The sequence below is a fragment of the Impatiens glandulifera genome, chromosome 4 (assembly GCF_907164915.1).
Source record: "Impatiens glandulifera chromosome 4, dImpGla2.1, whole genome shotgun sequence".
In the NCBI taxonomy this organism is placed as follows: domain Eukaryota; kingdom Viridiplantae; phylum Streptophyta; class Magnoliopsida; order Ericales; family Balsaminaceae; genus Impatiens; species Impatiens glandulifera.
In genome coordinates, this window is record NC_061865.1 from 59096783 (window position 1) to 59199149 (window position 102367).

Consider the following 102367-nt stretch of genomic DNA (forward strand, 5'->3'; position numbering starts at 1 on the left):
TATATATATAATTATTCGATTAAAATATTCTTATAAAATTTAAATTTTAGTACTTAAATCAATATATTAATTTTTGTTGTTTAAAAAAAACATAAATAACCAAACATTAAAGTTGGCTTTATTTGGTGTTGGTTATTCTAGAGTGTTTGTAAAAAATATTTATCTAATAAAAATGTAGTTATTTGAGCTTTGAATTGATTGGGTTATTAAAAAATTTTATTTTATTTAAAATTTATAAAATTAAAAAAAAATGTATTTTGATATTTTAATTAATATAAGTGATTGAATGTTTTAAAATAAAATATGATAAATTGATTTTTAATCAAATAAAAATAAATATCAAATATGTAAAATTAACTTTTAAAAAACAAAAAAAAAATACTTAAATGTACAAAAATAAATTTAAAATTTAAAATAGTTTGTTTGATCTTATTTATTTAAACTATTTATTAATTTTGGTTAAAATATTTTAATAAAAAAAAGTTAGTTATATGATTTTTTTTATTATTTGAATAAATATAATATTATTTTATATTTCTATTTGCATTAGTGATCTCTAGTGTCTAGTAATGGTATATACTTTATTGTTAACATTTACAGAATTAATATTTTTTTTAAAAAATTGGAATATTTTTTCTCTTATATTCTAATGTAATTACATAATATATTTTAAGTTATAATCCATGTACTAAAAAATTTAATATATTTCAAAATAATTTTTGTTATTTTAAATACTTTGATAGGCTATTATATATAATAAGTTTATATATATATATATATATATATATATATATATATATATATATATATATATATATATATATATTCTTAAAATCAAAATTGTTTTGGATGGACGTATCCCTTCTATATCAATAATGCCGAGATATTAGGAAATGACTCGACACAAGGTCTAACGTCTTGTCGTATTGTTAAATTATCGTTGTGTCGTGCAATAAACATGTATGTTGTGCCTCTACCAACAACCAAATTATAACCCAATAATTTCTTATTATTTTTATAATAATAATAAATTAGTTTTTATTATACTTGTTAGTTAATTTGATTAATTATAGTTAATTAATAATATTGAAAACTCTTTTTTAGAAGAATTATGATTGTTTGTAATTAATAATTTAAATAATACATTTTGAATTTACATTTTTTTCAAGGTTTCTGTATCCGAACACCAAGTTTCAGAGATATTAAAGAGTTTTCGGTGCCTTTGTCGATGATCGAAACAACCAATTTATTCTATCCAATTTAACACGATTGGCGGAAAAAATAGTGAATTATTTTTCAGAAAACTAATGTGGGTAGATCAGTATCGGTGAAATGGGTTGGGAGATCTTCAAAATTTCAAAATGATCGTCAAACTCGCTATTATTATCTATTTTGTGTGACAATAATATAAAATTTGGAAATTATTAATTGGCCAAATATCTCCCTATCACTGGGAGCTGAAAAAAAATAAAGATGACAAACATCAGACAAAACACAGAGATTAATGGTGTAGACAGATAAATGGCAGGTCACGTGCATTCCATGAATGTTGCACCTGATAATATTAATTAAAAAAATACCATAGTCTCGTTCTAGAGTGGTCTTACATGTGAATGCATACTAATTTTATTTTAAAAACATGTGAATGCATACTAATTTTATTTTAAAAACAAAATAAATATCTAGTTTGTAAAAATAAAGTTAAATATGTTCAAAATTTTAAATTAATTAACTTCCATTTTACGTGACACCAAAATAATCAAATTTAAGAGTTTAATATAATTACCAATATATAAAATAATATTTCAAATAATAAGAATTTAACTTAAATTAAAAAAATATTACTTATATATAATTACGTAAAAATAATATAAAAAATAAATAACAATAAAAAAAGTTAGTATAAATTCATATATTTAAACAATTATTTGTTAAAAAAATAAAAAATATAAATTAGTTTATTCATGTAAAATCATATTAATTAAATCATTAAATTAAAATAATTAATAAAATGGTAAATAATGAGTTTATAAAGCTAAAATCACAAGAGTTTAAAACATTTAAAAGTTTATTTAAATCAAACTAGTTAATTTTTTTAAATGTAAAATTATAGAATATTAACTATTAAAGTATAAATATTTTAACTTTAACTTGTTTTTTCCTATCACTTATTATAAGTATCTTTTTATATTAATTGGTGTTATACTGGTTGTAATTTTGTATATGGATGAATGATATCTCACATGTACTATAGTCTCAATAAATAAAGTTATGATTTAATATATTTGTACCCTTGAATTCATACTCTTCTCATAATAAGACTTTTAATCATATTTTCAATCATGATTAAGGGGATATATATAGTTATATGCTTGACATAATTATAATTACCTACAAATTAGGTGGACAATCCCTATCATAAAATGGTATTAAAAACTAATATTATAATACATATGGTATTGATTGAAAGATGTGATCCGTATATTATTGTTTGGTGGTGTTTACTATTTAACATTATTCTAAAATAAACATTTTGATAACTAATTATAATAATAATTTTATTTATATATCTACAGGAATTATGCATGAAAGGGAAACTAATAGACAGGATGCTTAATGACTTAATTAGGTGACACATTATTATAACATTTTATTTATTTATTTATTTATTAGGTAAGCTTGCCAGCTAGGTTCTTGTTTGTCAAACGTTAATTTAATTATTTTTTATGAGAGAATATTCATCCACCACCCTTAATCCTTGGGTTGTCTATTTAAACTAGAATATGCAAAAAAAATAATAATAATGTGTACATCATAAGCACAAGCAGTTATCACTTTGGGTTTGGAGTTGATTAAAAGCCAAACAAAAAAAACATTAAAATGTATGAATTTTTGAACTAAAAGTTATTTAATATTTGTAGTAAAAAATAAATAAAACACAAAACACAAGTATTGGAAGAAAATTACAAATGAAACTAAGGGCTCAGGGATTTTTTTAATTTAATTTAAAACAAAATTATTTAAATAATCTCATTTAATTATATTTTTCAACAGAGAGTGAAAATTTAGGTATAACTTTTACCTTTAAAAGATATAATATTATACCTACTCAACATTTTATAAGACTACATAACTTCTATAAAATTTAATATTTCATTTTTATCCATTAATTTTATTAAAGTATTAAAATTTTAATGTCTTTAGTATATTTTAAAATATAATAATAATAATAATAAATTGTAACTAAATGTTTATTTATATTAAGTGTGTTTAATTTTTTAATTTAAATAATAATAACAATTGAATTAATTATTTTTATTTAAAATTTTAATTTATATATATATATATTATATGGGTAAACAAAAATTATATCATTTTAAATATAAAAGATTTTACTGTGATAATTTTATAAATAATTAAATATAATAATTATTTAAAAAAATTAATAATGTTAATTAAAAAATAATAGTCATATATAAAATAAAATTATAAAATAAAATTGTATTTCATTATTAATAAACGATATTTATTATTAATTATATAAATTAGTGATATTATTATTATTATTATTAATTAATACAACTTATATATATAATTTATTTCAGAAACTAATTTATAATCATACTATTCTAATTTAAAATATAATTTTATTAAAATTATTATTATTAATATTTTATTTTATACAAACAATTAATATTGTTTTGATGTACAACAAATTTTAATAATACATAAAATTTAATTAATATATAAATAAGTTTTATTTATATAATTATATAAGTTAAATTATAGGAATTATATATAAAAGAATGTAATTCATATAATATAATAGGATTATTTACTTTAAAAATAAATTTATATAATAATTAGATATCATTTTTTATTAATTTTAATATAATTAATAATACAAATTACATAAAATAAATATTAAAATAATAATTTATCTTATATAAAATAATTTTTTATACTTCTTATATATCCACCAAATACAGGATAATAAAACTTATATAATTTATATATATTTTATATTCTCCACTAAACACTAAGTTTATAAAATTTATATAATTTATGCATATTTTATATTTTTAACTAAATACTAAAAACATATATAATTTATATATCTTAATATCTCATTACAATTTATAAGACTTTCCACTTATACCTATATAATTAATATGTATACCAAAAACTAAACAATAAAAAAGAAATATTAGTAAACTAATATAGTTGATAATTTGGTAGTGTAAATAGTACATTAATAATTATAAGTACAATTTGAATTCAAGTTAACTCATATATTTCATTCAATTTTAATATAATATCAATGTATTAATTAAGCCTTTGTTCGAATTGGATTTTTTTTAAAAATTTAGAGGAAAAAAAAGAATGATTTTTGATGATTTTGAAAAGATGATGGTTATTTTTGGTAAAAAAACTTAAAGGGTATTGATATATAAATAAAATAAAAAATAATAATTTAAAATAGAAAGTATTTTATTATTTTGATTAATTAAATTAATGATGTGATTTATTAGAAAATTAATTTTACGTGGGTTTTTAAAATAACCCAAAGATAACCGGCCTTAAAATGATTTAAAAACAATATTTATTGATTCTCTCTTCTTATTCATTCTTTTCAATTATTTAAGTTATTTATTTAAAATATCATTTTACTATTATCATTTTTTTTTAATTTTTAATTATTAAATTTTATTACCTAATACGCTTTGTAATTTTTAACAACAGTAGAGACTTAAATGTCCAAAAACTCATTCTACCCAAATAAACTTATCCATATTTCATAAACTTATTTAGGACAGGTCCGTTTAGAACCGATACGACATTTGGAATTCTTGTCTAGAATCGATACGACATTTGGAAATCCTTAAGCGAAAAAATTAATTGGTTCATATTAAACTTTTGGAATATTTTTTTTTTTGCACGAGTTTGCACTAGCATAACAACTCTTAGGTCTCGTTTGATGAAAGGGTTTTTGAGATAAAACCTAGTTTTTATCCCAAAATCCAAACATTTTATCAACTATCAAATTAAATAATTTTATCATATAAATAACAAAACTACCCTCTAATTTTATCCTCTATCTAAACCATTATTCTCTCACCTACATCATATCCTCTAAAGCAAATAATAAATTAGTCTTCTAATTTAAAAAACCAATTTTTTCTTAATTTTTATCAAATAAAGATTTTTAAGATAAAACCCAAGTAAAACTCTCCCCTCAAACCAACTCTAAATTTGACATTAGATTGTTTTTGTCTTTATTTAGTGTTGTCTTACTTTAGAATTTTGAGTTTTTTTTTTTATTAATTTCTTTAAACTAATATTTAAAATAATATATTATTTTAAAATGATTCATGATAATATATATAGAAATCATTTTTGAATTTCATTTGAGGGTTGTGAAAAAAATCAAAAAATTAATAATAGAACCGAACCGATAGCTTATAGTTTTACCGGTTTATTGGTTAACCGATTTTAACAGGTTTAGTTAATCAGTTTTTTATCGGTTAAACAGTTCGATTAAAATATTTTTCTAACGGTTTAACCGGTAAATTGGTAATAATTTAATTATATATTTATATTTTATTATTTATATTAGTTTTTTTGATAAATATTAGATATATTATAAATAATATTTAATAATCTCTATTTATAAATATTAGTTATTTTTAAAATTAAAATTATAATTTATATAAAATTGTTTTTAAAAAAAATCTAATAATCTATATATATTATTAGTTATTTTTAAATGATAATTGGTATAAAATTATTTAAAAAATATTTAATTTATATAGCTATTAGTTTAAAAGCGCAAATAAGGATTTTGAAAAAAATATTATTTAATAAATTTAATACTTAATTTAAAATTGGACTTATCGGTGGTCAGTTAAACCCGGTTAACCGACCCAAACCAACCAAAACCGATAAAGCTGATATCAATATTGATTAGTTAACCAATTTGTAAAATAAAAGGTAAAACCGAACTTAACTGGAACTGATTAATCGGTTAACCGATCGGTTGAACACCCATAATTTTTTGTATGTTAATTATGAGTTTTGGCTTATATATAATAATGTTTAATTTTAAAGTGTCTAAATTGTCGGGTCAAAGATATAAGTTAATTTGGTGAGAGTAAATAAATATTTGGGTAAGATCGTGAGTTGACATGCCTAATCATACACTTGAAAAAATAAATTAAAGTGATATACACAAATTTTGAACTTACTACATCACAATATAAGTTCAACATTTTAACGAAATAAAATAATAACACTTTATATTTTAAATTCAACTTCAAAATTAATAGAGTGAAAATTTAGGTATAACTTATACCTTAAAAAAGTATAATATTATACTTATTCATACATTTTACAACACTACATAACTTCTATAAAATTTAATATTTCATTTTTATCCATTAATTTTATTAAAGTATTAAAATTTTAGTTTCTTTAGTATATTTTAAAATATAATAATAATAAATTATAACTAAATATTTATTTATATTTAAGTGTGTTTAACTTTTTTTTTTAGTTTAAATAATAATAATAATAATAATAATAATAATAGAATTACCTATTTTTTATTTTATTTTTTAAATTTCTATATACTGTATTCCAAAAATCATATCAAAAGAACCAAATTAAAAGAAAAAAAATACTTGACACACTTTTTTGTTGTTGTAAAATTCATATACAATTGTCAATTTAAATAGATTGTCAATTTAAATAGATATATGAAAAAAACATTTATCAAAATTTTGTAATAACATAATTTAAAAAATCACTTAAATTTTTGTATACAATTTAATAACTTTTCATATTTTATTTTATTTTTCCCCAAAAAAAAGTAAATACAATTTTTTTATATTAATTAAAATTTATTATTATTTAAATTTAAAAAAGTATCCCAATTTCATCCTACAACTCCTTGCATTTGAGTTATAAAAAAAATATTTTTGTAATGTTTATTTTAGACAATCAAATCTCTGTCTACTAATTACTTAATAATAATAATTAAATTAAAAGAAAATATAAAAAATTTCAATTTCAAGAAACAATCTTTCTTTCACTGGTTTAACTCTCTCCCATAAATTGACGTCTCCTTCTTCGTCTTTCTCACCACGCCTGACGCCTTTCGTCTTCTTCCCCTTTTCAAATCGCCGGCCTTTTTTCTGAACCCAATCGATTCTCTCTCTAAAACCCACCGATTATCTCTTCTCTATTTCATATTCCACTCAAAAACTCGGATTCTCTTCCATTTCCATATCAAGATAGTCTTTTTCCATACATATTTTACATACCCAGAATATTATTATTTACAGACAAGGATATTGCATTGTGGAGGGTGAAAAGGATCGAGTCTGTCCACTGAGTCTTGCTGTATGTCAGTAGATTGTACTCGCTACTACGGTGGATTTAGTGAGCTTGTTAACCCTCTTCAATGGCCGCAACTACGAAAAAGACGACGCCCTGCTGCATTCCTTCCGATCCCACTCCCGTCCACCGGAAGCTTTCTACCCCTTCTGTCTCCGCAGCTCTTGCTTCTTCTGAGATGTCTCAGAGTTGGTCTAAAGACGATCAGAAGACGATTAAAACTGCTGCAACGCCTTTGATCAACTCTGAATCTTCCACAAACGCTTCTACTAAAGGTCACTCTACATCTCCCACACTCATTTATATATAACTTGACAAGAAATGAAAATGAACCCATCCATTTGTATGAAATTATTTTAGATCTCTCTATTCATGAGCGTTTCTTGATCTGTCAACATGTCTGTAATCCATTCTTTAGTGTCAGTCTTTACTGCCCTTTTGGTTTTAAGACTTTAAAACAAAAACCCAGAACATCAATTATGTTATGGAAAATTCATGTGGTGTCAATTTGTTCATTACGTGCCAATATTCAATGGTGACCTCATTGTTGTTTGAAATTTTATTCTTGTCATCACCGATTTCAAATCCTAGTTTTCTCAAATAGCAAATGATAGATGTATGTTATATGTTACAGGGATTCAAATGATGGCAAGACCTCAAACACTTCACCCTTTAGACCCATTGTCAGCTGCAGAAATTGCAATAGCTGTGGCAACTGTGAGAGCTGCTGGAGCAACACCAGAGGTTATAAACACAACTTGGGTTAAATAAATATACAAGTTTTGGTTGAATGTTCATTGAAACTTATTAGCTTTTATATAACTTTTTTCAGGTTAGAGATGGCATGCGGTTCATTGAAGTGGTTTTACTAGAACCTTCAAAAAGTGTTGTTGCTTTGGCAGATGCATATTTTTTCCCTCCTTTCCAGCCATCATTGTTGCCAAGAACCAAAGGTGGACCTTTAATTCCTAGTAGGCTCCCTCCTAGAAGAGCCAGACTCGTTGTCTACAACAAAAAGTCGAACGAGACTAGTTTATGGACGGTTGAGCTCAGTGAAGTGCATGCAGCAACACGTGGTGGACATCATAGGGGAAAAGTTGTTTTATCAAATGTTGTTCAAGATGTCCAACCTCCCATGGTATCTCCATCTTTCTAATGTTTTATCTTTTCCTTTTGAATTTTTTTAACTGCATTCAGATAATTGATGTCGGACTAAACAAACATCTGAAGTAGTAGATGTTTGGGAAAGTTGCAGACAAAAGAGTAATCCATGATTTATCATGTCTTTTAAGCCTGAAACAAGGATGGTGCAATGATGGACAAATATGGCCCTCTTGGGCATTTATCTTCTATAATTATGATACTCTTAGCTTAAAGGGTAAGAGTCTTCAACTAAGAAGTTGAGATACGAGGATTCTCACTGAAAAAACCTTGACTGAAATGGGAGGCTATGGCAATGAGATGGTGTGCTAGCCCTCCTTCAGGAAAAAAACTTAGGGAGGATTCTTTAGAGACAACTTCGAGTTGCCATTATTAGTTTGATACCACTTCAAGATGGCTTAATTTTAAGACAACTTCTTTTCTTCTTCTTGTTTACTTGTATTCAGAAATTGGTTTGCACCATGATTGTTTATGCTACCTTTTACGCAAGAACTAAACCATTTGAAATCACAGGATGCTGTGGAGTATGCTGAATGTGAAGCAGTCGTGAAAGAACATCCCATGTTTATCGAAGCTATGAAAAGGAGAGGAATTGAGGATATGGATCTTGTCATGGTTGATCCCTGGTCAGTCAATTATAATATTTTTTTGAAAACTGAAACTTTCATAATAATCACAGTCAACACGAAAGTCGTATCAACTATCAACTATGATTAGAATACGACGAAGTAATTACAAGTCATAACTTGATTTGTCACCAATTCAGGAAAGACAACAAGTGTCAATGAAACTCACTCAAAGCGGAAACTCTCACAATAATGCTCATTCCTAACGTCGTAGTTGACCCCCTGAAAAAAATTATTTTTCTTCTATCTAGTTTTCTCCTTCCTTGTTCTGATTCTTCATGGTTACACTGATTTCAAAGGTGCAGATATTTAAGCCCAAGAGTAACAATTGCAAGTATAAACTTCCTTGTAGGTGTGTCGGTTACCATGGCGAAGCTGATGCTCCTAGCCGTAGACTTGCCAAACCGCTCATATTTTGCAGGACAGAAAGTGACTGTCCTATGGAAAATGGTTATGCGCGGCCAGTGGAAGGCATTCATGTTCTCGTTGACATGCAGAATATGGTGGTGATTGAGTTTGAAGATCGTAAAATTGTCCCTTTACCACCTGCTGATCCATTGAGGAACTATACTGCTGGTGAAACGAGAGGAGGGGCAGATCGAAGTGACGTTAAGCCTCTTCATGTTGTGCAGCCCGAAGGCCCAAGCTTTCGTGTTCGAGGGAATTACGTGGAGTGGCAAAAGGTATTTCATAATCCATGCTTGCTGACCTAGTTTAAGAGAATATGCAATTTGGTAGGTAATAGTACATTTTTGGTCCATTTGCAGTGGAATTTCCGAGTGGGATTTACTCCAAGAGAGGGTTTGGTTATCCATTCTGTAGCATATGTGGATGGTAGTCGTGGTCGTAGACCTGTTGCTAACAGGTTGAGTTTTGTTGAGATGGTTGTGCCTTATGGGGACCCGAATGAGCCACATTACAGGAAGAATGCTTTTGATGCTGGGGAGGATGGTCTGGGAAAAAATGCTCACTCCTTGAAAAGGGTTTGTTTCTTTCTGTTATTACTTGGTCATCCTTGATTATCACTTGGCTGTTTTTCTTTACACTGTTTTGACTCTGAAACCTTCCATAAATTTCAGGGATGTGATTGTTTAGGATATATCAAGTACTTTGATGCTCATTTCATAAATTTCACTGGAGGTGTTGAGACGACTGAGAATTGTGTTTGCTTACACGAAGAAGATCACGGGATATTATGGAAGCACCAAGACTGGAGAACAGGCTTGGCAGAAGTTCGGAGGTCTAGAAGGCTAACGGTTTCTTTTATATGTACGGTAGCAAATTATGAATATGGTTTCTTCTGGCACTTTTATCAGGCAAGTCAAGTTCTTTGACAGATGGGTTCATTTTGTTTGTTATATTCTCTCTTGTTTCATATAATCATAATACTTAAGTAACATGCAGAAACACTTCCTTTTGTTATATATTTTATCTGCATGTGGATCCTGATATGATCACGTTTGAAAACATAACTTAGTTAGACATTTGTCTGAATCCGGATTCAGATTCAGAATTGGAAAGTGTATTCTTTCGTATCATGAAAATGATTTCTGTGGTTACGGTTATTCAGGATGGAAAAATTGAAGCTGAAGTTAAACTGACTGGAATACTGAGCTTAGGAGCATTGCAGCCAGGGGAAGTCCGAAAATATGGGACAACCATTGCTCCAGGGTTGTATGCTCCAGTTCATCAGCATTTCTTTGTTGCTCGTATGGATATGTCTGTTGATTGTAGGCCTGGCGAAGCATACAATCAGGTAACCATTTTGAACTCTCAATGTGAATTTTCATGGAGACATGAACTTTCAATTATATCCCACCTTGAACAATGGTTGATTTCTCTTGAATTAAGATGGTTTTGTTTTTCTTTATTAATGTAGGTTGTTGAGGTGAATGTTAAAGTTGCAGAACCTGGGGAAGACAATATTCACAGCAATGCTTTTTATGCTGAGGAGACATTGCTCAAATCTGAACTGCAAGCAATGCGCGATTGTAATCCATCGTCAGCTCGTCACTGGATTGTAAGAAATCGGCACTATTCATTTTTTTGCTTTATATTTAGTGGGAATACTGGTCCTTAACCTTGAATGGAAAGAGATGTGGTTCTTGGATGGAAGTCATTCTTTTATACATGGTCTAAGCAATAATTAACTTTTCCTTGCTGATATATAGTTCTCTTTCGAGACTATAACAGAACATTACACCGCCATGACCCTCACTTCATCAAATCAAAGTGCTTTTAGAATCAAACTTGTGACCTACAGTTGTCTGATTAACCAATAGTTCACTCGACTAACCAAACAAAAAAAGTATTAACTTTTGATTAATCAAGATTTTAAAATAGAATATTGATATAGGCTTCAGATTTCTCATCTAGATGTCGATCCAGATCACATTTGGGAACACATATTATAAAATTTATTGACGATTTCACATTTAGAATCCAAATTCTTATGTTTCAATTTTTTGTTGGCGAAAATTGCTCAGGTGAGGAATACAAGGACTGTGAATAGGACTGGACAACTAACTGGGTACAAGCTAGTTCCTGGTGCAAATTGTTTGCCACTAGCAGGTCCTGAGGCTAAATTTCTGAGAAGAGCTGCTTTTCTGAAGCACAATCTCTGGGTTACTCAATTTTCCCCAGACGAAACTTTTCCCGGGAGTGAATTTCCTAACCAGAATCCTCGTGTTGGAGAGGGTTTAGCCACATGGGTGAAGCAAAATCGATCCTTGGAAGAGACTGACATCGTTCTTTGGTATGTTCCATTGTTCCTATCTCCTCTTCCTGTATTTCTTCTAAAATTTAAAAAAGAAAAAAAGGACAAGATTCATCTTTATTTACAGGTATAACTTTGGAATCACACATGTTCCTCGTCTGGAAGATTGGCCTGTTATGCCAGTGGAACACATCGGTTTTGTGCTTCAGGTATGTAATTTTTTCTTTCATTAGTCAGTTTGGATGTTTGTTAAAATAAAAACGCGACGATTGTTGTTGTTTTGTTGCAGCCTCATGGGTTCTTCAACTGCTCTCCGGCTGTGGATGTACCTCCAAACGTGTCGGAATTGGAGAGCAAAGATACCGATGCCAAGGAAACTGGAGTTTCAAAGCCGAATACAAATGGTTTAGTGGCTAAGCTTTGAAAATGCTCAAACTCTATCTACTTCTATATTGCATGCTTCTATAAGATTATGATTTCCCTTTGATAATAATGCCAACAAATTGTTCTGAATTGGCCCCTTGGATTTGTTTTTACTTTGGTTATTCCTTAAACTTAAATTGCTTGATAAATCTGTAATAAATAAAACTTATGGAACTTTATAAGTAGTTTTTGCTTGGTCCATAATTTAGGTAAAAATAGTATTATCTACATTATTAGTATATCCAATTATAAATAGTCTTAAATTATTCACCCATCTGGATAGTTAATTAGGTGAATTATATTGGTACAAATAGTTGTCTAGTTTTAAAATTGAGAATTTATTTTATAAATGGTAAAAATTTATTTTAATAAAATATTTGTTATATATAATTTAATTATAAAATTGATTAAAAATAATAATAATACTAAAGAAAAAGTATAAATAAAATATTTGTTTTAATTTATATATAAAATTTGATTTTTTTTCTTAAAATTGTATATAATCGAAAATTCTTATAATACTAATAATTTATTCTATATAACCGTGTGTTATATAAGATTTTAGTTATCACAATTTTAGTAATTTAAATTTTTTTCATAAATGAATTAAGATATTTTCTTTAACATAGTATTTAAGAATTTTATTTAAGTTTGATCCTTAATTTAAGAATTTATATTTGGAAATTTTTAAGAATTATTTTGAGATTTTAATGATATTAATTTTTATTTTTAATTTTTTTTTCTGTAGAATGAACCCAAAGAATAAAAATTTTGGTGATATAAGTTGATATTCCACATTAAAAAAACATTGATATCAGATTTACTTCCTTCTTTACACAACATTTCTTATATTTTTTATTGAATAAATATTATTTTTAATTTTTATCAATATAGTTTTTTAAACCAACATGACTCATTTCCCTTTAATTTAAGAGGTTATAATAATCAAAGTTCAATAAATTATAACTTATTTAAAAATATTATAAGAGTATTTATTTAATCTCCAAAGGATCAAGTTGTTATTTAGTCTAATAATTTCTTTTCTCCCTCTCAAAGTAAGTAAGCATTCTCGTGACAAATCTAATAAGCTTGTTAAGCATTTCATTATCATTATCATTCATGACAAAATCTTGAAATAAATTAACTTTTAACCAAAGAAACCTTCTTCTAAGTTCCTCATCAAGCAATTTGATAGACAAGTTTCACTTTACCATCATTGATCTTATAACAAATTGCAGACCTTTTTTGTTTTTCAAACTGCAATTTTAAGCGAAACATATGTCATTGCGATTGATTTTGTTATCTTGTTTTTCTCGATCCCCATTATGTGTTTTTTGTCGTTTAGCAAATGTATATATTTAACTATTGTTGGATGCTCTAAGAAATGTGTGACGTTAAGGTGTTCCTATTAATTAATTTGTTCGGAACTAGTTGTCAATATCTACTTATAAATAAATTCTAAATGATAATCTAATCCCAAAAGAGAAGTCCATTCTAGCTTAAATTATTTGAAAAATTAAAACCTCAAATTTGATGTTTCCATAAAAGTACCTTTTTTTCTTTTAAAAATTTAGAATATCATTAATAATTTACACATCTAACAAAATAATAATAACAGTAAACTTAAAAATTAATTATACTATCTTAATATAACAAATATTTTATATTCGATTCACACTAAAATCTTAAGTTAAAAATGAATATTATAACGTGGAGTTGTGTTAACATTTTTTAAAAATATATATATATATATATATATATATGAAATAATAATTTGTTTTTGAACAAAACGACAAATCATGACAAGAGAAAAAAATAAAATACAACTACGTTAATCAATAAGTTATCGAACTCGTAGGTACTCGAGAAGAACATTAATTCCCTGATCGATTCTACCGTCTTTCCGAAACGAGACTCATAAATCATCATAATAATAGTATTGTAAATGATACGCATCGGACGACTACGATTGATTAAGGTCCGACGTTTTCTCTCTAATCAGATAGTCTACCAGAAAATAATTGGGATTATAACTCAAATATATAAGTATGTCATATAGCCGAATCAATCAAAACTTTTTGGTAACTACCCAAAGACTCCGCCATCACACATTAAATTCCAATAATAATACTCCATAAAAGATTTTATCAAACATTATTCATTCCTCAATAGAATATTATGAGAACATTAATGAATAAACTCAACCTAGCTAGATAGTTAAATGATATCAAGAAGGTTTTAGACTTACCACAATAAGGTCTTTCTTTTATAAAGGATAATGTCACATTTTACTTTGAGAGGTCTTTTATTAATCAATTCATATATGTTAGACAATGAAATTAATTGAATGGTTATACTCTGTACTATTTCTTTGGTTATATTTATTTTTTAATTTACATAATATATGTGAAAACTTAATAAAAAAAATTATATATGAAAAAAATGTAATAAGGTACTTTCCATTATTGGTGTTGTGACTATCTTATTGAATGTTGACAATGGGTAGTGTGAATAAATGATGAATTAAATGGGTACAGATGGTATAAGGTGGGGTTTGCAAGGTCATTTTGGAAAGAAGTTTTTATGTCCACATAAAATTATTATTATTATTATTTGTTTTTTTAGAGATAGGATGAATCTTTTTATTAAACTAAATAAATAAAACAATAATAAAACGTGTGAAATTGTTCACTAAGCACTTTTAATCAACCTTTATATAATAATATTAACTTGTAAATTAATATTTTAGAAAATGAGAATGTATGATTTTATGCATAATGGCTCAATATTCTAATTTTTATTGACTATTTTATTTCAAAATTTAATTTAAACATTTAAAGAACACATTTGAAATCTCTTTCCATAAATATCCACACATATTATTAATACCTTAGATAACCTTATTTATTTCATAACAAATATTAATTTGATTTCATTTTCTTATCTATGCTTATTCAATACTTGTCAATTTTATGATAACAGAAATAAAAATTCAAGACAACACCAATATATGTTTTTTTATATTTCTCATTTACAATGAAAAATGATGGAAATTGTTTATGTACAAAGAGTTATATCATTTTGATCGACAACTTCTAAGGAAGACCTGAATTGCCCTTTTCAAGAAGTCAAGAAAGAACGCATGGGAAAGGCCAGGAGTTAGTAAGACTATACTCTGGAGCAGTGTAAGAGAATCTCGAAAACTAAATATAGTACGTAGCTTCTTACCGAAATAGACAAATAACTCGTATAGCTTATGATCCCTCGTAAGATGTTTGATCGTGTACTTCACACCATGAATCACTAAATGTTTCATTAAGATAATGTCATTGAATCGTGAGAAGTTGTGAAAATATACCTCATTAATCAATGGATGTTTTCTAACAACAACAACTAAACGTTCTACAAAGAACGCCGCTCAACAATTTATTGAACTCGTAAATTCTCGATAAGATTTATTAGTTTTTCGGTTAAATTCACTTACTATTATGTAAAAATTATAAAGTGAATGACATAATTAAATTGAAATAGGTATATAATACACCTACAAATTTCAAAAAGATACTCAAAATAAAACTTAATATTCTTTATCTCATCCTAAGAATGTCTTTATAGAGTACGAGTTTAAAAAATATATTATTCTATATATAATTATTATAAAGATATGAGATAGTATTGGATAAAAATGCTATCATTCACCAAATCCAAACGATTTGTATCATTCATAATGTTATTATTACGATATTTCCGAAAATATAAGTGATGCTAATCCATTGTTTTCACGGTTATTTTGACTATTTTTTATATTTTATTTTAATGTCAAGATTTGTGATTGTATTTGAACTATTTTATTATTATTATTATTATTATTATTATATTTTAATGTCAAGATGTGTGATTGTATTTGAATTTTTTTTTTTATATATAGATGTACCATTTTCTAAAAAAAATATTAATAGGAGATTAGGATATGGGTAGGGAACATGACTAGATTGACTTAGAATATGAAATTAATCTTGGACACAAATATTAATTATATCATCTGTCCATCCTTGGTGTAGGGAAAACACAGAACAAAATAGACTAATTTATCTATAATTTCCTCTTTTCCCATATTAGAGAAACTATTTATTTGAAAATTCATTAAATTAATGAAGTGTTATTAGACTATCCGTGTCTGCCAGTGTGAAATTTCCACAACTAGCTGTTTTTGTGGTTGCCATTTGAAGTGTCGTTCATACCTAGTTTTTACTTTTTTTACCAAAGACATAAGAAATTAACTAGGGTTAGATAATGGGACCAATAACAAAGTAAAATTCACAAGTTAAATCTAAACCTAATATTCTAACATGCTCCCCATCTATTACTAAGGCGAAACAAATTTCATTAACTTATGTTTCTTTAGAAAGTTGGAGAAGAAATAGTGAATCTAAATGTAAAAATATTTTAGTACAAGTTATAAAAATGTTTTGTCTTGAATTATTTTAAAACATTAATTCAAATATAACAAAAGAATCATTTAACCACCTTAAATGAAAAAAAAAACACATTTTTATTTAAGCAAAACAAACTATTTACAAAACACTAACAATAAAAATGACAAGAAAAAGTTGACATGTGGGCAAACACAAAAATCAAACATATATACGAACACAAACACAAAAACAAACCATACAAAAATTTAAGACTAAAAATATGAATATTTGTGATTGAAACATAAATATGAACACAAACACAAAAACAAATAAAAAAATTTAAGACTAAAAATATGAATATTTGTGTTGTTGTTGATCAACGTCTAGGGTCTATGGTCACGTTGAATTTCATTTCTTACGATTTTATTAAAATTCAATGTTTCAATTTTCGGGTGTTCGTCCATTCATTTAGTTTTAGTTTTTCATTCATGATGTATTGAATTTTTATTTTAGATTTTTTTTTTTTGTAATGGTGAGTTGTTGTAATATAAAAATTAAATAATAAGTTAAATCTTATTAGTATAAAAGAATTTATATGAAATGTAATGCAAACTATGTGGCTAAAAATCAAATGAGATTTACTTTATTTTATTGGGTTAAAACTAATTGTGGCAAAGTTTGGATTTCAACTTATGCAAACAATTTCATCAAAATAAATAATATATACAATATAATATACACAAAAGTAAAATAATTATTTTCTTTTTAACCAATTTTGTACTAATTTAGCACAGCTCCCACTGTCACCATCTCATTCAATTTATTTAAAAACTTTATTCTCTTATATAAACAAAAGTCTTTCAACTTGACTTTTGCTCTTTTAAAATAAACTAAATTTATATATTATTAAATTTCACACTAGTCTCAATTTAAAACATAAACATAAACTAATTAAGCAATTATATAATTAAAAATATCAAAATTTTCATCTTTTGACAACTAAAAACCAAGGAAAATGAAAGATATGAAAACAACATTATCCTCATAAAATATTTTAAGATAAACCTTCTTGGACTAGGTTAAATCTGGACCACAAAAAATGATTTGACCCTATTTTGAACACATGGTTTGAACTTATAATTATAAAAATAAAAATACAATCTTATTTAATGTCCAGATGAATAAAAACATGGGTTTAATAAAAAAATAACCATCTTTTCCCCTCTCTCATGCCTTTATATATAAAAATATTTAAAAAAAAAACACAAAAAATAAATAATTAAAATAAAAAAGGGAAGAAAGAAATGAAATTGGTAAATATTTACATCTGTTGGAAAATATCCACATTTGGATCTCCTGAAAGTGATGGCAATTGATAGGTACTGAAATGCTGTGAATTCTGCTGCCCTTGTTCATGAATATCTTGCCATTGATGATTTGGCCTCATCATCATCATCATCATCAAATCTTGATCTGTTGAAGGTTTGACCTCATCATGATTAATACTATGATTATTATATTCACACTGCAAAATTGACTCAACTTTACTACTGTAATTTCCCCAACATTCAGATTGAACAAACATCCCATTCTCCATCATATTGTTATTGTTGTTGTTCATGATGGTGGTTGAGCTTTCTTTACCATCCATCATCAAGAATGGTCCTGCAGCAGCCGATGAATCTCCAAATCCAAACTCACCATAATGATGATTTGGTTCATTTGAATTGAACCCAATTGGGTTTCCACCGTTTGAGTTGAAGTCATACATAAACAGAGGATCAAACATTGATTTTGATGATTCATGGCTACTATTACCTTGATCATAGTAATACTGTTGCTGCACAATTTCACCTGATGATGGAATGTAATTATTCTGATGAAGATGATCATGATCATGATCATGATCTTTTCCTCTAGATGATTCTGGTTGATCAATGCTTAATGGCTTATGGGTATTTGGATCAAGTCCTTGTTTCATCAGTTTCTTCTTTAAACACGAATTCCAGAAATTCTTTATCTCGTTATCTGTTCTCCCCGGCAATTGCGCTGCAATTTGAGCCCACCTAAAACAGCAACAACAATGTAAGAACTAAAAACTCAACTTTTACAAGAGAAAGAATTCAAAATTGGCACATTACCTATTTCCAAGAACTTCATGTAAAGTAACAATAAGATCTTCCTCTTGTTGAGAAAACATTCCTCTTTTAAGGTCGGGTCTCAAATAGTTTATCCATCTCAATCTGCAACTTTTTCCGCATCTTTGGAGACCTAAACAAAAATCCATTTGAATTATGATCTAAAAAAGGAGAAGGATTAAGAAAAAGATCATATACCAGCAAGTTTAGGAACAGAGCTCCAACATCCAACTCCAAATCTAGTGACATAATTGTAAAGCTTTTCATCTTCTTCAGGTGACCATAACCCTTTTCTTAGTTTCTGTTTGGCACAACATGATTGACGCCCCATTTCTTCTCTAACAATGGATCATCCAATGCTATCTATTCATATATATATGGAGGAAGGAGACAGAATAGTGGAGTGTGATAGTTCAAATCATTGGACAGGTGAGAGATGAGGTAAGCTAATTAATACTCCATATGAGTTTATAGCAAGTTTTTGTGGTAATAGAAGAAGGATTTAAAAAAACAAAATCAAACTTAGGATTCAAGTTATGGAGAAGACATAGAGAGAATGGGGAAGGTGAAGCAATCAAGTGAGATTTAAGCAAATGGATTGTTTTTTTTTGTTTTTTTTACTGGATTGGGTTTTAAGATATCTTCTATCTTATATTTATAGAACAATTAACTATGAGGTAAAATTAATGAGAGCAACTGTGGATTACAATTTACATAGTGTGATGATGATGTTGATGATGATAAGATTCATGAATAAGTCCATAAACTAATATTAATGTTTTATATAAGCATACTAACTTTGAAAGGAAAAGGATATGGTTCAATTTGTTCATATTACTTTTCAAGATACTTAAATGAAAAGGTGTAATCTTTTGTGGGGTCTCTTTATTTTTGTCTTTTGGAACTGGTTTGATGTTGGTTATTTATTAAAAAAATTGTTTAATGAAAAAATATATTATTTGAATTTTTAATTGGTTAAATTATTATAATATTTTTTTTTGTTTAAAATTTAAATTTTATAAAAGTAAAGTAAAAGTATTTTTAATAATGATTGAAACAAATATAATTGAGTTTTTGATAAAATTCTTAAAACAAAATTTTAATGTGATAAAATAATGTTATGACATGTACTATACTATTCAAATAGTTTAATATGTTCTTACTTAGGGCATGTTTGATTTAGCGTTTATAAGCAGTTTATTGGTTTTATTGGTGTCTGCTAAGCAGCTACGGTAACTTTGAGTAATAAGCTCATGCAAAATATTATAATCAAATACATTTTTACGTTTAAACTCAAATTTCTCGCTACCTCCCTCCTCAGCGTTTAAGATTATAATCTTAGTTTTTTTCTCTCTCATCAATTTTAAATATTTTTTTATTCATTCTCTCTCATCTATTTTATTCATTTCTAATCATTTTATTCATTCACTCTCATCAATTTAATCTCACTAATCATTTTATTCATTCTCTCTCATCAATTTAATCTCTCTCTAATCATTTTATTCATTATCTCTCATCTATTTTATATATTTATAATATTTTTATATATTTATATAAAATTATTATAATAAAAAAACATACATTTAAATATATTTTTATTTATTATTTATAATATATGTATTTTTATATATAAAATAATTAAGCAAAATATAAAATATAAATACATTATAATTTTTTTATTTATAATTATAATTTTAGAAATTAAACTAGTTTTAATTATTTAAAATTATCGAATTACAATTGAAATGAATGATAATAGTGAGAGAACTCAAAAATAAATAGAAAATATTGAATTTGAGGTAAATTGTGAAAATGTGAAAAATATATATAATAATAATTTATTTTTTTATTCATATCATTTATTTTAGAATATATTATTTTTTTTAATTTAAGTCATTTATTAATATTTAAAATTATATATTAAAAAAAACTTATAAAAATTAATATATTAATATAATTTATTTTTAAATATATATTATTTTTTAATTTAAATCATTTATTAATATTTAAAATTAAATTAATATATATATAATATTAATTATAAAATAATATTATAAATATAAAAAATAAATAAGTTGAGCGTATAAACTTAATCAAACATACTCAATTAAATAAGCTAAAATCATATAAACGTACATGAGAATAAGCTGGATAAGCTGACGTCAATAAGTTGAGAATAAGCTGAATCAAACTAGCCCTTAATTTACTACTAGTGTAGTTTAAGTGAAATTCTTATTTAATTTATAAAAAAAAAAGTTATATTTGATAGTGTAACAACTAGAGAAATAATTAAAACACCAAATTATTAACTTTAAAAATAATGTTGTCTGATTCAAAGGGTTTTCAAATTCTTTAAAGTGTTTAATTTCAAATACTTTCAAAACTTTAGGGATATAAGTTGAAATGAACATTTTTTAGGGACTCATAAAAGTTAAGAACTTTTATAACATTTTTATAACATTTAATTGTTAGTAATTGATATTTACCAAAATTTTGGTAACTAATTAATAACTTTACTTCAATCATAAAATAGAGTGACAATAGCTAATTAGGTAACAAATGTCTCATTAATGGAATATTATTTCATTTGTGTTTCTCTCTTGTTTGTTCAAATATCTTTTTTAAAAAGAAAATTACATTTATTAATTTAATTTATAGTAACTAATTAATCATAAAATAGAGTGACAATAGCTAATTGGGAAATTTGATGAGGTTATTTGATCTGATGGTAATATTATAATTTTTTTGCGCTCGTGGTTCTATATTTTTTTTTATACGATTTTGCCCTTGTTGCGAAACGCTAAGTGACTTAGCGTTTCGCGAAGTGGATTAGAGTTAGTATAAATACTCAAATATTTTCATTTTCTTAGTTTTCTTTCTCTCTCTTCTCCCGTTCTCTCCTTCACGGCGGCCAGCGGCGACGACGGACGGCGACGGACGGCGGCGGTTATCTATACAGATCTATACAGATTTACAAGATCTTCTAACATAATCCATTTATGTTTTTATCTATACAGATTTACAAGATTTATAACCCTAAATCTATTTTGCATGCAGATCTCCGATTCTAGGGTTTAGGGTATGCAGATCTCCGATTCTAAGGATTTGAAGGTCGTCGAGGTAGATGTTCATTTCAGATCTGATAAACAGTTATGTTCATGTTTACATTTTCTTCATTTCAAAACCTTTTCATATTTCATTCATATTTGGTTCATATTTGTTCATATTTGTGGGTTCATATTTGTTATTTGGTTCATATTTGAGCATTTCGTTAAGTGTGGTTCATTAATGGGTTTTGCATATAATCTTGGATCATATGAGTTCCGTTTCAGGGAAGATTCGCTAAGTGCTTACCGTTTCGCTAAGTGCTAAACACTTAGCGAAACAGATTTTGTCTGTCTTCATCACCGGTGAGACTGAGCTCAGGATTCCTAAAGGCTCCAGTTAGAGCCATGAATCCTTTGATGGTTGCAAAAGCCTTAGGTGGAAAGCTTACATGGTATGTATCATGTATGTATGTATGTAATGTAAGAAAATAAGAGTATAATTGAAATTTGTTTGTTTGATTGATTGTAGTTTCGAGAGGGATTGGCTACGGAAAGATCTGAACGTGATTGGGTTTGAGTTGATCGGATGGTTAGCACCTTCCAGTATTCCGGCGATCAACGGACTCTTTCCAGCATTGGGACTGAGCAATTAAAATATATTTCTGTTTCTTTCTAATATTAATATACATAAACAAGTAAACAAACAGGTTTGGCTGGTTACTTGGCACTTGAGATTGTTCTTGGCATTGACTTTTGGACAAATTGGATTCAAGGGCAGGACTGAAGATTACTTCAGTAAATAAATAAATTAATTCTAATTAAGAAAATAATAATATGTAAAAAGTGAACTACTTTCTTTGGTATTTGTTAATGAATGTTTAAGCTGCTTTTGATATTTGTTAATGAATGTTTAAGCTGATTTTGTTTCATTTCTTTCTATACCATTTCATTTATGCATCAAACTAAAACATAACCATTTCTCTACAAATGAACATTTGATTTATGCAAAAGTAAAAAAAACAAACAAACATTTTCTATACCATTTCATTTATGCATCAAATTAAAACATAATCATAACAAACATTTTCTATACCATTTCATTTATGCATCAAATTAAAACATAACCATTTCTCTACAAATGAGTATTTGATTTATGCAAAAGTAAAAAAAAAAACTATAAAAACACCATATGTGGGAATTGAACCCTAAACAACAGTGATTCGGTAAGTCTTTAGCGAAACGGGAAGTAAACCCTAAACAACAGTGATTCGAAGATGCATAAACCAAACATCAATAAACTTGAAATATCATAAGATAAACGTACCAAGTGGAACAGTGCTCGTGCTCGTCGTGAAACTCATTGTCGTTTCGCCGCCGTCGCCGCCGATCGCCGCCGCCCAGTTTAGAGAGAAGGAGGAGAAGAACCGGAAGAGAGAGAAGGAGAAGAAAAGAAATGAAAAAAAATGAGGGAAGTTATATTAAATAGTAAGGGTAATTTGGACATTTCACACATTTTCACTTCGCGAAACGCTAAGTCACTTAGCGTTTCGCGACAAGGGCAATTTCGTCCAAAAAAAATAAAAAGACCACGAGCGCAATTAAATTATTAATTCACCACCAGATTAAATAACCTCATCAAATTTCTAATTAGGTAACAAATGTTTCATTAATGGAATATTATTTCATTTTTCTTTCTCTCTTGTTTGTTCAAATATCTTTTTTAAAAAGAAAATTACATTTATTAATTTAATTTATAATGTTATTGTGCTGTACAATTTTTTATATAAAATATGATGTTATAAATAATTAATATTTATTTAAGTAATTGTATTATTTAAAAGATGGGAGATAGGAGATGAAAAATTGGGAGAAAATGACGTGACATCAAATTATTTATCGTAAAAAGAAGAAAAAATTTATTTTCAACCAATAGGCATGTTATTCTCTTTTCTAAATTTCATCCCAAATCATTTCTCTATTTAAAATATATATATTAATAAAAAAAATTAACATAAAAAGTTAAATTAAAAATTAAATAACAAAACAGTAAAAATATATTTATATAAAAAATAAAACATATCTATATATATTTAATTTTATTAACTTTTAATATTAAAAAAAATATATTTAAGAATGATTTATTATTACATAACAAAATAAGACATTATATATTTTACAACTTTGAGTGTTTCCAAACAATTATTATTAATCTTTAGGCTCCTTTGATTCGGTTGATAAGTCAGTTTTTACATAATAATTTATCACAGTAATTTTGCATAATAAACTCAAAACATATTTATTCTATTTAAACTATAATTAAAACACATTTTGCGTTTAAACTTATTTTTCTTTTTACGTTTAAACTTATTTTTCTTTTTATCTCCTTCCTCAGAGTTTAAACTTATAATTTAGTGTTTTTATCTCGATCACTTTTAAATATTTATTTATTCATTCTCTCATATATTTTATTCATATCTAATCATTTTATTCATTCTCTCATCTATTTAATTTAATTTTAATCATTTTATTCATTTTATCTCATCTATTCCAATTATTTTTAATATTTTTATATATTTATATAAAATTATTATAATAATAAAATATATATATATATTTAAATATATTATTATTTATTATTTATAATATATGTATCTTAATATATAAAATAATTAAACAAAATATTAAATATAAATATATTTTAATTTAATTTTATTTTATTTATAATTATAGTTTTAAAAATCAAACTAATCTTAATTAATTATTAAAAAGTACTAATTATGAGATAAATTAAACTTGATCTAAAGTAAAGGAATGATAATAAGAAAATGGTAAAAAATGAATTGATAATTGATAGATTGAATATGTGGAAAGATGAATTATTTTCCTTTATTATTAATGAATCATCTTTCTATATATAAAACATATATATATATAAATAGAGACAAAAGGGTAATTTTCAAAAAAAAAATGAGATAGAAAATTTTAAATATTATTAATTATTTTTATATCATATTTATATTAAATATATTTAAAATTATATATTTATAAAAATTAATATATTCATATCATTTATTTTAAAATATATTAATTTTTAATTTAATTCATTGATTAATATTTAAAATTATATATTAACAAAATTTTATAAAAATTAATTATATATTAATGTTATATATATAATGTTATATATAAATAAATAATTTAATTTTAAATATTAATAAATGATATAAATTAAAAAATAATATATATTTGAAAATAAATTATATTAATATATTGATTTTTATAAATTTTTATTAATATATAATTTTAAATATTAATAATTAACTTAAATTAAAAAATAATATATTTTAAAATAAATGATATTAATAAAGAAAATAATTTATTATTATTATTATTATTAGAGGAGTGATAAAGAGAGGGAATTTAGTGAGGGAATTTAGTGAGGGAATGACGTGGCATCACCTCTTCATTGGTTGAAAAATGTAAAAGTGGGAGGAAAGAGAGAAAAGAGAGAAATTATTTGATTTTTTCAGGCACGTCATTCCCTCACCAAATTTCCTCACCTAATCATTTCTCTTATTATTATTATATATATTTTTTGCTTTTCAACCCTATTCTCTGACTCAAATTTTCAATTATTAATTCATTTTTATTTTTAGGCTTTATCAACATTTTCGGTGGTCACGTTTAATTTAACTCACTTGTAATAGATAATTTTAAACAATTTATTAAGATTAGTTTGATTTCTGAAACTATAATTATAAATAAAAAAAATCATAGTATATTTATATTTTATTTAATTATTTTATATATTAAGACACATCTTATAAATAATAAATAAAAATATATTTAAATATATATTTTTTTATTATAATAATTTTATATAAATATATAAAAAGATTGTAAATATATAAAATAAAGAAGAGAATGAATAAAATGATTATAAATATTTAATTGATGAGAGAATGAATAAAATAATTAAAAATGAATAAAAAAAATATTTAAAAATAATGAGAAAGAGAAACGCTGATATTATAATCTTAAAAGTTGAAAAGAGAGATAGAGAAAAAATTGAGTTTAAACGCAAAAGTGTGTTTGATAATAATTTTTTGAGTGAGCTTATTACGCAAAGTTACGCTTATTATGGTCATACGAACGTAAACGAGGCCTAAATAAAGTGAGATTATATCAAAAGTTACTTAAGAGTAAGCTGAATAAAAAGTTACTTAAGAATAAGTTAAGTTGAATGAAATAAGATAGAATAAACTGAATCAAACTAGTCCTTTCATATAGAATGTCAATATATATTCTTATAACTCTCTAACCTCCACATTTTACTATATATATTTATATGTTTTAATTCTATTTATATAATATATATTTAAAATAATGTTTTTTTTAAATAGTTAATATATATAGAAAGTAAAAATTATTTTTTACATTCATCACCCGTATTTCACATTTTACTACTTTCTCATTTAGTATTCATATTTTTTTAAATTCTATTTACAGTAATATATATTTAAGTTTTTTTTTAAAGATCAAGCAAGATAAATTACTTTAAATTGAAACAATGAAAGCAAAACGAAAAAATTTAATATTCTTATTAATATAAGTCTGAATTTAATATCAAATAAAAAAACAACATTAAGCTATTTCTTAATAGACTAATTATCCGTTTGCTTATTATTGTCATATAAAACCTAAATAAATAAAATGGGTAAATACCAATATTAAGGGTAAGATTATCATCCTATTATTAGAAGACTTTTGTCTTGGTACATTGAATTAGCTTACAAGGTCGAAAATGACAACCATCCCAAAATATCAATAATTTAAAAAAATTATTTTAATTTTAATGAGATATGCAAGTTTTCATAATATCTTATTTAAAATATACAAGTTTCATTTTTGAAAAGTTAATATAAATTCATTGTCCAGTGTACTTTTATTTGAAAAAGTAACTTTTATCTGAAGGGTTCTATCATAATATTATATTAATAAAAAAAATGACATGATTTATTTAAATTAATTATTTAAAAACTAATAATAAAAAAATGTCAATTGTGCATAAACAAAACGTATAGGTGTGTGTTGAGTAGACTTGTTAAATGACTTTAATTAATTATGTTTAGTTGCATCCTTGGCATTTCTTTAAGTAATCATTTAATTATTATAATATTTGATTTATTGTAATGGATTAATTATCATTAATTATTAGGAGTTTAGTTTATTAGTTTTCTCTATCTTCTTAACTATTCATTGAGAGAGATTTGCAATATTTTGCTTATACTTTTGAGATAAATTTATATTATTGAACGATAATTATAAACAAAAAAACACATAAAATATTAATAAATAAAATTAATAAATATTTATCAACTATTTAATAATATATTATTTGCATGTTTTTTTAATAAATAAAATATTAATTATTTTTATAGACAAAAAAAAATTTACATTAAAAAGAAGAAAGTTTGAACTATAAAATGGTCTTTCTTAAACAAATTGCTAAAAATAAAGAAAACAAAAATATTTAAATTCTATGATACAAAAAATATAGATATACAAATAAAGAATGATCTTACTATTTTCTTCTATTTCTATTTCGATGAATGTTATATCGTTAGATACCATTTTTATTTTAGAATGTTAACTACAAATATTATTTTTATCTAAATATTTAACTGAAAATTTTACAATATCAATAATCCTATAAAATTAGATATTTTTTATTATCCATAATATCATTATTCTAATATGTAAAACATGCTGAATGGCATTGTAAATAGGAATTAAATTTTGTTTATTTTGTGTGTGAATTTTATAGTGCACTATAAATATTCCACAGTATATAAAATTATATAACGTGGAATGATATTTAAACTATTTTTTTTTTGTTTTTTTTTTTAAATGTGTATGATTTTCAATGTTGAGTTTTTTTTATAAATGTATGATGTTAGAATATGACTCTACAACCATGACACTCATTTCAACATAAGATGTTCTAAGTGAAAATCGAACTCGTAACATTTAGTCTCGATAAAAATAGCTTTTAAGTGATCGTCACCGGTTCGATATCCATTCATTTATAAAAATATATATTGTTGTTTCTCACACGAATGAATAGTAAATGCTAGAGTGTAAAAGCTACCGACATATTCATCAAGATTCATTGTACACTAAAAATGGGACCTATTTGACATGGATTGGCTTTGACTCTTTGAAAAGTTAAAAGGGTACCCAAAATATTTGGAAATATCAAAAGTGGGAATGAGAAAAAAAAAGAAGAAGGTGCCTTTATAATCTTTTTGGTTGTCACAATAAAATCATTATTTTCTTAATAGTGAGTAATAATAGGAATCCAGCTTTACAACATCACATTAATAGATTTTTTATTTAATTTATTTATAGTCTAATTTTGATAATTTTGATATTAATGCATCTATCAACTAACACTAATAAGCTTGGAAGAAAATTAATGAACCAAGACCGAAGATTAATGAACCAAGGCCACGATGACGCGTTTTTATCAAATATATAGCGAATATTCTCACATTTGTAGAATAATACCATTTTTAGTCAAGGATAGAGAATGTCATTTTCATAATCTAATATCACAAGTTTGTTTTAATTAAATTTACATCAATGTATAGAGTTTAAACTAACATGGGTTCAAGGCAGAAATAGAAAAATAATGAAAAATATAGGAAGTGTCTTGGCCTTTTGTGAAGAATTGGAAGTATTTTGATATTTTTCTCTCAATTATTTATACTATTCTTAGCTCTACTAAGATGGAAAAAATGGGGATGACAAAAAATGGTAAATAATAAAATTGTATGTGTGGAGGAGGTATGTGAAATGACCCATTTTTCTTTACTATGAAAGGTCATATTCGATTCCTCTTTATCTATCTTGATAACATCTTATTTAAAATCCATGAATGAATAATCATGTTTTATTATAAGTAAATAATTATTAATTAACTATACACTAGTTTAAGTGGTAAAAAATCAATATTTTTTTGGGAAAACTAAAAAATCAATATTTTCACTGAAAGCCATCTAATTTAAAAAGTATCATGATTGTTGAGAATAAGTCGGGTTACAAAATAATAATAATAATTATTAGTTAATTAATTAATTTATTATAACCATTACATAAATATCTAGTTAGTCCCACTACATTTCTTTTCACTAGCTTATTATTTGCTTAATAAAATCAAGTGGACTTACAAAAAAATATCTAATTATGATTTATATAATGACTTGGGCTTTATACAAACTATATGAAGAAGATATTTGTTTCAAGTGCATTTCTTATCAACGGGATACTCTAAGTTGCAGCGATTTGTAATTTCTCTTGTAAATTTCGTTATTATCTATATTTTTTTTTTTATAGAATTAGTCATTTAGAAATAAAAAAAAATGAGGATATATATATATATATATATATATATATATATATTTGTGTATAGAATTATCTCGCTTCATTTGTTATCTATAAATATATACTTGGTAGAAGAACTAAAGTTCAAATATATATGTCAATATTATATCATCTATGAATATTTGTTATCTATAAATTCTAGATTTTTTTCAAATTATTTTTGAAAAGTCAAGACTAAAATTAATATGAATATATATGTTGTGAAATGCATCTTATAATAGTACATCATCAATTGTAATCCAAAACATTGAAATAGAAGAAGCTATTGTCAACCATTTTCACTTACTCAAATCATTAAACTATATAAAAATATCACATAATATTTTATAGAATTAATCGAGTTTATCAATATAGAATATTATCTATACTAGTATGACTTGTTTTTCTACATCATAAGATGAAAATAGAAGATGTTAGTTTCATTCTCATATCTTACGAAGAAACGAATTTTATATAATTTTTTTATTATTATTTAATATCATAAATCATCTCAACATTAACAAAGAGTTTTAACCGACAACATCTCTAACAAAAACATCAACCTCTCCAAAGTGAATAATCTAAAATATCAATATTATTTTCCCCTAAAAAAATAAAATATCAATATTAAGATTCAATTTCACTACTATAATATACTAATTAGACCAATGGTTGACATTGTCAGATTATTCTCAATTATAATATATTAGTATTTTTATAAATCCTTAAAAAAAACAAAAATTAAAAGTGCCCTAAATCAATAGGGATGTAATAAGATTGAAAATTACAAAACTTTTGAAAACTGAAACTAGTCAATATAATAATGTTTTTATTATCAAATAAATTGAAAACTAGTGAATATATTTATGTTTAATATAATTAATAAAAGGAGATAAATATAGAACTCAATAATTGCATTTTAAATTTAAATAATTATTATACAGATAAATAAACAAGGCCCTCGTCCCTCACGTGGTGTTAATATGGACCCTCGAAGTACGATTACCACAGGGATCGAATAATAATAAATAAATAAATTTTATAAAATAAAATAAATATAAAATATAATCGTTAGTACGACGGCCATGCCATTGTGGGACCCAGGCAATGGACTCAATGATTGGATGTTGATAGCTCTTTATCTGACCGACAGTTACACGTCGGACGACATTAATCGTCTTGGGAAAGGCAAATTTTAATTTCAATTTTTTTATTTTTTATAAAATTGCCCCTTCAACTCTTTTAACAACAAAAATAATCCAAAATTATATAAAATAGTCAAATGAACCCTTGGTTATTGTGAAGTTATATTTTCAAGCATTTTTTTAAAATGGTTTTTGAATAAAATAAAAACTCAAACCATAACCGATATATCTATGTTAAGGTTCAAGTGGATTTCGACTCTTCTAAAAAAAAAAAAATTATTTTCATTTTATTGTAGAAATATAACTTTATTTCATAATTTTTTATATATTTAAATTTAATTCATTATTTATTTATTTATATCTATCCACTTATTTTATTTATAATTTTTCTCTTATTTTTATAAACCACTCTAAACATTTTGGGCGCACCACAAATCTAATTTTTGGTTTGTCCTTACCCAATTCCATATTTTTTAAGACTATTTTAAATTAAAAAATAATAATACAAACTATGCTATTCACAACATTTTGCTTTTAACTTAATATAAAAAAGATAACTTCAAATTCAAATATTTAGTCTATTGAATAAAACCTTTATAACTTGATCAATTATGTAATGTTTATACTTCTTTTTTTTTCTTTTGTTTGAATGTGAATCAACAACAATAATAAAACAAAATTTATGGTTTGAATTGTTAACTAATTATAATCACATTCAAATTATTTTAGTAATACATTTTTTGAATTGATCAATTTATTATTCTGAAATTTCAAATTTAATTTTCATTAAAAACACCAAATTTAAGTGAATGAAGTATTTTGCTTAGATGGCCCAATAATGTGTACAAATAAGAAGCTGTTTTTAATCACAATACAATGAGAAACTATTATTTTTTAATCATAATATAATTTGATAATTTTTTTTAAAAAAAGTTCTGCTATTTTTAATGTTCATTTTTTTTTCTTCTAATAAACAAAAAGATATAATCTAAAATTATAAATTGTAATGCATTGGGCTCAAACAAAAACTAAAACTTAAAGGTGATCTACATCAAAGCTCAATTTAATTGTTTAAAAGTATGTTTAGTTATAGTATTTGATTTTTAATACCATTATTAATAGTACTAATTATTAATGTTATTCTCACATTAAATTTATTACAGATTTACTTTAAAAAAATCATAACAAAATAAAATTAGTGAATTAGCTTATTTTTAATTGAATTTTAAAAAGTTAGCTTAACTATCATAATCATGTTTTTAGTGAAAATTGATCTGAAATTTTTAATATTTTAGACAAAATTCTTTTCACTTAAGTTTAATTATAATTTAACACATAAATATATTTTATTTTTTATTATTGTAAAAAATGAAAAAATAATAACATAACTTTGTATATAATTGATTTCTTATAAGTTGGAGGAGCAATTTGATATTTTAAGGTTTTAAATAAATTTTAAATATTGCCAGCTAATAAATTGCATATAAATTATAAACGGATATGAATTTGCTGACATCATTGTGCCGGTGGACCTTATTATAATTTATAAACACCAGTAATTAGAATTTATGTAGGAATTTAATAAATAAATGAATTTATTACCTTTTTCATTTTAATAATATATAACCAAAAAAATAATTTAAATTTCTCCTATTAATCACATTTATTACTAAGATACCCAAATTGACAGTTGTTCTTTTTTATTTTCAAATATCTTCTGCATTTTATTTGTTTATTTTTTTAAGTTCAAACTTATACAAAAATTATTGTTTGTTCTTATGACTTCAATTTATACTAGCAATAATAAAAAAATTAATTATAAATATCATTTTCTACAATATTGCACAATTATATTTTCTTAAAAGTAGAAGAGTTTTTCATAACTATATATACTTTGTTAAATAGAAGAATTTTCAAGTTAAAATAAACGAATAATTATATGCTCATTAATAACGCAAATAATCTTTAATTGTTATGATAATAATGTTTTATTTTAATTAAGACATGAAAGTGGAAGTCTAAGTAAATAAATGAATAAATGAACTATTTTAGCATATAAATTATTTTTTTGTTATGAATGATTTAGATTAATATATATTCTTTTATAAATATGATTACTTTTAACAAATATAATTTTTAAAAATTATATACAATTGTACATTTAAAACTTTAGTTGAAAATGGAGTAATTGTATAATCATAGTGGAGCCTTGAAGATCTGGTATTACACGTGAGAAATGACTTGTCTGGATAGAAAAGAAAACAAACATCATATATGAATTAAATTTTAAATAATTAATAATATTATTATATTAATATATATAATCATCGGTCACCATCTCCATTATTAAATGTACTAGAGCATATAGAGCTGGGAGAAATTGACCCCATACATTCAATTAAAGACTATAACTTATAAAAAAACATTATCTATATTTATATACCAAATTGTATTATATTTGTAAAATAATTGAAGATTTTTTTTATTCAGAATTACTTTCAGGTTGATTAGCACGACCACTTTAAAAATGATAATATGTCTTGTATATCTAATATTAGGATGAAAGTTTTGAAATATTTTAAATTTGAGTTGTGGTCAGAAATGAAAAGCGGAGAATGTATCCATTCGGGGTCGGGATGGGGAGCGTGCGAAATCAGAGTCGACATGATTTTTTAAAGATATATATATATTTAAATTTACTGATTTTTTTAAAATAAAAGATTTAACTTGGCAGCAGTTATGAAAAAAAATAAAAATAAGAAGTTTAATTTTTTCACTTTTGGGAATAGAATATTTTACGCAATATTGTTATAGTAACTTGGCGATGATAAATAAGTGGAAGTTGTTGTTTTCCTTTTTTTTTAGACTTTGTTCGTCACAAAAACAAAATAATTTTGAAATGTGGAATTTCAAAATATTATTTTTAATAATATTTTCCTCAAATATAATATGAGAAAATGACAAAAATATTATTTTTATTTTCTATTATAGGAACTTAGCACAAACACAAAGTGATCATGTTATACATTTTTATTTTAAGAGATCTAAAAACATTTAATATGTTATACAAAAAGTTATCCATTCGAGTCGTGGTCGGGAATGAAAAGGGGGAAAATGTATCCATTCGGGTTTGGGATGGAGAGTGTGCGAAATCAGAGTCGACTGAACCTAGCAAACCATCGGATATATATATATATATATATATATATATATATATATATATATATATATATATATATATATATATATATAAATATATATATATATATATATATATATTTAAATTTACTGATTTTTTTAATATAAAATATTTAACTTATTAGTTTATGACAAAAATAAGAAGTTTAATTTTTTTACTTTGGGAGTATAATATATTTTACGCAATATTGTTACATTAACTTGGCAACGATGAACAAGTGGATTTTTTTAAAAATAAATTTAAGACTTTATTTATCACAAAAACAAAAGAATTTTGAAAGGTGGATTTTCAAAATATTATTTTTAAGAATATTTTCCTCAAATATAATATGAGAAAAATGAAAAAAATATTACTTTTTTTTTCTATTATAAGAACTTAGTGCAAACACAAAGTGAACATCTTCTACATTTTTTTATTTGTGAAATCTAAAAACATTTAACATGTTAGACAAAAAGTTATCCATTTAGGTCGTAGTCGGGAATGAAAAGGGGAGAAGGTATCCATTCGGGGTCGGGATGGGAGAGTGCGAAATCAAAATCGGCCTGAACCCAGCAAACCAACGGACTGCTGGGCTTAATAAGAAGTATATATATTTAAGTTAAATTTACTGTTTTTTTTAATATAAAACATTCAACTTAGTAGTTTATGATGAAAATTAAGAAGTTTAATTTTTTTATTTTGGTTGGGACGGACAAAAAATACATGTAGACACTATTCTGTCCGAAATATAAATTCGATATCCGACTATATTAATATTTCTTTTTTATTAAAACATAATTTAATATTTTACATGATACATCATTTTTTTTATTATGTACACTTTACTACAATTTTGTTTTCTAATATACTCTATAAGATTATTTCTCTATTAACGAGTAATTACTTTCATCTTCAACTTCTTTTTTAGAACAAAATATTATTTATCTCTTTATTCTTTAAAATTTTCTCAATCTTCCTTATAATTTTTTTTTAATAACAAAATTGTTATATTTTTGAACATAGGTAAATAATCGGGTATGTTATATCTCTTTTAACATCTTCAAATTTAGATTTTTTTTCTTACATCTTTACAATCATATATATATTTAATCGAGTAATGGAATACCCATTGAGGATTAAGTACCCGACGAATCGGGAATGTGATATAAATATAGGTACTCGTCGGGGTTGGTATTGAGTTCGGCTCGAGTAGTAAAATGAAAACGGGTTTCGAGATTGATACTTCTTACCTAGAGTAGTAATCATGAGTAAAAATGAAAAACTAATAATAAAATTATCATAATAGAAAAACATATTTCACCAAGAAAATTCAAATTTAAGTTAACATGGTTTCATTCACTTTGGACAATAATTATGTTTTGTCGATGTAATCTTTGGATTACATTGAAACTAACCGTGCTTGTTTTATATATAAATTCACATTCTAATTAATAATTTTATAGTTAACATTAGCAAATTAAATTAATGTGGCCCCTATACATCATTAGTTAATTCAAGTTGGTCCCTCGACAATTTCATTGATATCCCTTGGCCTAAGTCATCACATTGTCAATTCAATAGACTTAGGCCCCATCTTATGTTTTAATCAATCAAAGCAAGTTGAAATTGAACAATTTTTTTGATTCATGAAACTAAGCGTACAAATAATGTCTTTTTAATAATAAACTTATTAGAAAAAAATTAATCTGGTAATAATTAATATAAAAAAACGGTGAATATTCTTAGCCTCTTTGAGGTCCTGAGTTTGAGCATGTCGGACGCCTCTTGTTAAATTGGTTAATTGTGTTTGCGTAACAATATAGTTAACCCGCAGTAAATATTTGCATTCCGAGTATTAACATAACTCAGCTTTCTATGAAAAGTATTGCATAAAATATTAATTGTCTCAAATTCGATTAATAATAATAAGGTCCTAATTTGAAATGATGAATCCTGCAAAAATTAGTTTTAAGACAATAATAGTTGGTTTAATTATTTGAGTAGCATTGAATATGTCTTGTAATTACTTTGTATGATCTTACACTTTTATTCAGGTTCATGTTTTTATTTTTCTTATTATTAAGTTTTATGTTTAAAGTACTTAATTATAAGAGAATTTTTAATTTAATAAATCAATTAAATTCTTATTTTTTGGTATATATATGTCGGCATAAAATAGGAATAACCTAGCTTTAGACCAGGTCAAAGTGGACCAAATATGTTTAGCAAGTAGCAATTGATCAATAATAATCTTAAAATTTCAATAATGTTACTTCTATTATTTATTTAAACAAAAGATTAATTTTATTTTGTACTTGAACAAACATAAATAAATAAATAAAAAGTTACAAGAAAATGATCCATACTTAAAAGATTGTTGAAGGCTTCTATGATTATTCAATTTTCTAAGAAATAAAGTCTCACATAAGATAGTTAAAAACGCGTAAAAAATAAATTACAAGAAAATGACCCGTAATTAAAATATTGCTACCGTCTTATCAGTATAAAAAAAGACTCAATCACTTATTTATGCGAAACAGGTCGCTTGAAAAACGCGTAAAAAAATGTAACATATCAGGGACTAGTTGGATTAGAATGAAAACGATCACTAGTTGAATTAACCTACCTACCTGCTCAAGGGATATGAATCCTCTTAATTAAGCCTTGAGATTAGACATATTTTAAACTATGATTAATTAAAACATAATAATAATTTTCAAGGCACTCTAATTGCAACTTTTGACTTGTAATAAACCTTGAGTGGGTAGGTTGGAATTTGGGATTGGTGCATGAAAGAGATGAGGATTAGGGGCCCTCCAAGAAGAGGGGAATATATTTTATTATTAGATGAAACTTCCATTTGTGTGTTTAATTAATAATTAAAGGTGTTAATGACCCCTTTTTGAAGTTTAAGTGTTATTAATTATATATATGTGATAAGATGTATCCCACTAAGCCAACTTGGGAGAAAGTATCATCATGTCACCATCTATCTTTTGATCTCTTCATCATTTTATAAACATTGAATTACATCCTAATTGTATTTCTTAGGCCGTCTTAGTTGAGAACCGACATGAAATTATCATGTCACTATCGAGCTTGAACTCTTTCAAAGTCCGACAATGTCCCAACAGAGAAAGTCCCAACAAAGAAAATGGAGAATTAAACGAAAAGATTCTTTAATAATAATTTGTATTAAATCCGATTAATATGTTTAAATAAAGAAGATTCATCAAATATGTCAAATTTATTCAAATTCAAAACAATCAAGATTGCTATCTTCATACAACTTTATAACTTTAAAAAGTTGATTATTGGTATCCGCGTCAATTACAAAATGGTTGTAGAATCACATAGATAACACTAATCTGAAATGCTGTAGATAAATAAAGGATATAATACAAAATTTAATATACTTTGGCCAACAATACATACATGTCATCAAATAGTCGTAATTCTATACATATTTAATTCAATACCTAAGTCGTTAAAATGTATAAAAGCATAAATTTCAAGAACACTCAAATGTGTGAGAATTTTGATTGATTAAGACAAAACTTAATTTTATCTTTTATTTGGAAGGAAATATATGAGAGAGTCGAGTTATCGGTTAACTAATAGTAACCTAGATTTTTTCTATTAAAAACAGTTTGAAGTAAAAAATACTCAATTATGAGTTATTTTATTTAAGTCAAATAGATTGAATACTTTATCCAACTAATTAAAAATATTTAAATGGTGATCATGACTTGCTAGCTAGTAGTTAGATGCATTTATTTTGTTTTCAACTACTGAAATCATAGGTTATGATGAAATTTGTTGGATATATATATAATATTGGTGACAATTTTTCTGTCTAGAATACAAATTAAGTTAATAATTTTAAACATTAATAGATAATATACAACAATTAAACTACATGTTAAAGTAATGTTACATTTTGGAGGTTGAGAAATAATTGTGACAACCAAAGTAATATGGGCTACTGAAGAGAAAGAAATGCAATATATATATGTTCTTATGTATATATAATCTTAAAATTTTACATTAAGCTTTGAATTGAAATTTTGAGTTACACTAGTTTGGAGATCTAACAAGAAAAATAATAATAATATTAAAGATTTATTTTTAGAAAAGTAATTTATATTCCTCTTATTACAAAAATCCAAAATGAAAATATATATATATATACTTTCAATAACACTTTATATCAACCTATTCCAAATTTTACAAATGGATTAACAATTATATAAAATAAATTTAGCTATCTACTTTTTTTTTATGTTTGGATAATTTTGTTACTTGGTTTATTCATAATTCATGAGTTTCAGAGAGACTTTAATTAATATATATATATATATATATATATATATATATATATATATATATATATATATATATATATATATATATATATATATATATATATATATATATATATATAGTATGTGAATCTTAAACCAAAAAAATGGTACATTTCTATATACCAATTAATGAGTAATCACATGGATGTATATCTCGATCTCAGTTCGGTAGAAAGCTCTTTAGTTAATTTTAACGAGTTTGAGTTTGAAATCGTTTAAAATTTTAAATTTTTTAACAAGAAACTTTAGAATTGTTCTTAAATAAGAGAGGAAGTTATATGTCCTTGATGAAGAGAAACTTCCAGCTAGTGCATCAAAAAAATCAAAAAGATACTTATCAGAATTATCTTAATGATTCTATTGATGTTACTTGGTCTCATGCTTGCCTTTATGACCGTTAATCTTGTGCGACACATAGGCGCGTTCCTATTGTTGCAGCGGGTGATGCGGGCCAGCGTCCGAAAACTTATCCCAAAAGGCTTTAGGTCGAAAACCAGCTCACTGGTGGAATTGTTACAATATTTTGTTAAAATATTATAATTGATTAAATAATATTGCCTTCTCCATTCCATGATGAGTGTTTTGGTACGTATAATCACCTCTTGTGCGTATTTATGGAACATGAGTTGACTGAAAGCTTTTAGATATTTGACTCATCAGCTTGTAAACATGTTCGTCGTTTAGAGGCTCTCTAATGCGTTCACGTTCACGAACATATTCATTTAGAGACTCGTGAAAATATTTGTTTAGAAGCACGTTTATGGACTTACAAATATGTTCGTTTTGAGGCTAGTTTAAAATCTCGTTTAATATTTAATAACCCAAAAAAATGGTGAAGTGCTTAACCTAAAGTGAAACCTTCTTTTTAGCTTGTAAACTAACTTTCTAGCCAAACTCGAGCTGAGCTCAAACTCGAATATATTTTAAATGAGCCGAGTTTGATTTTGAAACCGTTTGAGCTTGACTCAACTCGTTTACAACCTAAGTAATCATCAATAAATTCAAATATTATCAGAATAACAAGTTTTTACTTCAATTGAAGCCGTAATTAATAAAATAAAATAGAATTATATATAAATTTATAATATTTTGAGACATAACTTATTTATATATAAATTCATAAATTTGTTAATAACTTTTACTAACAATTCAGAAGGAAATTATTTTTATTTTTTTCCAAAAATTTGAAAGGACCAAAATATACATATTCGTTGGACTCTAACCCCAAGAATAAGCCTCATGAAATATAATTAAGTTGGGCTATTTCCCTTGTTTATGGCCTTATTCATTTACCCTCTCTTGTGTATGGAATATGGATCCAGCATTTTTTTTTTTAAATCTCAAAATTCCACCAAAAAGTTTCATTATAAACTTGGGAGTTGTGAGGTGTGACAATGGACTTTAATTTCATTGAGAAAAATCTGAATAACAAAACACAACATTGAGACTTATTTTATGCTCTAAATATTAAAAAATCAGAAAAAAAAATATACTGAGTTAAATTATACTATTTTTATATCTAAGAATAAAAAAATAAAAAATAATTTAATAGCTCAATTGCTATTTGAGGCTCAATGTTACATCGTTATAAAATTATTTTAAAAATAAAATACAAAATCTATCCCTTTAAAAAAATTCTTAAATTACACTTTTCATAAATTTAAAAAAATACCTTCAAACCAACGAAAATTGTACCATAAAATTAAATTACGAAAACTAGCATTACCCCCACATGACACCTTTTATCTATTTGAAATTCGAATATAATAGCCATATTTTAATTGATGATTATATTATGAAACATTTTATTTTAATTTTTTTTTTTTTTTTCAGAATGAAAGTTTAACATTTAATTTTCTTATTTTGCTATGGGTTGTTATTATACTCAGGGTCCAGACTCCAGAGACTAGAGACTGGGCTGAGCTTGAAGTGTAGGTAGGAAGAAGAGTAGAGAGTGTTAACCGATCATGAATTCGCTCCTCCTCCACCACCACAGCCACATCGCCGCCGTTTCCCTCCAAATTCCAGCGCCGGCGACGGCGCTTTTACTCGCCCACCACCACCCTCTACAAACCTCTCACTATACCCTCAAGCCACAAAACCCAATCAAGATCAAACTTCACCAATCCATCACCCCAAACTCTCATCACAACCCCTCAACTCAAGACGACGGAATTCCAGTCGACGAAGTCAAAACCCTCGCCAAATTCAAATCCCGTCACAACTACATCCGAGTCCTAGAAGTATCCCGTCGAGCCGACCACCCCTTTGCCGGTTCTCGTCTCCTCCTTCTCGACCAACCAGGCAACATTCACAGCATCTCCTTCCTTTTCAAATCTCTAACCACAACATACTTCGATGTCTTCGCAACTCTTCCTCCAATTCTCCCTCCCGGTCCAATAGGTATTCTCGGCTTCGGCGCTGGATCCGCCGCCCGATTACTCCTAGAACTTTACGACGACAGAGATATCCACGGCTGGGAACTCGACCCATCAGTTATTTCAGTCGGAAGGGAATTCTTCGGATTATCAAAGCTTGAGAAACAGCACACAGATAGACTCTTCATTTACATCGGCAATGCTATGAACGCGACTGTCATTGGAGGATTCGCTGGATTGCTGGTTGATTTGTTTGGTAAAGGTTGTTTGATTCCCGAGCTTCAACAGAGGAGGACATGGGAGATGTTGCGTGATAGACTTAAAATTGGTGGGAGATTGATGGTGAATGTTGGAGGAAGCTGCGTTGAACCGGAGGATTCGAGACGGAATGGGAAGACGTTAATGAATGAAACGTTGAAGGTAATGGATGAGGTTTTTCCTGGGCAATTGTCTGTGCTTAACCTTGGCAATAGAAAGGATGATAGCTCGATTGCTCTCACTGGGAATCGACCCGACGTAGAGGAGTGGAAACAGTCACTGCCTAAGTCTTTGCGATTTTATGCTGGCATGTGGACGCCATTGAAGATCGGGGATTGATTTCGTAGCTTAAGGTGTCTACCACCTGTTTGTGTTTATGCTTGATAGATAAAGACAGGCTATATATAATATAATCCTGTTCTAAATTAATGAAAACACATTTATAAATGAAAATACTGATTCTTTTGCAAGTTATGCAGTACTTATGTAGTTATAATAATATTGAACTGAGAAGAAGAAAAAGTTAAGTTAAAACCTTACTACATTTGATCATCATTATCAGTAATGAAGAAGGGTCCATGATCATGACCATAAAGGTTGTCCATAACTGAAAACTGCATGTCTTCTGAAGGCTTCCAGTGTCTTTTCCTTTGGTTTATGAACCAGTTGTTTATCTGTTTCTGGTCTAGCCCCGTGGCCTCCGCCAAACCCACTTTCTCCTCTTCCTGCAACATCCAAACTCGTTTTTATTTTATTTCATGTTCGATTTTCACTAAGAACACTCTGATTAAAGGTTGTTATTATTTTCTTTTACCGTGGGGTATGGCCACTTATAGTGGAAAGTCCACCAATCAAGAAGAATCTGTCTAGCTTCTCTAGGTAACTTCCCTTTCTTCTTCGATTTTGAGAATTCATGCCTCAATGATTTAATGTACCCACTATACCTGCAAACCAGTTTTTCCTTAATCTCTTCATACTCCTCCGCTTTCAATTCATCCCCGACTAATAATGCCTTTCCATCGCCTTCTTTCCCAGAATCAACCTCCGATGATCCTGCACCACCACCATCTGAAAGAATGGCAACATGGGATCATTAATATAGAAACATCTACTACACTCAATAATGCCAACGCCCATGCACATTTGGAGAGAACATAGACAATTGTACCAAATGCAAAATTATTGAGCTATTAGGTTCATGCTTCAAGATAGTCCATGCATGGAAAAATGTAAAACTATAATGCACATGCACAACAACAGTACTGTAATTAATAAATGTAGATAAACATCTATCTCTCAAATTTCAAAGCATAATTAAAAGAGGTGCTAGTATCAATGACATGGGAACATAGACAATGAATGATATAAAATGAATACAAACTATTAGATCAATATAACTTAAAACAAAAGCACAAAATATTATTAATTGTGGCTTATAAATTAGTCAAACAAGGAAACAATTAACTCCTATAGGCTATAATTAATAAGTTAATAAATTGATACTTTGCTTAAGTAATAGTCCACTATAGACTAGAAGGCCAAGTCTTTATTTTAGTTGAACTAAAACTTCTCAACAATTCTCTTAAGTACAAACCATTTTTTGAAAATAGTTTGGGATGAAGACTCAAACACATGAGTTTATATGCTCTAACACTAATTTACGATAATCTAGAAATAAGTTTAGAGGATTCTTTATAAATGCACCTATACTTTGACAAATCAAAAACTTCAAGATGTAAGTAACAACTTGAACAAGGATCATTGAGTTGAGCAATAATGTTACACAAGGGTGAAGTTTGCCTAAGACTGATACAACTTTCGATGTGATTGTGATCATTGCTTTTTCGAAAAAGTGACTCTTTTTCACAGATTCATGGTACAGCGAAAGTCGCATGCAACATGGGAAAACCCAAACAAGTGCATATTATGACATGTGTATTCATAAACATCCAGAAAATTTGTGTCAACACCAAGTGAAACATCTAATAAACAGTAATCAAGAAGCAACATCAAAGAACATAAAACATTTTCAATGATTGTAGATCACTGAAAAGTTTTTATCTTCTTTCTTCTTTTTTAAAGTGAGGTACTCATTCTCAACATCTACACAAACACAAATGCACTATTTTTTCTTACATAACTAGTTATAGTTATGAAATGTTAAGTAGACCATCTTGAATACAAAACACAAGAGCATAACTGTTAAAACAGCACACACCATATACACATATTTAAGAGATATTTGCATGTATTCAAATAAAAATGAGGCTATGTATAGATGCAAAATCTTATCTAATCAATACTTTACATGAAAATCACTATGAATTCGATCTTCGAATATAGACTATTTTTTAAATCCAAACTCATCTTTATATACTACTTATGAGGTTGTTGACAGATAATAGACATAAGAGAATTGCATGGAGAGCATCTTTCCCTATAAAAAAATATAAAGCTCAAGCAACCAATGGGCATACTACATTTGCAAGCAAGTACAATTGAACATGTTTTGATGCATTAAAATAAGGAGAAATCAGTAGCAAGTACAACAGTCAACGGATTTAACTGCTAATAAAGCCTGGAAAGTGGAGAATACTAGCAACAAGATCAACAATTAGAAATGTTTCAAAACTAGATAGAAGGAGAGCGCATTACTAAACAAGAATCAAACATAATATATTGGAACTCTAAAACATTTGTACTTGAACCTGTCATAACATCACGTGCAAACAATTTAAAACATTAAGCTTTTACTATCACACCACACTGCCTTTCAACTTTATTGATCTAATTAACAATTTTCAATGAGATCCCACCTTTGAGCAAAACAAACATACCTGACAGACTGACATTAAAACTACTTACAAAGCCAGTTCGTCAACAACAATATAAGACCATTTTATACAACAAAAAGGTAGCATTTACCTCCCAACATCAAGCTAGTTGGCACTAAACCGATCATTTATTGGTAACTCACATACTTTGATTTCACATAATCAGACATTACAAGGATATGATACTATAAAAGAAATATTCAAGTGCTCAGAAGGAGTTAAAAAATAATTTTGAAAAGTGAGAATCTTTTCATTGATTCACAGTAAACTCGAAACAAGCCGAATTATAAATCATTACAATGTAAGTTATGACAACATGTGTCGACGAAGTTAATCAAAATAGAAAACAAACAAGATCACAAAGAGAAACATCAGAATCCGATTCGAGTATCTCGAAAGGGCTTCAGGTCATCATGGAAAAAGGAGTTACATATCTTTAAAAGATTTGAAGCAGAATGAGATGAGCTAGATATTATTTGTGGGGTATTTTGCATCAAAACATCGATTTAAGATTTAGTATTACACCCATCAACAATTAGTTCAGAATCTAAAGCATAAGATAATTTGAAGAATTAGTCTAACAGCTAGTCCTATACCACACAGTCACATATAACTGGACAAGACAAAAATTCAAGTATTGAGATGCAACATTGCACAGAAAAAGAACAAAAATACATTCCCAAGATAATTGTTTTTTACCCTAATCTCATTATTTGTATGGTTTATGGCTTTATGATAATAATTTTAGATAAGACCATCAAGATATATACTAATAACTAATGTAGATCTCACTAATCAAAACAGGTATTACCATAAATTGTGATTTATAAAATCTTAATACAATGATGAGGAGCTACTTTTATTCACTAAAGTACTTATAAGTTATTCTTGTAGAGAAGCCAATACCCAACTTAAACAACCATTTGAAATAATCATCAAGAAGTTTATAGCATTGGAAAATCTATTTCACTCAAGAACATTCAAACAAAAACATCAAAGATACTATAAACAAAAAAACTTGTCAAAAACTAGGGTTTCATCATTGATCACACACATATACTGCCATAACCTCCTAGGTACACCTGGGATTTGAAACAGTATAACAAATAATAATACTATTTCTTACTTTCCAGATCTAATCAGTTAATTAGAGAACTCGTCAATTATCAGGCAACAAAGATAATAGAAAGTTTGCACAACAATAACAAAATGTAGAGATCATGTACTCCGATTCCTCATTCCTCCATGTGACCATGTTTACTCTTTCTTAGGTTTTTCTGCTTCAATAACAAAGTATATCCATTAGTTCAATCAGATATGCAATATTATTCTCGCAATTCCCAAGAAGATGACGCAAAACTTAAACAATGCATATAATCCAGTGTTTATGAATTATAAACCAAGCTTTAGATCATATAGATGTGTTTGTGTGTGTACGAAATAGAAAAAGAAAGAGAGAGAGAGAGAGAGAGACCGGAAACGTTGCTTATGGGAGCACAGCTACAGAGACTGCTAAGTTGAGCTTCTGTATCCCTCAAAAACGCAGTCGCTTCGTCGAACGGCTTCGCCAGATCGGACTTGCATTTCGCCAACATACCGCAGTAAATTTCCTTCAGTAGCAAGTTTGGATAATGAGATTAACAGAAAAATTACATCATCTTCTTCAAAATAATGAAAGTGAGAGAGATCAAGAGAGATTACCATGAACTCATCGAGCTCGGGATCAGTGCCTAGCGAAGCTGATTCTGGTCTATTACTCTGATCGAAATCATGTAAGAAGTCCGCCATCTCCGGAGGAGCAATAACCTCCATGAAATAGTAACAAAATTAATCAGTGATGAAGTAATAGATAAAAAGAATGTTAACTAAACTGATGATGTTATTATTCAATCGCATGAAAAACGGTTATTAGCATCTGCTGCGTATTAAGATGCAGATATGAAAGAGAGAGAACGAAACACGTGAAATGAAAGGCCTCTGGTTGCAGACTTGCAGTAGCATGACAACTCAGCGAGCATCGTTATTATACCTTCTGGCAATCAAGGAAAGCCTGTACAACTTTAGGATAGAGTGGATGAGAAGCAATTTTGGCGCGAATCGTATCGGAGTTGTTCTCTTCGGAGCCGATTCCGGCGATAGAAGCGGTTTCCGATGACGATAAGGCGGAAACGCCTAGGAATAGTTGTTGATTCGAAGGAAGCATAAAGGAGTTTGAAGAGAAGTTCTGATCATTGTTCAATATCATCAGGTTGTTTGCAGACGTCGGCGGCGGCGGCGGCGGCGGTGGATGAGAAGGCGGTAATACGTAAGAAAGGTGAGTGTCGGAGCAGTATTCGGAGGCGGATTGAGGAGCGTAGGCATGATGATCATGATGATCATCCATGACTGGCGGTAGAAGATCGAAAGAACAGTACTGTGATGGACCTGATGGTGGTGGAGCAAATCGGAAAGATAGCGACAGAGAAGGAACGTGACGAAAATAGTGCAGGCAGTAGTAGCGTGCAATTGAGAAAGAAAAGTTAGAAATGGCAGATAGAGATAGTGAGAGAGAGAGAGAGTGTGAGATTTTCAACACAGCCCGGCGCTCTCTTACGCTCCAATTAGGCGCGTTCACAGTACAATATTAGTAAAAAATTAAAAATACCTAATGTATATTAAAAAAATAATTATTTTTTTAACCAATAAAATTAGAAAAAATATATAATATAACAACATTACCTTTATTATCCAATTAGTAGAACTTCAAGAAAAATTATAAACTCCTCGATTAACTCAACTGATTTTCCGAAATAAGTATTAGAAAACGTCATAATAATAGTATATGAATCATACCCATCGAATGAACAAAATGTAAATATATATCGTTAAGATCTATGACAATAGTAGAAGAGAGTTAAATATTATTGTTCTATTTTTCACTTAAATGTGATTTTAATCATGTTAATGACTGAAAATTTGTTTCTATTCTTTGACAAATCGTAGTAAAATTTTTGAACGGTTTCAAGTGCGGAAAATATTAATGGGATTTGAAACGGCAAATATAATAATGAATGAATCAGTAAAGTAACACAAGATTTTATGGATGTTCAGAGATAAAACTCATACGTCACTCATTTTTTTGTTTCTAAAAGATTTTCACTAGAAGACTTTGATTTGTATAGCATCTACACAAACCCACTCAGATCACATGTCTTAACACTTGCTTATCTGAACTCATAGTTCTCACACAATCTTGTTGAACATAACACTATTTGTTCAACTTACACAGTAAAATGATTATCAAATAATACAAGAGATTATCGCTCAACGTATATCGTAACGTAGTGACTTTCAAAAGAACAAACTAGAGAGCGCGTAAGTGGACTGGAGAGATTCGTCGTTGCTCTCTGATGCATTTTAATACTTGAGGCATGTCAACGGACGAATCCATTTTGTTGACATGTGGCAATGGTACGTTTGTCGTACGCTTGACGTACGGGGTAGTGCGCAGGAGATATGAATATTCGTTAGTGCGTGGCGTACGGAATTGTAGTGCGCAAGAGAATGGAATATTCGTTTATCGTTTTATCTGTCAAAGTAGAGATCTGGTTGTACATTTTGACGTATTCAACTGATGTGGAAATCTGCTGATAGCGAGCTTTGCTGATAGCGAACTCAGTTGTTGACGCAACACTACTGATGGAAACTCAGTTGTTGGCGCAACACTGCTTATGACAACTCAGCTGTTAGCGCAACTCTGTTGATGGGCTACTCAGTTGTTAGTGTAACTATGTTGTTGGGATACTCGACTGTTAGCGCAACTCTGTTGTTGGGCTACTCAGTTGTTAGTGAGTCTACTGATGGTAACTCTATTGTTGGCAACCCAGCTGTTTGAGCTACTCTACTGTCAGCGCTTCTTCAACTCTGTTGGCAACTATGTTGTCAACGCATCTTTAGTTGGTTTTACCTGCACATAAACACATTGTTGAACATAGTTTATTCATTCATCAAAACTATGATCAAAATCATGCGTGTTCATTTTAATTATCCTAAGTTCATTTTAATCAATTAAAACAATTTTTCTTAATTCAACTTAAATTAATGATTTTTCCTTTAATCTTAATTTAACAATTTATATATAAAAAATTATAACATTAAGATATACTAATCTAGCCATTAATCTAGAGATCTCCAATATATTAATTAAGTCAACCATATATAGAAAACCCAAGATAATTATTAATTCATTACATCTATTACATCCCCATAATCGAAGCATGTGGACGACATATATGCTGAGATTTGATTGAAATTCTTCAAAAAGAACTCTCGGAGGCCGTTTCGTAAAGATATCCACAAGTTAAAAACGAGATGAGACATAAAAACTCAAACCTGACCACGTGAGACCTTCTTACAAACAAAGTGAATGTCCATCTTAATGCTTGGTCCGTTTGTGCTGAACGATATTACTAGAGAGGTAAATCGTACTCATATTATCACATTAAACAATAGTAGTGGTAGGAACCGGACAATGAAGTTTTAGGAGTAAATTTTGTAGCCACATTCAATATTGCCCGGTACTCAGCCTTGGCACTAGAACAAGACAAAGTAGTTTGGCGTTTAGCCGACCAATAGATTATCTCTCAAGAAGACACAATAGTCAAACATTGAACGACGTTTGTCCGGGCACCCCCCTAATCAGCATTAGTGTAAGCCAAGAGGGATGTAATAGAGGATGGAGACAAATGAGGGCCAAAATCAAGAATCCTTGAATATACTGGATAATTCTCTTTAGAGACGTCATGTGTACCTCCCGGGGATCATGCATGAAGAGACAAACCTACTAAACCGCATACGTAATATCAGGACGAAAATATGTCAAATATCAGGTTGCGATAGAAAGAAGAATCTGACACAAGAGAAGAGACAAAAGCCTCAAGTTTCTGTGTGGTATTAACCGGTGTAGTCGATAACTTACAAGATGACATACTCGCACGGTCTATAATCTCAGACGCACTTTCGTTGAGAGAGGAACATATGTACCATTTTTTTGAGGCCTTACCGAAATTCCCAAGATAACTATTAATTGATTACATTTATTAACGATTATTAAGGTTTTAATGATTTATCTTCAACTAGTGCACAAGAAAATAATTGGAATTGTAACACAAATATGTAGGCATGTCATATTAACCATATCAATCTAAACGATAAACTATTTAAAAACTCAGACACCACCTAGTGAATCCCAGTAATACTTCACAAAATATTTCATATATAGAGATGAATCTAGGAATCCAAGTTGGAATGGGCTTGAAAAAAATTGGGGAGGACTTAAAAAATAATGAGAAAATTATGGAGAAAACGAGAATAAATAAATGTAAGTTTTTTTTTAAATTATATAAAAAATAGTGTATTAAATTAAAAAAAAAATAGAGAGTAATGTCACATTTGTACCGTAAAAACAATTCGGGGTGGGTTGAGCCCTACATAGATCCGCCTCTGTTCTTATACTAGTCGTTCATCGACAATGCAAAAGTAATTGAGTTTCTGATTAAACATTCTAGTGACACATACGAAAATGACTTATCATAATACAACATTTGTTCATTCACTTATTATTTATAAGAAAATAATTTCCTGTAAATAACGCTTCATCCAAATAATGAGATTTTTGATAAAATCTTCCATTTCCAAATCTTTTTCTAATAAAAATCATACAATATCATCTTAGATGAAACTATTAATATATTACTAACGCATAATATTTTGTTTAAACAAGAAAACTTATTCGTGGTCTTGTTATCAAACATGTCTTTAATTATTTGTTATTTTTCACGCGCGTGAAAGTGGAGTGAGAAGAGAGGGAGAGAAGAGAAAGGAGGGAGAGAGGAGATATCTGCAGCAACTCGGAGTGACCGACGCCTGACGCCTGAAAATACCACTCATAATTCCCTCTTTTGTTAGTTAAGGTTTTTAATTTTAAATTATTTAAATTTTCAGATTATTAAAAATAAATATTTTTCTATTTATACTAATAAATTCACATGCAATAATACTTATATAGCAATATATAAATGATATTAACAACTTTGGTTCTAATTATTTTTGCAAAAATTAATATGGATGCATCAATTTATAATATTTTGTAATGTTTTTGTAATTAATAGTTTAAGAGTTAAATTAGTATTCATTTGTTTAAGGATTGGACACTCTAACATTGAACTATATTATATTGGTGACAAATTGTATCAATCTTTATTTTAAAAAAATTAACAACCAATTTAAGATTATTTTTTAAGTTAAAAATTTTGTTTATTCTTTTTCCTTTCTCCATGTTTTAAGGCGTAAGGCTATTTTAATATATCTTCTTAAATTAATTAATCATGCTTTTTATATATGGAATTAAAAAAAAATAAGCTTGTGTCTTCTTATTTAATTAATCATGCTTTTTATATATGGAATTTAAAAAAAAATGTGTCTTTATATATTTTGTTTATTACAATAGAAGTATGATAAAAAAATTACAAACCTTAATGAATATATTTGATAATCAAATGAGCTTTCCTAGTCACTATAGTTTTTTTTAGGAAAAAAAGCTCACTTAGACATATGTACTTGTACAACTAGCTCACTTAGACGTATCTACTAATAAAAGATCATTTAAATATATGTATTATCAAAAATTGGCTCATTTAGCCTCTTTTAGTAACCATGGTTAACTTTTATTTTTAAATTTATATATTTATTAATTAAATATTAATATATTTTCTCTCTCATCCCTTTTCATTTATTACTAATAAATGAACTCTTTATTTTTTTTAATTTTTTTTATTATTTTTATATGAATATTTATTATTAATTATTTTAATTTTATTTTATATATATGAGTGTTAATCATTAATTATTTTAACTTTATATTTTTTTTGTTTCTTATATGTTTTTCTTATATTCATATAGATTATTAATTATTTTAAAATTGTTTTGGTCCCAATAATGATTGAATATAATAATGAAAATCATTTCAACAATGAAAATCCTTTCAACAATAAAAATTCTTCAACACAAAAATAAATTAATTAAGAATTAAAAATTGAATAAACCCAAAAAAATAATAATCAAATATTAGATAAAACAATGCACTACTATAAGTCGTGAATAAAAATTAAATAAAAAATTATTAATTTCATTTTTGTTTATATTAAATTAAATAAGAAAAAATTATTAAAAAAATATTCCAATAAAATATAAAATTTATAAATAAATTGTTAAATATTTTTCAAAAATGAGAATTTAAGCAATATGAGAAATAAAAACAAATAAAGAAAAGGAAGATAATATATAAAAGAGAAATTAATATTAAAATAATAAAATAAATTAAGAATAAAATAAATTACCTGATTTAATTAATAAAAAAGAAGGAGAGAGAAAATATATTAATATTTAATTAATAAATATATAAATTTAAAAATAAAAGTTAACCATGGTTATTAAAGGAGGCTAAATGAGCCAATTTTTGATAGTACATATGTTTAAATGATTTTTTATTAGTACATACGTCTAAGTGAGCTAGTTGTATAAGTACATACGTCTAAGCGAGTTTTTTTCCTTTTTTTTATCTTCTTTGTTTGAAAATATGTTTGATTTGTTTCACCAACGATCATTTCTACGGCCCCGAGTTTTGGGTTGCCCTAACCCCGTTAGAAAAAAGCTCGATATTTTATTTGTCATAGGTCGAGTTAAATTTTTTAATAAAAAATAGTTTTTGGTGAGATTTGAACCTATTAACCAAATAAAAGTTCTAAGTTTTTATCTAAAATCACTAAAATATCTTATGTTCAAAATTATAATATATTTAATTAAAACCTTACTATTTTTAATAAATGAACTGCTCTAGAGTGGACTGTCTTAGCCCGGTAGCTTGCCGGGCTTACCCTTGGGCCGGCCACGTGAATACCACAAAAATGGGTATTAATTAAATAAAAGGTAAGTAGAAACGGTTGAGTATTGTTGATTTTCAAAACAACACTTAATGTATTCTTCCTTCTTTAAAGAGAATATAAAATAAAATAAGTCCAATTAAATAGATTAATTTGTTTGAGTATCTTTACTCTATATTCATTTTTTATATATATATATTTTTCCAAAATAATTTGCATACATAAATAAATAAAACTTTATATTCTTATTTAAGTTAAGTCTTATCAATAGATTTTTTTTATTTAAAAAAATGTATAAAATTATCCTGAGTTAAAGAGCAATCTAACATATTGTAGGAATGATATGAATATTGATTTTATTATAACTCACTTCTTAAAAATAAAAATAAAATATTGAATTGATACAAACATCTCTAACACCTTCTTATATTTTTTATAAAAAAAAAATTTAAAGAATATTAATATATAATAATAAAATAAAATAAAAATTAAAATAGAGAATATTTTAATATTTTGAATAATGAATTAAATGACGTAAGGATGAGAGATTTCTATGATGTTTTTAAGTTATATGTTATTAAAATAAATTAAACATTTATTTTTTTATAAAACTTGTGGGCTTAATAAACAACTAAACCCTATACCAATCAATTGGGCCCAAAAATATCATTTGCAAGTTGAAGGAATCTCATGAAATAACTTCATGAGAGATAAATTGCTATGAGAAATTGAAATGATATTCAAACATTGATATTATATATTTAGGAGGGATATTCTTTTCAAATTGACATAAATTGTTATATATATTATATATATATGACCCCTTTTTCAAATCAAAATCAATATTTAAAAAAAAAACTTGAAGTGCACATATGATGATTAAAACAATACATTACAACCTTATTTGCTCATTTACATGTATAAAATAGGGGTTTAGTAACACTGTCTTCATTGCAACATGAATCTTTTTCAAAACTACATTTCCAATAGGCCTCGGTTCCTTCTCGATTGAGCAATCAAACAGCAACCGGGCTAGAAACACAATCCTTCTGATGTTTGATCATCTATATCCAAAAACAACAACAACAACCGCATTAAGTAAAATTGAATTCCGGTTTCAAATGATTTTCTTTACACTTACATTTGATACTTTGATCCATTGATCCAGAGTCTTCATGGCTGATCCCGATCTTAATGTGTCTTGAGCCATGGAGACTCCTTCACCCAAAGAACTCGCTCTTCCACTGACCAAAAGCGCTGCTCCAGCATTAAGCGCCTGAAAAAACATTGTAATTCTCGTTACTTGCATCAGACATGTCTCAAAGAAAGTATATGACTGACAACTCTCACCAGGGCATCAGCAATATGGCCAGGTTCTCCTGACAGGACACGGATCATCGCTTCAGCATTGTACTTTGGATCTCCTCCTCGTAAATCAGCTAGTGTACATCGAGGAATCCCAAATTCAACTGAAACATAAAAAACAAACTTTTATAGATAATGAATTGACATCAATCTGGTGTTTTCAATTTGAATTAATCAAATAGTTGCTACCCATATTTTTGTTCTTTGTGCTTCTTAATTGAATAAATGATTTCTCAAGGAGAAATGCAATGGATACTAACCTGGATCAAACAAAAACTTCTCTATTTTGTTGGGGGTAACGTCCAGGACTAGTCCAGGCCCTGCACAGATGAATCAAAATATGGATGATCAAAGAACACCCCATTTGGAAATACTTCTAGTTTATGATTTTGTATCCAGAAAGAGGTCTAGATAAGAAACAATACATATTGTTTGTTAACTAAGATTTAACAAGTCTTACCGAGTGGACTCATCTCATCCAGGCCTTCTGAATGAACAACCAAAGCCCTTTTCATCCCAAATCTTTGAAGTGCTTTAGCCATTTTATGGACCTATGATCATTAAATGCATTGACCAATAAATAGTTCAGTCCTCTAATCTAGATTCATAAAAACAACAATGAACAGGAAAAAAAATTCAATGTGAAACAATGTTTTGATCTTTTTCTGCATATGTTTTGTTAAATTAGCTGAAGTGAATTATTTACCAGGTCTTCTGTATAGACACCAACAACAGCATATGGAACCCGAGCAGGATTTAACATAGGTCCCAAAATGTTGAACACGGTTTTCACTTTCAGTTTCTTCCTCACAGGACTAACAATCTTCATTGCTGGATGATAAATTGGAGACATCATAAACCCTATTCCAGTTTCCTTAATGCACCTTTTTACTCCCTGAATTGATTCCACCAGCAATTGAATCAACACCATAGAAGTTACCAATGTAATCATCACAAACAGAAACAAAAGCAACTTGACCATTCATCTATTTATCTCATTCACAATTACCCAGTTCAGTTCATGTTACTGAATATTCAATACAAAATGAGAAAATGAGAAATCAACGAATTGAGTAAATGGAAAACCTCGGGATCTAGATCAATTACAACTCCTAAAGCTTCCAATACATCAGCACTTCCACAGGCGGATGAGCTCGAGCGATTTCCTTGCTGCAGGGTAGAACTCGAAACATAAGACAGACAAAGTAAAACATCATTAAAGATGGCAAACAAACCTTAGCAACTTTAGCACCACAAGCAGCAGTGAGTATCGAAGCCCCTGTCGAAATGTTCACTGTGTTTGCTCCATCACCTCCTGTTCCTACTATATCAACAACTCCATATTCATCCAATCCTTCAACCTTTCTACAGTGATTGATCATTGCCCTTGCTAATCCCACCACCTATAAAATTAATTGAAGTTTGACTAATTATCTAAAGCAATCAAATCAAAGATAATTAATGCAGATGAAAAATTATTACTTCTTCATATGTCTCCCCTTTGGACCTCAACAGAACAAGAAAGGCACTAATCAATGTCTCATTAGCTTCATTCAATAGAAATTCAAGAGACGCTTCAGCCTCTGATTCTGACAAATCCACTCTATCAATCAAAGATTCTATCAACTAAAACAAAAAACACAAAACAAGAATTAACTGAACATAATCGTTGATTAGCGAACGAATTCAGTCAAACAAAAAGGAAATCAATCGACGACAGACCTGACCGAATGAGGCGGCGGATGTAGAAGAAACTGGGTTTTTCGAGTCAATTGATGTAGCCTTGACCAAGGTCGTAAATTTCCTCTGAGAATTTGAAACTGGACTGAAGAACAAACAATGCCGGAGCTCTGAATTCGTACGGCGACTAATACATGCAGAAGAAGAAGAAGATAAGGAGGCAATGCGAGTGGAGATGATATCATACTGAAGCGACATCATTTTTGTTTGTTTTTGAAGCAGGAAATGAGAAAAGACAGTCGATTTCGTAATGGGTATTAGTTATGAGAACTGAAACTGATGATAGATATGAAGATATATACAGAGCCGCAGAGATTGAATAAGGAGATAGTCAATGATTTAAGAGAGAGAAAGAGATCTTCTTTAAAATTTTCACAGTAATTTCTTAGTAAACCCTAATTAATTTTTAATTGTGAGCTCGTTTGATTGATTTAAACCCGTTATTATATGTAATAAATTGTTACGGTAATTTTAAATTATTGTGTATAAATAAGATTAAACACGTTTCATGAATCTAATTAAATTGATAAATAAATTGAATGTTAATGAATAAACTAGTCTTATCTATGTGTCATAGAGCACTTAAAATACTTTTATTCTTATCCTAAAACTAGAAAGTATAAATAGTTTAAAAAAATTATAATAACAAAATATATTTATTTATTAAAAAATATGATAGTAGGGTAGTAACCAATTGGGGGTAAGGAGAGTAATACTTATTAAGCTTTTGTTACATTAAAAATTAAATTAATCAAGATATTTAATATTTTAATTGATTAATTAAATTACTAAAAAATATAAATAAAATATTATTTAATGTTTGATGTTAAGAAAAGGTTAAGATTGCATCAATCAATAAATTCAGTGAATCTGATCACTATAAAGTTTTTTAATATATTTCCTATCTATCGGGTAAACAAAAGCTATAACTTATATATAAATTAATTTCATAAAATTAATTATTATTTTTTTAATAAAGAAGAATTAGAATTACCTCACTGATATATTTATAGTGATCGAAACTAGTTGAGATTTAAGTAAGTTTTGTATATGACATTTAGAGAGAAATAAAGTAACAATCGTTAAGGATTTTGATAAGGTTGAAATTTTTATGATAAAATATTTAAAATTAAAAAATATTTTAATATTTTAGTTATAAATTAAGTGATATAATATATAAGAATGAGAGTAAAATAATATTGATTAGTATGTGTTATTTAAATAAAATCAATCAAGTCCTAAGTAAATGTCATTATGGGTAAGTTTGATTATGTTTATATTCAAATTATTCATTACGTTTGATAATATTTAATTTATACTCAATGATAATATTTAATTTATACTCAACTGATTCGTTCCAATTTTTTTATGGAGGAGTGATGTATAGAGAAAATTGCGTTTAAATATAAAATGAGTATGATTATGATTTTTTACGTTAAATTATTTAACAAAATAATTGTAGCAAATTATTACAAAGAATCAAAATTATATAAAGAGTGATAATATACAAAATTAAAGATTTTTTTTTAAAGAAAGGTATTGTTGGAATTTTAAACTAATCTATATATATATAATGCTTAATTTTGAAAGTGTCCGGATTGTCGGGTCGAGAGTTGTGGTTAATTTGAATATATATGTGAGAATAAATAGATACTTGGGTCGGATTATGGGTTGACTCGCCTACAAACTTAAAACGGTTAAAAATAAAATTAAAAATGATATAGGTATGTTTCAAACTCGCAACCTAACAAAACAAGTATAACACTTTAACCAACTAAGCTAATAACACTTTATATTTTTAATTCAACACCAAATTTGATGAACACGGAATGTTGTAACAATATATTTTTATCCGTGTGCATAGCACGGGGATCTTCCTAGTTCTATTAGTTAAATGAAAATGACAATTTGGATAAATAAATGAAATGTAATTTAATCCAAAAAATATATAAATTTATACCAAATTCAAATGTGAATTTTCGGTGAAATTTAATGTCAATGGATAATGGATAAGATCGAATGTCAAGAGTCTTGAAATGTGAAGAGTATAGGAATGACAGTTGTTGGATGAATTACCGACAGTTGTATTAATAAATGAATTTATTGTGACAGTTTAATTTCCAACTATAATCTTCACATGTTGGAACTTTTAATATAGTTTATATCTCTTTTTCACTATTTCGGAGTCTTTAGAATTTGAAAGGTTTTCGTTCTATAATCTCTCTAGAGTTTGAAAGGTTTTTTTTTTGTTTTATTAAGTGTTTTTTGAGTTCTTCACTCAAGTGAGTGTTCTTCGAGTTTTTCATTCAATTGAGTGTCTTTCGAGTTTTTGACTCGTCATATTTTCGTTGAAACTCGGTGATCGATTCAGGTACTTTGTCAAGTTCGTTGCGTAGTGATTCTAGTGCTAAATCACTACTAGATTCATTGTACCTTGAGAGATAGTCATCTGCGATAAGCTTCAGCACAAAGAGAGACAGTAAAACTGTTTTAAGGAAAATGTGTTAAGCACGTCTCAAACCAACATTTTATTCGAGTGATTTCGTTCTTTGTAATATTATATTTATTTAATCTTTGTAACATCGTTTTATAATATATTTTCTGTTATTTCAAGACTAGATATCTAACCGGTATCATGATACACAATTAAGATATTGTAATCGACTTTATTTATATATTTTGTATTTTGATAAAAAAAAAAATGAGATATATAATATTAAAGGATAAAATTATAAAAAAAAATAGCACAATTTTGTTTTACAAATTTATTAGTGTTTCATATATATTTTTGTTAATGTTAATCGAATTTAAGACTGATTTTTAATACAATTTTTTGTTAAGATATACAATTACAACACAAATATTATAAATGAAATATTGAAACTAAATAAAAGATGACAAATAAAAAGTAAGACCTACCATCAACCAAATTAATCTATGCATAAAAACAAAAAACAAAAAAGGAAAAAGAGGGAGGCTATACATACTAGAGGAATTTGAAGAAAGAGAATTATTTTTTTTTTTTTTGCAAAAAGACTAAATTACCCTTTTAACAACTTTTCTCTTATTTCTCTCTTCTTCTATTCTACTTTCTTCTTCTCACTCAGGGCAACTGGGCATCTCTGCTATCCTCGCCTCGACGACACGTCTCTGCTATTGCCGGACATCTGCTTCCCCGTCTACTATCCCTCTTACGACTGTAGCATCTACGCCGAACTGTAGCCCCCGACTCCACCAAGTTAGATCTTCAACAAACGCCGATGGGTAAGTTTTATATTGATTGGTTATAGCTGAAACCAGTTCTTATGCATCTTGCGTCTGCGTATATTACATTTTGCGTATGCGCGAATGCATTTTGCGCATTTTGTGTTTGCGAAGATGAATTTTGGGTAAAATGCATTTGCGCAGACGCATAATGAAGTTACTTGTGTTTTCATTAGTCTAACATAATATATATATATATTTTTTTTATAGGTGGCACCAACGTATAAGTGTATATATATATAAACAATAATCCAAAGTAATGCCGTGTAAGATTGTTTAATTATTAAAGTTAAGAAAATGTAAGTACTCTCATGCACTTTACTTTAAATTTGATCATTCCTAATAATTTTTTAAATTAAAGTGTACAGAGTTTTGATTTTTATTAGAATAATTATTAAAATGGGATAAACATATTCGAATTGCTCTCTTTGTTGGTTTGTGATGAGTTTTTCTCAACTTGACTGGAGATAATATTTATGTGTCATGTCTCAACTATTAAAACAAAATATCATTTGAATTTATATTGAAAATGTTATCAAGATGTATACTTATATTTCATATATATTTTTTTAATAGTGAAATAAATATATTATTAATCAAGACAAATATTTAATTAATATATTAGATTATTTATATTATAAATTATTTTAATTAAAATTAATTTTGTATACAGATAATTATTTTTTATTGAATATAATATAAATGTTGTTTCATGAATATTAATAAAACTAAAAAAAAAAGTTAAGTTAGGGATTCACCAATAAGTCAAAATTTGTCTTCTTTATATGGTCCCAAAAAATCAGAGATATTAGGTAAGTATTTTGGCGTTTCTTTAGAGTTCACCAATTTTGAAATGAATAATTTTTATTATTTAATTCAAAGTTTTTATTAATCATATTTTCCCTCATTTAACTTGGTCGTTTCATTCTTTATTTATAGTTCTATAAATGGATACAACTCTCAATTTAATAATTTTATATATACCTGAGAGACGGACCTACAAAAGGGTTAGGATAAGTTTAAAAATGATCTCAAAATTTTATTTTGTCCGGTAGAGAGGTGACATAACTTATAATTTTATATTATTTTTAATGTTATTTATTAATTACTTCTCTAATTAAAAATAAAAGACAAAATTCATATTGATTCATCTGTTTAACCATAATTTTTTCTTTGCTTTTTTTGAAAATATTTTTAAAGCACACAAAAACTCTATTTTTTGATATTATATTTATCCTTAATTAGATTTCATATACATTGAACACTTGAAGATATCTCCCCTCATCTGGTAAGAGATTATTGATGTTTTCCTTAATTTGTATTTTATATATTATATTTGTTATTAATGTTATTATTTTATATTATAACTTTTTTCTTAGATGAAAGTGTTTTGTTTTTTGGTGAATCTATTTATTTTAGATATAATATTATTGAGATTCACAATTTTTTTGAATGACTATCTATATTATTATATAGTTAAGATGATTCGTATGAGTTTTGATCATAAAAGAAAATTTATATATTTCAGAATTAGATATTTGAACTTAATCATCATGTGTTCTTTAAATATATAGGTTATTAGTTATGATAAATTATTAGTCTGATTATATGTTAATAAAATCATGTATATATCAAAATAAAATTGATTAAAATTGTCACAGACTCATATATAGTCAGTATATAGTATCAAATGAATTAATTGGATGTGTTAGTATAACCAAATCAATTATGTGGCTGCCAATAATGCTAGACTAAATTTGGTTATTCTATTACAAATTATAATCGATTTATTAAGTACAACTTCAATATAGAAATATGTCTAATTCAATCAATATTAATTTCAGTACTGGTCACTATTATGGGATCTTCCATCCTTTTTTTTTAAATTTATTAAAAAAAAATAAAAAAATCTATAGTTAGGTACATTGGAATTATCGTTTTTGTATATTTTTATTCTTTGTCCCGGTTCTCTTTAAATTTTTTTAAAAATTCATTCAAATTCAATTTTTCAATCCATCACTTATCAACATCATATCACTCATTTCATTAACCAAAATACTAAAATACCCTCTATTTTAAATTATTATTTTTTATTTTATTCATATATCAATACCCTTTAAATTTTTTAACCAAAAATAATCATCACCTCCTCAAAATCATCACTAATTATTACTTTTTTTTCTCTTTAAGTTTTTTTAAAAACTCCAATCCGAACAAGACATTTTTATCTTTTTTTAGTGTTTTGTTTAAACTATTTTTTTTTTATAATAAACTCGATTAAGAAATGGTTATATTGTATGGTTATACCAACAATTGCATAATCAAATAATTTAATAGATAAAAATATTATTTAAGAGATCAAATATCTCTTACTTTATTTTCACTAAAAACAATTTAAATTGAAGAGAACAATAATATATTAATTCGTGATAACTTCGTACAAATAAACTATAATCATACATCATTTCATCTCATCTCTCATCAATTATATCACTTAATTCATTAATCAAAATACTAAAATATTCTTTATTTAAAAAATAAAATTTATTTTATTATTAATTATATATTAATACATTTTAATTTTTTTAACAAAAATAAGCACACTTCAAAATTAACTACACTCAACATTTTTTAAATAAATTAAGTTTATTACACCGATCTCAACTAAAAATACAAATCTCACTTTAATATAAATAAAATGATGTCTTTGTTGAAAAAAAGAAAAAAGTTTGGAACTTCTTCTCAATAGTAATCAAAATATGACAAGTTCACTATTTCTTGATTTTATTTTTATTTATTGTGGACCTATATATATATATATATATATATATATATATATATATATATATATATATATATATATATATATATATATATGTACGAACATTGACTTTTGTAAAATAATAATTTCATATATTAACTTATTTGATATTTTCCAGGCCAATATATATGACTATGGTTGGTAATGAAAATGTCAAGATTAAAATGTGATTATGAGATGGATGGTGTCTTATATATAACTTGTTTGATGTTGGGTTATTTGTTTTTTTTAATATTATTTGATAAAAAAAAAAATTATGTTATTTGAGTTATTTGGTTAAATTATTTTAATATATTTTTGTATTTAAATTTTATAAATAAAAATAAAAATGATTTATTTGATTAATTGAATGATTGAATTGTTAAAAATATGAATATTAAAGTTATTTTTAATGAAGATAATTCCAAAACAATTCTAAGATGTAGTTTGATTTTTATTTTATTATTTAAAAAAATATTATCATATTATAAGCTATAACCATCTAATTATTTTATTTATCAATTAAAATACTAAAATATTTATAATTTATTAAATTTTAAATTTAAATATAAAAGATTGGTAACTCATCCTAAATAATCTGATTTTATCAAATAATTTTTTTCTTTCAAATATCTAATAATATTCCTAAAACCCAAGATAAAAAAAATTAATAATATAAAATGAAGGATTAATAATATAAAGTAAGAATTTGACTACAACATTTGATTTGATAGGATTTAAAACATTTTTCTACACTGACATATGGTTACATAAAACACTATCCGTTATAACTATCTAATTATTTTGTTTATCAATTAAAATACTAAAATATTTATAATATATTAAATTTTAATTTTAAATATAAAAGATTGATAACTCATCCTAAATAATCTGATTTTATCAAATAATTTTTTTCTTTCAAATATTTAATAATATTCTTAAAACCCAAGATAAAAGAAAATCATAATATAAAATGAAGGATAAATAATATAAAGTAATAATTTGGCTACAACATTTTTCTAAACTGACATTATTATTACATCATTATTACATCGTTACCGTTACCGACAATATTTATAACATAAATTTGAATTTATCATTACTTACCAATTAAGGTAGAAGATTCAAAATTTTATTTTTATTAATTACTTCTCTAATTAAAAAAAAGGCAAATTTCATATTGATTAATTCGTTTAATCATAATTTTTTTTTATTTCTTTTAAACTCATCTCAAATATTTTTCAAGCACACACAAAAACTTTAATTTTTGTTAAGTTTATGATATTATATTTTTATCCTTAATTTTTCATTTAACATGTGAATATATCTCCCCTAATTGGTAAGAGATTATTGATCTTTTCTTTAATTTGTATTTTATAAGTATATTTTTTTTTTTTTTTATATTTATTATTAATGTTATTCTTTTATATTATAACTTCTTTCTTATTCGAAAGTGATTTTTTTGTTGAATGTATTTATTTTAGACAAAATATTATTGAGATTCACAATTCTTTTGAATGTATATATATTGTTTTGAGATTAAAATGTTAGATTTACAATAATTCAGATGAGTTGTTGATCGGGACTAGATAAAAGAAAATCTAAATATTTCAGAATTAGATATTTAAACTTAATCACGTGTTATGTAAATATAGGTTATTATTTATGATAAATTGTTAGTCTGACTATATGTTAATAAAATCATGAAAATAAAAGTTTTATAACAAAATAAAATTGATTAAAATAGTCATATATAGACACATAATCAGTATATAGTATCAAATGAATTAATTGGATGTGTTAGTATAACCAAATCCAATGTGTGGCTGCCAATAATGTTAGGTTACGACTAAATTTGGTTAAACTATTACAAATTATAATCGATTTATTAAGAGTCACAACTTTAATAAAGAAATATGCCTAATTCAATCAATATTAATTTTAGTATTGGTCACTATTATGGCCCTATGGGATCTTCAGTCCTTTTTTTTTATTTATTCAAAAAAAAAAAAAGTCTATATTAGGCACAATGGAATCATTGTTAATAAATGGAAAATATATTTTTTATGATTTGTTTATTTTATTTTTCTCAAGATAAGAAGTTAACAATTTACCTCAGAAGGATTAATTTATAATATTTGAGATTATGATTTTGTATATTATTGTTCTAGTGTCATTTAGTGTTTTGTTTAAACTATTTTTTTTAATAATAAACTTGATTACGAAATGGTTATATTATACGATTATACCAACAATTGAATAATCAAATAATCTAATTGATAAAAATATAATTTAAGAGTTTTTTTTTTGGAAAAAATTATTTAAAAGTTTTTTTTCCACTAAGAACAACTTAAATTGAAGAGAGTAATAATGTGTTAATTTGTGATAACTTCATACAAATCTAATTTTTTCGGTTGAGTTTTTAATTTTATTTAACTATAATCATACATTATTTCATCTAATCTTTTATTAATCACATCACTCAATTTATTAATCAAAATATTAAAATATTATCTATTTAAAAAACTAAAGTTAATTTTAACATTATATATTAAAACATTTTAATTTTTTTTTAAACAAAAACATGTCCAAATCAAAATTAACAACACTCAACATTTTTTTAACAAACCAAATTTATCATAATAAATTTATACCGATCTCAACTTAGAGCTGGTTAGGTAATGGGTTAAAAAAAAAAAAATTAAGAGAGAAAAAAAAATTGAATGATAAGTGATGATTTTGAAAAGGTAATAATTATTTTTGGTAAAAATATTTAAAGAGTATTAATATATATAAATAAATAAAAATTAAAATAAATGGTATTTTAGTATTTTGGGTAATGAATTGAACGATATAATTGATAAGAGATGAGTATAATAATGTTTGATTTACATGGGGTTATTTAAAAAATTCATACCGAAACAATTTAAAAAAACAAATCTCTTAAATATAAAAAATGATCATGTCTTTGTTGCTTAAAAAAAAAAGTAAGAGCTTCTTCTCAATAGTAATTAAAATATGACAAGTTCACTATTTCCTCTATTTTTTTTGTTTTTTTGTTAAATAGGTATTAATATTTAATAGGCTCTTTATTATTGTGGACCTAAGTAGATATTTATATAGTGGTGTACGAACATTGACTTTTTTGAAACAATAATTTCATTTATTATGACTCATTTGATATTTTCCAGGCCAATATATATGACTATGGTTGGTAATAGCTGGTTTGATGTTGGGTTATTTATTTGTTTTTAAATATTATTTGATAAAAAAAATATTATTTGAGTTATTTGGTTAAATTATTTAAATATATTTTTTTGTATATAAATAAAAATAAAATATTTTAGTTGATTAATTGGGTGACTAAATTGTTAAAAAAAATGTGAATACATTTAATTTTTATTTTATTATTTAAAAAATTTATTATATTATTATTATTTTAACCATCAAATTATTTTATTTATCAATTAAAATATTTATAATTTATTTTAATTAAAGTTTAGCAAAAATTTGGTATCATCGTGTCAAAAATGATGCGACAACATTTGATAGGTTTCAAGTACACTTACGCATTGTCACATTATTATCGATAACATTCATGACACTAAATTTATGTTCTCCCTTGTCCACAAAGAAATGAATATAGAAATGAATATAGAAGATTCAAGCAAACCAGTGACAAAGTTTCTTACTAAAATTTGTGCACATAAAAAAAATAAATCAAGAGCTTGTTTGTTTATATAATTCAATAAATATTAATTTATATTCTCTTTTATTAATTAAATCACAAATTAATTCATTAATTAAAATATTAAAATATTTTTATTAAAATAATATTTATTTTATTATTATATTAATATTCTTTAAATCTTTTTATAAAAAAAAATACTCCTTAATATTAAGACCCCTCAACATTTTTTAAATAAACAAGATTTAAACTCTCGATTATTGTGGAATGTCTCACCTTATTTGTGGGTTTATTAAAAAAAAGGTGGGTAGAAGGTGATTTTGAGAAGTATTTTTTTTATATAAATGATTTAAAAGAGTATTAATATATAGTAATAAAATATTTAAAAATAAAATAGAGGGTATTTATAATTGAAGGAAAAGTGAGTGAAAAGGTTTTATTTATGGTTAATTTTTTTTTAAAAAAAACTACAATTGAACCATGCCTATATGTATATTTTTAGGTTGAAAATATGTAATTGGTATGTTATCAGAATAATTTGATCATACAATGATTCATATTTCTATAGTTGTAAGTGGAATCGTGAATAAATTTTATAATTAAAAAATCATTTGACACTAAATCCAATATTCAAGTGAACCCAAAAAACTCAAATTTTCATATTAAAATCAAATTTGAGAAATTGTTTTTATTTTTTATGGAATAAATGGCCATGGTCATTATAATTATACCAATGATTGGTATTATTAAGGGATTTAATACTGTCTTTTTTTTAAATGTAATACTAGACCCCCTTCCTTTATTTTTGGCAGTACTCATTAAATATATTAGGAAAACTCCTTGATCTTAACAAAAGTGTTCATATTTAACTATAAACTATGAAAATATTCAATATTGACACTGAATTAAAATAAATGTTGTAATAATTCCATATGATTCATGATGGAGGTGTTATGTAATAACTTAAACTATTTAAAAAAAACACACATTTTATTAATACACTAAATCACAACAAAATAGATATAACAATTAAAACTTACAAAAAAAAAATTATTTTGTTTAAGTTATGATATGATTTGTCATAAATTATCTTGAATCATATTATAAAAAACGCTATAAAAAAAGTTTTCTGAAAGAATTTGAGCAACCATTCACCTTCTATTAGAATCACATGATCTTATGGGTCAATTTGAAAAACACTTCAATTTCCTTGTGTTGTATGATGATGATGTATTAAATATTAACAACAATTGTACTATATACTATTAATTGTAGCAAAAAATCTACAACACTTTATCTTCTTTATGGAAGAAATTAACCATAATTCTTAGCCCATAAAAATTGTATCAATCTCCAATTCTAGCTCTTCATGCACATGTAGGAATCGGGAAACCATTTCGAGAGTAAGACGTACTTTAGCTTCATGATCAAAATGAAAACTCCGTAGCATGGAATGTGCATCAAAGCCACCAAAAAATACCTAATTATGAATCGACAACACAACATATGAATATGTGTATTCCGAATTTTGATAGTCATGAGGTATGAATAATGAATTACTTACCATAAGGGAGCAAATGTAGATGATAAGTCAAGAAATGGATATGGCCACCTGCAATTCAAGAGGTTCAATTCATGGTAAGTAAAGAAACCATTTTTTGTTTTTATTAGGGTTTATGTTTCATTGTCGGGTAATCTTACCATAGCGGGATGCAAACATGAGCTATCCATTGAAATATCACGTAAATCACAGTCCAAATAACAAAGTAAGATATTCGAAACCAAGGAAATCTCTGTAATAGTATAAGGATAGCGTTAGAGGAATGTAAAAGCATAGATAGTTAAGTTGAATTTTTCGATGAAAAGACTAACTAAACCGCCTACACTTATAATCGAGACAACATAGTACATGTTTGTTGTTGCATTTGTTTTCTTTGCACTTAAATTATTTCAAATAAAACATATTAATAACTTACCAATGAATTGAGAGCTGTATCACCAAGCAAAAAAATGGCATTAATGGTGTGCATATTTATGATGAACTGCATTACAAACAAACAAATTTAATGTTGTTAATATTACTAAGTCTATATTTCCCTTCTAAATTATTCGAAAAAATAAGAGAAGGAAATTTGTTTATCAAGAGACTTACGAAGTTAAGATTACAATCTTTGATCTCCAAGAATGGGACGATAATCAACCAAAAGACGCAATCAGTAAGAATCACAGCACCTGCATTCATCTGTTCGAACGTTAAAACGAGTTATGACTTTGAATGGTCATATTAGCCACCATAAAAATAAACTCGGGTAAAATAAAAGAGTTTACCTGAAAAATTATTTGGAACAGATAAGCCCAAAAACCAGCAATAATTTGTCGACGATTTTCGGGTGCTTCTTTTGCGCCATTAGACAACATTGTACTCGTTCCGATCTCAGCGTCGGTTACTTGATTACTCATAGTGTTGCCTCCAACTCTCTTGAGAAATTGGTAACAACCATACATAGAGAGCACTGATCCAAGCTGACAAATTATTGCAATTCATTCTTGGTAAAAAAACAAATTTAAGTAAGAAAAAGAAAGTGTTCGAGTAAATAAGTAACTTACCCCAAAGTAAATGGTGATTAATGCAAAACTCCATCTATAAATAAATAAATAAATAAAAGTTATACTTCAGCATTCATATAAATTTAAGATAATATATGTTAACTTTCTTTTTTAATAGAAGTCTATTTCATTCTATTTTAACTTGTTTAACCAACATTGACAAACACAAAGTGAAAAAATGCAAATAAATTTTAAACTAATTTTTTTTTTCTTTAAAAAAATGAATAAAAATCTAATAAAACCCAAAATCAATCCGGTCTATAATGATTGCAAAGATATTTAGATCTAAAACTGAAAAATGTATTATTACTAAAAGTTAAATAATAAGCAAATTAATAAACATAAATAAAAATGTGTTATTATTATATATGAAATGATTAGATAATTGACTTGTTTATAATAATTTAATTATTGCAATAATAATTTCAATTTCGTAATGATATATAATTATCATTGTAATGATATTGTTTCTTTTTCTCTATTTAATAAAAAAGTGAACTTACTGAGTATAATAGTAGAAAATATCGCCGCCGTCAACGGCAACGTTCAAAACCAGAACGCTGAGAATCACGACGAACGCTAAAACGCGAAATGCAAGAAGCCAAACCGGATGAATCCCTTTTAAGCATGGCCGCCAAACTTCATCTTCATACAATATTCCTGCATCTTCTTCTTCATCTTCATCTTCTTCCTCTGGAACTGGAACTGTATTATTTTCAAAATGGACTCTGTTTTTCCCTTTATGTGGACCTTCGTATTTTGAAATGAGAAAAAATGAGAAAACTAGAGGAATGATTAACCATATTGCACAAACCAGAACTCTCCAATTGATCCAATAGCTTGATGAAGATGTGTTTTTTGTCATTACTGGTTCCCAAGTTGATCCTTTTAAGAAACCCATTATTGTTGTTTGAAGGTTTTCAAATGGGTATTCTGGATTTGGATTTGGATTTAGAAATGTACCCAATTGAAGAACATAGGGAGAATGGGGAAATGGGGGATTATTTGAAAATGTAAATGGGGAATGGCATAAGGAAAAGGAGGGTGAGTTCACAAATCAACAGAGGGTACTAATAAAGTAGATGCTTTGATTCTTTTGCAGATAAAAACTGAGTCAGATTAGGGTAAAAAGGGAAGAGGGTCGTGCTTTGAATGCAAGTTTCTCTTTTACTTTATATATATATTTTCTCTTATCCCAATGAGATCTTGTTGTTTGGAACATTGGACCAGACCATCAGTCTTGTTAAGGCTTGTGTATGAATTTTTGTGTATGCAAATTTTTGTGATAAATATGTTTGTGTCTTTTTTTAGTCATTCAATGTTTAGAAAAAGAAAGAAGAGAATAAAGCTGAGCAGCAACAGCTGGTGAAAGTGGGAAAAATATGTGATGTGTAAGCATCTCTTCCCATTTGCTATAGTGATGAAGAGATTCCATGATTTATCTTTAACCCATTCATCAAATAATCAAAATCTAGTGTCCCATCTTACAATATTTTAGCCATTCATCACCCACACATACAAAAATGGGTTGGTTTAACAAAATTATGAAATGTAATTAAAAAAAGAGAATTATGAAAAGTTATTAGTAACAATATGCAACAATATGCATTAAGAGTTCGTTTAATTTTTTTTTTTTTTGGATTTTATCTAGTTTTTTTTTTTATAAATTCTCTATATCACATCATTATCATTCTAATTATACATTTTATCATCTAAAATACATTTATTTTATCTTAAAAAAAAATTTAATACAAAAGGACATTATAATAATTTAACAAATAAAAAAAACCCCCAATAACCTACTTTCTTATTAAACAAAATTTCAAAAATACCTAAAAAAAATAAAATAAATAAAATAAAATTGTGACAAGCCCAAGTGGAAAAGATTCTTAGCCAAGTGGTTGAACCCATAACTAATGTAGATAAATTGTGAATTCAGATCTTTTTCTACCTTATAATATAATCAACATGACTTAATATAGATTAGGAGCTTGTTTGATCATGAGGTTTTCTTGATTTTATCTAGATTTTTGGATAAAATCATTATTTGATTTAATTTTTTAAAATCTAATGATTGTAGGCGTTTTTTATGATTCAAAATTCCTTTCAACATTTTATTTTCAAAATAGGGCAGTTCGTGCTATCCAAAATTAGTCGACCTCATGCCTTACCTTCCTCACGTGCTCTCACTGTATGAGACAATGATTTTTTATGGTAAGTTTGACCCATGCACTATTTTAAGAAAGAAAACATTTTGGGTGTCGTTTATGTTATGTTAGAAAACCCATTAACTTACATTTCACTCGAATCTAAAAAAATAGACGAAAAATAACACTCTTGGGAGTCATCTCGTCTCAAATGAGATGAGAAACCAAAAATAGAGTTCTCTAGCATTAACCTTTTAAAATAGGTCTATACAAGTTTTAAATCAATTCATTCGCGGATAAATTGATCTAATTGACTTTAGAGTCGACACTTTAGTTTACTTATCAAAATACTAAAGAAAGAAAATTAAAGTATCCGCTTTAAGAGTTCGGTGCTTGGTTACGTATGAGAAATGACCATCAACGCTATGTCCCACAAGCCTATCATAAACAGACAGTTTTTACTCTTAAACAGTTGGTTGCTTGATGTTTAAAGGATTATTACACTTGCGTTTTGAGTTCGGAATACTTTTTTCTCTTGTGGATATCGAAAAGGGCTAGCCCTATTAGTTTCCTAGAACAAATCTAGGAGTCCATTAGTTGTAGATAAGTTAAAATAAAAGAGTTCGGAATGCTTTTCCTAATCAAGAAATGAGAGTATAATCCATAAGTGAAAAATTCTATGTTTGTTTAATATTAGATCTGATTGCATATCTTGTAGAAATTGTTTCGAGAAACACCTTGAAGCTTTCTTTAGAATTTTCGAGATTACAGAACTCATGTGTTTAAGACACTACTAAAACGAGTATCATTCTGAAAATGTTTCCAATTTTTTAAAAATTTCTTGAGCTGGTCAATATTAGGAGCACACTCAAATCGAGTTTGTAAATTTTGGAGTTATAAAACTCTTATTATAATACTACAAAAGATATACATTTTTTCATAAGCATTCCAAAAATTCCAAAATCTTTTGTGCTAGTCAGAATATTTTCAAAAACTTACCGAATTAATTTTGTGATTCTTAGAGTAGTTAAATTCAAGATATTAGATTACACAGTTAAAGAATTTTTCAAATAAATATTGAAAATTATGAATTTTTTTATTATGATTAAAAATAATATTCTTGTACATCATATTTTTTTCCAGATTTTTCTAAGATGAAATAAATATTTAAATCTATTGGAGAAGGTTTGTTTGTAAGAAAAAAAAGCACAAAGAAAATTTATTTTTTTTGAAATTAGAAGCTTATGTCCAAAATTGAACTCAAACGAAGTTCAAAGGTTGAATTGATGAATTCTGGAAGTTCATGAGTCAAAATATTTCTGAATTATTAAAAATATTTCGGAAGTGAAACTTGGGGTTGAAATCAGACGAAACAAATTCTAGAAGTTCCTTTGAGGAAAGGCAGAAAGCTCAAGAGCTAAATTATTTTAAAATAAGTTAGAAATCAAAATAATAAAGTTAAAATCAGCAGTCTAAAGAATCAGAGGATCAAACTGCATGAGGGACAAGACTTCAGGTGTGTTAGTAATATTTTAAAAACCGTTTTCGTCCTTTAGTGCAGTGGCACGACCGTAATAATTCTAGAAAACACCGAAGTACGTGAGTGCAGTTATTTTTTTTCTTAAATATTATTTGATAAAAAAAAGTTAATTATTTGATTAAATTATTCTAATATTTTTTATATTTAAAATTTAATTTTATAAATCAAAATAAAAATATTTTACTTCATTAATTAAGTGATTAAAGGATTATTTTTGTATAAAAAAAATTATGAATACCATTTATTTTCAAATCCAATAACATTTCATCATCAAACAAACTCTAAGCTCTAAGATGTTCGTTTGATTTTTATTTTATTATTATTTTTTTTAATATTATTATTATTTTAACTATCAAATCATTTAATTAATTAATTAGAATACTAAAATATTTATAATTTAATTATATTAAATTTAAAATTTAAATATAATAATGTATAATTCATTATAAATAATCTACCTGTTTAATCAAATAATTTTTTAATTTCTTATTAGAACATACACATAAAAAAATAACAGTTTTGTTCGTATTTTTAATACAATCATAATTAAATATTAATTTTTTTTCTCATTAATCAAGTTATTCAATTTATCAATTAAAATAACTTTTAATCTTTTAAAAATATATATTTTATCATTATATATTAATATCATTTAAATATTTTATCAAAAAATATTCTTATCTTAAAATTAAGACCACTTAACATTTTTTTAAATAAACAAGGTTTATTATAATAAACCTACACCGAATAAATTTCAAGTAAATTATCCATGAAAATCGAAATAAATGATATTATCTAGATGAGTGAGTATATACATTTTTTTTTTCTTTCTAAATTTAGGTTTTTTTTTAAGTCATGATATCCGGCATTTAAGATATCCTGACTTTATTTTAAAGTTTTTTATAGTATTAAAATTATAAAATATTAGCACAATCTAGTTCTTTAACAGATTTATTAGCAAGTCTTAAACTATATGTTTAAACTTGTAAATATTTATTTTAAGAAAAAAAAATCTGAAATTAGTTTGGGTTTTATTAAGCGGTTTTCACTTAGTGGCCCTACAATGGCTTAGCTATGTCATATCTCATATAAAACGTTATAGTGATAATTGAATTTAAAACTTGTTTTCCTAAACAAAAATACAATTATAACCTAAATATTTTAAATGAAATATTGAAACTTGATAAAAGATTACAAAATAATCAACCAAATCTCATCCAAAAAAGGTGTACAACACTTACATTGTATAGAACATGTGACACAAAGGACCTGAATTGATCTGAATAATATTTAATTTAGCATTGATCATGTTTTAAATTAGAGTATATCCTAATAATTTTTCAAATTAAAGTGTATATATAGAGTTCTTTGATTTTTATTAGAATAATTATTATACACAAGAATGAAAATTTAATTTACTATGGTTTGATCATAATTGATTGAAGATGATATTTGGGTACATTGTCTCAAATACTAAAAATACAAAACAAAATATTATTTGAACTTATATTGACAATGTGATCAATATGTATATTTATATTTCATATAGATATTAAACAACAACTAAATTAAGATAACTAGATTCAAGGGATATATATAATTTTAATAATAATTTTTATTATAATATAATTGAGGTATCTTTGTATAATGATGACCATGTACTACATATTAATAATATTGTATTATTAATGTTATTAAATCTTCTTTATGGCATAATCCTTATAACCATAAATATTGTATAAATCTCCAATTCTAGCTCTTCATGCACGTGTAGGAATCATGGACCATTTCGAGAGCAAGACATATTTTAGCTTCATAATCAAAACGAAAACCCCATAACATGGAATGTGCATCAAAGCCACCAAAAAATACCTAATTATGAATCGATAAACAATAAGATGAAATGTGTATTCCGAATTTTGATAGTAATGAGGAATGAATAATGAATTAGTTACCATAAGGGAGCAAATGTAGATGATAAGTCAAGAAATGGATATGGCCACCTGCAATTCAAGAGGTTCATGGTAAGTAATGAAACCATTTTTTTTTATTAGGGTTTATGTTATATTGTCGGATAATCTTACCATAGCGGGATGCAAATATGAGCTATCCATTGAAATATCACGTAAATCACTGTCCAAATAATAAAGTAGGATAATCGAAACCACGGAAATCTCTGTAATAGTAATATACGCTTAGATTAGTATAAAAGCATAATTTTTTTTTTTGTAACCTGACTGTTTAAATGATAAAACAATATTGACATTTATTATTACAATAGTGGTAAAGTATTATTATTTATCAAAAAGTTTAAATGTTGACACTCACCTATTTCTTGTTTTATTTTATTATGTTTGTATGACTAATTATTCCTTTTTACTAATAGTTGAACTTTTTTTTATAAATAAATAGATGTTTTATTTAAAATTTTAGCAATTAAAAAAAATTACTGTTATTTATTAAAATTATATTTAAAAGAATGTTCAGATATTGATTTTTTATGTTTTAGTTTATTGTAATATATATTTTTTTGTTGTTAATTAATTTTCAATTATTAAAATTAACCGAACTGTAATCGACTGAACCGAATCGACGTTCAACTTTCGATCGACGAGAGAAAATTTGAATCAACAACACAAAAATCAATTGAACCGAATTATTTACACTTCTGAATGAGACAACATAGTCCATGTTAATTTGTTGTTGCATTTGTTTTCTTTGCACTTATTACAAATAAATATATTAACAACTTACCAAAGAATTGAGAGCTGTATCACCAAGCAAAAAAATGGCATTAATGGTGTGCATATTTATGATGAACTGCATTACCAAAAAAAATGTTGTTACTATTCAATATTTTCCCTTCAAATTATTCCGGAAAATAAGAGAAGTGACGAAATTTGTTTATTAAGAGACTTACGAAGTTAAGATTGTGATTTTTGATCTTTAAGAATGGAACGATAATCAACCAAAACATGCCATCAGTCAGAATCGTTGCACCTAGATTCATCTATATATTTGAATGTTTAAAACGGATACTTTGGAGTGTCATTCTAGCCAGAAAAAATCCGGTACAAAAAGTTTTACCTGAAATATTATTTGGAAGAGATAGGCCCAAAAACCAGCATTAATTTGTTGACGATTTTCGCGTGCTTCTTTTGCGCCATTAGACAACATTGTACTCGTTCCAATTTCAGCGTCGGTTACTTGATTATTCAAAGTATTGTCTTCAACTCTATTGAGAAATTGGTAACAACCATACATAGAGAGCACTGATCCAAGCTGCCAAAATATTGCAATTCATTCTTGGTAAAAAATAAATAAATTTAAGTGTAATTAACCCGCGGGGATTAGTCGCACTCCATAGGAGTAGCGGAACCCAGCGTTCTCAAAAAAAAAAAAAAAAAAAATTTAAGTGTAAAAAAAAATGTGTTCAAGTAAATAAGTAACTTACCCCAAAGTAAATAGTGATTAATGCAAAACTCCATCTATAAAAAAAAATAAATCAAAGTTATACTTCAGCATTCAAATAAATTTAAGAAAATATATGTTAATTGTTTTTAATAATAGATCATTTCATTCTATATTAACATGTTTTAATAAAAGTACATTAATGACCATAAATCAAAATGTGTTATTATATATCAAATAATTTGTTTATTGTAATTGCAATAATAATTTCAATTTCATAATGATATTTATAATTATTGAACTTACTGAGTGTAATAATAGAAAATGTTGATGCCATCAACTGCGACATTCAATACAAGAACGCTGAGAATTACGACGAACGCTAAAACGCGAAACACCAGAAGCCAACCTGGATGAATCCCTCTTAAACATGGTCGCCAAACTTCATCTTCATACAAAATTCCTTCAACTTCTTGTTCTTGTTCTTCAAATCTGACTCTGTTTTTTCCTTTTGGCCAGCCTTCATATTTTGAAATGAGAAAAAATGAGAAAACTAGAGAAATGATTAACCATATAGAACAAACCATGACTCTCCAATTGAACCAATAGCTTAATGAAGATGTGTTTCTTGTCATTACTGGTTCCCAAGTTGATGATCCTTTCAAGAAACTCATTGGGTATTTTGGATCTCAAAAATTGGAGAAAACCCAATTGAAATTATTTGAAAATGTAATGTAAAAGGGGGTTATTAATAAAGTAAGTATATAGGCAGAAGAAGAAGATGATTTGATTCTTTTGTAGATAAAAACTGAGTCAGAAAGGGGTCAAGTTTCTCTTTTTCTTTATATGTATTATGTATATATATATATTTTTTTTCTATTATCCCAATGAGATCTTGTTGTTTGGAACATTGGACCAGACTTGCAGTCTTGTGTATGAATTTTTGTGTATGCAAATTTTTGTGATATGTTCTTTTTTAGTCATTCTATATTTAGAAAAAGAAACAAGAGAATAAAGCAGCAATGTGAAAGAGGGAAAAAGATGTGATGTGTAAGCAGGGATTCCAATTCTAATGTCCCTCATTATCTTGGTATTATTTTACCCAATTCATACAAACAAATGGGTTGAACAAAATTATGAGAAATAATATGTAATTATATGGTACTTAAAAAGGGAATTATAAAAAGTTATTATACTAATTAATTGCATTAAGTGGAGAAGACTTTGAGTCTAATGTCTTTTTCTTATATATCTACAATTAAGTCATACTTAGATCCGGTTAGGATTGAGATTTTCTAAAAAAAAAAAAATTGGATGATGGATAGTTTTGAGGAGGGAAAGATTATTTTAATAAAATGATTTAAAATGTATTAATATATAATAATAATAATAAAGTTAAAATATAAATTACTTTAGCATTTGAATTAAGTGATCTGATAAATAAGACATGAAATGAGATTATGTATAGATAAAGAATTTGTTTTTGAATTATTTAATTTTTTAAATTAATTGAATTTTTTATATTTAATTTTGTAAAAATATTTCAATAAAATTTTAAAAATGAATATATCAAATGAGTTATTGAGATTAGGGATGACAACGGAGGACGGAGAATGCATTTACCTTCCTGTTCTATTTTTATTTTGAATTTTTTTTTAATATCATCCTTAATTGATTTTGGGAATTCCCGCAAAACACCATTTATAAAATATTTAAATAAATAAAAAATTATATAACGGGTTTCAAATTTCCATCTGATACATGACTTGAATTATTTGAGAATTTTTACTTAAAACTAATATATGCCTATTATTTTTTTTTTCAATAATACCCTTACTTTAATTTTATAAAAATTTAAATTTGAAAACAAAGTATAGTAATTACATTAATTAAAAACTCAAATAACTTATATTTTCATCAAATAATATTTTTTAAAACAAACCCCAATAGGAACCCTAAATAACCACCATCAAACAAGCCCCAATAGGTTGCTAATTGCTATACCAAAGTAGTTTAATCAACTCTTATTTTGGAAAACATAAAATGGAATTGTCTATGTCAGATAATAGTAAAAAATTGCTTAAATATAACTGTTGGGACTTGGGATAATAATAATAATAATAATAAAATAGAGTTTGAGACAAGTAACACAACACATAAAGCAGACACCCCTGAAAAAGGTAATAGGAAAACCTTTTTCCCTTATTTTCTTAATTCAAAAATATTCAACTGATTTCTAAATGGGTGTTTACAGGTATTAGATTACCTTATAATAGATTCAATAGAACAAGTATACCTTCTTCATATGTTTTTTCATACCTAATAATCTTCTTCTACTTCCTGTATTTCATTCTCGATAAGCCCCGACGACCCCCCTTTCCCACCGATATCGGAGTTTTGCTCAACAAAACTATCCCCACCGCCTAATTCAGAGATCTTAGTGATCTTCTGCAACTCATCCGTAAGGTCTGACGAGCTGGAAGCCAATTTATCATCATCAATAGTTTGTTTCTGGGCTGTCTGAGGAGGAATTTTCTTGGGCTGTCGAATGGCAGCAGCTGCTTCGGGCATTAACACTGGAGGTGCTTGAGGTGGGACCCATGATCGTTGAACCGGTTTGTTGTTTACCTGTGAGGAGTAAGCTGAAGGCCCGAATATGGGCTGCTCTTCTTCATCGTTCTCGATCTCAGTAATTCTGGCATTATTCTTTTGATTATTGGACTGACCATTAGCTTGAATGTTGTAATTGACGCCTAAATTGCTTTCTTGTGACCAAAACCTGCTTGAGTTGTTAGCAGCCTGATTAGTCTCCCAAGGCTGATCGGGACAAATAAAAACCGTTAGTAGGCTCATAGATTTTTAACTTCAAATCGAGAAGAAGAAGTGTCATGAAACTGTTGGAATGTTTTTTAAATTTTCCAGTAGGAGAATTCAAACTGAAAATGTGAATTTGCTACTATAAATTACTTCATATGTAAGTTGATTCGAATGAGAAAGTGCTTAAAACCTATTTTACCCTTGATATGATACAACATAAGTTGAATAATTTTCAGGGCTAAAGTTGTCTTTTGGATAATCTTACAAGGTTATTGAGTTATGTAGTTAATAACTTATAGAATTAAGCCAAGTTTTCATAGCTTAATTTGAGTTGTATCTAAATAATGAAGTGATTTTAAGTAACAGTTATAACTTTACCTTTGTTCTTGGTGCAAGACTAGCGTTTGGTAAAGGCTGGTGAGGATTTGGTGGCTTGTCGTCAATTTCCTGAACGAAAAGAAGAAAATAAACACAGTTAAAAATTCATTATAACCCATCAGTCAAAACAATAGCAACTACTTAAAGCAGAAATCCAATTTACTTTGATGTTTGAAGGTTTCTCCCCTCGCTGAATCATTGACATAATCTGCAAAATGAATTATCACATTAGAACACAACATTCTTATAGAATTCAAATTCCAATAATACACATCCAAACATAGCCTGAGAGAGATCAGGGACAAGAAACTACATCCATATAGGACTGTGGATGAGGTGCAGGAGAAGGCGCTACTGGTGCAGGGGGTGATGGAGCTCTTACTGTAAGAAAATATATTAGCGAAAAACATTTTATTTACAATATAGATAAGTTAAACTAAGAACAATTCATCAGATTTTCCTCAGTCAACAATACCTGGATGCGAGTTAACATCCACTTTTCCATTAGCATATAATTGCTGAAAAAATAAATCATAGGAGTAAGGTTTACTTGTAGGAATTCATGTCTGCAAATTTGAAAGTTCTTTCATCTTATGCCCATGTCAAGTTACCCTTGAATTATTAATGATTCCTCTGTGGTCTTGTTCAACATAAGGAGGAATTCTGTCATGGGAATACCCTGATCCTGTTAAAAGGACACAAAATTACATTATATATTGGTTTTGAAAAATTACAAAATCCTTGTTTGATAAAAATATTTTAGTAATTTTTCTCATTCACCTGCGGAACGTTTGAACGCATCTTGCGCTTGTTTTAGTAAATGGTCACCTTTGAAATGGTCACCTTTTTAAAAAAAAAAAATAATAATTTAGTAATTTAACCCAAATAATCCACTTTTTCATCAAACAAGATTTTCAAACCATAACCCAAATTTCTTCAAATAACCCCAGATCAATTATCCTTGTTTGGGGGTAAGAAGTGAGTTATTTGAGTAACATGACCAAAATGTCCTTATTATTTAATATTTTAAAATGTAATACAAAATGTAAAGAGTAATTTGGTATTTTGGTTGATAATTCTAATGATCGATGATGTGTTTAATGAGGGGTTACTTGGATCACATCAACAATCAAATCATCAACTAAAATACCGGGGTACCCTTACTTTATGTTTTGTAATATTTAAAAGTCTTAAATAAAAATGATATTTTAGTCATCTAACCAAAAACAAAATCACTTTTCCTTCAAACAAGCTTGTGATGGTAGATTGAATAGTATGTTATTGTAAATAATCTCAAATAACCCACATCAAACAAGGCCTTCATAAAAAAAACAACTTCATTTTGAGCTGATAAAAATCACAACACAAAAGCTATCCTTGGAATTCGAAAACTGCGTTTTTGGAAAAGATAGAAGCAAATGCCACAAGAATTACCCAAAAAATAACTTCCTCAAATAGGGTATACCTTCCAGCTTCCTTATTGCATCGTTCATTAACTTCATCTCCTTAACTTGTACATCTAACATTTGCATAAGGTTCTCAAAGAATTTTCTCTCTGGAAAGGAAGAGTGATGTCATCAATAAGAAGTGTTACCTTTTTTTTTATAAAAATAATATGAATGAAATCCAATCAACTCTTAGAAATCAATAGGAACTATTAGGAAGTATTACTGAATGCATGAAATTTGAGGCTGCTATATATCTGTTAATCGTACCTTCATTTTTCGAAAGCAACATCTCCTGGCTGGCTCGTGCCACATCAGTAGCAGCACTAGCAGCATCTTTAGCAGCAGCAGCAGCTTCTTCGACTATACTATGTTTTGAGCTGATTTTCTTTCCATTCTCTTCGTCTTCTTCCAAAACAACCTTACGTATCCAAGATTTCAATCTAGGAATAACAGCATTCTGAAACAAACAAAAACCATTTTGATCATACATGAGCCTACTGGAATTCAAAGTGAGTATTCACCAACTGAATTCTAAGAGATCACTATATTCCAATGGAACTCCTTTTAACCAAGGCTTTGTTTGATGAAGGATTAATCCAAATAAACCCTTTATCCCATCATCAATCAAATAATCAACTAAAACGCCCTTACTTTATTTCTTATAACATTTTAAAATAATAAATACAAAAGATATTTTAGTGATAACCCAAATAATCCACTTCTTGACCAAATGTTTTTTTTTTCAAATAATCCGTACTATTTCCAAATAATCCTTCATTGAACAAGCTCCAGATATTTAAGCAGTTCTAGTGTATAATAGGTACACCTATGACTTCCTTAGACAAGGCAAAAAGCCTTTTTGATACCTTGAAAACTACAAATGTTCCTGCACCAGAAACAGCAACAAATCCAACAGCAAGAAGAGCATGGGTCCAATGGAACCGAGCTGATGTCAATCTAGCAATGGTACCAGCTGGAGCAACTGCTGCAGGCTGCAGAGCTTGGCTTGGAGCTTGTGGTTGAAAATTTGACGAGGACTTAATCTGTGCATCTGTAACCAATAAACCAAGAGCTTGTTTGATATAGCGCTTTTTCAAAATATTCAGATTTTTGTTAGAAAAAAAAACTTAGTTTGATAAAAAAAGTGGATTAGTTTGGGTTAAATGACTCAAACTTTCAAAAATAAAGAGTATTTTAGTTGATGATTTGATTAATAAAGTGGTAGATGATGGGATGAAAGATGTGAAAACTGTGAAAAATCAAGACCTACATTAAAGCAATCAGCATTCACTTTACCTTGATTTGTGCCTCCTGGTGCAGAACTTGAAATAGTAGGGGAGGGATCCTGCAATGAACCATAAATATAAATGCCCTCATTACAGTATGGAATTTACAAGAACTAAAGTTTTAAAATGCACCATATAAGGTTTCATATCAATAGGAGCATTAAAGTGGTAACATGCTTACAGGAACACGACTGAAAGCCTCGTCTATCTCTTCTTTTGTTAGACCTTTCTGCTCAAGAAAAGATCTTCTATACATAACAGCAGATCCTCTTACTTTTGGATGTGAAAGGAACTTCACAGCATTTTGAACTTGGTCTTCCCTAATTGGTTCTCTGTTTACAAACACAGATGGTGGAGAAATTTCTTTGACAGTTTCTGATTTCACAGCATCCTGATTTTCAAGAGTTGGTTGCACAGCCTCTGTCATTATAACCATGGAGGTCATTTCAAATATAATCTCACAATAATAATCATACAATGACAGAATCCTATGTGAATTTGTAGCAATTTCATTAATTAAGCAAGTTAATCATTAAATTTGGATACTTAAGACATTCATAATCAGCTCTCCGAAATTTCTAACCCTAAGATGAGTTAAGAATCGTCAGTCAGATTGATAGGAAACATAATTGATCCAGCTTAAAGAAAATAGAATTTCGATTCGTTTTCATCCCTAAATTTCAGAAAAACTAAATACCGAATCCATTTGGTTTATCATCCCGTTCATGAATAAACAAACTGAAGCTAAACGAGAATTGGAGAATCACCTTGAACTTGTGGATTGTTGTCGGTCGGAGTAGGAGGAGACGGCGTCGTCATAGTGAAAACAAAAACGATGATAGAAGAAGAAAGTCAGGTAACGGAAAATCCAGACCTCGAAGTGAACCGTGCTCCGACGAGGACGACGGCGACGGCGACGGCGATATCAGATAGCTGAGATGAAGATCAGATAGCGGCGGTTGTTGCTCATTTCGAAGCGTTCACACTGTCAAATTCAATCTTCCCCAACTCATTATTTCTTGAAGAAGAGAGAGAAAGAAAGAGAGTTGCTCACGTCACCACTTCTCAAAATACTAAAATTATTTAATGATAAGATTTGTTAAAAAATATTTTACTCTCATATTTTTTATTCATTTTAATTATAATTTATTTTAAAAATTCTTGTATATAAAAAAATGTTAGAAACGAGAAAACAAGTCACGAATCTAATATTTAAATAAGAGAAAATATTCATTTTAATTATAATTTATTTTAAAAAATTCTCGTATATAAAAAAATGTTAGAAACGAGAAAACAAGTCACGAATCTAATATTTAAATAAGAGATAAATAAAAAAAATTATACTAAAATAATAATGTTCAAGACATCTTAATAAAATATAGACTGAAAATCAAGTTAATATATATATATATGCCCAAATGGTAATGTTCGACAAAAATTTCTCGAACATCATTCGGAACAAAAATTTCTCGAACATGGTCATTTTTTTAGAAAAAAGTTTAAAAAATTCATGCATATATGACAGATTACGACAGTTTCGTAGTCTTGTTTTCATTATAATTTCGTTGGCCAAATTATTTCTCGTTTTTAGTATTTTAAATTAAGTTAATTATAAATCACAAATGTTAAGCGAGAATGATTTAAATATGGATCCAGCTCAAGAAATTTTAATTTGAAATTTTTTTAAATCAAATTATAAATTTATTTAAAATAATGAGTCGGTTTAAAAACACTTAAAAATAGAGTAAAATTGAGTTTCAGCAGACAAAATTATTAAATTTATTAATATATTTGAAATTATTATTTTATTTAAATAAATATCTCAATTAAAATTTAAAAAAAAAATAATTAAATAAATTTAAAATGTTTTTCTTACCCAAACTTAGATCTTTTCCAAATTTAAATATTTTATAAATATATTTATAACAAACAAAATAAAAATTACACTATAAAAAGCAAAGTTACTAAACAAAAAATGACTAGATTAAGATATTTATTTGACTATAAAAATATGGCAATAGTTTAAAAAAGTATATATTTAAACATTTTAAAAAAAATTGAGACAAATTCAAATACATAAATAGTTTTATGTCTTTGTGAACTTTATTTTGTTTTAAAATCTTATCATCATTATAGGTATGAACTTTTATTTTAATTTATAATATTTTTATTGGAATCAATAGTAAAAAAATTAGTTTCACATCTAATTAATTAGTTAGAATTGACTTTTGAATGGAAGGTATACCCAATTACCCATATACTTCAACTTACATAAAAAAAGAAATAGTAAAAAGAATATAAATATTATAGGGGAAGCAGAATTTCGAGACATGTATTATTTATTCTGATGCTAATAATTTTTTTTTCATTTTATTACCGTTTACAAATTAAAATTCATAAATTTCATTTCAGAATTAAACATAATCTATGTAAAGGTATTAACCCAAAACACCTAGTAATCTTTAACATCATCCTGTTAAGTATATACCCAATTCTATTACTCCGATGAATCTTTAACCGATTTCAAATAAAGTTTTTAATATGTGTATATTTTAAATTTTAGCTTCACTTTCGTAAATCCGTGAATTTTAATTTTAAGAACCATTTTTACGACTTGTATTATCAATCTAAATATAAAATCATATTAACCGATAAGTCATATGTATATTTTAAAGTTCTTTGATATTAATTTATTTGTTAAAAAACATGAAGATATTATTTGTGAATGATAGTTTACACAAAAACTCATCCCTTGGAATACAATCCATATCATCATCATCCACAAGTTGTGGACCACAACCAACAAAATATAAAACTTCTCTTCAAGTTGTCAATTTCAAAAGTTCCAAAATTCATTATCTCCCAACAATTTGTACTAGATGTTCATATTTATCATTCTAATAATAACATTTATACCTAAATGAGACCAAAACTTGCACAAATCTTACCAAAAGACGATATAAACCTCCTAAATTTTAATAACAGTTAATCAAATTTTCCTCAATTGAGGGTACCTTAAAGCAGAGACGGATCTATGTAGGGGGCTTGAGTGCAGAGACGGATCTATGTAGGGGGCTTGAGTGGGCTGAAGTCCACCCCAAAAAAATTAAATAAATAATATTTTTTATTGATGTGAAATTATCCCTTAATTTTTAAAAAAAAATCAATAGAATTTACCATTTTGCTTCTTTAATTATTAAATAAATGATAAACTTAAATTTATTTACCAATTTTATCCAAAAATTTCTCGTTTTTTATTTTAATCCACCCTAAATTTTTTTTAAACTCACCCATCACCAAATCCTAGATCCGTCCCTGCCATAAATGCCATAAAGTCGAGTCATCGTCCATTTTTCCATTAGCATATAATTGCTGACAAAAAAAATCATAGGAGTCAGGTTAACTTGTAAGAATTCATTTCTGAAAATTTGAAAACAGTTCTTTCAACTTATGCCCATGTCAAGTTTCCCTTGAATGATTAATGAATATATATTGGTTTTGAAAAGCCTTGTTTGATAAGGGGTAATTTGAAAAACCAAGAGCTTGTTTGATCTGGTGTTATTTGGTTTTAATCCAAATGTTCTCTTTTCCATCATCATCAATCAAAATACCACATTACCCACACTTTATTTAACTAAAAAAAATCACTTTTAAAAATCATCTTCACTTTGAGCTGATAAAAATCACAACAACATACCTCACCAAAGTAATCTAGTGGTAAGAGTTGACTTAAGAAATCAAAAATATCACGTATTCGATTTTATCTGGAAGCGCTTTGAGTTTAAGCGGTGGACTATGGCTATGGGGTGTCATGCTAGTTCTCCTTTAATTCCCAAATAAAAAATCACAACACAAAAGTTATCATTGGTAATAAATGTAATCAACTAGTAGTTATTTGAGTTTCTATATATAGTTGACCTAATGATGCGGTGCGAGTTGAAGAGGCGTTTATGCGAAAGTTGCAGCATCCGAAAATATCTCGCAAGTGTCAGATTTCGACGATTGCCTAGTGTTTTTCGGGCGGAAACGTTTAGGGGCTTAAAATCGCATTTTTTATTAGTTTTGGGTGTTTTTTGCAATTTATTAAAAGTTGTTTATTTCTTTTGCAAGCTAGGGTTTGAGTATTTAAAGGATCTTAAAACACTTTGTTAGGGGAGGATTATTAATCAGAAAACGAGGTTTCCTCAATATCTATCAATTTCGGTATTCGTAAGAATCAACGAATCTTGATAAAGGTTCATCCTAGCCACGCACGCTGCATCAGTTGGTATCAGTTTCCAGTCGACCCTGAGGTATGCCGCCCCGAAGACAGCCGCGCAACCCTACCCCTGGTGCTGATGATGGTGACCTTGCTGAGTTGCGACGTGAAAACGCTGAGTTTCGCCGTGATAACGACGATTTGAGGCGGCAGGTTGAATGGTTGACGCAACGGATGGATGCATCTATGCACATGCACCACCCTGAAGATGATGTTACGATGACAGATGAAAACCCTCTCGGTGGTCTTCGGAATCGATCCCCTGAACGCCCCAATCATCGCTGGGAGCAGACTTTCAGGGTGGACATCCCTAAGTTCGATGGTAGTCTATCACCGGAAGAGTTTATTGATTGGCTTTCTCAGGTTGAAGAGATTCTGGATTTCAAGGAAGTTCCTGCAGATCGTCGTGTACCCCTTGTTACGATCCGCTTACATGGTCGTGCACAAGCATGGTGGCAGCAGTTGAAACAGACACGTGTTCGTCATGGTAAGGCAAAGCTCACGAATTGGGACAAATTCAGGAAGCATATTAGGGCTGCGTTTCTACCATATAATTACGAACGTAACCTGTACCAGCGGTTCCAGAATCTTCGTCAGGGTTCTCGTTCCGTGGATGACTATTCCACTGAGTTTTACACCTTTGTGGCTCGTGTTGACCTGTCTGAGTCCCCTCTCCAGTTGGTTTCTCGCTATATTGGTGGCCTTCGCCTCCAGTTGCAGGATATTTTGAATATGTTTGATCCATTGACTGTTTCTGAGGCACATCAGCGTGCTTCACAGGCTGAGAAACAGCTAGCCAGGCGCGGTTCGGGTAGCTTTGGAAAACAGGTTGTCCCCACTAGTGGCATTGGTTCTTCTTCCCAGTCGGCCCATCCCACCCCAGCCCCCCCTCGCGGCACTACAGCCCCCCCGCAGGGACGTCCCGGTGGCTTGCGTTGTTTCAATTGTGGTGAAGTTGGCCATCGCCAAGCAGAGTGTCGCAACCCAAAGTCCACCAATCGTGGTCTTTTTACTGAGGTGGATGATCCTGACTCTACTCTTCCTTCAGATTCAGCCCCAGTGTATGATGTTTATGATGATGAGGCAGCGGAGGAGTATGTTTCTGGTGATGTTGGCCCCCTTTTGGTGATTCGTCGATCATGTTTAACCCCTCGTGCTCCTGACAACGAGTGGTTACGCAATAATCTGTTCCATTCCACTTGTACCATCGGTGGCAAAGTTTGCACCTTCATCATTGATGCTGGGAGTTGTGAGAATGTGATTTCTGAGGTTGCAGTTTCGAAGCTGGGTCTGTCCACTGAACCTCATCCCAAGCCTTATCGACTGTCCTGGCTGAGTCAAGATTGTGTTGATGCCAAATCAGCCCAAGAAGGGTGCTGCCCCCACTCATCATGCGTCCCCCCTGCCACCTTGTTGTCTCGGGGTCCTTTTCAGACCGCCATGGTTGAATCTGGCATGGTGTTTGCTCTATTTTGTTCGCTGATTACCTGTGGTGCTAGTTTTGAGGTTCCTATTCCAGTGCAGCCGCTGTTACAGGAGTTTGCAGATGTTTTTCCTGAGAATTTGCCTTGTGCCTTGCCTCCTTTGCGTGATATCCAGCATCACATTGACTTGGTTCCAGGTGCTGCCCTACCCAACCGTCCTCATTACCGCATGAGTCCCAAAGAACATGACGAGTTGCGTAGACAGGTGGAGGACTTGCTGACTAAGGGACACATTCGAGAGAGCCTTAGTCACTGTGCTGTCCCGACCCTTCTTACCCCAAAAAAGGAAGAGTGCTGGCGTATGTGCATTGATAGTCGTGCTATCAACAAGATTACAGTGCGTTATCGGTTTCCTATTCCCCGGTTGGATGACTTGTTGGATCAGTTGGGTGGTGCTTCTGTGTTTAGCAAACTGGATTTTGTCCTTGGGCTGCCACGTACCCAGCGTGGTTCTGATTCGATTTTTGTGGTGGTTGACCGATTCTCGAAGATGGTTCATTTCATTCCCTGCAAGAAAACCTCTGATGTTGTGGTTGTTGCACAGTTTTATTTCAGGGATGTGTATCGCCTTCATGGACTTCCTGCCTCCATAGTTTCTGATCGGGACACTCGCTTTGTGAGTCACTTTTGGAGGAGTCTTTGGCGTTTGGTTAATACTCAGCTGAATTTTAGCAGTGCCTATCACCCGCAAACTGATGGCCAAACTGAAGTTGTTAATAGGTCTTTGGGGAACCTTCTGCGCAGTTTAATTGGGGATCATCCTAAGGCTTGGGATTTGAAGCTGCCTCAGGCCGAGTTTGCTCACAATCATGCTGTTAATCGCTCCACTGGTTTCAGTCCTTTCCATGTGATTTACGGGCTGTCTCCGCGTGCTCCTCTTGATTTGTTAGTGCTGCCCAGCAAGGTGCGTCCTCATTCCACTGCTGCGGATTTTGTTGGTCAGTTGGCTCAGGTTCATCAGACCACTCATGACCGCTTGGTTGCTGCTACTGCCAAGTACAAGGAGAAGGCTGATTCGAGAAGGCGTGCTGTTGATTTTGAAGTTGGTGACTTTGTGTGGGCTATTCTGACTAAGGATCGTTTTCCAGGTCATGAATATAGCAAGCTTGCTGCTAAGAAGATTGGTCCTGTTGAGATTGTGGAGAAGATCAACCCCAATGCTTATCGTTTACGCCTTCCCAGTCATGTGCGTACCTCTGATGTGTTCAATGTGAAGCATCTTGTTCCTTTTGTGGGTGAGTCTTCTTCTGATGAGGATGATGCGGTTCCAGATTCGAGGACGAATCTTTTCTACCCTGGGGGGAATGATGCGGTGCGAGTTGAAGAGGCGTTTATGCGAAAGTTGCAGCATCCGAAAATATCTCGCAAGTGTCAGATTTCGACGATTGCCTAGTGTTTTTCGGGCGGAAACGTTTAGGGGCTTAAAATCGCATTTTTTATTAGTTTTGGGTGTTTTTTGCAATTTATTAAAAGTTGTTTGTTTCTTTTGCAAGCTAGGGTTTGAGTATTTAAAGGATCTTAAAACACTTTGTTAGGGGAGGATTATTAATCAGAAAACGAGGTTTCCTCAATATCTATCAATTTCGGTATTCGTAAGAATCAACGAATCTTGATAAAGGTTCATCCTAGCCACGCACGCTGCATCACCTAATTAATATATTAGAGATCTTTATATTAGTGGCTAGATTAGTGGATGTAAATATTATAATTTTGTATATATAATTTACATTTTGGAATGAAACTCAAGATAAAAATGACTTAACAACTTGAGGTTGAGGTTGAAGACGAGATGTTGAAATGTTAATGATATATTCTTCAAGTTTCAGAAACTCGTGAGCTATATCCAGTTATAGGATGACAGTGTGTTGACTGATAAACTAACGAAGATGTAGAATACATTAACATTGAATGCTGGGTGAAACAACAACCGAATGAACTCTGAAGTTATTCGTGAGTCTTGAGATCCATTCAACAACGGGATAACAGTGTGTTGTATAAAAGAAAACCAGCGAAAAAGGTAGAATCCCATGGGTATAGAATGTTGTGGTGAAACAACACCTGAAAAGAAAGTCATCATAACAAAATATGACAATGTGTTGACTAAATAATCAGTAAAGAAACACATATGATTGGATTAAGACCAATAAAAATATAGGCATTGACTACTGGGATGAAACAACAACTGAAAACAAACTCTGAGAATATGGTTACCGAAGAAAATAAGAACATTAACAAAACTATTTGAAAAAAAAATATTATTAAAAAATATAATAATAATTAATAGAGTTTTATTAGAGCCCTCCATCAATGGCTAAAAAGAATTATCCGGTATATTCAGGGAACTCTTGATTTTGACCTTAATATGTTTCCATCCTCTGATACATCTCTCTTGGCTTACACTGATGCTCACTGGGGTGGGTGCCTGGACACACGTTGTTCGACGTCTGGTTATTGTGTCTTTTTGGGAGATAATATAATCTTTTGGTCGGTTAAGCGTCAAACCACTTTGTCCTGTTCTAATGCTGAGGCTGGGTACCGGGCGGTTACGAATGTGGTTTCATAAACTTGTTGGCTACGGAATTTACTCCTAGAACTTCATTGCCCGGTTCCCACCACTATTTTTGTTTACTGCGATAATATGAGTACGATTTACCTCTCCAGTAATCACATTCAACACAACGGAGCAATCACATTGAGATGGAATTACTTTGTTCGTGAGAAGGTCTCACGCGGTCAGGTTTGAGTTTTTCATGTCTCATCTCGATTTCAACTTGTGAATATCTCCACGAAGGGCTTTCGAGAGTTCTATTTGAAGAATTTCGATCCAATCTCATCATACTTCGTCCACTTGCTTCAATATCGGGGTACAATAAATGTAATCAACTAATAGTTATCTTGGATTTTCAATATATGGTTGGCTAATTAATATTATTGGAGATCTCTAGATTAGTGGATTTGGATGTTATAATCTTTTATATATATATATATATATATATAGATTACAAAATAATAGAACAACCGATTATATTCCTTTAATTGGATTAGTAAGTATTTGAATTACCCAAAACATAACTTCCTCAAAATAGGGTATACCTCCCAGCCTCCTTATTCATCCCTCGGTCACTTCATCTCATTCATTTGTACATAACATTTGTAGAAGGCCGGTCTCTAAGATTTTTCTCTCTAGCAAGCAAGGAAGAATGATGCCATCAATAAGAAGTGTTAATCTTTTTTGATAAATTAATATGAATGAAATCCAATCAACACTTAGAAATCAATAGGAAGTGTTCCTAAATGGATGGAATTTGAGACATATATATATATATATATATATATATATATATATATATATTAACCATACCTTCATTTTTCGAAACCAACATCTCCGGGATGGATCGTGCCGCATCAGCAGCAGCTTCTTCGACCAAATTCCAAACTATGATATTCAAATTTTTGTTGGAAAAGAAAAGAGTTGGTTTTATTGAGAAATTCGATTAATTTGGGTTAAATGACTAACATATTCAAAATAAAGAGTATTTTATTTAATGATTTAATTGATAAATTGGTTGCGATGGAATGAAAGAAACTGTGAAAATCAAACTTTGAAATAATGAGGTATCCTGCAATCTTGTTCAAATATTGAATTTATTATATAATATTCTAAATGCTTTCATTATATAATTGTTTATAAAAGTTGGAATTGAAATTTCCTCTCTAAACCTATATATAATAGGTGAGATTGCAAAAACACCATTTTTGAAACCACATAAAACAACAAGAACTACAAACAAACAAAAAAAAAAAACAGAAGATGAATTTTGAGTTTAGTTAGAACAAAGGTTTGAAAACCAAACAAGGTCAAATTGGGTTGGGGTCCTTGGGGACCCAAGAATAAGACCGGCCAGACTGAACATGTACATCTTAGCTGGATATGAAAAAGATCAATTCTATTTGATTCAATAATAGTATTTACATTGGTTTGAACAAATAAATTAGAATTCTCAATAAGCTTAATCAAACATGCCTTAAATAATTTTGGCGAAAAATCCAAAAAATTAAATAAGCTCAACTAGCATCATCCATGTGTGAATCGTGAAGATAAAACTTAATAAGATGAATCAAACTAACCCGAACTCATTCCTTACTTGGAATACACCCCATATCATCATCATACACAAGTTGTGGACCACAACTAACAAAATCTAAAGCTACTCAAGTTTCTTCATCATGTTCTCATTTATATTATTTCATATTAATAACTTAAGTGAAAATAGGTCTTACTTAGACTAACATCGATTTTAAACGTATTTATGTCTAATCGATAAAATTTTATCAAAATAGTTCAGCGGTAAAAGTCGGTTTAAAAAACTAAAAAGTCACGAATTCGAATAAATCTCAAAATGTTTTGAGCTTAAACTGAGTCATACCCATAATCGTCGTGCTAGTTTTTTTTCTACACAAATAAATAAATAAAATAATGTATAATTGAAACCAAAACCCAGCACAAATCTTTCTAAAATGCAATATCTTTCATAACTGTCGGTGGTGCTAAATAATGGGTATTATTATTGATAAAAAAAATAAATTAAGAAATAAAAGTATTAGCCAACTGTTAAACTTTAAGACTTTAGAATAAATAAAATAAAAAGGAAAAGACACTTTGGGACAACTGTCTTTGTGTCACCCAACAACTCCTTTAGCAAATATTATGCAATAAAAGTGCTGTCATTTAGTCCCACCCCATTTTTATATTATTTTAATTTCTTTATAAATGAACTTAGAACATGTTACACATGAACTATTAATGTAAATCTTTATAACTTTGAAAAAGCAACAAAATTAATGGGTAATAATGTGATAGAAATCTTAAACAACAACATTATGGGACAATCATATAATGTTACAAGATGTGTTACATTGAAATAAAAAACACTTTGTTAAAATATAAATGAATAGACAAATTACAACAACAACAATTGTTGGCACAATGAAAACAACTATACCCTTTTCTTTTCTTTTCTTTTGTGTATGTTTATTATGTATAAATAAACAATCCTTAAATCATACCTTAATCCCATCATCCTTTTTAACACTTTGATTATTATTAGAATCAAGGAGAGTCTCCAATGACCTAGCTTTTCTATTCCTCACTCGACCCGCATCTTTTAGCAACTCCGATAACCTCTTCTTCTCGTCGTCCACTTCAGGATTCGCAGTCCCCAATTTCTCTTCTCTCATTCCGACGACGTGCTCCAATATCTCGATCGCATCCTCTAACCTATACATAATTGTAAAAACAAAATGTTAGTAATGTGGTAAAAAAGACTTTGACACACTCAGATTCAACTCCAAAATATTGAGTACCTGCCAACGGCATCATAAGTTGCGGCAAGATTACTATAAACCCCGAGAGTGTCAGGATGATACGGGCCACATTCTTGTTCCAAAACACCCCTCGCCTCTTCGAAAAGCTCTAAAGCTTCGTTAATCGAGTATCGTTGAACACAAGCAAGGCCCATTTGGTTAAGAGCTATTCCAAAGAAAGCGGATTTCTTCTCCCCGCTTGTTCGGAGTTTCGCGATGGCGTTCTTGAAGGACGCGTACGATTCCGAATAATTCCCCAACATGTAGTACATAACCCCCAATTGGGCTTCGATTCCAGCGACCATACTTTGTTGTCCCGCCCCATCGTTGTAGATTTTCAACGCCTTGTGAAGCAACTTAATCGCTTGATCGAGCTCGTTCATTGACTCGTATATAGCCGAAACATCCGTCAAACCGCTCGCGATCTCCTCCGGAGGAATCCCGGGCACAGGTTTGTTGTAAATACGAAGGGCGTTCTCGCAATACGATTTTGCCTCCCTCAATTTCCCCGTTTTGTTATAAAGATCGGCCAGACGAACAAAAACCAACGCGACCGCTGGATGATTCTCTCCTCTTGAGGATTTGAAAACCGCTAGCGCTTTCTGATAGGCGAAAACCGCCTCGTCGTATCGCGATAGCGAAAGATAAGTATCGCCAATGCTGCAATCGACAGCTGCTACCTCATTCTCCATTCCATTAGCCACCATCGACATGCTGGCAAGCACGAGATGCTCGAGAGCAGTTTCGTGATCGCCCTTCGTTTCCGATATTAATCCCATGAGCCTCCTATCGGCAGCCTCCTCGAGAGAGGCTGGCGACCCGTTTACCCTATGGATATCGAGTGCCATTCTACAGAAACTCTCAGCCTCGTCGAATTGCAGAGCTTGAACATGGGCTTCCGCCAAGTATCTATAGGTTTCTCCTACTCTCGCATCGTTTTCGCCCAAAACGCGTTTTTGAACTTCTAAACCTGTCGTGTAACAATGTATCGAATTCTCGAGCTGCCCTAGCATAGAATAGGTATCGCCTAATTGCATATGACCGGCGAATTTAGCCAGGGCGTGATCTTGTCCTTCTTCAAGAACAGGAATCTCAATCGAATGCTCGAGAATGGGGATGGCCTTGTTGTATTGCCCTAGATTACAGTAAATTGCAGAGGTAACATGCAAACACATGACCACATCCAAACTAGGTTTACCATTCGAACATTTCTCAAACGATTTCGCCGCTCTAAGAGACAATTCAAGAGCCTTTTGAGGATTATCACCAGAAGAAATCAAATCCCTAGCTTGTTTAAGCAGATATGGTCCAAGATCAGGATTATTATTACTATTATCAATACCAGATTCAATCGAATCATCATCATCTGCTGAGACTAAAGCAGATTTTCTATTAGGGTTCTTCTTCTTAGGTTTCTTACCTTTGCTGATGATTTTAGGGCTTTGCTTCAATGAGACATCGTCAGATTCGTTCTTATGATTCTGGGTTTCAACAGGCTTGTCGATTTCATCATCGTCATGTTCGACAACTTCAACTTCCTTCATCTCGCCGCCGACAAGATGTCGGAGTTCCGAATCAATCCTGGATTCTTCACCGTAGGAACCGTAACTGTTCCTCGACGGTGACTGATCTGAACTCTGCATCTCACAGACATTATCGTAGAGCTGTTCGATTGATGTCTCAACAACAGCACCGTCAAGAGACTTAATTTCATGATTCCCATTTTCTTTCGCTTCTAAATCTTCATGAATCGACTGATTCTCATCAATTACAACAACTCCAGGCATATTAAAGAAGTTCAAATCAATTACCTGCATTATTATAAAGTTCAGAACTTCAGATCCAGAAGGAAATCATGTCATTAACTAAACACAAATCAGATTTCAAATAACAGATAAAGAGAATTCAAGACTAATAATCAAAGGATAAAAGGGTGAAAAACCTGCAATTTTGACTATGGACGATCCTTTTAGCAATAAAAGGGGGGCAGTGTAAAGGGGTTTGCTGGATTGAAATGAAAGAAAGAAACAAGAAATCGTAAATGTTAGAGAGAGAAAACCATACCTGAGATGAACCATGAAAAAAGACTCTGTCTTTGTGCAATTTATCTGGGTATTATATATATATAGTGAGTGTGATACAATAAGATAAAATTTTCTTTCTTTTGGTGGGTCTTCAAATTTCTTTAAAATTTTAAACCTTATAACAAAATAAAAAAAAATAATGAAAAGATTAAAGCTAAGATATTAAAGAAGACTAATTTAATTCTTATTTAAGAACACTTTAAAATTAAAGTGAAGATATTATGGTATAATTTTATTTTTCTTAAATAACTATAAATACTTTAAATTAGAGTGGATGTTATTCTAAATTAGTTAACTTATTTTAAATAATAAAAAAAATTGAATGTTGTGAAATAATTGACATAAATTTGTTTTTACAAAATTTAAAAATATTAGCCCCAGAATCTTGAGGACGAGACTATAAAAGATTAAAGTGAAGATATTATGGTATAATTTAAAGAATTTGAGTCGTTTATATTAAATTTCGAACTTTAAATTGTATTAATGAAGTTTGAATTATCACACTTTAAATAATTTAAATTAATTAAGAAAAAATATTACATTAAAATAAAATCGGGAGAAATTCTTGAAGACTAAAATTATGATAGTTTATTTTTTTTTAATTAAAGAAAACTAGCATGACATTCACAGTAATAACCCTCGTTTCAACAAAAATATTTTAATAAAATCGAACCCGTAACATTTTGGGCTTTTAAATTGACTTTTAACACTTGACTACCTTGATGTGTTAATATTATCGTTGTTGCCGAGGGTCGAACCCGACCCAAAAAAAATATTGTAATACGCGTCAAATTCTAATTGTTTAATCTTGATACGATATAATTCAATATTCAAACTCTATTGAATAAAAATTTAATAAAAATGACTAAAATTAAGTATCAACTAACCATTGAGCACAAAATATTGAGTAAAAAAAATATAGCATAATCAAAGATTTTATAAAAAAAAAAATTACTCTCTTGTAAAATAATATTAGTTTAAAAAAAATAAGTTTTATATATTAGGATAGTAGTAAAAGTAAAATGGCAAAATGGTAAATAAAAGAGAGAGACAGTTGTCAATAATGTAGAGAGAGAATGTACTTTTATTATTCTATACAGGTGGAATGTCAGAATAGCAAAGAAGGCGACTTCTGGCCGAACCGCCGGTTTGTTTCCGGTTCGGTCAGATTGACACTTGGCCAAATGCTGTATGGGTCATACATATTTTTTAAGACCAAAATACCCCTGCTATTTTCTGTATTCACTACAAACTCCACCTTTTATTCATCATATATTGGGAATCTTAGCCATATTGCAGTTATATAGTCACAATCAAACCATCAATTCTTATAATTTATTTTTAAAATATTAATAAAAATGAAAGAAATTATAAATAATAATAATAAATCAATATATGTTTCTTTTTTTGTCAATGTATTATTGTTTTGTAATTTTGTAATAATTATTATTATCAAAGCTTATAGTAACTTGGTTTGATTTTATTCTCATGTGTGTCATTTGTACTTCCTGTCTTTCTAAGTTTGTTTTGACATAGGAATAGGATTTTGCATATTTTAATGATTGGATATTGATAAACCCATTAGAATAATAGAGGTTGAATTCTCATTACAAATGTTTAAATTTAATCTTTTTAGAAGAAAAAAAAAAGTTGAATATTGATACTTTAAATTTGAGCCAATTTGTAATATAGAATTGATCTATTTAAAGAAAATGTTAGAGCATCTCTATCTTTCAAAATTGATGTAACACCCTTCCTATAATTGCCACACTTGGAAGTCAACTAAGATTTGATTATATTGGATAAGATTATTAATTTTATAACACTTTTATAAAATATTATATAAAATATTTAAAAATTCACTCAAACAAGTAAAAATAGTCTATTGTTCTACCCTACACACAAAATTGGATAAACTCACAGATTATGACGATCCATCTAATAAAAATGAAATAAGATTTTTAGGTTAAATTTATTAATATTTTAACATAAAAGTATGTAGCTTAAGAGTTGAGGATAAAAAAATAATTTTATTTATTTAGATATTGGTTTATATCTCACCAAAAAAAATATATATTTTTTAAAAAAATATTTAAAAAAAAATTAAGACTGCTATTTTTTTCAAGTTTTTTACATGGAACTGAGCAGCCCAATTTTCTTGGGTCATTTTCAATACATAATAAATTTTTTTATTACATTATTAGAAACAAAATAATTAATGAGTGTAACTATATTTATTGTGGTTCATGTGAACCATGGAAATTGCATTTATTATTCATGGGTCTCTAGCCAGGTCATCAATGTTATCCTTCCACTATCATTTAATAAGGTTTATTTATTTATAATAAGTAAGCAAATCAAGCTTGATGCATATATTAACAATGATCAAAATAATACTTTGATTGGATCAATTTCTTATATTATGCAGTTAGGGGTTGTAAGAATTATGATGGGTGTGTTAATTATAATTAATCATATAGGATGAGATTAATATTATTGGAGAGATAGAGAAAGATTCTAAGTTGATTGTGGAATGGTATCCAATGATAATTGCATCTCAAAAGTGATTTAATAATGCCATTAAAGATATGGTTACTCAAAGTGGTTACATACATGTCTACTTATTGTTAAAATTGACTAGTTAAATAATTATAATAATTACTATGGTTATAAGACTTGAGAGCTAAGTGGATAGATATCACATATTTTTCATAAACTATTTCTTCCTTTTGTTAATGATTTCTTACCTTTTTTTGAAAGAAAAAAAAAATAATAATATATTTTGATTCCAAACTTTTTTTAAGTATGATTTATTTCTTGGAGGTGAAGCATAAAGTATGATCCCACTCTAATGATCCCAAACTTCATTCATAACTTTCTTTAATAAAATTGATTTTAAGACATTTAGTATGGATAAAACTCATTTTATTTGAAATGTCTCTTTAGATTTTAGTTTTATAAATAAATAAACAAATAAATTTTGAGTTTCAAAACATCAATTGTTAGTTACATTTATCTAATTATAGAGGTAGATGATAGTCAATGATACAATCTATTATTTTCTTTATTTTATGAGCATTTTCGGACCTAACTTGCGCCCACCTTGAATATTTCCAGGAGACTTAGCACAACAACATATCATCGTGACTTCAATCTAATTTAAGTATTTTTTTTTTAATAAGAATTGTCATTCGTACTACTATATATATATATATATTCTTTTGAAATGTAGAAAGCTAGCATGACTCTCACAATTATAACATTCACTTAAATTTAAGATGTTTTAAGTTGAATTTAAAAATGTGTTTTCGACATTAGGTCTCTTAGGAACATTCGTACGACTATATCGTGGGCCCTTAGTGTAAGGCACTGGCCACTTGGATTTGATAAAAATACATAATCAATAATGCAACATATATATGAAGTAAATTTAACCTAAGGAATCCTCTAAAGGTAACATGCACAATTACATATTGACTAGTTCTAAATGGAAATAATCTTAATATAAGTGGTTGTTAGGTTCATATCCGATCTTCACTAAAAACACAAATATTATGCTAACCTCTCTCAAAAATAAACAAATGTTCACAACAAAAATTATACATCTTGTTGAAGGACCTGTTAATTAAATTTTAACTCCACCTGATCACTAAAGTGAAACACACATAAAGATTATCATTTCCAACTAAAATATGACTCATGTACACATATAATTAGGGTTTATCATTATTGGATTGTGACTCTAAAATTTACTTCTACAAGTAGATACATTGTAATTTATGGTTAACTATTTAGATCATTATTTCATGAAATATCTATATAATAGATCACTATTGTTAGTCAAACCTCGTTAAATCTTGTGTTAATTACTTTATCTTATCTCTATCGTTTTAAATTAGTAAACCGTGTCATTACTGAACAAGTCCCTGACCGTTTTATATAATCTACAACTTGTGCGACACCTCAGCTAATCTGCTCTAAAATGAGTTTATATTAGGGGGTTAAATGGAGCTAGAAGCTGAAAAATGTGCATTAATTAAATAATGGGCTTGAAAGATTATGTAACAAATAAAACTAAGAAATTTCATTACCTTTTGGACTAATTACATTTTGGTGGATTTAAACATTTGTAGACAGAAGATGCAGGTTGCTTGTATTTAGGTATGTTACTAGCATCAACATATCTTATTTCTCCAGGAGCAAAAGCAAGTTCTGCATGTCTATCAAAACAAAAAAAAACAAAGATTAATACAATTATTATGAATTTATGATCATGATCATACCATTATCATTGAATCTTTTCAAAATGTTGCAGTTATAGTACCTCCTGAGATCAAGACCGAGTAAGCCAGCTTGTAGGACTGATAAATTATCAGAATCGGGTGAAATGATAATGACAGTATCTTCAGAATATTGGGTTTCAACTATCGACATTAATTGTGTTACACGAACAAAAACATCGGCTACACTCTCATTAGGTGTACCATCGTTGATTGGGGGTGGTTTAATATCTGATGAAAGACTATCTGATGCATATACCTGGTATACATTCGAATATTATTCATCCAAATTCCAAACCAAGAAAGAAATCACAAGGATGATGTTTGCAGTTCTTACTTTTGAAACAGATTCTATGTTCTTTCCTTCGTAAGCACCTAGTCCACGAGCATCTAAGAAGCTGTATTCTGGGACTATGTGGCTTACAAAAACAAGACAATTTTACTAGTGTCAATCAGTTTGAGAATCAGTTCAGGAAATTGCAGTTTGATCATAGATCTATATCATTGAGAATCTTCATATTCAGAATTGCAATTCAATGTCGAGTATGAATTTCATTTAGACTATCTGATGCATATACCTGACAGAAATTCAATTATTATTCATCCAAACTAAGAAATCATAAGGATGATGTTTGCAAATCTTACTTTCGAAACAGATTCTAACTTCTTTCATTCGTAAACTCCTAATCCACGAGCATCTAAGAAGCTGTATTCTGGGACTATGTGGCTTACAAAAACAAGACAATTTTACTAGTATCAATCAGTTTGATCATATATATATCATCGGGAATCTTCATATCAGAAATGCAATTCAATGTCGAGTATGAATTGCATTTAGACTATCTGATGCATATACCTGACACAAATTCAATTATTATTCATTCAAATTCCAAACCAAGAAAGAAATCACAAGGATGATGTTTGCAGTTCTTACTTTTGAAACAGATTCTAAGTTCTTTCCTTCGTAAGCACCTAATCCACGAGCATCTAAGAAGCTGTAATCTGGGATTATGTGGCTTACGAAAACAATACAATTTTAATAGTATTAATCACTTTGAGAATCAATTCAGGAAATTGTAGTTTGATCATATATATGTATCATCAGGAATCATCATATAGAATTGCAATTCAATGTGGAGTATGCATTTCATTTAGACTATTTGATGCATATACCTGACATATATTCGATTATTATTCATCACAAGGATGATGTTTGCAAATCTTACTTTCGAAACAGATTCTAAGTTCTTTCCTTCGTAAGCACCTAATCCACGAGCATCTAAGAAGCTGTATTTTGTGACTATGTGGCTTACAGAAACATGTCAATTTTACCAGTATCAATCAGTGTTGAGAATCAAATCAGGAAATGCAGTTTGATCATATATATATATATATATCATTGGAAATCTTCATATTCAGAATTGCAATTAAATGTCAAGTATGAAATTCATTTAGACTATCTGATCCATATACCTGACAAAGATTCAATTATTATTCATCCAAACTAAGAAAAAAATCACATGGATAATGTTTGCAAATCTTACTTTCAAAACAGATTCAAAGTTCTTTCCTGGGACAAAAACAATACAATTTGACTATAGTATCAATCAGAATCAGTAAGGAGAATCAAATAAGGAAATTGCAGTTTGATCAGGAATCTTCAAATTGTAAGAATTTCATTTAGGGTTTACTATATTTACCTTCTATTAACTCCATTAACAGCAGCAATAACTTCAGCAGATTGATAAGCTCTCTGAGTAATTGAAGGCCAAATCCAACAATTTCCATCACAAGCTCCCATCTTTTTCAACTCCAAAGCTGTTCTAATAGTTTGCTTCTTCCCTTTCTCTGAAAGCCCATTATCCATGGAAGTTTTCTCAACCGGATTAGTATTAATTATCCCCAAACTCTCAAATTCAGATTCTCCTGATCTAACTAAGAAATACCTACACATATATATGTGTTTCAGACATTAAAACAAACGTGATTGAAAGTGATAAAAGATGTACCGATTAGTGAGGCGAACTGGGGGCATTTGGAAGAGACCTCGGGCTTCGGTGATAGGAGTGAGTAGAAGAATGGGGGAGATGGCGAGGGAAGAAATGAGGAGATTCCGGCGGTTGATCGCCGTGAAATAATTTCCGACGTCTATTGGGAGAGTTGATTTTGGTGGTCGGAGTGAAGGAGTGGCGGCGATGGCGGCGGTAGAGGCGCATGCTATTGTCATTCTCTCTCTATCTCTTTTTAGTTAGTTTGTGATCACACAGTTAGTTACGATAATAACAGATCTTAAGATGTTAGTTAAAACCGTTGAAACTAGTTTAATTTTGTTTGAATTTTTTTTTTTGAATTAAGGCAAAATATAATTAACCCATGACCCTTACTTTCGTTTTAACTTAAAACATTTTTCAAATAAAATTAAACCCTTAATTTTTTTGTCTTTCAAAATTTCATCATTAAAGTTGATATAATTAACTATTAAGTTATAAAATTTATCTAAATAATTGTGTTTAACCTTGTCATAAACATTCTAAACTTGTTTAAATTTAATGGTTACAAAAATTTTAATATTAATGTGTTATAGCCAAAAAAAAATTATTCTCGCACCAAATAAGATGGAGAGATGAGGAGTAGATAAGTAATTAGGGATAAATAAATGCGTAAAATCAATCCATTTTTTCTGATTCATATTAAGTTTAAATTAAATTTATTTGATTCATAATAAAAAAAAATATTAGATTAATGAATAGAGATTGAATTTTGATTGGATTAGTAATTATATAGATAATCAAATTTAACATATTTTTATCTCATTGTTGAATATGTTTCTTTCTTTTCTTTCACTTTTGTTTTACTAATTACTCTTTAACATGTTTAATTCATCTCTTTTCTTTTTATAAATAATTAGTTAAATTACTTAATTAAAATTGAAAAAACCAATGTTAAATTAAAAAATTTTCAATAATTTTTTTATTACATAAGATGACGCAATTCAATTTAGTAGCTCTAAATTTACTTTTGCTAAAAATTGTGGTATAATTTATATATATATAAAAAGAATAGTTAATTATATATTTTTGATGAGTCTAAATATATATATATATATATATATATATATATATATATATATATATATATATATATATATATATATATATATATATATATATATAAATGGAGAAAATATTTTGGTTTGAATAATCATGATTAATCCAAATGAACTGACTAATTTAAATTAATATTTCGGATGAATTTGTATTTCTCATTAAATATTCGACCCAAATAACAACTTAAAAAACATAAAGAAAATGCAATAAAAAAAAGGTCATTATATTGATTTTCTTATGGTACCAGCTTTGTTTGTATATACTAAGGTCTATCATATTTGTTTTTTTTTCTTTCGAAAACACTTTCTCTGATAAATAGACATGACGCAATCAATTCTCATCTCATTAGGAGTTGTTCTTCAATAAAATCATCATTTAGTTAGGTCTCTTTTTAAGTGTTTTCTAATTCTTATTACTTTTCCTATTTTTACTTAAATTTTATTGTTCGTTTTTACAATTTCTTAATGCAAAATCTTTAAAATTAATAATAATAGTTTTTTTAAAATAATAATAATATCGGGATGTGGCTCATGAAAATGACTTAAGACCCACCACTCTCAATTTAATATTCAGAATATAAAAAATTAAAAATAAAAGAATAAAAAATGATCTCTAGGTCTCTTTTGACATTTATTATATGGTTGATATTTAAACACCATAATCATTAATCTACATTATCTTTAAGAAAATATATAAATAAGCTAATAAACTATTTTCTCATTTTAATATTAGTCCTCAATTATTTTAGTTTATCTTTAAAGTTATGTATGCCATGTTGTCTTAATATTCAATCAGCTTAAGAAATTGGAAACATGAAATCATCAAACTTTTCTTTCTTAATTTGATCGTTTCAAAGATTTTTAAACTTTAGAGGCATAAATAAACAGAAAAATTTTACTCCTAAATCAATATTAAGAATATTTAATGAATTGATAGATTTTATCTTTAATTTGAAATTTTATATTATTCAAACCATTATCATTAATTTATTGCACAATATAAACATAAGGGATCGGATAGAGTTGATAATAAAAATATATAAAAAAAAAACTTAAATGACAATTCCTAAATTAGTCGAAATCTTTAAACCATTAAAAATCGTTGAGAACGATTAGAAGATAACTTGAATTAGACGTAATCTTATCTTTTACATCACAATAATCTTATTTTTGTTCCTAAGTATTATATTATATATATAATATTGAATTACCCAAATACAATATAAATTGTGTCACTATCATTATTTATACTTAGTAGACCTAGACCCAAAAAATATTCCATTTAAGTTATTAATGAATGGTTGAGATTCTATTGTTATAACAAGTCAAGTTTGGTGTTAGAATAATACTTTATGATAAGTTGTTAATAGAAAATGATCCCACACCAAACAAGGCCTAATAATGAAAGGAATAAAACTCATTTTATACACAATATATTGCATTAGTTAGTGGTCTTTGTCTACTACATATTCAAAATCTTGTTATTAAATTTGCATTAGTTTTTCATTATTGAAAGTTGCTCACAATATTAGTTTTTAATGGAAGTTGTTAAAAAGAACAATTCAATAAATAAATTTTAAGATTTGTCCAATTGTACAAGGCTTCTTATAAGGCCATTTGGTTTAATACTTGAAATAGTAAATGATTTGGTGTTTATAGTTTAAAAAATGACAATTTTGTCATATACCAAAGTTTTGTTTCACTTTCTAAAAATCAAATCAAACAAGAATGAAATATACCAAACTAAAAAACCAAGCATATGGTAAAAGAATCAAACAAACATCAAATGAATTAGCTATGAAATATATTTGAAATTATCAACTCCTCTAAATTATGTTAAAATGAATTAATTTCGAGTTATATTATGTTTTCAACCAT

General features: G+C 27.9%; 11 protein-coding genes across 15 annotated transcripts; 2 read left to right on the forward strand and 9 right to left on the reverse strand.

The window, feature by feature from the left end:
• The first annotated feature begins 7146 nt into the window (after positions 1–7146).
• LOC124933655 (copper methylamine oxidase-like) lies at positions 7147–12519 on the forward strand. The gene is made up of 12 exons (XM_047474091.1): positions 7147–7670; positions 8030–8139; positions 8228–8533; positions 9070–9182; positions 9535–9865; positions 9950–10165; positions 10262–10498; positions 10753–10938; positions 11062–11202; positions 11669–11937; positions 12026–12107; positions 12188–12519. The coding sequence occupies exons 1-12, from the start codon at positions 7463–7465 to the stop codon at positions 12320–12322; spliced, it is 2334 nt and encodes a 777-aa protein (XP_047330047.1). The 5' UTR covers positions 7147–7462; the 3' UTR covers positions 12323–12519.
• A 5234-nt stretch (positions 12520–17753) lies between these two features.
• LOC124933656 (transcription factor MYB86-like) lies at positions 17754–19755 on the reverse strand. Its single transcript, XM_047474092.1, has 3 exons — positions 19073–19755; positions 18878–19007; positions 17754–18802 (listed from the first exon to the last, which is right to left on the reverse strand). The coding sequence occupies exons 1-3, from the start codon at positions 19203–19205 to the stop codon at positions 18058–18060; spliced, it is 1008 nt and encodes a 335-aa protein (XP_047330048.1). The 5' UTR covers positions 19206–19755; the 3' UTR covers positions 17754–18057.
• Positions 19756–39952: 20197 nt separating this feature from the next.
• LOC124935991 lies at positions 39953–41061 on the forward strand. The gene has a single exon (XM_047476442.1). The coding sequence runs from the start codon at positions 40001–40003 to the stop codon at positions 41006–41008; it is 1008 nt and encodes a 335-aa protein (XP_047332398.1). The 5' UTR covers positions 39953–40000; the 3' UTR covers positions 41009–41061.
• A 147-nt stretch (positions 41062–41208) lies between these two features.
• LOC124935562 (homeobox protein knotted-1-like 2) lies at positions 41209–45886 on the reverse strand. Its single transcript, XM_047475989.1, has 5 exons — positions 45533–45886; positions 45205–45309; positions 44978–45113; positions 41484–41737; positions 41209–41394 (listed from the first exon to the last, which is right to left on the reverse strand). Exons 1-5 carry the CDS (start codon positions 45884–45886, stop codon positions 41209–41211), a joined length of 1035 nt encoding a protein of 344 aa, XP_047331945.1.
• Positions 45887–52272: 6386 nt separating this feature from the next.
• LOC124934351 (anthranilate phosphoribosyltransferase, chloroplastic) lies at positions 52273–54852 on the reverse strand. Its single transcript, XM_047474874.1, has 10 exons — positions 54510–54852; positions 54270–54413; positions 54023–54190; positions 53874–53957; positions 53494–53682; positions 53248–53338; positions 53048–53107; positions 52773–52891; positions 52564–52698; positions 52273–52486 (listed from the first exon to the last, which is right to left on the reverse strand). The coding sequence occupies exons 1-10, from the start codon at positions 54726–54728 to the stop codon at positions 52439–52441; spliced, it is 1257 nt and encodes a 418-aa protein (XP_047330830.1). The 5' UTR covers positions 54729–54852; the 3' UTR covers positions 52273–52438.
• A 10609-nt stretch (positions 54853–65461) lies between these two features.
• On the reverse strand, positions 65462–67942 carry LOC124936660. The gene is made up of 8 exons (XM_047477177.1): positions 67390–67942; positions 66887–66920; positions 66608–66802; positions 66432–66521; positions 66256–66321; positions 65981–66072; positions 65844–65891; positions 65462–65759 (listed from the first exon to the last, which is right to left on the reverse strand). The coding sequence occupies exons 1-8, from the start codon at positions 67785–67787 to the stop codon at positions 65639–65641; spliced, it is 1044 nt and encodes a 347-aa protein (XP_047333133.1). The 5' UTR covers positions 67788–67942; the 3' UTR covers positions 65462–65638.
• A 4391-nt stretch (positions 67943–72333) lies between these two features.
• Positions 72334–74047, reverse strand: LOC124935563. Its single transcript, XM_047475990.1, has 6 exons — positions 74028–74047; positions 73494–73855; positions 73328–73393; positions 72658–72749; positions 72529–72576; positions 72334–72445 (listed from the first exon to the last, which is right to left on the reverse strand). The coding sequence occupies exons 2-6, from the start codon at positions 73581–73583 to the stop codon at positions 72334–72336; spliced, it is 408 nt and encodes a 135-aa protein (XP_047331946.1). The 5' UTR covers positions 73584–73855; positions 74028–74047.
• Positions 74048–74286: 239 nt separating this feature from the next.
• LOC124935564 lies at positions 74287–74658 on the reverse strand. The gene has a single exon (XM_047475991.1). It carries the CDS (start codon positions 74656–74658, stop codon positions 74287–74289), a length of 372 nt encoding a protein of 123 aa, XP_047331947.1.
• A 1498-nt stretch (positions 74659–76156) lies between these two features.
• LOC124936503 (peroxisomal membrane protein PEX14) lies at positions 76157–80962 on the reverse strand. 2 transcript variants are annotated; one of them, XM_047477006.1, is made up of 13 exons: positions 80681–80962; positions 80095–80333; positions 79924–79972; positions 79494–79678; positions 78895–79084; positions 78645–78734; positions 77960–78022; positions 77791–77864; positions 77655–77697; positions 77493–77560; positions 77343–77387; positions 77180–77248; positions 76157–76801 (listed from the first exon to the last, which is right to left on the reverse strand). In XM_047477006.1, exons 1-13 carry the CDS (start codon positions 80730–80732, stop codon positions 76304–76306), a joined length of 1665 nt encoding a protein of 554 aa, XP_047332962.1. In that variant the 5' UTR covers positions 80733–80962; the 3' UTR covers positions 76157–76303. The 2 variants fall into 2 exon arrangements, with proteins under 2 accessions (XP_047332962.1, XP_047332963.1); XM_047477007.1 differs by lacking the exon at positions 77960–78022.
• Positions 80963–90537: 9575 nt separating this feature from the next.
• LOC124935507 (protein KINESIN LIGHT CHAIN-RELATED 3-like) lies at positions 90538–93104 on the reverse strand. Of its 2 annotated transcripts, none has more exons than XM_047475939.1 (3): positions 93084–93104; positions 91020–92830; positions 90538–90933 (listed from the first exon to the last, which is right to left on the reverse strand). In XM_047475939.1, exons 2-3 carry the CDS (start codon positions 92804–92806, stop codon positions 90717–90719), a joined length of 2004 nt encoding a protein of 667 aa, XP_047331895.1. In that variant the 5' UTR covers positions 92807–92830; positions 93084–93104; the 3' UTR covers positions 90538–90716. The 2 variants fall into 2 exon arrangements, with proteins under 2 accessions (XP_047331895.1, XP_047331896.1); XM_047475940.1 differs by lacking the exon at positions 93084–93104 and adding an exon at positions 92962–93076.
• A 4018-nt stretch (positions 93105–97122) lies between these two features.
• Positions 97123–99640, reverse strand: LOC124934673. 3 transcript variants are annotated; one of them, XM_047475192.1, is made up of 5 exons: positions 99393–99640; positions 99084–99329; positions 97721–97802; positions 97428–97642; positions 97123–97323 (listed from the first exon to the last, which is right to left on the reverse strand). In XM_047475192.1, exons 1-5 carry the CDS (start codon positions 99608–99610, stop codon positions 97203–97205), a joined length of 882 nt encoding a protein of 293 aa, XP_047331148.1. In that variant the 5' UTR covers positions 99611–99640; the 3' UTR covers positions 97123–97202. The 3 variants fall into 3 exon arrangements, with proteins under 3 accessions (XP_047331148.1, XP_047331150.1, XP_047331149.1); XM_047475194.1 differs by lacking the exon at positions 97721–97802 and adding an exon at positions 98610–98670; XM_047475193.1 differs by lacking the exon at positions 97721–97802 and adding an exon at positions 98610–98691.
• Between the last annotated feature and the right edge of the window lie 2727 nt (positions 99641–102367).

Coding starts and splice junctions, on each gene's coding strand:
- LOC124934351 (XM_047474874.1), bottom strand. CDS start 54,728: ATGATGTCGCTTCAGTATGATATCATCTCCACTCGCATTGCCTCCTTA. Junction 54,414..54,509: donor CCGCCGCCTCATTCGGTCAG/GTCTGTCGTCGA, acceptor TTTTTGTTTTAG/TTGATAGAATCTTTGATTGA. Junction 52,892..53,047: donor GAAGTTTTTGTTTGATCCAG/GTTAGTATCCAT, acceptor TTTATGTTTCAG/TTGAATTTGGGATTCCTCGA.
- LOC124935991 (XM_047476442.1), top strand. CDS start 40,001: ATGAATTCGCTCCTCCTCCACCACCACAGCCACATCGCCGCCGTTTCC.
- LOC124935564 (XM_047475991.1), bottom strand. CDS start 74,658: ATGAGTTTCTTGAAAGGATCATCAACTTGGGAACCAGTAATGACAAGA.
- LOC124935563 (XM_047475990.1), bottom strand. CDS start 73,583: ATGAATCTAGGTGCAACGATTCTGACTGATGGCATGTTTTGGTTGATT. Junction 72,750..73,327: donor ATACAGCTCTCAATTCTTTG/GTAAGTTGTTAA, acceptor TTACTATTACAG/AGATTTCCGTGGTTTCGATT. Junction 72,446..72,528: donor TCTACATTTGCTCCCTTATG/GTAACTAATTCA, acceptor ATTCATAATTAG/GTATTTTTTGGTGGCTTTGA.
- LOC124936660 (XM_047477177.1), bottom strand. CDS start 67,787: ATGGGTTTCTTAAAAGGATCAACTTGGGAACCAGTAATGACAAAAAAC. Junction 66,921..67,389: donor ATTTTCTACTATTATACTCA/GTAAGTTCACTT, acceptor ATTTATTTATAG/ATGGAGTTTTGCATTAATCA. Junction 66,322..66,431: donor AAGATTGTAATCTTAACTTC/GTAAGTCTCTTG, acceptor TTTGTAATGCAG/TTCATCATAAATATGCACAC.
- LOC124936503 (XM_047477006.1), bottom strand. CDS start 80,732: ATGACGACGCCGTCTCCTCCTACTCCGACCGACAACAATCCACAAGTT. Junction 79,973..80,094: donor AGGCTTTCAGTCGTGTTCCT/GTAAGCATGTTA, acceptor GGTTCATTGCAG/GATCCCTCCCCTACTATTTC. Junction 77,249..77,342: donor AGAAACCTTCAAACATCAAA/GTAAATTGGATT, acceptor CTTTTCGTTCAG/GAAATTGACGACAAGCCACC.
- LOC124933655 (XM_047474091.1), top strand. CDS start 7,463: ATGGCCGCAACTACGAAAAAGACGACGCCCTGCTGCATTCCTTCCGAT. Junction 7,671..8,029: donor CACAAACGCTTCTACTAAAG/GTCACTCTACAT, acceptor TATATGTTACAG/GGATTCAAATGATGGCAAGA. Junction 10,166..10,261: donor ATGCTCACTCCTTGAAAAGG/GTTTGTTTCTTT, acceptor CATAAATTTCAG/GGATGTGATTGTTTAGGATA.
- LOC124935507 (XM_047475939.1), bottom strand. CDS start 92,806: ATGCCTGGAGTTGTTGTAATTGATGAGAATCAGTCGATTCATGAAGAT. Junction 90,934..91,019: donor ACTTATGATGCCGTTGGCAG/GTACTCAATATT, acceptor AATTATGTATAG/GTTAGAGGATGCGATCGAGA.
- LOC124935562 (XM_047475989.1), bottom strand. CDS start 45,886: ATGGATGATCATCATGATCATCATGCCTACGCTCCTCAATCCGCCTCC. Junction 45,114..45,204: donor CCGAGCTCGATGAGTTCATG/GTAATCTCTCTT, acceptor TTGCTACTGAAG/GAAATTTACTGCGGTATGTT. Junction 41,395..41,483: donor ATAAGTGGCCATACCCCACG/GTAAAAGAAAAT, acceptor TGGATGTTGCAG/GAAGAGGAGAAAGTGGGTTT.
- LOC124933656 (XM_047474092.1), bottom strand. CDS start 19,205: ATGGGGCGTCAATCATGTTGTGCCAAACAGAAACTAAGAAAAGGGTTA. Junction 19,008..19,072: donor CTCTGTTCCTAAACTTGCTG/GTATATGATCTT, acceptor ATTTTTGTTTAG/GTCTCCAAAGATGCGGAAAA. Junction 18,803..18,877: donor CATGAAGTTCTTGGAAATAG/GTAATGTGCCAA, acceptor TTGCTGTTTTAG/GTGGGCTCAAATTGCAGCGC.
- LOC124934673 (XM_047475192.1), bottom strand. CDS start 99,610: ATGACAATAGCATGCGCCTCTACCGCCGCCATCGCCGCCACTCCTTCA. Junction 99,330..99,392: donor CCAGTTCGCCTCACTAATCG/GTACATCTTTTA, acceptor ATATATGTGTAG/GTATTTCTTAGTTAGATCAG. Junction 97,324..97,427: donor CTCGGTCTTGATCTCAGGAG/GTACTATAACTG, acceptor TTGTTTTGATAG/ACATGCAGAACTTGCTTTTG.